The 144,179-nt window shown below is 43.1% G+C and overlaps 3 protein-coding genes and 1 long non-coding RNA gene across 4 annotated transcripts in view; 2 read left to right on the top strand and 2 right to left on the bottom strand.

Annotated features, from left to right (window-relative positions):
- Nucleotides 1-52,879: 52,879 nt before the first annotated feature.
- On the bottom strand, nucleotides 52,880-82,499 carry LOC139559801 (voltage-gated purine nucleotide uniporter SLC17A9-like). Its single transcript, XM_071376161.1, has 13 exons — nucleotides 81,905-82,499; nucleotides 80,837-81,034; nucleotides 72,565-72,704; nucleotides 69,259-69,358; nucleotides 62,820-62,950; nucleotides 62,550-62,646; nucleotides 61,790-61,886; nucleotides 61,308-61,395; nucleotides 61,115-61,149; nucleotides 60,910-61,025; nucleotides 58,733-58,788; nucleotides 58,590-58,619; nucleotides 52,880-58,161 (listed from the first exon to the last, which is right to left on the bottom strand). The coding sequence occupies exons 1-13, from the start codon at nucleotides 82,036-82,038 to the stop codon at nucleotides 57,983-57,985; spliced, it is 1,401 nt and encodes a 466-aa protein (XP_071232262.1). The 5' UTR covers nucleotides 82,039-82,499; the 3' UTR covers nucleotides 52,880-57,982.
- A 3,292-nt stretch (nucleotides 82,500-85,791) lies between these two features.
- LOC139559518 (glucose-induced degradation protein 8-B homolog) lies at nucleotides 85,792-88,303 on the bottom strand. The gene is made up of 5 exons (XM_071375593.1): nucleotides 88,220-88,303; nucleotides 87,538-87,666; nucleotides 87,233-87,429; nucleotides 86,873-87,070; nucleotides 85,792-86,708 (listed from the first exon to the last, which is right to left on the bottom strand). Exons 2-5 carry the CDS (start codon nucleotides 87,656-87,658, stop codon nucleotides 86,535-86,537), a joined length of 690 nt encoding a protein of 229 aa, XP_071231694.1. The 5' UTR covers nucleotides 87,659-87,666; nucleotides 88,220-88,303; the 3' UTR covers nucleotides 85,792-86,534.
- LOC139559519 (uncharacterized) lies at nucleotides 88,003-109,080 on the top strand. The gene is made up of 3 exons (XR_011671787.1): nucleotides 88,003-88,138; nucleotides 88,245-88,419; nucleotides 107,422-109,080. It is a non-coding gene; the product is annotated as an uncharacterized lncRNA (long non-coding RNA).
- A 22,115-nt stretch (nucleotides 109,081-131,195) lies between these two features.
- Nucleotides 131,196-144,179, top strand: part of LOC139559533 (V-type proton ATPase subunit S1-like) — a 21,051-nt gene continuing 8,067 nt past the window's right edge. Inside the window, exons 1-3 of the mRNA XM_071375615.1 lie at nucleotides 131,196-131,406; nucleotides 142,937-142,992; nucleotides 143,202-143,278. Coding sequence (XP_071231716.1) covers nucleotides 131,312-131,406; nucleotides 142,937-142,992; nucleotides 143,202-143,278 — 228 coding nt within the window. The 5' untranslated portion in view covers nucleotides 131,196-131,311. The remainder of the gene's footprint in view (nucleotides 131,407-142,936; nucleotides 142,993-143,201; nucleotides 143,279-144,179) is intronic.

Consider the following 144,179-nt stretch of genomic DNA (forward strand, 5'->3'; position numbering starts at 1 on the left):
GAAATCTTTCAGGAATACGGCACTGGTTCTCATGTGATGCTTGGCAGTATACAGCGTTCGATTACAACATGAAACTTTGCCAAAGAGAGTGTTGCACACTGGGGAATTATAAGTGAACACATGCTTCATTCCCTCGACACTCAACATGGATATTACAACTTCTCATGTCTCCCAAAGAATGCTGCACAAGCTCGGATGTTGATTGAAAATGTAATTGGAGTTGAATAAATAATAATTATTCTGAATAATTTCTCTGTGTCCGTTATTAATTCGGGATATACAGTGCATTTGGAAAGGATTCAGACCCCTTGACCTTTTACACATTTTGTTACAGTACATCCTTATTCTGAAATGGATTAAATTGTTGCTTTTCCCCAGGAATTTACACACAATACCCCATAATGACAAAGCAAAAACAGGTTTGAAGAAATGTTTGCAAACGTAAAAATATAAAACACTGAAATAATGCACATTTGCATAAGTATTCAGACCCTTTACTCAGTGCTTTGTTGAAGCACCTTTGGGAACTATTACAGCCTCGAGTCTTCTTGGGTATGACGCTACAAGCTTGGCACACCTGTATTTGGGGAGTTTCTTAAGCGTTCTCATCCAGCCAAGCCATGGACCCCCAACCCACCCCTGAGGGCCCCTGGAGCCATCCCTTCCATCAGCACCTGGATTTGTGCCATTAAAAAAAATATACAGTTGAAGTTTACTGGAGTCATTAAAACTCGTTTTTCAACTCCACTCCATAAATGTCTTGTTAACAAACTATAGTTTTGGCAAGTCGGTTAGGACATCTACTTTGTGCATGACATAAGTCATTTTTCCAACAATTGTTTACAGACAGATTATTTCACTTATAATTCCCTGTATCACAATTCCAGTGGGTCAAAGGTTTACATACACTAAGTTGACTGTGACTTTAAGCAGCTTGAAAAATTCCAGAAAATGATGTCATGGTTTTAGAAGCTTCTGATAGGCTAATTGACATAATTTGAGTCAATGTGAGGTGTGGATGTATTTCAAGGCCTACCTTCAAACTCAGTGCCTCTTCGCTTGACATCATGGGAAAAACTAAATAAATCAGCCAAGACCTCAGAAAAACAATTGTAGACCTTCACACGCCTGGTTCATCCTTGGGAGCAATTTCCAAACGCCTGAATGTACCACGTTCATCTCTACATGCAATAGTACGCAAGTATAAACACCATCGAGGACCACGCAGCTGTCATACTACTCAGGAAGGAGGCGCGTTCTGTCTCCTAGAGATGAACGCACTTTGGTGCGAAAAGGGCAAATCAATCCCAGAACAACAGCAAAGGACCTTGTGAAGATGCTGGAGGAAACAGGTACAAAAGTATCTATATCCACAGTAAAATGAGTCCTATAATCACACAACCTGAAAGGCCACTCAGCAAGGAAGAAGCCACTGCTCCAAAACCGCCATAAAAAAGCCAGACTATGGTTTGCAACTACACATGGGGACAAAGATCGTACTTTTTGGAGAAATGTTCTCTGGTCTGATGAAACAAAAATTGAACTGTTTGGCCATAATGACCATCATTATGTTTGGAGGAAAAAGGGGCATACTCCAAGCATACTTCCAAAGTTGTGGCAAAATGGCTTAAGGACAACAAAGTCAAGGTATTGGAGTGGCCATCACAAAGCCCTGACCTCAATCCGATAGAAAATATGTGGACAGACCTGAAAAAGCGTGTGCGAGCAACGTCTACAAACCTGACTCAGTTACACCAGCTCTGTCAGGAAGAATGGGCCAACATTCACCCAACTTATTGTGGGAAGCTTGTGGAAGGCTACCCAAAACGTTTGACCCAAGTTAAACAATGTAAAGGCAATGCCACCAAATACTAATTGAGTGTATGTAAACTTCTGACCCACTGAGAATGTGATGAAAGAAATAAAAGCTGAAATAAATCATCTTCTCAGCTCAAACTGCCGAACTGATTCAAATTGAGAAGGTGAGCCCAGACGCCCAGGGTTTGTTTTTCACGAGTAGTCAGCAAAGTTACATTTGGCTGGGTAAGGTAGGGGGTTCACGCCCCCCGCCTCTCTCTCCGTTGTCGCTTGGGTTGGGCTCCAAAGGGCTCTATTGCCTCCCTCTATCAATAAAACACGGACCTGAAAGACATATGGCCCCTTTGGGCCTTAGCTTCGGCTAAAACCAAAGTTTAGGTTCTTGACACTGTGATGTGGTTGAGGGTTATCACCCTAGCAGCTCCACTTCATTCAATGGCCTTGGCCCTTTTTCAGAGGCTGTCTCTTTGGCTAAAACATGGGTTACCAGGTACACATTATAAAGGGCCAAAGGCCAGAGAGTGAGAGGTGGGCAGGCGAGTAGAGAAGAGACGACAGGGTGAAAGCTCTTAAGTGTGGGTTCCCCAGTTCGGCTGGTCCGCTAATTCTGGAGGTGGCTGAGCCCCGGCCAATGTGTGATGCCCACAGAGAAAGAGGGGTGTTGCCCAGGTAGGGAAAGTAGGTGTGGAGATCTGGAGGTCTGGCTTTGGAGAGGGACAAAGTGGAGTGGCCCCAGGGAGAAGGCCCATGTGTGTGACTGACACCGGGGTGAGTGGAGTGGGGAAAAGGTCAGCAGTCAGTGTGGGCCTGGGACTGGAGGGCCCGCGGGAGAAGGCCCATGTGTGTGAGTGACAATAAGGGGAGTGGAGTGGGGGAGAGATCATAAATGGGGGACTGGTCCTGGAGGTCATACAGGCCCCAGGGAGAAGGCCCATTTGTGTGGGTTCACATTTTGAAATAGTCTCTGGAGAGAAACCTGGACTCTGTCGTTTTCAGCAGAGCTCTTGATTTGTATTGGGTTCCCATGTGCCTGTGGTTAAAAATGGGGTGAAACGACCAGTGGCGTCCCCCTGGGGGTAACCCCAGGCAGGGGCTGTTGCCCCACCTCCCTGGGTCTCCCCCAACCTGGCCATAGACCCACCGCCAGTCGCTGAGGGCCCCTGGAGCTATCTGTCCCCAGCTACACATGGTAAACCGTTCGGTCAACAGGTTCACGTTTGGACTTAATCTCTGGAGATCAAGTTCAACTTGAGGGTCTGGGGAGTTGACTCCCAATGACGGTGCGTTAGCAAACCGCTGTGGGTGCCAAAGTTTTTGGCGACAATGCAGCCTCTCCCGTAGTTGCCGCACTCAGTTCCAGGTCGACCAGACAGGTACCACCGCGATTTCAGCAACCTGCTTTTCGACAACTAGAGAACCATGGCCTAGATTCCCTGGGAGGGTGAGGTTATGTTACCCGTGTACAGATATTTGAAAATTGGCTACTTTGAGTGTGATGAGTCCTTAAAATGCATGGTTCTCACTATTGGAACACAGCCATCACTCCGGTGACTCCTGAGTTATCAGACGCCTATGGGCCTATGTGAGTGGGCAGGCATTGTGAACGTACATGCATGGCATGGATTGCTTAAAATTGAAAGCAGCTGCACTGAGGCTCGAACATGGGACCGGGGAGCCGGGAGGCAGCTCTCCTACCGGCTGATCTAACTAGGATGGATAGCTCTGGGGTGCGCCCAAGGCCCCATAAACCAGCCAGCTACAAGCCTGCCCTACCTGCCCACACCGACCCACAGCGGCAGACATGACGGACGTCACCTGTGGGCAATTTAGTAATTGTTAAGGTCAACGTCATTGTGAACTTTACCAAGCACCAGCGCATTTTAGCCAAAAAACCTGGTTGCCTCAGCCAGGAAGCTTAATCTTAGCCACAGTGGATTTTTCCAGCCAGACAATAACCCCAAGCACACCAAGAAATTTACAAAAAATTAATCTCAGTCTACGAACATGAACCTCATTGTTAACCTGTGGTTTGAATTGAAGAGTGTGTGTTTGTCCCAATGTGTTCTCTAATCTCATAAAACATTTTATAAAAAGGCTCAGTGTTATCCGTTGCGGGAGCGGTGGGCGGGCCGGGGGTGCTGGATTATTGAAAACAGCGATGCCAATCATTTTTACCCCTTTTTTAGTTTAATTTGTAAGTTTAACAATGAACAATGCTTTATTTTGAAAAAAGGTAGTAAAATGTCTCTGTACAAAGGTCCGTCCACAAATGTGCAAGGTCTCTTTTTAATATCCCTCATCAAAAGTAGTGATTTCTCTTTAAAAAGGCCGCCATCAATCAACATTTATGTTCATTTCCAACAGTCACTTTTAGTTCAGCCTTTTCTCCTTAGCTCTCCATTAAATCAATTATTTCATACCTCCATATCTTCAGCACAGCTCATATCCAAAGCGCACACATTACAAAAGTGACGTTGATCTGTAGATAATAACCTCGAGGGCGAGAAGAAAAGAGTACTCAACAACTTTAGTTAGCCGTTTGTGTCTGGAGCGAGTGTTCAGAGACAGCCGTGGATACGGGCCCTGTGCATCATGTAAGCAGGCTGCCACTGGAGAGCTGTGTGTCCCCACCTTTGGATGCTCGCGCTCACTGGCTTTGTGCGTCTGCCTTTTAGGGAGTCCCGTTCATTTCCTTCACCTGTGCACAATCAAGAGGGGAAAGAGACATACAGGAATGTCGCCTCTCAATTTGGGTTAGAGCATATCATTGGCTGGCAAGCATATATAGCACGCATTAGGACATGCATTATTGGTAGCCCACGTGAGATTTCACACCACAATTATTGATCACATATTTCGAAAAATGTAAACACATCAACCGTGATAAGAAAAATGTTTGTTCTTCATCACCATGTGACCCTCCCCCTTAATGCTCTATGATTAATACCTCAGTGGCCTTTGACCTCTAGTGGACTGCTGACACTTCAGGATGAGTGGGGGGGCACTTCCGGTCCTGTATCGGGAGGAAGCAGAGGTATTACCTCCAATGGTTGGGAAACTTGGCGTGCAATCTAACGTCGGTTGAACCACTTCCATCCAGCCCAGCGTGTGGCTGTGTTCTCTTGGAGTGGCTCCTACTTGGCAGGTGTTTGCCACTGTGCGGGGCATGCTTGCAAGTGTTTCCGATGGATGGTCAGCTCTGGGCTTTAATCTACTTCAGGGCGGATCTGGTATGTCGGGTGTCCAGGTTGTAGAGGGGCCACCACCGGATAAGGCTTTGGGTCCCAACGATCTGCCAACTTTTCATGTGATCTCCTGCGGAGGCAACGAGCAACCACAAGCTCACCGTCGTTCCTGTGTTGTTGGTCGTACATCTGATACTGTCTGGTCGCCTTCTCATCCAGGAGGACCCCATGATGATGCCGCACCCAGTGATCCCCCTGTCTGGAGAAATTTGACTCCAAGGGTACATTCAATGAGCAACCATTCATGTCTACCAAACATTAGAGTGTGTGGAGTGTATACTGTCCAGCTGTGGACCGTATTTCTCTAGGTTTAAGGGAAAGGGGGATACCTTGTACAATTGAAATGTGTCTTCCTCATTTAACCCAACCCCTCTGAATCAGAGAGGTGCGGGGGGGCTGCCTTAATCGACATCCACGTCTTCACAAGCCCTGTTACCTTGTGGCCAGTATGGGCCTTGTCTGGTTTTAGTACAAATATACAATTCACACCGCTGTTTGACCACTGTGGACTCTAAAGTTAGGAAGAGGTGTTTCCACAGCTTTCAAGCTGTGGTGCTGGTCGTCTGGTCCTTTGTGGGTACCGCCCATGCGTACCTGGAAAACACATCAACCATCACCAGTAAGTAGGGACAAGGCCATCATTTCTATTGGGGCACTAGTTGAAACTGGAAGCATGGCACATGGGAAGAGGGCTCAGGTTGTGGACACATGCTTGTCGAACATCTCACTTCAAGATGATGGGCATTAATATGGAGTTGGTCCCCCCCCTTTGCTGCTAATACAGCCTCCACTCTTCTGGGAAGGCTTTCCGCTAGACGTTGGAACATTGCTGCGGGGACTTGCTTCCATTCAATCACAAGAGCATTAGTGAGGTCGGGCACTGATGTTGGGCGATTAGGCCTGGCTCACAGTCGGCATTCCAATTCCTCCCCAAAGGTGTTCGATGGGGTTGAGGTAAGGGCTCTGTGCAGGCCAGTCAAGTTCTTTCACACCAATCTCGACAAACTATTTCTGTATGGACCTCGCTTTGTGCACGGGAGGCATTGTCATGCTGAAACAGGAAAGGGCCTTCCCCAAACTGTTGCCACAAAGTTGGAAGCACAGAATTGTGTAGAATGTCCCGCTCAGTGAGCTTGTGGGGCCTAGATAGCGTGAACTTGTAGGACCAGGGTTTGGTACGCTACTTTCTAAATGTCCCTTACTGAAAAAAACAGTCTTCTGGTAAACAGTTGTGGCAAACCTTTGGCAAATTCGTCGTAAATTTGTGTCAAGCTCCTATTTTCACATGCAAATTCGTTTTTTGTCAAACTGTTGCGGTAAATTTGCGGAAACTTGTGAACTTCTGGCAAATAATTCAGGTAAACTTGTGGCGAACATTCTATTTGCTTGAAATTTATTGGAAACTCAATATGAATATGTAAATTAGATCAGGTTTTCGGTTACTGTGTGTTAGCAACATTGAAATGTTGTATCTACGTAAACTAAATCAAATATAACTTACCTCTCAAAGAAAAAACTAAACACACTAAATGTAGTAAATATACTAAACATCTTTTCAATGTCTTAAATTAAATCCAATACAAAGTCTTCAACATGGTAATGAAGAAAAAGAGCAAAGACTGAATATTTCCCCAATAAGTGGTTTATTTAATATTTCTATGTAGCTACAACATTTACATGAGAGAAATGTGAACACTATGGGGATGTTGACCTTAAGATGTTTAAAAGGGCAACTACAGAATAATGCACATGAGCCAAGTGATAACCGAGCAATAGGTTTTCAACCAGTGTAAGTTTAAAATAAATTTACCAAATTGGAGATGAAAACATTTTATTTTGGCATCTTAATTATATATTTTTTTTTTATGAATTATTGTTACACTTTAAAAGGCCAGCTTTTTCAAGTATAAATTTGCATCCTGTAGCTCTAACTCCAAAAAGTTCTGGGACACTGTAAAGTCCATGGAGAACAAGAGCACCTCCTCCCAACTGCCCACTGCACTGAGGCTAGGTAACACGGTCACCACCGATAAATCCGTGATAATCGAAGACTTCAACAAGCATTTCTCAACGGCTGGCCATGCCTTCCTCCTGGCTACTCCAACCCTGGCCAACAGCTCCGCCACCCCCGCTGCTACTCGCCCAAGCCTCCCCAGCTTCTCCTTTACCCAAATCCAGATAGCAGATGTTCTGAAAGAGCTGCAAAACCTGGACCCATACAAATCAGCTGGGCTTGACAATCTGGACCCTCTATTTCTGAAACTGTCCGCCGCCATTGTCGCACCCCCTATTTCCAGCCTGTTCAACCTCTCCTTCGTATCATCTGAGATCCCCAAGGATTGGAAAGCTGCCGCGGTCATCCCCCTCTTCAAAGGGGGAGACACACTGGACCCAAACTGTTACAGACCTATATCCATCCTGCCCTGCCTATCTAAGGTCTTCGAAAGCCAAGTCAACAAACAGATCACTGACCATCTCGAATCCCACCGTACCTTCTCCGCTGTGCAATCCGGTTTCCGAGCCGGTCACGGGTCCACCTCAGCCACGCTCAAGGTACTAAACGATATCATAACCGCCATCGATAAAAGACAGTACTGTGCAGCCGTCTTCATCGACCTTGCCAAGGCTTTCGACTCTGTCAATCACCATATTCTTATCGGCAGACTCAGTAGCCTCGGTTTTTCTAATGACTGCCTTGCCTGGTTCACCAACTACTTCGCAGACAGAGTTCAGTGTGTCAAATCGGAGGGCATGTTGTCTGGTCCTCTGGCAGTCTCTATGGGGGTACCACAGGGTTCAATTCTCGGGCCGACTCTTTTCTCTGTATATATCAATGATGTTGCTCTTGCTGCGGGCGATTCCCTGATCCACCTCTACGCAGACGACACCATTCTGTATACTTCTGGCCCTTCTTTGGACACTGTGCTATCTAACCTCCAAACGAGCTTCAATGCCATACAACACTCCTTCCGTGGCCTCCAACTGCTCTTAAACGCTAGTAAAACCAAATGCATGCTTTTCAACCGGTCGCTGCCTGCACCCGCACGCCCGACTAGCATCACCACCCTGGATGGTTCCGACCTAGAATATGTGGACATCTATAAGTACCTAGGTGTCTGGCTAGACTGCAAACTCTCCTTCCAGACTCATATCAAACATCTCCAATCCAAAATCAAATCGAGAGTCGGCTTTCTATTTCGCAACAAAGCCTCCTTCACTCACGCCGCCAAACTTACCCTAGTAAAACTGACTATCCTACCGATCCTCGACATCGGCGATGTCATCTACAAAATAGCTTCCAATACTCTACTCAGCAAACTGGATGCAGTTTATCACAGTGCCATCCATTTTGTTACTAAAGCACCTTATACCACCCACCACTGCGACCTGTATGCTCTAGTCGGCTGGCCCCGCTGCATGTTCGTCGTCAGACCCACTGGCTCCAGGTCATCTACAAGGCTATGCTAGGTAAAGCGCCGCCTTATCTCAGTTCACTGGTCACGATGGCAACACCCACCCGTAGTACGCGCTCCAGCAGGTGTATCTCACTGATCATCCCTAAAGCCAAAACCTCATTTGGCCGCCTTTCCTTCCAGTTCTCTGCTGCCTGCGACTGGAACGAATTGCAAAAATCTCTGAAGTTGGAGACTTTTATCTCCCTCAACAACTTCAAACATCTGCTATCTGAGCAGCTAACCGATCGCTGCAGCTGTACATAGTCCATCGGTTTATAGCCCACCCAATTTACCTACCTCATCCCCATACTGTTTTCATTTATTTACTTTTCTGCTCTTTTGCACACCAGTATCTCTATTTCCACATGATCATCTGATGATTTATCACCCCAGTGTTAATCTGCTAAATTGTAATTATTCGCTCCTATGGCCTATTTATTGCCTACCTCCTCATGCCTTTTGCACACATTGTATATAGATTCTCTTTTTTTTCCTTTTTTTTCCTACTATGTTATTGACTTGTTTATTGTTTACTCCATGTGTAACTCTGTGTTGTTGTCTGTTCACACTGCTTTATCTTGGCCAGGTCGCAGTTGCAAATGAGAACTTGTTCTCAACCAGCCTACCTGGTTAAATAAAGGTGAAATAAAAAAATAAAATGCTGGGTTAAAAATATCCCAATTTGGGTCATATCGACAACCCAGCGCTGGGTCAGTATTGGCCAAACACAGCATTGGGTTAATTCAACCCAGCTGTGTTGGGTTGTGTTTCTAACCCAGTGCCTTGGGTTGAGAGCTTAACCCAGCTGCTGGGCAAATTAGACTATATTGCTAGGTTAAAACAATCCAGTGTGTTGGGTTATGACATAAACTCAGTATATTCACTTATAATTATAATAATGAATCAGTACTGCCTGCATTTCAATACATACTGTACATCACAGCACGTCAGATAATTGTCCACAATATACAATAATATATATATTTTCAAAAAAGCCCTATTGTCTAAGTATGTGTTATTTTGTAAGATAAGATTTCATAAGATAGGATTGGTTATTAAAATGTACCAAACAGTCTAAAGCGGAAATTGATGTGCACACTCAGGTTGCAATCTGAAAAAACAAAGCATGCGTGCGTGAGACACAGTCTGTCTTAAGTGGTATTAACACTTTTCACAATCCCCAAAATGAAAGCGCACCAGAACGCACTTCAGCCCTGCTTGAACAAAAAATGTCTGTATACAGTGCCTTCGGGAAAGAATTCAGACCCTTTGACTTTCCCCACATTTTCTCACGTTACAGCCTTATTCTAAAATGGATTAAATAAAACATTATCCTCCACATTCTACACACAATACCCCATAATGATAAAGTGATAAAGTGAAAACAGGTTTTCATTTTTTTTGTGCAAATTTATTACAAATAAAAAACAGAAATACGCTATTTAAACAAGGATTCACACCCTTTACTATGAGACTCGAAATTGAGCTCAAGTGCATCCTTTTTCCATTGATCATCCTTGAGATGTTTCTACAACTTGATTGGAGTCCACATATGGTAAATTCAATTGATTGGACATGATTTGGAAAGGCACACACCTGTCTACAGAGCCTTCAGAAAGTATTCAGACCCCTTGACTTTTTCAACTTTATATTAGGTTACAGCCTTATTCTAAACCATTAAAAAAATCCTTCATCAATCTACACACAATACCCCATATTGATAAACCTAAAACATTTTTTTGATTCGGAAAGGCCCACACCTGTCTATATAAGATCCCACAGTTGAAAGTGCGTGTAAGAGAAAAAAAACAAAGCCATGAGGTCGAAGGAATTGTCCGTAGAGCTCCGAGACAGGATTGTGTCGAGGCACAGATCTGGGAAAGGGTACCAAAACATTTCTGAAGCATTGAAGGTCCCTAAGAACACAGTGGCCTCCATCATTCTTAAATGGAAGAAGTTTGGAATCACCTAGACTCTTCCTAGAGCTGGCCGGCCCGGACAAAATGAGCAATCCGGGAAGAAGAGCCTTGGCCAGGGAGGTGACCAAGAACTTGATGATCACTCTGACAGAGCTCCAGAGTTCCTCTGCGGAGATGGGAGAACCTTCCAGAAGGACAACCATCTCTCCAGCACTCCACCAATCATGCCATTATGGTAGAGTGGCCAGACAGAAGCAACTCCTCAGTAACATGCACGACAGCCCGCTTGGAGTTTGCCAAGAGGCACCTAAATAACTCTGACCATGAGAAACAAGATTATCTGGTCTGGTGATATTAAGATTGAACTCTTTGACCTGAATGCCAAGCGTCATGTCTGGAGGAAACCTGGCACCATCTCTATGGTGAAGCATGGTGGTGGCAGCATCATACTGTGGAGATATTTTTGGGAGACTAGGAATTGAGAGACTAGTCAAGATCAAGGGAATGATGAATGGAGCAAAGTACAGAAAGATCCTTGACAAAAACCTCCTCCAGAGCACTCAGGACCGCAGACTGGGGTGAAGGTTCACCTTTCCAATAGGACAACAACCCTAAGTACACAGCCAAGACAACGCAGTAGTGGTTCCAGGACAAGTCTCTGAATGTCCTTGAGTGCCCAGCCAGAGCCCAGAGTTGAACCTGATCGAACATCTCTGGAGAGACCTGAAAATAGCAGTGCAGCGACGCTGCCCATCCAACCTGACAGAGCTTGAGGGGATCTTTAGAGATGAATGGGAGAAACTAAAATACAGGTGTGCCAAAATACAGGTGTGCCAACCTTGTAGCGTCATACCCAAAAAGACTCAAGGCTGTAATCACTGCCAAAGGTGCTTCAACAATGTACTGAGTAATGGGTCTGAATACTTATGTAAATGTCATATTTCAGTTGTTTTCTTTTCATAAATTTGCAAAAATGTTAGCTAGCTAGCTTTACTAACTTGTCTATATCAAATTGAATGGAAACTCTAACATTAGCTAGCTGACAGAATTTGCTTACATCTTCCTCAATTTCATAAGTCCGACCAAAGTTGCCACTGTCAGAAACCATTGAAAACCAATACAGTAACGCTAGCTAACTCAGTCTATCACCATGCAAGAATAAGTTAAGCCTTGCAAATAGCTTGGTTAAATTAACCCAGATGGAGAATAACTCAAATCTAGCTATGGTAACTTAGCTAGCCAGCTAACTTAGCTAATGTTAGCTAACGAGTGAAATAGTGTCCGAGACAGTCCAGAAGAAGTGTCAGACTTAGCTAATGAAGGTACCTAGCTAACTTTAGCTAGCTACAATTCAAGACACTAGCTAGCTTGCCAAACATTGACAAAAAACATACATTTGGCTATATTCCGCAACAACACTTGAGTAAGCAAGCATGGTCGCGAGACTAATGCCAGAGATATTAGCACAGAGAATTACTAGCTAGCTAACGGTCAGTTAGCTAATGCTCAAGCTAACGTTAGCTAACTAGTTGCATAAGTAAGTATTCATCCCTCTTGGCATTTTTCCTATTTTGTTGCATTACAACCTGTAATTTAAATGGATTTTTATTTGTATTTCATGTAATGGACATACACAAAATAGTGCAAATTGGTGAAGTGAAAAAAAAAAAGACTTGTTTAAAAAATGGAAAAGTGGTGGGTGCATTTGTATTCACCACCTTTGCTATGAAGTCCCTGAATAAGATCTGGTGCGACACTTTCAGAAGTCACACAATTAGTTTGATTGCAAACATGTGGACTTTATTTAAATGTCACATGATCTGTCACATGATCTCAGTATATACAGTTGAAGTCGGAAGTTTACATACACTTAGGTTGGAGTCAACCACTCCACAAATGTCTTGTTAACAAACTATAGTTTGGGCAAGTAGGTTAGGACATCTACTTTGTGCATGACACAAGTCATTTTTCCAACAATTGTTTACAGACAGATGTTTGGAGGAAAAAGGGGAAGGCTTGCAAGCCAAAGAACACCATCCCAACCGTGAAGCACGGGGGTGGCAGCATCATGTTGTGAGGGTGCTTTGCTACAGGAGGGACTGGTGCACTTCACAAAATAGATGGCATCATGAGGTAGGAAAATTGTGTGGATATATTGAAGCAATACCTCAAAACATCAGTCAGGAAGTTAAAGCTGGTCGCAAATGGATCTTCCAAACGGACAATGACTCCAAGCATACTTCCAAAGTTGTGGCAAAATGGCTTAAGGACAACAAAGTCAAGGTATTGGAGTGACCATCACAAAGCCCTGATCTCAATCCCATAGAAAGTTTGTGGGAATAAATGAAAAAGCGTGTGCGAGGAAGGTGGCCTACAAACCTGACTCAGTTACACCAGCTCTGCCAGGAGGAATGGGCCAACATTCACCCAACTTATTGTGGGAAGCTTGTGGAAGGCTACCCGAAACGTTTGACCCAAATTAATCAATTTGAAGGCAATGCTACCAAATACTAATTGAGTGTATGTACACTTTTGACCCACTGGAAATGTGATGAAAGAAATAAAAGCTGAAAGAAATAATTCTCTCTCCTATTATTCTGATATTTCACATTCTTAAAATAAAGTGGTGATCCTAGCTGACCTAAGACATGGAATTTTTACTCAGATTTAATGTCAGGAATTGTGAAAAACTGAGTTTAAATGTATTGGGCAAAGGTTTATGTAAGCAAAATAGCCCTATAACATCAAAGATCCACCACTTCTCCTTCTCCTTCACCCAAACCCAGATGATGTTCTGAAAGAGCTACAAAATCTGGACCCTTACAAATCAGCCGGGCTAGACAAGCTGGACCAACTCTTTCTAAAATTATCCGCCGAAATTGTTGCAACCCCTATTACTAGCCTGTTCAACCTCTCTTTCGTATCGTCTGAGATCCCCAAAGATTGGAAAGCTGCCGCAGTCATCCCCCTCTTCAAAGGGGGAGTAACTCTAGACCCAAACTGCTACAGACCTATATCTATCCTACCTTGCCTTTCTAAGGTCTACGAAAGCCAAGTTAACAAACAGATCACTGAACATTTCGAATCCCACCTTACCTTCTCCGCTATGCAATCTGGTTTCAGAGCTGGTCATGGGTGCACCTCAGCCACGCTCAAGGTCCTAAACGATATCATAACCGCCATCGATTAGAGACAATACTGCGCAGCTGTATTCATCGACCTGGCCAAGGCTTTCGACTCTGTCAATCACCACATTCTTATCGGCAGACTCGACAGCCTTGGTTTCTCAAATGACTGCCTCGCCTGGTTCACCAACTACTTCTCAGATAGAGTTCAGTGTGTCAAATCGGAGGGCCTGTTGTCCGGACCTCTGGCAGTCTCTATAGGGGTGCCACAGGTTTCAATCCTCGGGCCGACTCTCTTCTCTGTATACATCAATGATGTCGCTCTTGCTGCTGGTGATTCTCTGATCCACCTCTACGCAGACGACACCATTCTGTATACTTCTGGCCCTTCTTTGGACACTGTGTTAACTAACCTCCAGACGAGCTTCAATGCCATACAACTCTCCTTCTGTGGCCTCCAACTGCTCTTAAATGCAAGTAAAACTAAATGCATGCTCTTCAAATGATCGCTGCCCACACCTGCCCGCCCGTCCAGCATTACTACTCTGGACGGTTCTGACTTAGAATATGTAGACAACTACAAATACCTAGGTGTCTGGATAGACTGTAAACTCTCCTTCCAGACTCACATTAAGCATCTCCAATCCAAAATTAAATCTAGAATCGGCTTCCTTTTTCGCAACAAAGCATCCTTCACTCATGCTGCCAAACATACCCTCGTAAAACTGACTATCCTACCGATTCTTGACTTCGGCGATGTCATTTACAAAATAGCCTCCAACACTCTACTCAGCAAATTGGATGCAGTCTATCACAGTGCCATCCGTTTTGTCACTAAAGCCCCATATACTACCCACCACTGCGACCTGTATGCTCTCGTTGGCTGGCCCTCGCTTCATATTCGTCGCCAAACGCACTGGCTGCAGGTCATCTATAAGTCTTTGCTAGGTAAAGCCCCATCCCGTGGCAAGCGCTGCAGTAGGTATATTTCACTGGTCACCCCCAAAGCCAATTCCACCTTCGACCGCCTTTCCTTCCAGTGCTCTGCTGCCAATGACTGGAACAAACTGCAAAAATCACTGAAGCTGGAGACTCATATCTCCCTCACTAGCTTTAAGCTCCAGCTGTCAAAGCAGCTCACAGATCACTGCACCTGTACATAGCCCATCTGTAAACAGCCCATCCAACTACCTCATCCCCATACTGTTATTTATTTTCCTCCTTTGCACCCCAGTATCTCCTCTTGCATACTCATCTTCTGCACATCTACCATTCCAGTGTTTAATTGCTATATTGTAATTATTTCGCCACATTGGCCTATTTATTGCCTTACCTCACTTATCCTATCTCATTTGCACACACTGTATATTGACTTTTTCTATTGTGTTATTGACTGTATGTGTGTTTATTCCATATGTAACTCTGTGTTGTTGTTTGTGTCGCACTGCTTTGCTTTATCTTGGCCAGGTCGCAGTTGAGAACTTGAGAACTTGTTCTCAACTAGCCTGGTTAAATAAAGGTGAAATAAAAAATATATATATCTGTATTTTGCAGTAGGTATGAGGTACCCGCCACACACACATACAGAATGTTTGTGTCTTTCTCTCCCTCTGTCGTCTGCACATCTGTTTCTCTATCCTTCACTTCCTCTCTCGCCCTCTTTCATCTCTTTTGCTCCCTCCCTCCTTTTATCCTTCTGTCCTTACACCCCCACCATCACACACAAGTACACACAGAGTGGTCCGCCACCTGGCTCCTGTAGTGGGCAGCAAATGTTGCCAATCAGAATCACATGTGTATGTGTTGGTTTGTACCCGTGTCTACTGAATGGCTGTGCCTGTGTGTGTCTGTTGGTATGTCTGTGTATCTGCAGTGGGGTGCATGTACGTGGCTCAGTTGGTAGCGCATGGCACTTGCAACACTAGGGCTGTGGGTTCATTTCCCATGGGGGACCAGTATGAACAAATATGAGAATGTATGCGCTCACTATTGTGAGTCGCTCTTGATAAGAGTGTCTGCTAAAATATAAAATGAACCCCTTACACAGTCTCACATCAGAATTATACATTCATCCATGTTTTTCAAATTTTGTTGTCCAAACTTCAAAGTGATTAAGGGTAAGTTTAGGCATTAACTCAGAATTTGTCAGTTTAGGCATCAACTCAGAAATCTTAAGGTTAGACATTAACTCTGAAAGGTTAAGGTCAGGGTTAATGTTTGGGATAGGCTCAAAACAGAAATAAATGTATATCGCTGGGTTCAAACATGCAACCTTTTAAACTAGAGGCAGATGCTTGCACCCATTCGCCATCTCCGTCCACATTTCCACAGCACAACCGAAACCTTCTTGAAGGTAACATCAGTGTTGCCCCTAGTGGCCAGTTTCCACGTCGTCTCCCAACGTCCTCAGACATGGATGAACGTCGAATACTGACTTGTATATCACGGTCGACCTGACTGGAACCCCGCCCCCCTTCCAAAAACATCACAGACCCTCCACTCCCCCATCCCTTCTCTCATCCTCCTCTCCCCCATCCCTTCTCTCATCATCTCTCCCCCATCCCTTCTCTCATCCTCTCTCCCCATCCCTTTTCTCATCCTCTCTCCCCCACCCCTTCTCTCATCCTCTCTCCCCCACCCCTTCTCTCATCCTCTCTCCCCCACCCCTTCTCTCATCCTCCTCTCCCCCATCCCTTCTCTCATCCTCTCTCCCCCATCCCTTCTCTCATCCTCTCTCCCCATCCCTTCTCTCATCCTCTCTCCCTCCTCTCCCCCATCCCTTCTCTCATCCTCTCCCCCACCCCTTCTCTCATCCTCTCTTCCCTTCTCCCCATCCCTTCTCTCATCCTCTCTCCCCCATCCCTTCTCTCATCCTCTCTCCCCCATCCTTTCTCTCATCCTCTCCCCCATCCCTTCTCTCATCCTCACCCCCATCCCTTCTCTCATCCTCTCCCCATCCCTTCTCTCATCCTCTCTTCCCTTCTCCTTCTCTCCCCCACCCCTTCTCTCATCCTCTCTCCCCCATCCCTTCTCTCATCCTCTTTTCCCTTCTCCTTCTCTCCCCATCCCTTCTCTCATCCTCTCTTCCCTTCTCCCCCTCTCCCCATCCCTTCTCTCATCCTCTCCTCCTTTCTCCCCCTCTCCCCATCCCTTCTCTCATCATCTCTTCCCTTCTCCTTCTCTCCCCATCCCTTCTCTCATCCTCTCTTCCCTTCTCCTCCTCTCCCCCATCCCTTCTCTCATCCTCTCTTCCCTTCTCCTTTTCTCCCCATCCCTTCTCTCATCCTCTCTTCCCTTCTCCTCCTCTCCCCCATCCCTTCTCTCATCCTCTCTTCCCTTCTCTTTCTCTCCCCATCCCTTCTCTCATCCTCTCTTCCCTTCTCCTTCTCTCCCCATCCCTTCTCTCATCATCTCTCCCTCTCCCCCTCTCCCCCATCCCTTCTCTCATCCTCTCTCCCCCATCCCTTCTCTCATCCTCTCTCCCCTTCTCATTCTCTTCCTCTCCCCCATCTCTTCTCTCATCCTCTCTCTCGCCCTCTCCCTCATCCCTTCTCTCATCCTCTCTCCCCTTCTCATTCTCTCCCTCTCCACATCCCTTCTCATCCTCTCTCCCCTTCACCTTTTCTTTCCATCTGCCTCTCCCCTATCTATTCCCTCACACTCACTCCCCATCTCATACACACCCTGCAGTGTCCGAAACTGTCCTAAATAACTTAATCTGTATGGCGACATCCCTTAGTAGACGTCTGACTGAGGACACAGCCTGACTAAGGATGCTGCTGCCTAACTGCTGTGTGCTGTAAGTGGATTGCTGTAATTACTGTGATCTCTGCACCGTATTTATATTTTCAGACGATCCTGCCACAAAAAGCCGAACATTTGGCACTTAACTAATTCACACCATTAAATTGATTGTGTTGGATTTTTGCTTCTCTCTCTGTACTGTGTGTGTGTGTGTGTGTGTGTGTGTGTGTGTGTGTGTGTGTGTGTGTGTGTGTGTGTGTGTGTGTGTGTGTGTGTGTGTGCGTGCGTGCGTGCGTGCGTGCGTGCGTGCGTGCGTGCGTGCGTGCGTGCGTGCGTGCGTGCGTGCGTGCCCCATATCCTCCCCTCCCCATCCTGCCCGGCATGCTGATGTGTGATGCCTCTTAAATAATGGTTGTGTGCTGAGTGTAATCCTGATTAAATGGGGTTAATGTGTGTCTGTTAGACTGTTTCACTGGAGCATCTCTATCGCTGACCTTCTCTGACAACGAAGCTTACATAAATGAACCTGCTTATGAGACATGGAGTGACAGAGACACGGGAGGAGCAATGTGATTATTTGATATGTCTATAGATGTGCGTACTAATATATTATGTATTTATGAATAATACATTGGTTTTCCCATGCTCAAAATCATTTTACATGCTCAATATTACATTCTGAAAGCAAACAGTTAAAACTAATTAAATCAAAAAATAAATATCACTTTCCTCTTGGACGTGATAAAGGAACAAACAGATTGACCATACTCTCAATTCCAAAATCCTCCCCCGTGCAGGCAACACATTTGCCACGTCCATCTTGGCTGTGTGTGCGTGTGGCAGGTTATTCGGCCCATACGAAAACCAACCCATGGCCAACTCACCTCCGTTAAGACGTGTGTGTGTGTGTGTGTGTGTGTGTGTGTGTGTGTGTGTGTGTGTGTGTGTGTGTGTGTGTGTGTTTGTGTAGCCCAAACCTACACACAGCTCATCTACACACAGGACACCTGTCCTTTTGTCTGTCATTTCCCAGCAAGAATTTCACACAACCTGTCTTTCCACCAATCTCCCTCCCTCGCATTCCAAATCGAATCAAATCAAATGTTATTGGTCACATACACACGGTTAGCAGATGTTATTGCGAGTGTAGCGAAGTGCTTGTGCTTCTAGTTCCGACAGTGCAACAATATCTAACACTATCTAACAATCCTTATTAAGTTATTACGTTTTATGTCTCTGACCCAGGGAGTCCGGATGAGTACACAGCTATATTACTGGGATTATCTAATTTTACTGTGCCTTTAAATGTCACAAAGTAGCAGTTATGGCATTAATACAATAAAGAGGGTTGGGGAAGAGGACTGATGACTTAATACTAGAGTGGGTGAGAGGACCATCGATGAAACACCACAACTAAGTATCTGCAGAGGAGCTCTTCTCTTCCTATTGTTCCGGTGTCTCTGTGGGGTATTATTAACTTCACATTCGTTGTATAATAAAGTGAAATATGTAAGTTGGTTGTCTTTTTTTGCATAAAGACATACAATACTATAGTCAATGGAAGTCCCCACTCTAAAGCTCCAGTAATGGAATTGTAAAGATCAATTCTTTCAGTGTTCCCAACTGAAAAGCAGATTAGCAGACCAGGTTGGTCAAGAGAAGTCTTCCACAGAGTCAACTAGTTGGTATTTATGCCAATGGTAACCACGCAGGGCGCATTTAACGTGGGTTTTGCATGTCTACTCTTTTCCTCTCATACCAACAGAATTGTGAATAACAATATTTCGATGATCCACGTTGTGCAGAAACCTGGCTGCTGAATGTGTTATTTACTGAGCGACTGAATCACATTTGGGATCCGTTCAAATTCAATGTCGTGCCAATACACTTTTTCTCCCCCCCCCCCCCACTCTCCCTCTATCTCTCTGTATCTTTCCCTCCATCCCTTCCAATAGATGGAGATGTGAAATATTTAAACACACTTTGTTGTTTGGGGACAATGCACTCCAGCAGATGGGCAGGCCCTGCACAGACCCAATGTATGCAAATCTCCATCCAAAGCAGCCCAGGATGTTTTCAATATAACACGAGCGCCTCGGGCCCTGTTTTAATCCCTCTTTACCCACAGCCAGCGCCGCCTTTCATCCAGTCAAACGCCTTAAGCGCTATGTCAACTTGGACATCTGGCCACACGACTGAACCAAAAAAGTGTGTTTGTGTCTGCGACTGTGTGTATGTGTGTGTATTGGTTGGGGGGGGGGGGGTGTTGCTTGGTCGTAGAGGGGTGCTACATTACAACAATTGTGAATTCTGTTTGTCTGATATACTGAGGAGGACATCACACTTTGTCTATCCTCTCTCTGTCTTTTCTCTTTCTCGATGTGTTTTGTGATTGTCCTGAAGTTCTCTTTCCAACCCTCGCCGTCCACGAACATATAGCAACACGTGCGCACACAGGCACAGGCACGCATGTAGACACACACACAAACACACACACTTAAACACACAAGTGTCTGCCGCCTGCAGCTTATTCTACCCTGTTCAGACGATTGATTTTTGTCATTGTGACATCTGAAGGGTGCTATTGCACAGCCAGACACCTGGATACACATGGCACCTTTCACTACCACACACACACACACACACACACACACACACATGCGTACACATGTGAGCTAGGTGTGACGGAAGGTGTCATCTCTCCTGAGGTGAGATCATCAGGTTTTCCAGGACCACTGGTTCAGTTGCCCTTGGCGATGCTGTGTGTTCTCATTGACCTACATACTATAGAAACAGCAGTGGAAACACACATTATACCAGGCAAAAAACATGGGCAAATGTGATAACGTAAGGCATACTGATACTGTACAGTCCTGCCGGACTGTATCATTAACTGTTTATCGAATATCTCCACATGGATCTACATATTTAACCAAGACCAAGTTTTAGAATTCATATACAGTAGACCTTAACGTAAACTGTCACTATTGAGGAGAGGAAGACGAGACCAGAACCTACGGTGCATTCGGAAGGTATTCAGACCTCTTGACTGTTACGTTACAGCCTTATTCTAAAATGGATTCAATCGTTTTTTCCCCCTTATTCTAGCTACACACAATGCCCCATAATGACAAAAGCAAATACAGGTTTTTAGACATTTTTGCTAATTTATAAAAAATAGAAAACTGAAATATCACATAAGTATTCAGATTCTTTACTCAGTACTTTGTTGAAGCACCTTCGGCAGCGATACAGCCTCGAGTCTTCTTGGGTATGATGCTACAAGCTTGGCACACTTGTATTTGGTGAGTTTCATTCCATTCTTCTCTGCAGATCCCCTTAAATTGTGTCAGGTTGGATGGGGAGCGTTGCTGCTCAGCTATTTTCTGGTTTCTCCAGAGATGTTCGATCGGGTTCAAGTCAGGGCTCTGGCTGGGCCACTCAAGGACATTCTGAGACTTGTCCTGAAGCCAATCCTGCATTGTCTTCGCTGTGTGCTTAGGGTCGATATCCTGTTGAAAGGTGAACCTTCGCCCCAGTTGGAGGTCCTGAGCACTCTGGAGCAGGTTTTCATCAAGGATCTCTCTGTACTTTGCTCCGTTCATCTTTGCCTCTATCCGAACTAGTGTCCCAGTCCCTGCTGCTGAAAAACATCCCCATAACATGATGCTGCCACCCCCATGCTTCATGGTGGTGCCAGGTTTCCTCCAGACGTGACGCTTGGCATTCAGGCCAAATAGTTCAATCTTGGTTTCAACAGACCAGAGAATAGTGTTTCTCATGGTCTGAGAGTCTTTAGGTGCCTTTTGGCAAACTCCAAGCAGGCTGTCATGTGTCTTTTACTGAGGAAGGGCTTCCGTCTGGCCAATCTACAATAAAGACCTAATTGTTGGAGTGCTGCAGAGATGATTGTCCTTCTGGAAGGTTCTCCCATCTCCACAGAGGAACTCTAGAGCTCTGTCAGAGTGACCATCAGGTTCTTGGTCACCTCCCTGACCAAGGACCTTCTCCCCGATTGCTCAGTTTGGCGGGGCGGCCAGCTCTAGAAAGAGTCTAGGTGGTTCCAAACTTCTCTACGGACATTTTCTTTGACCTTTATGACTTGGTTTTCGCTCTGACATGCACTGTCAACTGTAGGACCGTATATAGACAGGCGTGTGCCTTTCCAATCATGTCAAATCAATTGGATTTACCACCTGTAGACTCCAATCCAGTTGTAGAAACATCTCAAGGATGGAAACAGGATGCACCTGAGCTCAATTTCAAGTCTCATAGCAAAGGGTCTGAATACTTCTGTAAATAAGGTATTTCTGTGTTTAACTTTTTTATACATTTGCAAAAATAAAAATAAACTATTTTTGCTTTGTCATTATGGGTTATTGTGTGTAGATTGCTGTGGATTATAATTTTTATAATCCATTTTAGAATAAGCCTGTAACGTAACAAAATGCGGGAAAAGTCAAGTAGTCTGAATAGTTTCAGACACTGTAAATAAAAGCTTACTAGGAATCTTGAATCTTTCCACAGTCTCTCTCCTAGTTTTCTATGGACGAGGTGTGATCACATTGTGACCAGCAACTCACCAGCACCTCTCAGAAAAAAAATGATCCCTTTCACTTTGTGTTTGTTGTTGGCCAGAGAAAGAGACTGCCCGCAGGTTAGACTGTGTTTGTGTGTGCTTGCGTGCATGCGTGTCTGTGTGCGTGCGTGTGTGTATGTGTGTAAGGATGCAAGAAGAGGGTGAGTGTGGCAAATATACCTGTCAGTGCCACAGCTGGTTCTCTCTGTGGCTGCAGGGCTCTGACTGGAGCAGTGTGACACCCAGCATCACAGCACCACGCCACAGGGCCCGGGGTCCCGTCACACACACATGGGGACACACATACACACACAGACAAATGCAAAAAAACACATTGCATGGGTCTGAAGTCCAAAAACACCTTCTCCTGGCTCTATCCCTTTCCACCTATCACAGTGATACCTAACCCAGCGAACCAGGAACATTACTTAAGATTTCCATGATGTACTAGTTAGGGTTTAATCTAACATTAGAAGGATAACATCCCAAAAACATTCAAAGAATGCTTTATTTGTTGTACATTTTAAATAAAATATCCTTGAATGTTCTCCTATTGTTTAAAAAAAATAAAAAATCACAACATCGGTAAGAACCACCACAGAACATTCCCCCAAGGTTCTCATTAGGTTGCCAGGCAACGTAATAATGCAATGATCCACTAATGTTCTGAGAACACACTGCCGCAACAAAATGTGGGAGCAATAAAACATTACCGGAACGTTCTGCTCACGTAACAACAAGCAGGGAAATTTCCTACAATGGTCTCATGAAGTCTTGGTGTGACAATATGACATGATGGTTCTAATAACGTTCCTGAACATACTTAATAAATAAATGTTGGATCAAAAAAATGTTAGAGCAATAAAAGTGGCTCTAATAAAACATTCCTTCAACATTCAGCTAATGTTGACGGAGATATACTTCTAAAAACCTATGACAGCAAACAAGAAACATTCCTGGAAGACTCTGTAAGGTTACGACAAGATTATCTAGAATTGTTCTAAAAACCATATTTCAATGATAACGGAAGTAGTTGTGAAAACGTTGCTGGAATGTTCTGCTAGCGTTGATGTGTAACGTAACATCATTGTATGACGTTGCCAAACGCTATGTTTTCTTAGGGTAACATCCAAACATAGCTATAGCTTTTTTTAAAGAATGGTAATGAAGTCGATTTCAACCTGCGATCTGCCGTCTTCATGCCCTGCAGGCTACTTCGTCTGCTGCGCCACCAGGACCCTCATATGTTGAGTGGATTTCCCTTTGTACTGAAATCATGAAATTATTATCCAGACTATGGCTTTACATCTTAGTACATATGCACATACAGTGGGGAGAACAAGTATTTGATACACTGACAATTTTGCAGGTTTTCCTACTTACAAAGCATGTAGAGGTCTGTAATTTTTATCATAGGTACACTTCAACTGTGAGAGAAGGAATCTAAAACAAAAATCCAGAAAATCACATTGTATGATTTTTAAGTAATTAATTTGCATTTTATTGCATGACATAAGTATTTGATACATCAGAAAAGCAGAACTGAATATTTGGTACAGAAACCTTAGTTTGCAATTACAGAGATCATACGTTTCCTGTAGTTCTTGACCAGGTTTGCACACACTGCAGCAGGGATTTTGGCCCACTCCTCCATACAGACCTTCTCCAGATCCTTCAGGTTTCGGGGCTGTCGCTGGGCAATACGGACTTTCGGCTCCCTCCAAAGATTTTCTATTGGGTTCAGGTCTGGAGACTGGCTAGGCCACTCCAGGACCTTGAGATGCTTCTTACGGAGCCACTCCTTAGTTGCCCTGGCTGTGTGTTTCGGGTCGTTGTCATGCTGGAAGACCCAGCCACGACCCATCTTCAATGCTCTTACTGAGGGAAGGAGGTTGTTGGTCAAGATCTCGCGATACATGGCCCCATCCTTCCTCCCCTCAATACGGTGCAGTCGTCCTGTCCCCTTTGCAGAAAAGCATCCCCAAAGAATGATGTTTCCACCTCCATGCTTCACGGTTGGGATGGTGTTCTTGGGGTTGTACTCATCCTTCTATTCCTCCAAACACGGCGAGTGGAGTTTAGAGCAAAAAGCTCTATTTTTGTCTCATCAGACCACATGACCTTCTCCCATTCCTCCTCTGGATCATCCAGATGGTCATTGGCAAACTTCAGACGGGCCTGGACATGCGCTGGCTTGAGCAGGGGGACCTTGCGTGCGCTGCAGGATTTTAACCCATGACGGCGTAGTGTGTTACTAATGGTTTTCTTTGAGACTGTGGTCCCAGCTCTCTTCAGGTCATTGACCAGGTCCTGCCGTGTAGTTCTGGGCTGATCCCTCACATTCCTCATGATCATTGATGCCCCACGAGGTGAGATCTTGCATGGAGCCCCAGACCGAGGGTGATTGACCGTCATCTTGAACTTCTTCCATTTTCTAATAATTGTGCCAACAGTTGTTGCCTTCTCACCAAGCTGCTTGGCTATTGTCCTGTAGCCCATCCCAGCCTTGTACAGGTCTACAATTTATCCCTGATGTCTTTACACAGCTCTCTGGTCTTGGCCATTGTGGAGAGGTTGGAGTCTGTTTGATTGAGTGTGTGGACAGGTGTCTTTTATACAGGTAACGAGTTCAAACAGGTGCAGTTAATACAGGTAATGAGTGGAGAACAGGAGGGCTTCTTAAAGAAAAACTAACAGGTCTGTGAGAGCCGGAATTCTTACTGGTTGGTAGGTGATCAAATACTTATGTCATGCAATAAAATGCAAATTAATTACTTAAAAATCATACAATGTGATTTTCTGGATTTTTGTTTTAGATTCCGTCTCTCACAGTTGAAGTGTACCTATGATAAAAATGACAGACCTCTACATGCTTTGTAAGTAGGAAAACCTGCAAAATCGGCAGTGTATCAAATACTTGTTCTCCCCACTGTATATGTACACATCCTCGCAATCTGTCAGGCAATCATTTACCATGACTTCTAGGGAGAGGGAAAATAAAAAAACATCCCAACTTTACAGTATATATAGAAGATTGGTAGAGTAATACATAATAGAGGATACTCATTTTCTAGCTTTAAACTACATGACCAAAAGTATGTGGACACATGCTTGTCAAACGTCTCTATCCAAGATCATGGGCATTAATATGGAGTTGGTCCCCCCGTTTGCTGCTATAACAGCCTCCCCTCTTCTGGGAAGGCATTCCACCAGTCAAGTTCTTCCACACTTATCTCGACAAACCATTTCTGTATGGACCTCGCTTTGTGCACGGGGCCATTGTCATGCTGAAACGGGAAAGGGCCTTCCCCAAATTGTTGCCATGAAGTTGGAAGGACAGAATTGTCTAGAATGTCATCGTATGTTGTAGCGTTATGATTTCCCTTCACTGGAACTAAGGGGCCCGAACCGTGAAAAACAGCCACAGACCATTATTCCTCCTTCACCAAATTTTACAGTTGGCACTATGCATTCGGTCAGAGTCCAATGGCGGCGAGATTTACACCACTCCAACCGACGCTTGGCTTTGTGCATGGTGATCTTTGATTTGTGGGCGGCTGCTCGGCCATGGAAACCCATTTCATGAAGCTCCCGACGAGCAGTTATTGTGCTGACTTTGCTTCCAGAGGCAGTTTGGAACCGAGGACAGACGATCTTTACGTGCTACGTGCTTCAGCTCTCGGCGGTCCCGTTTTGTGAGCTTGTGTGGCCTACCACTTCGCGGCTGAGCCGTTGTTGCTCTTAGATGTTTCAACTTCACAATAACAGCACTTACTGGGGCAGCTCTAGCAGGGCAGAAATCTGACGAACTGACTTGGAAAGATGGCATCCTATGACGGTTCACGTTGAAAGTCACTGGGCTCTTCAGTCAGGCCATTCTACTACCAATGTTTGTCTATAGAGATTGCATGGCTGTTTGCTCGATTTTATACACCTGTGTGGCTGAATTAGCTGAATCCACTAATTTGAAGGGGTGTCCACAAAGTTTTGTATATATAGTGCAGTTATCCTCTACATGGATTGTTGAACACATTTTCTCAACAGTAAGAAAGCACTAACACATGAAAGAAGCCTCCATGGACTGTTCAAAACATAATTCTATCATTCTGGGAACATAAGACAATATTCTAAGAATCATTGAGGGTATTTTGTGCTCCCTGATCCAAACATTGTAAGAACGTCATCACAACTGGACAGATGTGTTTAGGGAACCGATCTCTTGAAATATATCCACACTGATCGACAACCTAATTAAATATTCCGGGAACCTTTAAATAACTCAGAACGGCTATTCTGTCCATTCTTGCAACATCAAATGTTGAATCACTTGTCATATCCCCACAATGTCCCCTTAACCTAAAGACATTTTAGGAATTTTTTAAGAAAATAAAACATTTGTTCTGGTAATGTTCTTGCAACATCAGGCAATTGTTTTTTCAACCTAATAGAAACATTGTAATCAGCACAATTGGACCGTTTGTTATGACAACATATTTTGTGATGTCCCCACAATGTTCCCACCAGACTGTTTCCACAACATAATGAAACGTTCTGGGAGCCTTTATTAAAAGAACAGATTAAATGTTTTCTGGGAACGTCCTTGCAAAGTCAGGCCAATGTTTTATACAACCATTGTATAATCATCAGCACAACTGGCCAGTTTTTGGCTTATGAGAACATTTGCTGCAACCGAACAAATGTTCTGGGAACTTTCACAGAACCAATTTTGGTTTGCTGGGAAGGCACCTCTAAAGGAGACACTGAGAGTCGAGAAGCGGGTGCAGGTGAAAGGTGCGCATAATGATTGATGCCAGGTGTACGTAATGAATGATCCCAGGACCGGGGGTTAGTATACCGGCGACGCTGAACGCCAGAGGGGAGGAGCGGGAGTAGATGTGACACCTCTACGGCCGCTGACACTACTGCACAGTCCCTCCTCCAAGCACACACACTGAACCTCACGCCCTCCACAAATTAAGACACAACACCCATAACAACATAGGTAGCTTAGGCCTTCCCTTTCCCTTTACACACACACCAGGATCATTCCCCTTCCATAGGCTTTTGGCCAAGGCTGAAACCCAGCCTCCATAAACCCCTGCCATCTTTGTGACTGTCACCTCTCCTCCATCTATGCTACCTGGGCCTTGTCACCATCCCTCTCTTTGCGATCAAGGACAGCTGGCACACACACACACACACACCAACCAACCAACCAACAAGTGCACACACATACTGTATACGTACAGTTGAAGTCGGAAGTTTACGAACACTTAGGTTCAACCACTCCACACATTTCTTGTTAACAAACTATAGTTTTGGCAAGTCGGTTAGGACATCTACTTTGTGCATGACACAAGTTATTGATACAACAATTGTTTACAGACAGATTATTTCACTTATAATTCACTGTATCACAATTCCAGTGGGTCAGAGGTTTACATACACTAAGTTGACTGTGCCTTTAAACAGCTTGGAAAATTCCAGAAAATGATGTCATGGCTTTAGAAGCTTCTGATAGGCTAATTGACATCATTTGAGTCAATGGGAGGTGTACCTGTAGATGTATTTCAAGGCCTACCTTCAAACTCAAGTGCCTCTTTGCTTGACATCATGGGAAACTCAAAAGAAATCAGCCAAGACCTCAGAAAAAAAATTGTAGACCTCCACAAGTCTGGTTCATCCTTGGGAGCAATTTCCAAACGCCTGAAGGTACCACGTTTATCTGTACAAACAATAGTACGCAAGTATACACACCATGGGACCACGCAGCTGTCATTCCGCTCAGGAAGGAGACGCATTCTGTTACCTAGAGCAGAATGTACTTTGGTGCGAAAAGTGCAAGTCAATCCCAGAACAACAGCAAAGGACCTTGTGAAGATGCTGGAGGAAACAGGTACAAAGTATCTATATCCACAGTAAAACGAGTCCTATATCGACATAACCTGAAAGGCCGCTCAGCAAGGAAGAAGCCACTGCTCCAAAACCGCCATAAAAAAGCCAGACTACGGTTTGCAGCTGCACATGGGGACAAAGATCGTACTTTTTGGAGAAATGTCTTCTGGTCTGATGACACAAAAACAGAACTGTTTGGCCATAATGGCCATCGTTATGTTTGGGGGAAAAGGGGGGAGGCTTGCAAGCCGAAGAACACAATCCAAACCATGATGCACGAGGGTGGCAGCATCATGTTGTGGGGGTGCTTTGCTGCAGGAGGGTCTTGTGCACTTCACAAAATAAATTGCATCATGAGGAAGGACAATTATTTTGATATATTGAAGCAACATCTCAAGACATCAGTCAGAAAGTTAAACCTTGGTCGTAAATTGGTCTTCCAAATGGACAATGACCCCAATCAGACTTCCAATTTGTGGCAAAACGGCTTAAGGACAACAAAGTCAAGGTATTGGAGTGGCCATCACAAAGCCCTGACCTCAATCCTATAGAAATTTGTAGGCAGAACTGAAAAAGTGTGTGCGAGCAAGGAGGCCTACAAACCTGACTCCGTTACACCAGCTCTGTGAGGAGGAATGGGCCAAAATTCACCCAATGTATTGTAGGAAGCTTGTGGAAGGCTACCCGAAACGTTTGACCCAAGTTAAACAATTTAAAGGCAATGCTACCAAATACTAATTGAGTGTATGTAAACTTCTGACCCACTGGGAATGTGATGAACGAAATAAAAGCTGATATAAATCATTCTCTCTACTATTATTCTGACATTTCACATTCTTAAAATATAGCGGTGATCCTAACTGACCTAAGACAGGGAATTTTTACTAGGATTAAATGTCAGGAATTGTGAAAAACTGAGTTTAAATGTATTTGGCTGAGGTGTATGTAAACTTCCGACTTCGACTGTACATGTGCAAAAACATCCAAACATCCAAATTTGAACTTTGAAAATCCATTGTCCCTACTAGAGCGCTGGTAATGTTGAGGTCTGAATTTCCATGGTTCTTGTCAGAAAACCAAAAACATAGAGGAACAACTGTGGGTAAACACACATGTAAACAGGACAGACCAGAATGCCTTGCAATGGAGGGACTATCATTTTGTAAGAAGAGAAAGAGAAACAGACGAAGAGAGAGCAAGGAAGATCTATGAAACAGAAAGAAATGCAGTAAATTGACTTTTATTGCTTCGGTTTTTGGCATTTTGGGGGGAAAAAAGCATGAAACACACACACACCGATCTATTAAATGGATTCTCACTGTCTCCATCAGTCAGTACTGTACCTCCATCTCATCAAGGAAGAGTCCTCAGTGTGTGCCCAAGCAGGGTGGACTCTGTGTAGAAAGTGCCTCAAGCAGTACCGCTCCCTATCCCCACTCGCTTCCCTTCCTCTTAGATGTCAGAGACTACAAGGAATAAAGGGCCTATATGGGCCTGTATGACAGAGCCATGCACTACTGTAACGATGATTGCTACAGAGTGATTCATTTGTATCTCAGACACCGAGCCAGAGGTGCATTCACTGACAACTAGTTCACAGTTCTCTGTAAGGTTGACAAATTAATATAGTTCTTTTGTCATACATTCCTGTCATAAAAAGTAGATATTTTTACAACGTTTTCATTTAGACTAATAAAACAGCATAGTGAATACAGTAAGTGAATAAAGGCACAGACTGTACGATTTCAGCCGTCTTATGCCAAGATTTTCTTTGTCCCAGACATAATGTTCATGTCGTGGGCAAATTCTTAGGTCGTCGGATGTCTTGGCTTGTTCAGTGTGACGGGGTCTAAGTCTGCTAATTAAGTAACACTTTGTAAGTAAGTAGCCCTATGTGTGGATGTAGGCTCTGACAAATTTCTGGCACTGTCCAAATGTGTTTTTGCCTTTATTGTGTAGTGTGGCTGGTATTATGCAGGGCTGGATTACCGAACGGTAATGTAGGGCACGTGCCCTGGTGCTCCCGACCTCCATGGGGCATCCAACCCCAAAAAATATATTTTAGGTTGGAGGTCTCGGGCCCCCCAAATAGCATATGAACACGTCCTAAGCAATGGCAAAATGTGTAGAATAGCAAATTAGCCTTAACCTATTTAATCCCATCAGTCACAATAGTGACCGTAAAAAACGTTTTCAGTTATAAGGCTCTAAAAATGTTACTGAATGATGTATCAATGCATTTCCAGCAAATATTGAAATAATAAAGGGTCTCAATGAAATATGTGCAGTGTCACATGTTTAGTGTAAATTGTCACATGACCAGAGCTGTTTACTTCCTGGTTGCACCATGAGAAGAGGATGGCTGTATCAAAGCTCCCAAACAAAAGGTTAGTAAAGTATGTTAACATAAAGATAGGACAAAGATTTTTGGTACACATCATCTTTAAGGTGTCTAGTATTGATATATGCATTTGCAATTACTCAACTTTGTTCAGTGTGGTCATAGAATGAGTAAACATGTTGACGGCAACAATAGTGACCGCTGGGATAACACAGTGCATCTAGGTATACACATAGTTATACATATACATAGTTCTTGTTCTACCTAACTTTCTAGTCTGTTCTTTCTTTTCATTTCACTTTGAGTCAAGTTCTGGATATGTTGGATCTAGGTGACTGCCCAGACAGGGCATGCAACATTGCAGTTATCCCTCAAAATCAGAAAGATGCTGTCCTGAGTGATTGTGATAGCGATGGGTCAGATATGGACTATGGACAGGCCATTTGCCAGCCAGGCTGTTGAATGCATATGCTGAACCTATGCAAACAGATCATGACAGGAACAACGATATCAGTGATGATGACCTACCCCCCCCCCCCATCCATAACCTTCCCCACCCCACTCCATTGTTGATAATAAAGAGCCAAGGGCCTCTACCCGCCAGAGGGTCCAGTAAGAAGAGCCAAGGGAAAAGCTGCAGGTGGTCAAAAATAAAGATTGAGTGTTCAAACAATCGAAGAGGCCTGCCACCGATGCCACCGATGTGATTCCAAAACACATAGTATACAGCCCATAGTATACGAAACCACTGAGCCACGGAAGGAGATCTTTACTGGCTGCTACTGTTGAAGATCAGGCATGATATGACAAAACTTCTCACTGGCCAATCAACACGATGCACTTCCAGAGAAGTCGTCATTGTGACAAACGTACTACCTATGCATGTGAGAAATGCAAAGCGCCACTGCACATTGAGTGCTTCAAGATTTACCATGGACAGTAGAAAAGGAGAAAGAGCGAATGAAAAAGGGCTGAAAAAGACAATAAAATAAAAATAGAAAAGTTGATAAAGGGTGAGGAGAAGCAGTACAACGGACTCTAGGAAGAAAAGAAAAGTCGACGAAAAAGACAATCAAAATGACTGAAATGTTTTTGGAAAAGAAGAAGGTCAATTGATTCAAGACACTGTATGACAGTAAGTCTGACTGATCACAGTTTAAAATAATGATGCACAAACTAATCTTGCACTTGGGTCTGAAGCCTACCTCTATGATATATATATATATATATATAAGCACTCATTGTGCAGTGGCGCTTTTTATTTATATAATTGTATTTTGTTCAGTGTAGGCCTGTACTTGAATGCATATTCTACAGGCTACCTCTATCCTAAATGTTACCTTTATGTTCAGTGGGAATGAATCACACGACTGCTATACAGTTGTTAGTGAATGTTGCACTAAAATGTCACAATGACAATGTTACAATGAATATTGCACTAAAGTACAAGTTAAAATGTTACAATAAAGTTACAATATTAATGTTTCAATACATATTGCACTAAAGTAACAATGTTACAATGTATGTTACAATAAAGTAACAATGTTGAAATATGTTGATGGTTGTTGTTTTTTTGTCTTTGCTCTCAGTGTTCATATCGGTGTTGTAAAAGGGTTTTTGATGTGTAAAATATTCACACTAGAATGTGACGGGGCATTCTAGAGGAAAGGCTGGGGACAGCCAGTGACAGAGTTTTAAATGTGTGTCACGTTCCTGACCTTATTTCCTTTATTTTGTCTTTGTTTAGTATGGTCAGGACGTGAGCTGGGTGGGCATTCTATGTTATGTGTTTCTATGTTGGGTTCTTTTCAATTAGCCTGATATGGTTCTCAATCAGGGGCAGGTGTTTTACGTTTCCTCTGATTGAGAACCATATTTAGGTAGGCTGTTCTCACTGTTTGTTGGTGGGTGATTGTTCCTGTGTCAGTGTTTGTGCCACACGGGACTGTTTCGTTTGTTAGTTTGTTCCTGTTCGTGCGTTCTTCGTTGTCTGTAAGTTCTCATGTTCAGGTCTGTGTTCGTCGTTTGTTATTTTGTAATTTATCAAGTGTGCTTCGTGTTCGTCTTTCTTGAAATAAATCATTATGTCTTCAAACTACGCTGTATATTGGTCCGATCCTTGCTCCTCTTCAGAAGAGGAGGAAAACGAACGTTACAATGTGTTAATAACTGGGTTGGGATTTATAAGAACTTTGATAACTGCATAGGAGAAATATGTTAATTTTGTATATGTAACATTATCCTGACCGACCATAAAACACACTTTTTCCCCTACTTTTCCATAAAATTTTTGAAAAATAATGATTGATTACTTCAAAGGGTTACTAATGACACTTGATTTCGATATTTTCATGTCTGGGAAAAATTTGGGATTAAATGGGTTAAAACTGCAATATCTTCTCTCACTCATCCTCATCCTCACTCATCCTTTCCCATCCTCAAAATGGGAAAAATAGCATGAGATGTAAAGTATTTATTTTTCATTTTAGGGGAGGGTTGGGGACCCCTGGAGTTAGGTTCCCCGGGGCCCAAAATGCATTAGTGTTATGCCCCGATCCTGGTGACTGACCAATAGGAACCTGACCACAGCAGGCATGGATTATCCACACAACAATATGAATATTGTGAATAGTCAGATTAATAGTTATTGTTATATTATTTATGATATTTTTGGGAAGCCTATTTGATTCTTAGTTCAGACATATAAAGTTTGCAAGTGAAAAATATTTCTAAGATGCATACTTTGAGTTTTTACGAACTCACTTCAGTCACGCATCAAATCAAATCAAACTTTATTTGGCACATGCGTCAAATACAATGTAATAGTCCATTGGCCATTTGATCAATTGTTCAGTAGTCTTATGGCTCGGGGGTAGAAGCTGTTATGGAGCCTTTTGATCCTAGACTAGGCGCTCCAGTACCGCTTGCCGTGCGGTAGCAGAGAACACAGTCTATGACTTTGGGTGGCTGGAGTCTCTGACAATTTTATGGGCTTTCCTCTGACACCGCCTATTATATAGGTCCTGGATTGCAGGAAGCTTGGCCCCAGTGATGTACTGGGCCATACACACTACCCTCTGTAGCGCCTTACGGTCAGATGCCGAGCATTTGCCATACCAGTGATGCAACCGGTCAGGATGCTCTCGATGGGGCAGCTATAGAACTTTTTGAGAATCTGGGGACCAATGACAAATCTTTTCAGTCTACTGAGGGGGAATAGGTTTTATCGTGCCCTCTTCACGACTGTCTTGGTGTGTTTGGACCATGACAGATCATTGGTGATGTGGACACCAAGGAACTTGAAACTCTCGACCCGCTCCACTACAGCCCCGTTGATGTTAATGGGGGCCTCTTCGGCCCTCCTTTTCCTATAGTCCACGATCAAGTCCTTTGTCTTGCTCACATTGTCTTGCTCACCACACTGCCAGTTCTCTGACCTCCTCCCTATAGGTTGTCTCATCGTTGTCAGTGACCACTGTTGTGTCGTCAGCAAACTTAATGATGGTGTTGGGGTCGTGTTTGGCCAGCCACGCAGTCGTGGGTGAACAGGGAGTACAGGAGGGGACTAAGTGCACACCCTCTGAGGGGCCCCAGTGTTGAGGATCAGTGTGGCAGATGTGTTGTTGCCTACCCTTACCACCTGGGGGTGGCCCGTCAGGAAGTCCAAGATCCAGTTGCAGAGGGAGATGTTTAGTCCCAGGGTCCTTAGCTTAGTGATGAGCTTCGTGGGCACTGTGGTGTTAAACGCTGAGCTCTAGTCAATGAACAGCATTCTCACATAGGTGTTCCTTTTGTCCAGGTGGGAAAGGGCAGTGTGGAGTGCGATTGAGATTGCGTCATCTGTGGATCTGTTGGGGCGGTATGCGAATTGGAGTTGGTCTAGGGTTTCTGGGAGAATGCTGTTGATGTGAGACATGGAATTTGTACTAGGATTAAATGTCAGGAATTGTGAAAAACGGAGTTTAAATGTATTTAGCTAAGGTATATGTAAACTTCCGACTTCAACTTTTTATGTTTCCCCTTTCACCTCTGTCTGGTGTTAGCTAGTTACTGGCTAGTTAGGTCTAGAGCCAGCATGGAACAAAAGGGGGGGACGGGTCGTTCAACACCTAGACGCAGTTGTCAAGTCAACTCATCCGTCAGCGGTGCTGTGAACGGCACCATAAGAGACATTACAAATTCTACTGCAACACTGTTCACTGCATCCAAGTTGCTTGACATAGGTGTTTCAATGAGCTGTCAGTCAAGGTGACCTTATGAATATTAGCTCCCTGCCCACTCAGCCTGTCTTTTCAAACTACCTGGTAGTTAGCCATGCAAGAAGAAAAAAATGTAGACTTGTACATGCTAAGTATCACCATGTGCAAAAGGTCAGCTAATAGAGACATATTAAATTAATCATGTGCTATATTGATAGTCTAGTTATTTTGTTTACACAAAGCTAATGCTCTAGATAACTAAGTGCTTGTGGAAACGAAACAATCCCATCATGCATTCTGCTGACATTTCCATAAACATTAGAAACTAGAGTAAATTTAAAAAATAAAGTAAACAAGTTGACAGGAGAAATTAAACTGTGTCTTGACTGTGTCTGTCAGGGGAGGTTGCCTTTCGCCCCCGTCTAAAGTTTTTAGAGTAAATGACTGGTTGCCCTGTTCGCTCTGCCTGCCGTGTGTGTGTGTGTGTGTGTGTGTGTGTGTGTGTGTGTGTGTGTGTGTGTGTGTGTGTGTGTGTGTGTGTGTGTGTGTGTGTGTGTGTGTGTGTGTGTGTGTGTGTGTGTGTGTGTGTGTGTGTGTTGGAGCGATCAACTTCTGCTAAATACTAATTACTGAATACTTAGTGCGGGTGCCCTTTCTATTGAGTCCCTTTAGTATAAACATTCATTATGGCTCTTTTTGTCCTTTGTAGCTCCATCATCATTATTCCACCGCATCCCCCGGAGGAGAGTGGGAGCCGAGGCCGGGACTGGGGCCGGACCCGGCTGGAAAAAACAGTGATATTTGTGCGCAGAGATCAAAAGCATTTACCTTTAGATGTTTCCCCGATATGAATATTCAATGTCCTTATTGAAATCTAATGTGGGTCTCCTTGTCTCAGGGGCCTTTTCATCAGTGCCTGTTGCCCGAGGCCACTGCTGATTGACAGCCAAACTTTAGTAAAGAGAGAGGAGGGAAAATAAAAGGAAATCTGGTGGTGCTGGAGATGTGAGCAGAGAGGGTTGCTGTGTGAATCCAGGGAGGGCTGAAAAAGACATGAGCGAAGGGGTAAAGGGTGGAAGAGAGGGGTGGAGGGGCTATTTAACCTCCTTGTGTATTTCCAAACTGAATCCAGGAGTTCATTAACAACTCTGGAAACAATACACAAATTGAAACCAGGGTTAATAAACTATTCATAATTAGGGTGCATACAATTGATAAATGAGTGTTTCAGCATTTATAAACATTCATGAACATTATAAGCAAGAACAATGAATTCAGTATCACACGCAGTGGTCTAATTACTTTTAGTATTTAACCATTGTTCTGTGAGAACTTCTGCATTTCTCATTTCAAAACTGAGCATAAGACAACTCAGTGCCGAAGGCAAAACACACCCGATTGTTTCCTAAAATGATATTCCTTCAACATTTGTTACGATGAGTTTCTGTCTGTCACAGACCAAATACCTTTGAACTCTCTCTCTTTCTCTGCAGGGAATGTCGTGATGGTATTGTGTGTTCGTGTCTTTGTTGTTCGAGCTGAGACAAAGCCCGTTGAATATCACTGCATATCAATAAATAAGTGAGTTAACAACATCCTGAAGTCATGAAGTGATCTGCCTCTTGGGTATGATGGATGACTACATTTCGACAGACAGACTGTCAGTGACAAACGCCACAGCTCAGGGAGAAGGAAACTCCGATGTGATGTGGACAATGGACTTTTAAGCCCGTTTATACCTGGTCCTAACATGCGTCCTGTGTCCTGATCTTGTCCATATCCTAATTGTGCTCACATTATAGACACGCGTACAAATGGTATTAATGTGTCTTTTATCTGTCCACTGTGTCCGCATTGTGACTCGATTTCCTGGTCCCTCCCTGTACGCAAATTATTTGACAGATATTCTCTTAAAATAATAGTTATTTATTCTAAGGCATACACTGAGTGTACAAAACATAAGGAACACCTTCCTAATATTGTGTTGCACCCTCTTTTTCCCTCAGAACAGCCTCAATTCGTCGGGGCATGGACTCTACAAGGTGTCGAAAACATTCCACAGGGATGCTGGCCCATGTTGACTCCAATGCTTCCCCAATTTTGTCACGTTCACCGGATGTCCTTTGGGTGGTGGACCATTTTTGATATACATGGGAAATTGTTGAGCGTGAAAAACCCAGCAGCGTTGCAGATCTTGACACAAACCGGTGCACCTGGCACTTACTACCATAACCCGTTCAAAGGCACTTAAATGTTTTGTCTTGCCCATACACCCTCTGAATGGCACACATACACAATCCACGTTAAAAATCCTTCTATAACCCGTCTCCTCCCCTTCATCTACACCGACTGAAGAGGAACAAGAGACATCAATGAGGGATCATAGCTTTCACCTGGTTTCACCTGTGTTTAATTATCATTGAAAAACATTATAAGATTCACACGCTCTTAGTAAATCAGCATGTATAACCATTTACAACAGAGTAAAACATTTATTTCCAACTCTACATTTCAGCCCAATTTACATAATTAAAAAATTTGATTCGGGCAGACACAAAGTATTAGAGTATGTCAAGCAACTGTAGCCACTAGCCAGGAAGGTACAGTACATTATTATAGGACCCCTGATGGTAGCAGAAAACCAACTGAAACGTAACTTACATGTAAAGAGAGGGAGCACACACACACACACACACACACACACACACACACACACACACACACTCGCACACACACACACACACACCTCACCTGGCCATAGGGCTGATAGTGGTTTATGTTATGACAGTTTCTTTATCCCTTTGTTGAATTTTCAAAACTCTTAGACACAACTCCAAGTTGGTAACATTTATAATGCAGCCAGTCTTACAATCAAAACCTCTCATTGTGCATTCATTCACCACACAACCATTGAGCCAAAATACAGTACATGTTTCCTGGAAATATGTGTCATTGAAGATATTGATTACAACATACAGTACCAGTCAAAAGTTTGGACACACCTACTCATTCAAGGGTTTTTCTTTATTTTTACTATTTTCTACAATGTAGAATAATAGTGAAGACCTCAAAACTATGAAATAACACATATGGAATCATGTAGTAAAAAAAATAAAAAAAAGTGTTAAACAAATCAAAATATATTTTATATTTGAGATTCTTCAAAGACGCCACCCTTAGCCTTGATGACAGCTTTGCACACTCTTGGCATTCTCTCAACCAGCTTCATGAAGCAGTCACCTGGAATGTATATCAATGAACCTCTCTGCGCTACGGATCCCTTTAGCGGGATCATTTTCCTAAACAACCGCTGAATTGCAGGGCGCCAAATATTACTAAAAATATTTATAATCATGCAATCACAAGTGAAATATACCAAAACACAGCTTAGCTTGTTGTTAATTCACCTATCGTGTCAGATTTTGAAAATATGCTTTACAGCGAAAGCAATCTAAGCTTTTGTGAGTGTATCAATCAATGCTAGAACAGCTAGCCCCAAATTAGCATGGTCACGAAAGTCAGAAAAGCAATAAAATGAATCGCTTACCTTTGATAATCTTCGGATGTTTGCACTCAAGAGAATCCCAGTTACACAATAAATGTTATTTTTGTTCGATAAATATTACTTTTATAACAAAAAAAACGCCATTTGGGTTGCGCGTTATGTTCAGAAAACTACAGACTTGTTCCGTTCGACGAAAATTCCAAAAAGTATCCGTAATGTTCGCAGAAACATGTCAAATGTTTTTTATAATCAATCCTCCGGTTTTTTTTAACATACATAATCGATAATATTTCAACCGGACCGTAACCTGTTCAATAAAAGAGAGAAAGAAAATGGAGAGCTACCCTTCTCGCGCGCAGGAACTAATCAAAGGACACCTGACTAGTTTTGTAAAATCTCGCTCATTTTTCAAAATAAAAGCCTGGAACTATGTCTAAAGCCTGGTCACAGTATGAGGAAGCCATTGGAAAAGGAATCTGGTTGATACCCCTTTAAATGGAAGAAAGACGGGAAATGAAACACAGATTTCTTTTTTTTTGTAATCACTTCCGGGTTCCTCAGGTTCCTCAGGTTTTCGCCTGCAAAATCAGTTTTGTTATACTCACAGACAATATTTTGACAGTTTTGGAAACTTTGGAGTGTTTTCTATCCCAATCTGTAAATTGTATGCATATTCTACGATCTGGACCTGAGAATAGTCCGTTTACCTTGGGAACGTTATTTAAAAAAAATAATAATAATCTGACCTCTGGCGTCAAGAAGTTAACAAGTGTGCCTGGTTAAAAGTTAAATAGTGGAATTTCTTTCTTTCTTAATGCGTTTGAGCCAATCAGTTGTGTTGTGAGAAGGTAGGGGTGGTATACAGAAGATGCCCTATTTGGTAAAAGACCAAGTCCATATTATGGCAATAACAGCTCAAATAAGCAAAGAGAACTGACTGTCTATCATTACTTTAAGACATGAAGGTCAGTAAATACGGAAAATGTCAAGAACTTTGAAAGTTCCTTCAAGTGCAGTCACAAAAACCATCAAGTGCTATGACGAAACTGGCTCTCATGAGGACCGCCACAGGAAAGGAAGACCCAGCGTTACCTCTGCTGCAGAGGATAAGTTCATTAGAGTTACTAGCCTCAGAAATTGCAGCCCAAATAAATGCTTCACAGAGGTCAAGTAACAGACACATCTCAACATCAACTGTTCAGAGGAGACTGCGTAAATCAGGTCTTCATGGTCGATTTGCTGCAAAGAAACCACTACTAAAGGACACCAATAATAAGAAGAGACTTGCTTGGACAAAGAAACACGAGCAATGGCCATTAGACCGGTGGAAATCTGTCCTTTGCTCTGATGTGTCCAAATTTGAGATTTTTGGTTCCATCCGCCGTATCTTTGTGAGACGCAGAGTATGTGAACGGATAATCTCTACATGTGTGGTTTCCACCATGAAGCATAGAGGAGGAGGTGTGATGGTGTGTGGGTGCTTTGCTGGTAGACACTGTCAGTGATTTATTTGGAATTCAAGGCACACTTAACCTGTATGGCTACCACAGTATTCTGCAGCAATACGTCATCCCATCTGGTTTGCGCTTAGTGGGACAATCATTTGTTTTTCAACAGGACAATGACCCAACACACATCCAGGCTGTGTAAGGGCTATTTGACCAAGAAGGAGAGTGATGGAGTGCTGCATCAGATGACCTGGCCTCCACAATCACCCGACCTCAACTAAATTGAGATGGTTTGGGATGAGTTGGACCGCAGAGTGAAGGAAAACCAGCCAACAAGTGCTCAGCATATGTGGGAACTCCTTTAATACTGTTTGCAAAGCATTCCAGGTGAAGCTGGTTGAGAGAATGCCAATAGTGTGCAAAGCTGTCATTAAGGCAAAGGGTGGCTACTTTGAAGAATCTCAAATATAAAATATCTTTTGATTTGTTTAACACTTTTGGTTACTACATGATTACATATGTGTTATTTCATAGTTTATGGCTTCACTATTATTCTACAATGTAGAAAATAGTAAAAAATTAAGAAAAAACCTTGAATGAGTAGGTGTGTGCAAACTTTTGAATGGTACTGCATGTGTACTGTAATCAAATATAACAAATGAAATGAAACAAAGGAAATGAATCAAAGAAAGAAACTAGTTAGCTTGGCCGAGTTTGCAACAAGCCTGTCTTGAACATTTCGCCAAAGGTTCTCATCGACATCGCAGTTAATGTCCTCATTGTTCATGCACCTGGGGGAGAAACTTTTGGCATGGCGAATCCAAGCCTGACATTGGTCTGGGTTGACATCACCGCATGCCTCATCCATGGCCTGACGAAGGCTGGCATGCTTATGTGGATGGTGATCATACACCTTCGACCTCCATGCTGAAAACAAATCCTCGATAGGTTTGAGGAAAGGAGATTACGGGGGGTCAGGAATTGGGGATGGGCCTGAAACCATGCCTGAACCACCACTGCATGGTGGAACCTGACATTGTCCCGCACAATGAAATAGGTGACCCTTTCTCCTTGACAGGCCTGCTAAATCTCATTGAGGAGGTGTGCAGCACTGTAGGCCCCAAGTAGAGGCCTATGCCCTACCACACCATCTTCAGATATGGCTGCACACATGGAGATGTTTCCCCCACACTGTTCAGGAACTTGAACGGTCGCCTGTTGGCCGATGAGGTTCCGCCCACGGTGGCAAGTTTTGGCCAGGTTGAAGGCCAATTCATCAACAAATATGTATTTCGTTGTTTCACAGCAACATCAAGCATCCTTCACCCTCTAAAAATACGATATTGTGAAGTAGCGTGCACATCAAACAGCAGGCCCAGCCCGCAGTTGTTTCATCTGGTCGTTGTTTCTCTCAGAAGGCACCAGGTATGTCTGTTTCATAGATACCTGGGGCCTCTTCAAAAGGTGGCCTATTGTAGACATGCTGATGGATGCCACATTGGCAAAGGTGTCATTGTTGTCGTCAATGGCCTGTTTCATTTCATTCAGACTAATATCATTCCTGGCCCTCACCATTTCCACCACTGCCTGCCCCTGTTGGTCGGTCAGCAAACGGCCTCGGCCCCCCACATGTGGCCTTCTGTCACTTCTGAGGGTCGAACGGAGTATACAGTCAATCTATCATACGAATACAGGTACTAAAAACATGCATACAACACTTACTATACTATTTAGTGTGAATTTAAATTAATTCAAATATGTCATTTTGCATTATAGTGCATATCCGGCAAACTTACCGGTTTTCTTTACGAAAATGTCTTAATGATAGAATTGACTGTTGACCTTTTGAAGTTAGGATGTACCAATCATGCAGCCTCTGCCATGGTAAGGCCACTGTTTATAACATGGTCAACTGTGATGGCCTGGACTTCGTCCAACACGACACATCTCTGTTCTCTGCCTCCCCCTCTCTGGTGACCACCTCTCTGACGGGACCCTTGCCACATCTCGGTCGGGGCCCTTGCCATCTCTCTGATGGGGCCGTTGCCAGCTCTCTGTTGGGGCCCTTAGCCACCTCTCTGATGGGGCCCTTGAAGGCCACCTCTCTGACCAGTCCCTTGGCCACCTGGCTGACTGGGCCCTTGGCGGCCACCTCTCTGACTGGGCCCTTGGCCACCTATCTGACGGGGCCCTTAGCCACCTCTTTCAGAGTGCCTTTGCCCACCTCTCTAATGAGGCCCTTATTCACATCCAGCAGCTCTGAGTTTTCTTCCTCTCCCTTGCAGTGGTCCAAGCACATGTTGTGCATCCTGCTACATGTTGAAAGAAATTGGGTTCACACACCCCCTTTTAAAATGGTTACCAATTCTGGATACCACCATGTGAAATCATTAGCAATAACAAGTAGTCATTATGTATGGTAATCATCATGTATTGTGTTTTACAGTATTGTATGTTACTTATGTATTATTGTGGTCCTGTGTAGCTCAGTTGGTAAGAGCATTGCACTAGTGACGTCCGGGTTGTGCATTTGATCCCCACTGGGTCACGTATGAAAATGTATTGACTTACTGTTGTCACTTTGGATAAAAGTGTCCGCTATGTCAAGGGCATGTAGTACAGTACACTGTTGACCAATACACCTTCAGTAAAGCAGTGTGAAAACCCCTCAGCAACTTCATTTTGGATACATGCTTACTGTAAGTGATGCGTTTGTTACATACAGTATATCTCTGCTCTTATCAATATCAGCAGTCTGTTTAAACTTACTGTCAATCAAATCCTAGTAGTCATGATGATAATTGTACATTACAGTAACCATAATGCTTTATATGATCATACTTTACATACATTCTCATTCTGTAGTTCTCAAAAAACGTATTTAGTAGACAAACAATTTTAAAATCTACAGGTTTACTAAACGATTGAGTGATTATCAATTAAGAGCAGTTGGATTAAGTATTAGTAAAAGGTATTTTAACAAATGAGAAGGCAATCATATCAATAGTAATGTGAGCATTTACTTTATATCAGTGGTTTCCAAGCTTTTTCACCCGGGCCCCCCTCCCATCATTGGGGAACATTGGCGGAGAGAACATTTTGAAGGTTTAAAGTTTATTTCCTGCACTTCTATACATTTTGCCATGTCTTATGCGTGTTCATGGGATATATAAGCGACTCAAACAGTACAACAAAATCAACACCCCATAATGTCAACGTGGAATTATATTTTTTCGAAATGTTTACATATTAATAAAAAATGAAAAGCTGAAATGTCTTGAGTCAGTAAGTATTCAAACCCGTTGTTATGGCAACGCCTAAATATTTTTATTTAACCTTAATTTAACTAGGCAAGTCAGATAAGAACAAATTCTTATTTACAATGAAGACCTACCAAAAGGCAAAAGGCCTCCTGCAGGGACGGGGGATTAAACATGTAAAAAAGAAGTTACGAAGTCACATAATAAGTTGCATGGACTCACTCTGTGTGCAATAATAGTGTTTAACATGATATTTGAATGACTACCCTATCTCTGTACGCCACACATACAATTATCTGTAAGGTCCCTCCGTCGAGCAGTCAATTTCAAGCACAAACTCACCTACAAAGACCAGCAAGGTTTTCCAATGCCTCGCAAAGAGGGACACCTATTGGTAGATGGGTTAGTGTTAACAAAAAAAGCAGACATTGAAAATCCCTTTGAGCATGGTGAAGTTATTAATTACACTTTGGCTTGTGTATCAATACACCCAGTCACTATAGAAATAGAGGTGTGCTTCCTAACGCAGTTGCCGGAGAGGAAGGAAACCGCTCAGGGATTTCACCATGAGGCCAATGGTTACTTTAAAACAGTTACAGAGTTTAACGGCTGTGGTAGGAGAAAACTGAGGATGGATCAACGATATTGTAGTTACTCCACAGTACTAACCTAATTGACACAGTGAAAATAAGGAAGCCTGTACATAATAAAAATATTCCAAAACATGCATCCTGTTTGCAACAAGGCATTAAAGTAATACTGCAAACATTTTTGCAAAGCAATTCACTTTTTATACAGAATACAAAGTGTTACGTTTGGGGTACCGCTCTCCATATTGGCGGCATCATGTTATGGGTATGCTTTTAATGTGGAGTTAGGGGTGACAGGTAGCCTATTGGTTAGAGTGTTGGACTAGTAACAGAAAGGTTTCAAGATCGAATCCCCGAGCTGACAATGTAAAAAAAATGGTCGTTCTGCCCCTGAACAAGGCAGTTAACCCACTGTTCCTAGGCTGTCACTGAAAATAAGAATTTGTTCATAACTGACTTGCCTAGTTAAATAAAGATAAAAAAAATATTTAAGGACTAGGGAGTTTTTCAGGATAAAAAATAAACAAAATGGAGCTAATCACAGGCAAAATCCTAGAGGAAAACCTGGTTCAGTCTGCTTTCCACCAGACACTGGGGAGATGAATTCACCTTTCAGCAGGACAATAACCTAAAACACAAGACCAAATTTACACTGGAGTTGCTTACCAAGAAGATAGTTAATGTTCATGAGTGGCTGAGTTTTGACTTAAATCTGCTTTAAAATCTATGGCAAGACCTGAAAATGGTTGTCTAACAAATATCAACAATCAATTTGACAGAGCTTGAAGAATTTTTAAAAGAAAAGTGGCAAATGTTGCACAATCCAGGTGTGGAAAGCTCTTATAGACTTACCCAGAAAGACTCACAGCTGTATTCGCTGCAAAAGGTGCTTCTATAAAGTATTGACTCAAGGGTGTGAATACTTATGTAAATGAGATATTTCAATATACACTGCTCAAAAAAATAAAGGAAACACTAAAATAACACATCCTAGATCTGAATGAATGAACTATTCTTATTAAATACTTTTTTCTTTACATAGTTGAATGTGCTGACAACAAATCACACAAAAATGATCAATGGAAATCAAATGTATCAACCCATGGAGGTCTGGATTTGGAGTCACACTCAAAATTAAAGTGGAAAACCACACTACAGGCTGATCCAACTTTGATGTAATGTCCTTAAAACAAGTCAAAATGAGGCTCAGTAGTGTGTGTGGCCTCCACGTGCCTGTATGACCTCCATACAACGCCTGGGCATGCTCCTGATGAGGTGGCGGATGGTCTCCTGAGGGATCTCCTCCCAGACCTGGACTAAAGCATCTGCCAACTCCTGGACAGTCTGTGGTGCAATGTGGCGTTGGTGGATGGAGCGAGACATGATATCCCAGATGTGCTCAATTGGATTCAGGTCTGGGGAACGGGCGGGCCAGTCCATAGCATCAATGCCTTCCTCTTGCAGGAACTGCTGACACACTCCAGCCACATGAGGTCTAGCATTGTCTTGCATTAGGAGGAACCCAGGGCCAACCGCACCAGCATATGGTCTCACAAGGGGTCTGAGGATCTCATCTCGGTACCTAATGGCAGTCAGGCTACCTCTGGCGAGCCCATGGAGGGTTGTGCGGCCCCCCAAAGAAATGCCACCACACACCATGACTGACCCACCGCCAAACCGGTCATGCTGGAGGATGTTGCAGGCAGCAGAATGTTCTCCACGGCGTCTCCAGACTGTCACGTCTGTCACATGTGCTCAGTGTGAACCTGCTTTCATCTGTGAAGAGCACAGGGCGCCAGTGGCGAATTTGCCAATCTTGGTGTTCTCTGGCAAATGCCAAACGTCCTGCACGGTGTTGGGCTGTAAGCACAACCCCCACCTGTGGACGTCGGGCCCTCATACCACCCTCATGGAGTCTGTTTCTGACCGTTTGAGCAGACACATGCACATTTGTGGCCTGCTGGAGGTCATTTTGCAGGGCTCTGGCAGTGCTCCTCCTGCTCCTTCTTGCACAAAGGCGGAGGTAGCGGTCCCGCTGCTGGGTTGTTGCCCTCCTACGGCCTCCTCCACGTCTCCTGATGTACTGGCCTGTCTCCTGGTAGCGCTTCCATGCTCTGGACACTACACTGACAGACACAGCAAACCTTCTTGCCACAGCTCGCGTTGATGTGCCATCCTGGATGAGCTGCACTACCTGAGCCACTTGTGTGGGTTGTAGACTCCGTCTCATGCTACCACTAGAGTGAAAGCACCGCCAGCATTCAAAAGTGACCAAAACATCAGCCAGGAAGCATAGGAACTGAGAAGTGGTCTGTGGTCACCACCTGCAGAACCACTCCTTTATTTGGGGTGTCTTGCTAATTGCCTATAATTTCCACCTGTTGTCTATTCCATTTGCACAACAGCATGTGAAATTTATTGTCAATCAGTGTTGCTTCCTAAGTGGACAGTTTGATTTCACAGAAGTGTGATTGACTTGGAGTTACATTGTGTTGTTTAAGTGTTCCCTTTATTTTTTTGAGCAGTGTATATATTTTTTAATTGTCATTGTGGGCTATCGTGTGTATATGGGTGAGGAAAAACATCTATCTAATCCATTTTTAATTCAGGCTGTAACACAACAACATGTGGAATAAGTCAAAGGGTATGAATACTTTCTGAAGGCACTGCATACATTGCTCTGTAAGGTCTGAAAAACTGACAAGAAAGAGGAAAACTGCTGATGGACTACCCAATTCGAAATTTGCCCCATGTGCATTCTACTCTAATTTCAGGAGTAAATTGAAAACCAATGTGAAATGTATTTCCAGATGAAACACTGATTAAGTTTGGTGAAAAAGTGGCTGCATGGTTTTGAATGTTGTACTCATTCATTTGAAAAAGTCCTTAGAGTTTTGAAACAACTGCCTTTTTGATGATCTGTTTTGAGTTTTGTACTAAGAGTTGTGAAAATGTACCACGTACTTGTGAAAATTGTACCAACTTGACTGAAAAAAACGAATGGGTAGGTGTGGGTCCTGTCCCAAAGGGTTCCATTAAAATGGTGCCACTCTCAATGCCCGTGCCATTTGCTCTTTATATTTAACAGAGGCCATTATGTGACCGACCGGCTCCATTCAGCCTTATGTAGCAAAATGTGAAATTGTGTTTTTTACATTGGATAAAAGTAGAGACTCAGAGCTAAAAAATGCTATATCATACACTATAGTTGAGGAACAATGGGAAAGTAATTCTGCTTTTAAAGTTGATAAACTTGTAACCCCACTTTTGAGAAAATGGCCCTTGAATGTTTTGGTACACCTACTGGAGAGCTCTTTGTCTACACCCATTCAGCATTGTTCACACCCTCTTAAGCCTTAGCCCCACCAATCTCTTTAAGGATTCACATGTGAGGCCATGTAGAAAACACATGCTATATCAAATAAAATCTAAGTTTATTTGTCACATGCACAGGATACAGAAGGTGTAAACGGTACAGCGATAGTACCTGCATACCTGCATTGGAGCAATATCAAAAACATATTTTGTACATATTTTATCGTTAGTAGATGACGCTTACCAGACATGATAGGCCATGTGAAGAAAATGCTATAACCACCCCTCACCCACATCTAGCTAAGTTGATTGTATTGTCTGGGCATGTACACACTTTCATGAAATACAATCGATGGCCGTAATCACCCCCAGACACACCTGCTAATTTGATGGGTCATGTAATAATCCGACTGAAGTGGAGTCTTTTGTTTAGACATGTATTTAACTAGGTAGCTAGCTAGCTAAACAATGAACCGCCATAACCCCAACTCATACTACTACCAATACAAACATTGTCATAGTTTTAGTATGAATCTGCAGGTAGCTAAAGCTAACAAACTAGGTTTAATGTTAACTAGCTAACATTAGGTTATAACTAGCAATCAAATGGATTTCTGATTAGAATAATATTACTACACAGATCATACACGTACCATTAGCTAGCGAGCCAGCAAGCTAACGTTTGATAGCAAACTAACAGTAAGCTTTAACTTGCAATAAAAAGTACTTTCTGACCAAATTAGAAACTTATATCTGGAAAATGTAGCTAGACTCCTACCCGTATACATGGATGAACGCTTCACGGCAGACTGGAACCATTTAACTCCGCTTTGTTTGTAGCTACATCTTGTTTGGCCAGCTTTGTGTCAAGTCACTCCGGTTCACACTGACCGTGGCGTGTGCAGAAAAAAGCCCATCACTTTTTCCAACTGATCTGTTGATAGCGCTTGATAAATTCTGGGCATCAATGTTGTTGAGAAAAGTAGATAAACTTTTGTAGTTCTCATGGCTAACATTATATCTTTCAGAAATGGCAACGGTAGAAAGGACTATCAACACATACCAAGCAGCTCATGTTATAGACAGAAGCAGGCTACATGGCAGACCAATCAGAACTCATCTCCCGGCATCACCAGCTCATCCATTATCTCAGCCAATCATGGCTAATGGGAATGTCTTTTTCCATGGCTAAACCAACTAGGCTCATAATTTAACAATTTAATTTGTATTTATGGAAGGAATACAAGTTTGTCATTAAGGCACATGAAAGTTCACATGTTCCAGAAGGCATTTCTGCCCAAAAACGCATTTTGCTGAAAAAAGTTTTACATTCAAATGATGCTCCTGTGACGTAGTGAAGTGCGACATAGGCCTAGTTTCCTGAAACAAATCACATACAGTGGGGAGAACAAGTATTTGATACACTGCCGATTTTGCAGGTTTTCCTACTTACAAAGCATGTAGAGGTCTGTAATTTTTTATCATAGGTACACTTCAACTGTGAAGTGAAAAAATTAAAAAAATCACATTGTATGATTTTTAAGTAATTAATTTGCATTTTATTGCATGACATAAGTATTTGATCACCTACCAACCAGTAAGAATTCCGGCTCTCACAGACCTGTTAGTTTTTCTTTAAAGAGCCCTCCTGTTCTCCACTCATTACCTGTATTAACTGCACCTGTTTGAACTCGTTACCTGTATAAAAGACACCTGTCCACACACTCAATCAAACAGACTCCAACCTCTCCACAATGGCCAAGACCAGAGAGCTGTGTACGGACATCAGGGATAAAATTGTAGACCTGCACAAGGCTGGGATGGGCTACAGGACAATAGGCAAGCAGCTTGGTGAGAAGGCAACAACTGTTGGCGCAATTATTAGAAAATGGAAGAAGTTCAAGATGACGGTCAATCACCCTCGGTCTGGGGCTCCATGCATACTTCCAACGTTGTCGCAAAATGGCTTAAGGACAACAAAGTCAAGGTATTGGAATGGCCATCACAAAGCCCTGACCTCAATCCTATAGAACATTTGTGGGCAGAACTGAAAAAGTGTGTACGAGCAAGGAGGCCTACAAACTCAGTTACACCAGCTCTTGTCAGGAGGATTGGGCCAAAATTCACACAACTTATTGTGGGAAGCTTGTGGAAGGCTACCCAAAACGTTTGACCGAAGTTAATCAATTTAAATGCAATGCTACCAAATACTAACTGAATGTATGCAAACTTCTGACCCACTGGGAATGTGAATAAATAAATAAAAGCTGAAATAAATAATTCTCTCTACTATTATTCTGACATTTCACATTCTTAAAATAAAGTGGTGATCCTAACTGACCTAAGACGGGGAATTTCTACTAGAATTAAATGTCAGGAATTGTGAAAAACTGAGTCAGGAATTGTGAAAAACGGAGTTTAAATGTATTTAGCTAAGGTGTATGTTAACTTCCGACTTCAACTGTATGTGTGTAAGAGAAAGGGAATGAGGGTGAGAGAGATGGGGTCGAAGAGATATTGTTTGGGAATCATTCCCAGCTGCAGCCCAATATGGTGACCGGAGTATGGGCTAGTCAAAAGGAGTGGGTGTATGGAAAGCAGATCAGCTAATTGGGCAGACTTTTTGCCACTCAAGACAGTTTTGTGTGGCTTCTCGGCTGATTGAGCGGGCAATCAGTGTATCAGTGTTGTATCCTACTGGGTATCTGGTCATGTCGCCGGTGGTAGCTAAAGTGGCCATTTTTTTCCTCCTATGATTTTATTTCAAATAGGGATAGCAGCCTATTTGAATAATAACTAATAACCATCTAGGTGTCACCTTGATATACAGTATACATACCGTCTACTATGGCATGAATGGCTATAGAAAAGTTTTTGGTCATACGCACATCCTTAAAAACGTCGGTGCTGGGCTAATGAAGAATACTTGTAAAGAACACAAGGCCCGCACACTGTTTATGCTCCTAATTCACTGCTTTATTGACAACGTTTCGATCTGAAACAGATCTTCATCAGGCCAAAGAGCGCATGAACGACAACAACACCTGGACACAGTGCCCTTCTTCCCGCTTGACAAGCACTACTGTCCGGCAACGGCATGGGAAGTATCTACCTAGTAGCCAATATCAGGGTGACAGTCACAGCAAGCACACGCATACAATGCATGAAGCAACAGTGCACCCATCATCAGTACTTTTAATAAAAAATGTACTATTGTCAGTTTTAGAACTGAAAATGTACAATTATTTGTGTAAAACTAACAGTGAAATACGACTCATTGTCTGGCTTCAAAAAAGAAGTGCAAACTCTCTGTACTGCAGGTCAATCTACAGTGGTTGCCTGGTAAGAGAAGGAAGAACAACACACTGCTCAATCAAAACATCTAACCCATAGCAGAGCACTCCTTTCCACACGCCCACAAATGTCCTTTCGACACACACTTTCAACATCGGATGTTTGTCCCAGATGCTGCCCGCTCCCCGGTCCTGGAATGGGGTCATTCCTCCAGGCTTGCCCGCCACCCTGGTTCCCGTTGGACCCTGGCCTTTGTGCGACAACGCTTTTGGTGGCCCACCATGGTTCCGGACGTCTCCGCGTTCGTCGCCGCCTGCACTGCCTGTGCTCAGAACAAGACACCTCAGCAAGCTCCGGCTGGCCTCCTTCAACCTCTTCCTGTCCCTCACCGTCCCTGGTCACACATATCCCTGGACTTCGTCACTGGTCTCCCTCCGTCTGATGGCAACACCACTATCCTCACGGTGGTGGACAGGTTTTCCAAAGCCACCCATTTTATTCCCCTCCCCAAGCTACCTTCGCCAAGGAGACGGCCCAGCTCATGGTGCAGCACGTCTTCCGGATCCATGGACTTCCTGTGGGCATTGTTTCCGACTGTGGTCCTCAGTTCTCATCCCGGTTCTGGAAGGCGTTCTGCACATTGAGTCGTCGGCCAGCCGGTCCTCTGGGTTGCATCCCCAATCCAACGGCCAGTCGGAGCGAGCCAATCAGGACCTGGAGACGGCTCTTGCCTCGTCTCCACCAACCACACACACCTGGAGCCAGCAACTTGCGTGAGTGGAATACTCCCGCTACATCCTTCCCTGCTCGGCCACTGGGCTCTCGCCCTTCGAGTGCTCCATGGGTTATCAGCCCCCGCTCTTCCCGGAGCAAGAGGAATAGGTCCAAATACCACCTGCCCAGATGTTTGTCCGCCGCTGTTAGCGTACCTGGAAGAGAGCTCGGTCAGGAGCTCAGGTATTGTCAACAGGCGGACCGCCACCGGACCCCAGCTACCCACTATCGTCTTGGGCAGATGGTATGGCTGTCTACTCGGAATCTGCCTCTCCGGGGTAGAGTCCCACAAACGTTCCCCCCGCTTTATCGGCCCTTTCCCCATTTCCAAGATCCTTAGCCCCTCTGCTGTTCGTCTTCTGTTGCCCCGCACCCTCCATATACATCCCATGTTTCATCTATCATCTATCTATTAAACCTCTGTCTCACAGCCCTCTATCTCCTCTTTCCAGGGCAGACCATTCTGCCTGGCCTGACCCTGAGCCTGCCGTTCTCTACCTTTCAGACTCTGCTCTGGATTACTGACCTCTGCCTGCTCTTGACCTGTCATTTGCCCGCCCCGTTTTTGTAATACACGTTTGTTACTTCGAACTGTCTGCATCTGGGTCTCATTTTGAGGTCTGATAGACGTAGGCTATACTGAAAATATATTAGTTCTATCAGGCTGCAACGCCTAAAATGAACCTCCTAAGAAAATCCCTAACATCAGGCTAACAGGCGCAATGCAATTAGCGTTTAAACCATGTCAATGGTGTTCCAATACAAAGGCTCTCAGAGGACCTCAGGACTTCTAACACCTGATCTATGACCAGTGAATGATTAATCCTCAACAACACAATGCCCAGTCGTTAACTAGGTCTTTATGTCGTTAGTTAGTCCTAATAAACTCCCTGTGCCTTTTAACGTCGTTAACTCGCATTCCACTAATTAGCATTCTGATCAGGGGATCAGGAGAGAGAGAGGGATCAGGGAGAGAGAAAGAGGGCGAGAGAGTGAGGAGGGGGAGGGACAATACAGTAGAGTAGGCCCTCTGCCACAATGGGAAGGATATCCCATGAGACGGTGACACTGTGACATTGTCATTAACTTGATGTTAATTACAAATTAATAGGGCTATTTCATTTACATGTATCTCTGGCTCTGTGACGGGGCCCTCCTATAGTAGGTTACTCTAGCGAGGCCTATTGAAACCCAGAAGATGTGGGGGGGGGGGGGGGGTTCCTCTTGTCCCGTCTCCCCACAGTGTTTCATGGGAGCTAATTAAACAGTGGGCCAGTCATCATGATTATGTCTGTGTGCCGCTTTAACTCTGCAATTAGGAGACTTTTTGAATCTACCCATCTAGACCGTGAAGTGACTGGCTGACCCTCCGCCTACTCTTAAAATGGAGGCGGTGTTCCGCTCTACGTCTCCCCTGTCCACGTAACTACAACGACAGTGAAGTCCTATTAGATCAGAGGTCTTAGAGGAAAGGAGACAAGGAAAGGGAACTGTTTCAGACTATTTGGGACATGGTGTAAAGTGCGATTCCTGTGTGCCTTTCTCATGGCACCTATAGTATATTGTCTTCAGATTGGTCAGAAATCAAGTCATCAAAGTCATCATCAGTGTAAGACATTTATAACAACCGTATTACCTAAAAACCTGCAACTCCCTGCTCCAGCCACCTTCAAATGATTAATTCTGTTAACCATTGAATTCTCCAGAACCATCCTTGGTCTCTGACTCCTCCACATCTATTGCCACGTTGACGGCCACAAGCCACCGGTCTCCATGGTAACCTGAGCCTTTAGTCCCGTGAGTGTGCTGTCGTGGGACTGTGTCAGCTAGCCAACATGGCACATAGCGTTCTGCCATATGGTGCCACCCCATACGTCCCGGCTGAGCTGGGCCTGAAGAGAGGGGAGTGTTAAATGGGAGAGACCTGCCCGTACCAGTATACACTCCACAGCTGAGGCAGAGAGATCTGAGAGCACATGATGCCCACTATAAGGTGCATGTTGCACGCTTGATGGTTTTACTATTGCTCATCCGTTATCACAAGGGTGTGTGCAATGAGTACAAAAAGTATGATATGCAAGAAAGTACAACACCACTGAAACATCTTTGAAGTTAATTGCCACGATACAAGTCTGATTGGGCGGAACAAAATAAGTATATGACATCTTGTAGACATACGTAAAACACACACTTACATTTTTTGTATTTCTAAAGTAAGACAAAACATGCATTGTACTGCCCTTTTCCAATGAGCTACTTTGTGACTCTTGATTCTAAGCCCTCTGCTGCCCCTGTGTGGTAGCAGGTGAAAGTACATCTTACAGTCTAACCACGTCACTTTCTATGGCAGAAAGGAATAGTCCAACAACTCACTACAGTTGATAAAATAGTTGTATTTATTTCAAGTTCAATAAAATAAGATTACAAATACAATATGTTTTAAGCAATAGAATACTATTTATTTTGCATAAACCTTTTGAAATCTTTTTTGATATTTAATATATATTACATTGTCTTATCAAAAATAGTCAGTATGCTTTTGCAGAAAGCTACACGTTTGTGAAATGTTGGTGGCGGAAACATAATCAGAATTATATGGTTCCTGGCTCTAATTCAATGGGCTGATATGACACAACATATCAGCATACAAAAGGGCAGCATGTGACACAGGGGGGGGTCTATTCTGGAGAAATTGAAGTTCATCAAAATTCCAATTAAATCATTTTTAAAATCCTAATTGAGATGCCATTTTTCTATTCTTGAATTAGAATTTCAATTCACTCACTGATTTTACTACTGGTTGGACCCCAAACCTGATGTGACAGAAATCAAACAAGCAATGAAGGCATTTTCAAACAATCATCAGCTAAGGCAAGTGAAGTGAAAGAGCTTTTGAATAAGGGCGTCTCTTAGTCAGCTTCTGTGATCGAAAATGTTGGGTGTTCAGTTTACAAAAAAGTAAAAACAGTAGACTACAAATTGATCAGACATTGACAAACTAGGACATAGCTTTTGTACAGTACCCGGTCACTAACATGTGTGTTACCTTTTGTATGCTAAGGCCTAAGGTATAAAGCAGGTCTATATGTACGTTTAATGTATATATGATTCTACAGGTATAGTCAACACTGTTCATGTATTCAGTAACAAGAACATGTTCAATCAAAAATGCCATAATATAACCGATTCATAATGTCATCCTGTTTGACCGCATCATAACCTTACTGCAATCAGGGCCTTTGTTTCTGAGAAGCAAGCACCCTACTGTGTCCGTACCACTCTGTGGGTGGTAAAGCTTAACGTGTTAAAGACGACGTCACATCCTGTCCGGACCGAAGTAATCATAACGAACAGGGAGCCGTCTACGGCATGACAGTTGACTGACTCGTCAGCTGTGGGGAACTGCATCCATAAAGTCTCCTTTAAGTGGCCACTCTCAAATGATACATCATGGCATCTTTCTACAGGTCTCCTATGCTTTATTGACAACATCATTGATATCAATTTCCGTATAAATGAAATACATAAAAAAAAATATAAAAAAATATGATTCAGGTATTTCTATTTGAGCACATCATGCAATTATCAACTTTACATTAAAAAAAAGAAAACGTAATAACCTTTGGCCTTCTTAATTTAACATAAAACAAATCCTTCTAGCTAAATGCATGTAGAGGCTACAGTCTCTCGACGACAAAACGAAATGCAGTGAAGCACACTGACGAGCATGTAACCATGGTGACAGACGACGGCAGGTAAATTGTACAGTACATCAGAGTGGGTGTATGGGTGACTAGTCACCTCCTAATTAGATGCCACTCACACAGCCGTCTATTTTTCTTTTAGTCTGCTTTCCCAATAGTCTCCACAGAGTGGGGCTTCCTTCATCAGCCACAAACACACATCTTGCTCGGTGCGTGCACTTTAGGCAGGGTTACCTGTAGAGCACCCACCGTCAAACCGACTACTCCCACACGTCATTCTCCTCATATTCCTCCAACATAAACACAGACCTGTGTGTGGAACCAGGAGACACTGAGGTCATACTGAACCTTTGAACTGTTAACCACAGTCACTGTTTCCACGACCGCTACTCCACAGTCCCAGCCCAACAGGCCCAACCATGGCTGAAATTCAAACAACCAAAAACATGGCAGGAATGGTTCTTTAAATCCAAATATTGAAGCACTATCAGTGTTCCGCTAGGATTTTTTTCAGCAGTGGTGGCAAGGGTAGTGGGTGGGAAGGGAGGATTGGTGCATTGCAACTAGTGTTAGTGCAATGACATGTTAGCTGTTCCCATAGAATTAGACATTGAGCCAAACGACTATCCCTTTAAAAGCACGCCTCGGCAGATTTACTTATGTATATACACACACACACACAGTTGAAGTCGGAAGTTTACATACACTTAGGTTGGAGTCATTAAAACTCGTTTTTCAACCACTCTACAAATTTCTTGTAAACAAACTATAGTTTTGGCAAGTCGGTTAGGACATCTACTTTGTGCATGACACAAGTCATTTTTTTAACAATTGTTTACAGACAGATTATTTCACTGTATCACAATTCCAGTGGGTCAGAAGTTTACATACACTAAGTTGACTGTGCCTTTAAACAGCTTGGAAAATTCCAGAAAATTATGTCATGGCTTTAGAAGCTTCTGATAGGCTAATTGACATAATTTGAGTCAATTGGAGGTGTACATGTGGATGTATTTCAAGGCCTACCTTCGAACCCAGTGCCTCTTTGCTTGACATCATGGGAAAATCAAAATAAATCAGCCAAGACCTCCTCAGAATTGTTTTTGTAGACCTCAAGTCTGGTTCATCCTTGGGAGCAATTTCCAAACGCCTGAAGGTACCACGTTCACCTGTACAAACAATAGTACGCAAGTATAAACACCATGGGACCACGCAGCTGTCATACCGCTCAGGAAGGAGACGCGTTCTGTCTCCTAGAGGTGAACGTACTTTGGTGCAAAAAGCGCAAATCTATCCCAGAACAACAGCAAAGGACCTTGTGAAGATGCTAGAGGAAATAAGTACAAAAGTATCTATATCCACAGTAAAATTAGTCCTATACCGACATAACCTGAAAGGCCGCTCAGCAAGGAAGAAGCCACTGCTCCAAAACCGCCATAAAAAAGACATGACATTTGAGAAATGTCCTCTGGTTTGATGAAACAAAAATAATGACCATTGTTATGTTTGGATGAAAAGGGGAAGGCTTGCAAGCCAAAGAACCCCATCCAAACCGTGAAGCACGGGGGTGGCAGCATCACGTTGTGGGGGTGCTTTGCTGCAGGAGGGACTGGTGCGCTTCACAAAATAGATGGCATCATGAGGCAGGAAAATTAGGTGGATATATTGAAGCAACATCTCAAGACATCAGTCAGGAAGTTAAAGCTTGGTTGCAAATAGGGCTTCCAAATGGACAATGACCCCAAACATACTTCCAAAGTTGTGACAAAATGGCTTAAGGACAACAAAGTCAAGATATTGGAGTGGCCTTCACAAAGCCCTGACCTCAACCCTATAGAAAATTTGTGGGCAGAACTGAAAAAGCATGTGCCAGCTCTTGTCAGGAGGAATGGGACAAAATTCACCCAGCTTATTGCGGGAAGCTTGTGGAAGGCTACCCAAAAACATTTGACCCAAGTGAAACAATTTAAAGGCAATGCTACCAAATACTAATTGCGTGTAAGTAAACTTCTGACCCACTGGGAATGTGATGAAATAAATAAAAGCTGAAATAAATCATTCACTCTACTATTATTCTGACATTTCACATTCTTAAAATAAAGTGGTGATCCTAACTGACCTAAGACAGGGAATTCTTACTAGGATTAAATGTCAGGAATTGTGAAAAACTGAGTTTAAATGCATTTGGCTAAGGTAAACTTCCGACTTCAACTGTATATATATAAATAACCAAAAGTATGTGGACACCTGCTCGTCGAACATCTCATTCTGAAAAGATGGGCAATAATATGGAGTTGGTCACCCCTTTGCTGCTATAACAGCTTACACTCTTCTGGGAAGGCTTCCACTAGATCTTGGAACATTGCTGCGGGGAGTTGCTTCCATTCAGCCACAAGAGCATTAGTGAGGTCGGGCACTGATGTTGGGAATTAGCCCTGACTCGCATTCGGCATTCCAATTAATTCCAAAGGTGTTCGATGGGGTTGAGGCCAGGGCTCTGTGCAGGCCAGTCAAGTTCTTCCACACCGATCTCGGGCAAACCATTTCGGTATGGACCTCACTTTGTGCACGGAGGCATTGTCATGCTAAAACAGGAAAGGTACTTCCCCAAACTGTTGCCACAAAGTTGGAAGGACAGAATCGTCTAGAATGTTATTGTATGAAGTAGTGTTAAGATTTCCCTTTACTGGAACTAAAGGGCCGAACCATGAAAAACAGCCCCAGACTATTATTCCTCCTCCACAAACTGTACAGATGGCACTATGCATTGGGGTAGGTAGCGTTCTCCTGGCATCCGCCAAACACAGATTCGTCCATCGGACTGCCAGAGGGTGAAGTGTGATTCATCACTCCAGAGAACGCATTTCCACTGTTCCAGAGTCCAATGGCAGGAAGCTTTACACCACTCCACCCGACGCATGGCATTGCGCATGGTGACCTTAGGCTTGTGTGCGGCTGCTCGGCCATGGAAACCCATTCCATGAAGCTCCCGATAGTTCTTGTGCTGACTTTGTTTCCAGAGGCAGTTTGGGAACTCGGTAGTGAAAATGTAGCATGACAATGCCTCCGTGCACAAAGCGAGGTCCATACAGAAATGGTTTGCCGAGATCGGTGTGGAAGAACTTGACTTGACCGAGGACATATGATTTCTACGTGCTTCAGTACTCGACGGTCCCGTCCTGTGAGCTTGTGTGGCCGTTGTTGCTCCTAGACGTTTCCACTTCACAATAACAGCACTGACAGTTGACCGGGGCAGCTCTAGCAGGGCAGAAATTTGACAAACCGGTGACATCCTATAACGGTGCCAAGTTGAAAGTCACTGAGCTCTTCAGTAAGGCCGTTCTACTGTGCTAATGTTTGTCTACAGAGATGACATGGCTGTGTGCTTGATTTCATACACCTTGAAGCTGAAATTGCCAAATCCACAAATGTCTATATAGAGAGAGAAACAATTGAGAGTTGTTAAATTAATATAGGAAGAACACTGACTATGATCTAACATCTAGGATTCACTTTCACTGCTGTTTCACTTCTTTCACTTCTCAAATTCTGATGTGTATGTTTTGATACATTTAACAGACCAAGGCTCTCGCTGTTCTCTTTCTATATTTAAGTCTCCAGTGTGCATTCTGTGGTACATGGGCATAGGTTCTGGTCCTGTTTCGGGGACTCAGATGTGTATAGTGTGGGACCTGGTCCCGTTTTGGCCCCTCGGTTTAAAAAGGTGGTTGTTGAGGGACCAGGGCTTGCTGCCACATCTCAACGTTGGGACTCAGATGTGGATGTTGTGGTAGTGGCCCTTGGAAGAGTCAATGTCGACCCGGCGGGCCTCAGCGAAGGCCAGGAAGGTGACCAGGCCCACCAGGTTCACCACAGTGATAAGGGTGAAGACAGATGCCCACGACCCTGTAGCCTCAATCAGATACCCCGAGAAATACACCATCAGCACACCTGGAGAAACACACACACACAATCAGACACGCAGAGGAATACAGCATTAGGAAGCAATACATGCACGCACAAACTGAGCAGTTTCCGACTACGGCATATCATATCAACCAATGACAGTTCAGCCTCCCATTCCCAGTTGTGTGCGGTATAAGTAAACGGATTCAAACGCCCCTTCCCCCTACGGTGCCCTAACTGTCATCTTCTACTCCCTCAATTATTTATCTGACACAAACTATATTATCACTCCAGTATGAAATATGCATGGAGCCAATGAGACTGACAAGAGACACAACCCAAAGTCCTGCCTTTAGAACAATCCGATTATTTATTCATCGCTACCTCATGAAAGGACAACACAACTGATCCTGGAACTGTTGGTGAAAGATTCATGTTTCTGCTTTAGTTTGTCCCTCAGTGAACATGCTTACCTGAGAAGGCTCCACAGGTATTCATAACACCTGCAATGAAAAATAGATACATGATTCATTTGTAATATTTGACAGGACTGTAATATTCAATCAAAAGTCAAATCTGCTGAGAGGTGGATAAATTAGCCACTGCTGTAACATACCAAACAGAGCCCCGGCACATGACGGAGCCAGGTCCTGAACATTCACAGACACACCGCTGGAATACAGACACAACAAGACACGTTACTGTCTGCCCCAGTAGACAAGGTGTTAAACAGACTCCCTATACTGTCTGCATCAGTAGATAAGGTGTTAAACAGACTCCCTATACAGTTGAAGTTGGAAGTTTACATACACCTTAGCCAAATACATTTAAACTCAGTTTTTCACAATTCCTGACATTTAATCAGAGTAAAAATTCCCTGTCTAAGGTCAGTTAGGATCACCACTTTTTTTAAGAATGTGAAATGTCAGAATAACAGTTGAGAGAATGATTTCTTTCAGCTTTTATTTCTTTCATCACATTCCCAGTGGGTCAGAAGTTTACATGCACTCAATTAGTATTTGGTAGCATTGCCTTTAAATTGTTTAACTTGTGTCAAACGTTTTGGGTAGCCTTCCACAAGCTTCCCACAATAAGTTGGGTGACTTGTCCCATTCCTCCTGACAGAGCTGGTGTAACTGAGTCAGGTTTGTAGGCCTCCTTGCTCGCACATGCTTTTCCAGTTCTGCCCACAAATTTTCTATAGGATTGAGGTAAGGGCTTTGTGATGTCCACTCCAATACCTTGACTTTGTTGTCCTTAAGCCATTTTGGCACAACTTTGTAAGTATGCTTGGGGTCATTGTCCATTTGGAAGACCCATTTGTGACCAAGCTTTAACTTCCTGACTGATGTCTTGAGATTTTGCTTAAATATACCAACATAATTTCCTGCCTCATGATGCCACCTATTTTGTTAAGTGCACCAGCCCCTCCTGCAGCAAAGCACCCCCACAACATGATGCTGCCACCCCCGTGCTTCACGGTTTGGATGGTGTTCTTCTGCTTGCAAGCATCCCCCTTTTTCCTCCAAACATAATGATGGTGATAATGGCCAAACAGTTCTATTTTTGTTTCATCAGACCAGAGGACATTTCTCCAAAAGTACGATCTTTGTCCCCATGTGCAGTTGCAAACTGTAGTCTGGCTTTTTTATGGCGGTTTTGGAGCAGTGGCTTCTTCCTTGCTGAGCAGCCTTTCAGGTTATGTCGATATAGGACTTGTTTTACTGTGGATATAGATACTTTTGTACCCGTTTCCTCCAGCATCTTCACAAGGTCCTTTGCTGTTGTTCTGAGATTCATTTGCACTTTTCCCACAAAAGTACATTCATCTCTAGGAGACAGAATGCGTCTCCTTCCTGAGCGGTATGACGGCTGCGTGGTCCCATGGTGTTTATACTTGCATACTATTGTTTGTAAAGATGAATGTGGTACCTTCAGGCGTTTGGAAATTGCTCCTAATGATGAACCAGACTTGTGGAGGTCTACAATTATATTTGGCTGATTTATATTGATTTTCCCACGATGTCAAGCAAAGAGGCACTGAGTTTGATGGTAGGCCTTGAAATACATCCACTGGTAAGCCTCCAATTGACTCAAATTATGTCAATTAGCCTATCAGTAGCTTCTAAAGCCATGACATCATTTTCTGGAATTTTCTAAGCTGTTTAAAGGCACAGTCAACTTAGTGTATGTAAACTTCTGACCCACTGGAATTGTGATACAGTCAATTATAAGTGAAATTATCTGTCTGTAAACAATTATTAGAAAAATTACTTTTGTCATGCACAAAGTAGATGTCCTAACTGACTTGCCAAAACTATAGTTTGTTAACAAGAAATTTGTGGAGTGGTTGAAAAACGAGTTTTAATGATTCCAACCTAACTGTATGTAAACTTCAACTGTATTTTCTGCCTCAGTATGTAAGGTGTTATACAGACTCCCTATATTTTCTTCCTCAGTAGATAAGGTGTTATACAGACTCCCTATCTTTGTCACCTGAACATATTAAACCCTATTAAACTGACAGATAAGATAAGTGGAACTACATAGTCGCTGTTAAAGCACGGCGCTTGTGGGGGGGGGGGGGGGGTGATTACGTTTATATGATCCATTCCACTGTCGGTTATTATCTACATCCTGCATTTATCATTTACATCCTTGTACACTTCCAGGATCCAAACAGCGCAGCCCTCAAGGATTAGTACATGTGGCTGAATATGGTCAGGCCCTAGATGATAGACACTAGGTTTAGGGGCTAGGCCTAGGAGCGGATTTGGGGACGAGCGTCGGTACCTGTGGCTGAAGGTGGTGAGGCCCATGGTGGCAGAGACAAAGGCCACAGCTGTGGGGAAGGTTGTGGTGCCACACAGCAGGAGGGTAAACACACTGGACACACCCATGGAGAAGAACTGACCAGGACACAAGGAGAGGGAAAGGCAAATCTAAAGTTAACCAGTAATGCCAATTTTGGCATTGAATCGGAAACAAGCTACAATACCTGCATAAGCTTCCTCACAGCAGCAGTGTCAAACCCTAGAGAGACAGAAAGAGACAGAGAGAGAGAGAGAGATGTGGGACAGAGCAATAGTTAAAAACCTTGACAATCGTATAAGGGTACCTACCAACTTCGACTGATAAGTAAAACATTCATTTGTTTCCTGATGATAAATAGTTGATATCTCTGGCATTACCTTGGCTGATAAGGTGGTCAGAGAGACAGCCACTTAAGAGAGAAGAGGGGATGGCCACAAACCACGGGATAACATTAAACACCCAACCCTGCGGGGAGAACACCATAACATTTAACACCAAGAACACTGATATTACCTCAGACATGTACGACATTAATAACCCATACGTTTTTTAAGAGACAGTGATCCAACTTGGCGAACATCTAAGTTTGGGGAACATCCGAGTTCCTTAGCTAGCAGAGTTTTATGTCTACACCATGTCTACAGCGCCCTCTCTTGGTTTACTCAGTGGTATTACACAGGTCTGTCAGATGCAGGGGGGTCTGACTCGCTTTGAGCCATTTCGTATGTACACTTTCAAGTGTGTCTGTTGTCTTTGCCATTCCAACCTTGAACTCCAATGTGGCATTTCAAGTTCTGTTTTGTCTTGTCTTCCGAAGGGATGGGTCGGGAGAAGAGGAGGGATGGAGGGGGCAAGTTACCTTGGCATCAGGGAAGGTGTCCTTGAAGTAAGTTGGTAGCCATGACAACAGTGTGAAGAAGGTGCTCGCAGTGCAAAGGTGCGTAATAATCACAGCACTGAAGGGAGGATAATGGAGACAGAGAGAGAGAGAGAGAGAGAGAGAGAGAGAGAGAGAGAGAGAGAGAGAGAGAGGGAGAGGGAGAGGGAGAGAGAGAGAGAGAGAGAGAGAGCAAACACATAGAAATAAGTTAGTGTACCACTTCTATGACTCATATTTTAAAGCTCGGAAAATATTCCACAGCAGTTCCTACTTTTACTGGCTGTAAAAACTTACGTATGGGTCACCACTACAATTATATTAATGTGCTTGTGCAACATAAAAACAAGCAATGTCAGTATGTTCATTGTACATTTATTTCAGAGTGTTTAAATAGCTTTCTCTCCACTGAGTTTCGCTCATTCAAGAACTGAACGGTGTCAGTCCCGTGCTGCAAATCCATGCTCACACCAACCCCCACCCACACAGTCAGTGACATTTCTGTTCAGTGGTTCATTTTCCTATCAAGGTGTGGTTTAGCCATTACAGGAAATAAAATCAACCAACCAGACAAGACATGATTTCTGTCATTGTAAACAGGGCCGATCAGTTGCATGGGGTTCTATAAATAACAGCCAATAGAGACAGGCACAGAGGATATGAATGAAGCCTTCATGTGAGACGGAAACATCTACAGGGAAGTGAGCTGATCAGAGAGGATTGTGTGTGGGCCTTATCTCACCAGACAGCAGGTTGTTTGAAGAGACGTAGCCAGTGTCTCCTGGACAGTTTGGGCCGGGGCCCTCCACGACCCAGCGACTCCAATGTGATGATAGGACCTGGAACAAACACACACACAAAGAAAGAGAAAGAGGAAAGTCTGAGCTCAGTGTGGAGCTCAGAGGAAGTTCATGACAACAATGGGAACAGATGGCTAGCAAATGTGTTTACTTTCAGTTAGATATGCATATTCTCATTGCTCATAAACCCAGAACACATACGCACGCCTTACCTTCCCCTTTGAGCAGGTATTTCCACACGCAGTACGCCCAGAGGACAGAGAGTAGACCAGACACATAGAACACACTCTCCCAACCATACTGGTCCAGCATGAGGGAACCAGCCCCCCCAATCACCAGTGTCCTGCAGGAGACAACAGCACTGGTCATACACTCAAAGTGTAGTTTAAAGCTTTAGCTGCAGACCGTATTGTTTTTTTACTGCAATGGCAAAACAAGACCATCTGTGGAGAACTCCTGACTGGAGACAGAGAGAAACGTCTGTGGCTCCCTGATGAGTTGGTTATGGCCAGCCCAAAATGACATCCCCCCCGCAACTCCAAAGACAAACGGCTGACCCTGGCTTCCATAACAGATGACCTCAACAACAGCAGCACTTAAAACACCCCCAGTAAAAACTGCCCGAAGGCACAGATCTAGGATCAGCTTAGCCTCCCTCAATCCTACCCTTTAAACACCAGTGGGGGAAACAAAAAAATGGAGCTTAGGTCAGCATAGGGTTGCAAAGCTACTGGTAATTTACCAAAGTTAAAGGAATCTTCGGTAATATATCAAAATGAATTCATATACAGTGCTAATTTTTTTATATCTGTGTCCATATTATCCATGAGTTTCTTGTGGATAGAATACATGGCTCAAGAGAAAATAGACTAATTAATGAAAAAAGCATCTATCCAACAATGGCATTATAACTCTTCCAACTAATGCCTTTTTTCACAACTGCCACCAGTTTGGTGCCAAAAAATGTACAACAAACACAGACGTAGTAAAATAAATAAAAGTGTGTAAAAAAAAAAAAGAAGAAGGAAGTGTCACGCCCTGACCATAAAGAGCTGTTTATTCTCTATGTTGGTTGGGGCGTGATAGTGACTAGGGTGGGTCATCTAGGTGATTATTCTTATTTTTTTCTTTTTTTCCCCCCACCTTTATTTAACCAGGTAGGCTAGTTGAGAACAAGTTCTCATTTACAATTGCGACCTGGCCAAGATTAAGCATAGCAATTCGACACATACAACAACACAGAGTTACACATGGAATAAACAAAACATACAGTCAATAATACAGTAGAAAAATAAGTCTGTATACAATGTGAGCAAATGAGGTGAGATAAGGGAGGTAAAGGCAAAAAAAAAAGGCCATGGTGGCGAGGTAAATACAATATAGCAAGTAAAACACTGGAATGGTAGATTTGCAGTGGAAGAATGTGCAAAGTAGAAATAGAAATAATGGGGTGCAAAGGAGCAAAATAAATTAATCAATACAGTAGGGGATGGGGTAGTTGTTTGGGCTAAATTATAGATAGGTTATGTACAGGTGCATTAATCTGTGTGCTGCTCTGACAGCTGGTGCTTAAAGCTAGTGAGAGAGATAAGTGTTTCCAGTTTCAGAGATTTTTGCAGTTCGTTCCAGTCATTGGCAGCAGAGAACTGGAAGGAAAGACGACCAAAGGAGGAATTGGCTTTGGAGGTGACCAGTGAGATATACCTGCTGGAGCGCGTGCTACGAGTGGGTGCTGCTATGGTGACCAGTGAGCTGAGATAAGGCGTGGCTTTACCTAGCAGAGACTTGTAGATAACCTGTAGCCAGTGGGTTTTGCGACGAGTATGAAGCGAGGGCCAACCAACGAGAGCGTACAGGTCGCAATGGTGAGTAGTGTATGAGGCTTTGGTGACAAAAAGGATGGTACTGTGATAGACTGCATCCAGTTTTTTGAGTAGAGTGTTTGAGGCTATTTTATAGATGACATCACCGAAGTTGAGGATCGGTAGGATGGTCAGTTTTACGAGGGTATGTTTGGCAGCATGAGTGAAGGATGCTTTTTTGCGAAATAGGAAGCCAATTCTAGATTTAATTTTGGATTGGAGATGCTTAATGTGAGTCTGGAAGGAGAGTTTACAGTCTAACCAGACACCTAGGTATTTGTAGTTGTCCACGTATTCTAAGTCAGAGCCGTCCAGAGTAGTGATGCTGGACGGGCGAGCAGGTGCGGGCAGTGATCGGTTGAATAGCATGCATTTCGTTTTACTTGCGTTTAAGAGCAGTTGGAGTCCACGGAAGGAGAGTTGTATGGCATTGAAGCTCGTCTGGAGGTTAGTTAACACAGTGTCCAAAGAGGGGCCAGAAGTATACAGAATGGTGTCGTTTGCGTAGAGGTGTATCAGAGAATCACCAGCAGCAAGAGCAACATCATTAATGTATACAGAGAAGAGAGTCGGCCCGAGAATTGAACCCTGTGGCACCCCCATAGAGACTGCCAGAGGTCTGGACAACAGGCCCTCCGATTTGACACACTGAACTATCAGAGAAGTAGTTGGTAAACCAGGCGAGGCAATCATTTGAGAAACCAAGGCTGTCGAGTCTGCCAATAAGAATGTGGTGATTGACAGAGTCGAAAGCCTTGGCCAGGTCGATGAATACGGCTGCGCAGTAATGTCTCTTATCGATGGCGGTTATGATGTCGTTTAGGACCTTGAGCGTGGCTGAGGTGCACCCATGACCAGCTCTGAAACCAGATTGCATAGTGGAGAAGGTACGGTGGGATTCGAAATGGTCGGTAATCTGTTTGTAAACTTGGCTTTCCAAGACCTTAGAAAGACAGGGTAGGATAGATATAGGTCTGTAGCAGTTTGGGTCTAGAGTGTCACCCCCTTTGAAGAGGTCGATGACCGCGGCAGCTTTTCAATCTTTGGGAATCTCAGACGATAGAGAGGTTGAACAGGCTAGTAATAGGGGTTGCAACAATTTCGGCAGATCATTTTAGAAAAAGAGGGTTCAGATTGTCTAGCCCGGCTGATTTGTAGGGGTCCAGATTTTGCAGCTCTCTCAGAACATCAGCTATCTGGATTTGGGTGAAGGAGAAATGGTGGGGGCTTTGGCGGGTTGCTGTGGAGGGTGCCGGGCTGTTGACCGGGGTAGGGGTAGCCAGGTGGAAAGCATGGCCAGTTGTAGAGAAATGCTTATTGAAATTCTCAATTATAGTGGATTTATCGGTGGAGACAGTGTTTCCTAGCCTCAGAGCAGTGGGCAGCTGGGAGGAGGTGCTCTTATTCAACATGGACTTTACAGTGTCCCAGACCTTTTCTGAGTTAGTACTACAGGATGCAAATTTATGTTTGAAAAAGCTAGCCTTAGCTTTCCTAACTGCCTGTCTATATTTGTTCCTAACTTCCCTGAAAAGTTGCATATCACGGGGGCTATTCGATGCTAATGCAGAACGCCACAGGATGTTTTTGTGCTGGTCAAGGGCAGACAGGTCTGGAGTGAACCAAGGACTATATCTATTCCCAGTTCAATTTTTTTTGAATGGGGCATACCTTTTTAAGATGTTGAGGAAGGCACTTTTAAAGAATAGCCAGTGTTTTAGGGAGCGTTTGACAGTGATGAGGGGTGGTCGTTTGGTCGCAGACCCATTACGGATGCAGGCAATGAGGCAGTGATCGCTGAGATCTTGATTGAAAACAGCAGAGGTGTATTTGGAGGGTGAGTTAGTTAGGATGACATCTATGAGGGTGTCCGTGTTTACGGATTTGGAGTTGTACCTGGTAGGTTCATTGATAATTTGTGTGAGATTGAGGGCATAAAGCTTAGATTGTAGGATGGCTGGGGTGTTAAGCATGTCCCAGTTTAGGTCACCTAGTAGCACGAGCTCAGAAGATAGATGGGGGGCAATCAATTCACATATGATATCGAGGGCACAGCTGGGGCAGAGGGAGGTCTATAGCAAGCGGCAACAGTGAGAGACTTGTTTCTGGAAAGGTGAATTTTTAGAAGTAGAAGCTCGAATTGTTTGGGTACAGACTTGGATAGTAATACAGAACTCTGCAGGCAATCTTTGCAGTAGATTGCAACACCGCCCCCTTTGGCAGTTTTATCTTGGCGGAAAATGTTATAGTTTGCGATGGAGATTTCAGGGTTTTTGGTGGTTTTCCTAAGCCAGGATTCAGACATGGCAAAGACATCCGGGTTGGCAGAGTGTGCTAAAGCAGTGAGTAAAACAAACTTCTAATGTTAACATGCATGAAACCAAGGCTTTTACGGTTATAGAAGTCAACAAATGAGAGCACCTGGGGAGTGGGAGTGGGGCTAGGCACTGCAGGACCTGGATTAACCTCTACATCACCAGAGGAACAGAGGTGAAGTAGGATAAGGGTACGGCTAAATGCTATACAAACTGGCCGTCTAGCACATTCAGAACAGAGAGTAAAAAGAGCAGGTTTCTGGGCTCGATAGCATAGATTCAAGGCATAGTGTACAGACAAAGGACAAAAGATTAATGGTTTATGTTGGCCTGGTATGCTTCCCAATCAGAGACAGCTGTTCATCGCTGTCTCTGATTGGGGATCATATTTTATGCAGCCATTTCCCCTTTGTGTTTGTGGGATCTCGTCTACAGATAGTTGCCTGTGTGCACACCAGTAGCTTCACGTTTCGTTCAGTATTTTGTTGTTTTTGTTCGGTGTTCATTTAAATAAAAGAAAATGTACGCCTACCACGCTGCACCTTGGTCCAATCCTTACGACGATCGTGACAGGAAGTAAACATATTATAGAACAAAATGGAGTTGATGCTGGATAGTAAGCAATGCTCGAAAAGCCTTACTGTAAACAAACTTCCAGAAATAATTAAGGCACTCTCATGTAGTGAAAAAATGAAGTAGCCTTTATTGTTTTACGGCGTATGCATGGCAAGAATAAGAAAACAGACTTCATCAGGGTGACAAAGAATAGTGGTGGACAACGGGTTTATATCCAGGCTTATTGGCCATTGTTTACTGTATAGCATCAACTTCTTTTTGCTCTAAAGTATTTCATCCCATAATCAAAGAGCACCTCGTGGATGAACTAAAAACCAAAGTGCTCCTCTCCTGTGTCTCTCTACATTAAACATGTTATATTTAGGATAACGTTTTACAGCTTTGTAGTTCCAATTTATTTTCTTTTTTACCATCTTATTTGATTAATAATATATCTAACATGTGAAAAGGCCACACAGAGGGACAGAGATAATTACACACTGGGGTCAAGCTTCCTGCCATCTAGGACCTTTATACTAGGCAGTGTCAGAGGAAAGCCCCCAAAATTGTCATAGACTCCAGTCAACCAGGTCTTAGACTGTTCTCACTGCTACCGCACGGCAAGCGGTACCGGAGCGCCAAGTCTTGGTCCAAAAGTCTCCTTAACAGCTTCTACCCCAAAGCCTGCTGAACAATTCTTCAAATGGCCAACCGGACTTTTTGCATTGACACCTCCACCTTTGTTGTTACACTATCGCTACTTGCTATTTATTATCTATGCATAGTCACTTTACCCTTACCTACATCTACAAATTACCTTGACTAACCTGTACCGCTGCACATTGACTCGGTACCAGTACCCCTGTATATAGCCTCTTTACTAACCTGTACCCCTGCACATTAACTCGGTACTAGTACCCCTGTATATAGCCTCGTTATTAACCTGTACCCCTGCACATTGACTCGGTACCAGTACCCCTGTATATAGCCTCATTATTGACCTGTACATTTACTCGGTACCAGTACCCCTGTATATAGCCTCATTACTAACCTGTACATTGACTCTGTACCAGTACCCCTGTATATAGCCTCATTACTAACCTGTACATTGACTCTGTACCAGTACCCCTGTATATAGCCTCATTATTGACCTGTACATTTACTCGGTACCAGTACCCCTGTATATAGCCTCATTACTAACCTGTACATTGACTCTGTACCAGTACCCCTGTATATAGCCTCATTATTGACCTGCACATTGACTCGGTACCAGTACCCCTGTATATAGCCTCATTACTAACCTGTACATTGACTCTGTACCAGTACCCCTGTATATAGCCTCATTATTGACCTGCACATTGACTCAGTACCAGTATCCCTGTATAAAGCCTCATTACTAACCTGTACATTGACTCGGTACCAGTACCCCTGTATATAGCCTCATTACTAACCTGTACATTGACTCTGTACCAGTACCCCTGTATATAGCCTCATTATTGACCTGCACATTGACTCGGTACCAGTACCCCTGTATATAGCCTCATTACTAACCTGTACATTGACTCGGTACCAGTACCCCTGTATATAGCCTCATTATTGTCATTGTTTCTCTCTTTTTTTTTTTTTTTTAGTTTAGTTTATTTAGTAAATATTTTCTTAACTCTATTTTCTTAAAACTGCATTGTTGGTTAAGGGCTTGTAAGTAAGCATTTCACGGTAAGGTTGTATTTGGAGCATGTGACAAATAAAATTGGATTTGTTTTTACTGTGATCATTCGAAGTACCCAAAAGGGCCTCTAGATGTCTTGTGATAAATGACATAAAAATTCTTCAAAGTGACGAAAACTCTGGTAGTATCCAGTAATATTTGCCACCCTAGATCAGCGTGGAAACAGGAAGTTTTGCAGAGCCAGACTCACCCCAGATAGGAGCCACTGCCCACAGTGCTCATGAGGAATCCTCTCTCACTCTCCACCACCTTCTGAGAACACAGGCTAACCAGAGACGGGTAGTGCACACCTGGAGGTACAGATACACACAGCTCTGTTACGCTATATAGTGTCACACACACATTGGTTCATTCATTTAATACATATTTGGAAGGAACTTTCGTTATTCTGTCTTCTTTAGGCAATGTGATAAATGTTAGTAAAATGACAGAAAGTGGAAAACGGCAAAAGAAAAACACCATTATCTCAAATACGAAAGCGTTGTCGCCTGCAGAGTCAACAAACGAATGATTCATATCCTGACAGATGCGCGTCAAATCAACATCTAAATTGAATTGTAAATACTTACCTACGGGTCCTTTTTCAACAATGCAGAGTTAAAGATAAAAAAAAATTATAACATTTTGAATAGTGACACAATAAATAAATACACAAAAAGAACATACAGGTTGTACCAGTACTGAGTCAATATGCAGGGGTACGAGGTAATTGAGGTAGCTATGTACATATACAGTGCATTCAGAAAATATTCAGACCCCATGACTTTTTCCACATTGCTACGCTACAGCCTTACTCGCAAATAGATTAAATTGTTTTTTCCCCCTCGTCAATCTACACACAATACCCCATAATGACAAAGCAAAAACAGGTCTTTAGAAAATTTCACAAACGTATAAAATAAATAAATGAAGTATCACATTTACATAAGTATTCAGACCCTTTACTCAGTACTTTGTTGAAGCACCTTTGGCAGCGATTACAGCCTCGAGTCTCATTGTCACACCTGTATCTGGGGAGTTTCTCCCATTCTCTGTAGCGCACTCCTACATGTTGTAAAAGTGTTACATAATCGCTGTCCATTTCATTGCATAATGCAGCAAATAGAGGAGAGTTCAGGGGCCTTGCTTAAACAAAGTTAACCATTTTCACTGTAGTGTCCAAAACGTCTTTCAAGCTGCCAGCCATTCCCTTGGCAGCAAGAGCCTCTCAGTGGATGCTGCAGTGTACCCAAGTGGCGTCGGGAGCAACTGCTTACAAACACACTACCACTCCACTATGTCTCCCTGTCATGGCTTTTGCGCCATCAGTACAGACACCAACACATCTTGACCACCAAAGTCCATTTGATGTCACAAAGCTGTCCAGTACTTTAAACATATCCTCTCTTGTTGTCCATTTGATGTCACTGATGTGTTGGGAAACAGTGTTGTTTGATGAAGTAATTGTCTGTATAGTTTTTTTGGCCTTTTCCCTCAGCATTGTCCCAGCCATATCCACGGCAGCAGGAAGAATTAAGTCCTCCACAATAGTATGGGGCTTGCCTGTCCTAGCCACTCGGTAGCTCACCATATAAGACACTTCTAGCCCCTTCTTATTAATGGTATCTGTTGCTTTTATACGTCTTACTACTCGAAAGTCGTCTTTATTCTCACTCAAAAAACTCCCGTGGCATATTTTTCAATTGTCATGTTTAACTTCTAAATGTCTGCACAAGAGTGAAGGTTTCCCGCGAGAGAGTAACAGTTAATGTGATTGGACGTTAATTATTTGACTAGGCTACCTGTATTTGACATTGTGTTGTTATTTTGCTCAACACTAGATGGTTTCAATTTTATTTTTGGCAGTGAAACGAGGCTACTCAGGCGACAAAAAAAAAGAAACTCACCCAAATGTATAGCTCTGTTGGAAAATATAAATGTACTGTTTGAAAATCTGAAGAATTTATTTTTTGTTGAAAATTTGAAGAATTTTTTTTTTAAATTAAAGTGAATCACATTTTCAGTTGGCATACCCCCGACGGCATTGCGCCTACCAAGTTTAGGAATACCTGCTCTACATGATAAAGCTGCATAACTTTTTGAGTTTCTGAAGGCCCATGCCGAATCTTTATAGCCTCCTGAGGGGGAAGAGGCGCTGTCTTGCCCTGATAACTGTGTGCGTCTGGACCATGTTAATTCTTTAGTGAACTTGAAACTCAACCCGCTCCACTACAGCCCCATCGATGTGGATGGGGGCGTGCTTGCCCCCCTTTTCCTGTAGTCCACGATCAGCTTATTTGTCTTTCTGACCTTGAGGGAGAGGTTGTTGTCTTGGCATCACACTGCCAGGTCTCTGACCTCCTCCCAACAGGCTGCCTCATCGTCGTCAGCGATCAGTCTGTCGTGTCATCAGCAAACTTGATGATGGTGTTGCAGTCGTGCTTGGCCACACAATCGTGGGTGAACAGGACTAAGCACACCCCCCTGAGGGGCCCCGTGTTGATAGTCAGTGTAGCAGATGTGTTACTAACTACTCTCACCGCCTTGGGAAGACTGTCAGGAAGTTCAGGATCCAGTTGCAGAGGGAGGTGTTTAGTCCCAGGGTCCTGAGCTTGGAGGGGACTATGGTGTTGAATGCTGAGCTGTCGTCAATATAATTACTTACGTTTGCTTCCACCATAATGTTTTGTCAGCCATCTTTGTTGAAGAAAGTCACCAGGGACGGGTGGCTCGCGTCAAATTCATCATTGGAACCACTCGATATGATTGGTCATATAAAAACCTTGGGACCGAAATGCATAATGAGTGCTCTAACTCCCCCTTGTGGTGGTCTGGAGCGATGAAGCCGTGACGCTGGGTCCCTCTAAGTCCCGCGGTGTAAGCTCACAACTTTTAAAGGAGGAACCACTGTAGGGTGCCGTCTTTCGGATGGGACGTTAAAAGGATGTCTTGACTCTCTGTGGTCACTAAAGATCCCATGGCACTTAAGGTTAGAGTAGGGGTGTTAACCCCCCTGTCCTGGCTAAATTCCCAATCTGGTCTTCATACTGTACCCTCATGGCCACCTAATCATCCTCAGCTTACAATTGGCTCATTCTCCCCTGTAACTATTCCCCAGGTCGTTGCTATAAATGAGAATGTGTTTTCAGTCAACTTAAAACAAGGGTTAAAAAAAAAATCACAAATAAAGTAGGAAACACAAACAGTTACACCTCAAGAGGAAGCAATAAAGTCAAACTTCAACCCCAGAGGCCACTCTAAAAGTTAAAGCCGCAGGCTATGTAGTTCTGAAGTTGAGACCCTTTTTGTTTGGTCAGGACAGAGACACTAATTGACTGGTTTTGTACAGTAAATGACTCTTAACCAGAAACCAGTTCTCTCGGTTTGGGCACACAGTTGCTTTTCCCTTCCCTATGTGGCTCCAGTTATAATTACAGCACTATGTAGGAAATAATAGGGTGTCATCTGAGACGCAGAATAGCTGTTCATTCGCTCCCAGTGCCCAGTGACCTCTAACCTTGCAGCAGCCCCATCAGGAAGCGGGCCAGCGTCATGGAGAAGATGGGCTGAGAGCAGAAGTGGGCCAGGACGGGCGTGAAGGCTGTCATAGCCCCCCAGGCCGCCGCAGACAGCAGGAGCACCTTCTCACCTCCAACCCTGAAGGAAACAGATATCATAATACTGTTACTGCAACTTCATGCACTCTCCAGTCAACTTTATTATTACAACTATACATTCTCACCTTCAGCCATGAGGGGAAGAGATGGAGTAATACAACAAAATCATTACTGCTGGACTACTAACCTCCTCCTCCAACTCTGAGGGGAAGAGAACGATAAAAAAAGTAGATGACAGTTACAACGATGACACACTCTCAATCTACAACCTGAGGGAAAGACACAGTACTATAACCAGATGATAACAATTACAACGTGTATTTTCTCATCGAACCTGCGTCATTTGCACTATTCATAAAAACATGTATATATGAAAGTTATCTAGTTAGTTTCCAACAATTAGCTTTCACCTATTCGTTTGTCAGAGCAATGCAAATGAAGAAAAGTAGACAAGAAAAGGAGGCTACTTCCCATTATTAGCTCCCAATTTCCTGGGTGCTTCCTCTAATATGCAGCAGGGTAGCCTAGTGGTTAGAGTGTTGGGCTAGTAACCGAAAGGTCGCAAGTTCAAATCCCCCAGCTGACAAAGTACAAATCTGCCGTTCTGCCCCTGAACAGGGCAGTTAACCCTCTGTTCCTAGGCCGTCATTGAAAATAAAAAATTGTTCTTAACTGACTTGCCTAGTTAAGTAAAGGTAAAATAATATCTGAAAGAATTGAATATCAGAATCATATGATAATAGTTTCTGACAAAGGTGTTTAGGCCAAATCTTAACTGTTCCAGAGGAGTTAAAAGACTGTTTCACTTCATTGATTTTGGGGGGAGGAGTTGAGAGCAGACGCTTCTGAACTTGGAACACTCGATTACTTTTTTCCTCCGTTGGCGAGATGTCAGACAACCCTAAGCGTCACCTGCCATGTGAAGAGACAGAGGGTCCTTAAATACCTTTTAGACTGCCATTTTAGTCTGCAGTCACTTAAAATGTCTTGGTACTCATCTTTCCTACCAGGAAACACAACTGCCAGGCAATGTAATTGAAAAATGACTGACATTGATCTGCTTTGAATGGACATCAGCATACAAAGCAAGCACAACTAACCAATGACATCAACGTCATTGCTGTCACCCTTTTCACCACCCGGACACCGGAACAAGGGCTGTGCACTCCTCAAACAACACACAGTATCATACTAACGGTCACATAATGCCCTTCAAATTCCACTCATGACTCAAGGATTATCTTGTATCCCTTTCATACACAGACCAAAATCACACAAATGTACCATACCTTCATTTTTATACCAGCTTTTTCGTATTTCCGAAAGGGGTTCCCAAAAAATGTAGATGTATTAATTTTTCCTGCATTTTCACAGACCGTGTAACCAAAATACAGGTATTGGGTCTGTGTGAATGATTCTGCTTTTTTGCAGGTAAATTCATTAAAACTCCTATTGTTTAACACCTCCCTAATTTAAACTGCAAACAGACCCCATGGTTTAACAACAACCCCCAACCCTCCCAATTTGCCAGTTACGACCTGATATATACAGTACATTCGGGCTATTCAGACCCCTTGACTTTTTCCACATTTTGTTACCTTACCGCCTTATTCTAAAATGGGTTGATTTAATAGTTTCCCCCCCCTCAAATCTACACACAATTCCCCATAACGACAAAGGAAAACAGGTTGAGAATTTTTTATATATATTATTTATTTTTTTTCCCCATTATTATTATTAAAAATATATATATATGACATTTACATAAGTATTCAGACCCTTCACTCAGTACTTTGTTGAAGTACCTTTGGCTGCGATTACAGCCTCAACGCTTCTTGGGTATGACGCTACAAGCTTGGCACACCTGTATTTTGGAGTTTCTCCCATTCTTCTCTGCAGATCCTCTCAAGTTCTGTCAGGTTGGATGGGGAGCGTTGCTGCGCAGCTATTTTCAGGTCTCTTTGGAGATGTTCGATCGGGTTCAAGTCCGGGCTCTGGCTGGACCACACAAGGACATTCAGAGACTTGTCCCGAAGCCACTCCTGCGTTGTCTTGGTTGTGTGCTTAGGGTCGTTGTCCTGTTGGAAGGTGAACCTTTGCCCCAGTCTGAGGTCATGAGTGCTCTGGAGCAGGTTTTCATCGAGTATCTCCCTTTACTTTTCTCTGTTCATCTTTCTTTCGATCCTGACTATTCTCCCAGTCCCTGCCGATGAAAAACATCCCCACAGCATGATGCTGCCACAACCATGCTTCACCGAAGGGATGGTGCCAGGTTTCCTTCAGACTTGACGCTTGGCATTCAGGCCAAAGAGCACAACATTGGTTTCATCAGACCAGAGAATCTCGTTTATCATGGTCTGAGAGTCTTTAGGTGCCTTTTGGCAAACTCCAAGTGGGATATTATGTGCCTTTTACTGAGGAGTTTTTTTTCCATCTGGCCACTCTACCATAAAGGCCTGAATGGTGGAGTGCTGCAGAGATGGTTGTCCTTCTGGAAGGTTCTCCCATCTCCACAGAGGAACTCTGTCAGGTTTTCCTTTTGAATAGATTCAACCATCAGCCAACACAGCGATCTGTGTCACTGGACTACTGAAAACCCGCTAACAAAACAACAGTGTTTCTCTTATCCTCTTTAACACTAGCACTTCCTCCAACCACGAGTGAGTAGACAATCGTTTTTAGTTTTTTTTATGTATTGCGTGTATCTACCAGAAAGATCCGTCCATTGTTTTGTTATTTTACTCTGCCTGCAAACACGCTGGATGGCTCAGAAACTGTTGAGGCGCTTGAACGATTCATTGACGAGAGATACTGACGAGCTCAAAGAAACATGTCGCTGGTTACGGAGGAGTCGAGCACTGTTAAGGACAACAAACCCAATCAACAAAACAAACCAAGTTGGCCAAGCGGTATCAACGATGGCACCAAACCATCCCCGAGCAAGAGGACACGTGTGGAGAGTGGGGAGAGGTTTAAGGATATGGATGTTGACTTGTTAAAATTGATCAATCAAAGGCTTGCCAAACTTCATGTCTTGGATATATTACGAGAGGACGTCAATGCAATATGTGCCAGTCTAGAATTCAGCCAACGTCAGATTGATGATCTAATGAAAGAGAACACGGCACTGAAAGGTACTCTAGACTCTATTCATGGCAAGGTGGAGGTGGTGATGGATACACTTTACATCAACGGGCAACTGTATCGGGATTCTAGAGTAACTCCCTGGCTATTTTAATCCAATGTTCAAATCTGAGTTTGTGTGTTGTAGTGTATCATAGCAACTTCAACTATAATGAATACATGCTCTATTGATCTCCACTTGATAAGGAAAGGGTTGCATATAGCTCAGGTTAATGTATGTAGCCTTCCTAACAAAATACATGAGGTTTTTAACTTGGTCAACATAGATAATATTCATATTTTAGCTTTGACGGAAACACATTTAGATGCATCTGTAAATGATGGGCAAATTAACATTCAAGGATATGGTCTACTGAGAAGGGACAGGAATAGGAATGGTGGGGGTGTAGCACTGTACATTCAGAAGCACATACCTTTTAAGAGGAGGGATGACCTCGTCAAGGCACCCATATTGATCTCAAGGTTTTACTGCTAACCTACAAAGCATTACATGGGCTTGCTCCTACCCATCTTTCCGATTTGGTCCTGCCGTACATACCTACATGTACGCTACGGTCACAAGACGCAGGCCTCCTAACTGTCCCTAGAATTTCTAAGCAAACAGCTGGAGACAGGGCTTTTTCCTATAGAGCTCCATTTTTATGGAATGGTCTGCCTACCCATATGAGAGACGCAGACTTGGTCTCAACCTTTAAGTCTTTATTGAAGACTCATCTCTTCAGTAGGTCCTATGATTGAGTGTAGTCTGGCCCAGGATTGTGAAGGTGAACGGAAAGGCACTGGAGCAACGAACCGCCCTTGATGTCTTTGCCTGGCCGGTTCCCCTCTCTCCACTGGGATTCTCTGCCTCTAACCCTATTACAAGGGTTTTCTAATAATTGCCCTGACAGTGCTCAGTGGTATATTCAATCGTTTGTGGATCTTCTTGTAGCCATTACCAGATTTATGAAGGTCTATGACCATCTGTCTCTTTTGAACTGCTAGTTATTTTGTTTTCTTCATGGTGTTGGATGACAAAGGGATATTACATGTGTGTTACCTCATTTTTATACCCTAGTGAAACAGGAAGTGATGTAATGGCTCAATATAGTTCCTTAAGACTTAGATAAACTTAAATAAGTGGAATTTAATTCATGGTTTAATTTTGGTAGATGTTTTTACAATAATCTTTAAGGGTGCCATTAACTGTGAAACCTTGATTAGGAGGACATTGATTTTTAATTAAATCAATAAATTATTTTGGTTGGTTCCATTGAAACATTAATAAAGTACAGTATTTCTCACATGTTGGTATTTTGAGTTTATTTCTATAACTATATTGTTTATATTTGTTTAAGCATTGTTTGTGCATTGCCAGTCAAGGCTGCCAGTAATTTTGGAGCCCACTGTATACCAGCTCTACTGGTAATAGTGCTACTACCAGCAGTACTACACCTGCACCTGTCGACGACACAAGTTGTTCTGCTTCCACGAGTACATCCAATGCTAGCGTCAGTAATTCTACATTTGTTGTTAGCCCAGCTCGCATGGACACTGACAGTTGTGAATCTGATGCAGCTGAAGAGCTACTGCCCCCTTACTTGGGAAAGCACCGAACAACAGACAGGGATGTTGGACCATCGAAGAGGCGCAAATATGATGAGAACTACATTGATTTGGGGTTCACTTACACTACCGTTCAAAAGTTTGAGGTCACCTAGAAATGTCCTTGTTTTTGAAAGAAAAGCACATTTTTTGGCCATTAAAATAACATCAAATTGATCCGAAATACAATGTAGACACTGTTAATGTTGTAAATTACTTTTGTAGCTGGAAACGGCTGATTTTTTATGGAATATCTACATAGGCGTACAGAGGCCCATTATCAGCAACCATCACTCCTGTGTTCCAATGGCACGTTGTGTTAGCTAATCCAAGTTTATAATTTTAAAAGGCTAATTGATCATTAGAAAACCCTTTTACAATTATGTATGCACAGCTGAAAACTGTGGTTCTGATTAAAGAAGCAATAAAACTGGCCTTCTTTAGACATTAAGTATCTGGAGCATCAGCATTTGTGGGTTTGATTACAGGCTCAAAATGGCCAGAAACAAAGACCTTTCTTCTTAAACTCGTCAGTCTATTCTTGTTCTGAGATATGAAGGCTATTCCATGCGAGAAATGTCCAAAAAAGTGAAGATCTCGTACAAGGCGGTGTACTAATCCCTTCACAGAACAGCGCAAACTGGCTCTAACCAGAATAGCAAGAGGAGTGGGAGGCCCCGGGGAACAACTGAGCAAAAGGACAAGTACATTAGAGTGTCTAGTTTGAGAAACAGAGTCAACTGGCAAGTCAACTGGCAGATTCATTAAATAGTACCCGCAAAACACCAGTCTCAACGTCAACAGTGAAGAGGTCGATTCCCGGATGCTGGCCTAGTTGCAAAGAAAAAGCCATATCTCAGACTGGCCAATAAAAGAAAAGATTAAGATGGGCAAAAGAACACAGACACTGGACAGAGGAACTCTGCCTAGAAGGCCAGCTTCCCGGAGTCGCCTCTTCATTGTTGACGTTGAGACTGGTGTTTTGCGGGCACTGTTTAATGAAGCTGTCAGATGAAGACTTGTGAGGAGTTTCTCAAATACAATGAAACCTTCACTCTTGTGCAGACATTTAGAAACAAAACATGCCAATTTGAAAAATAAGCCACCTGAGTTTTTTGAGCGAGAATTAAGACGACTTTCGAGTAGTAAGACATGTGTAAAAGCAACAGATACCATTAATAAGGGGCTAGAAGCGTCTTATATGGTGAGTTACCGAGTGGCTAGGACAGGCAAGCCCCATACTATTTAGAGGACTTAATTCTTCCTGCTGCCGCAGATATGGCTGGGACAATGCTGGGGGAAAAGGCCCAAAAAACTATACAGACAATTACTTCATCAAAAAACACTTATTCACGACGCATCAGTGACATGGCAGGAGATGTTTTGAAACAATTACTGCTTCACATACAAGCCAGTGAATTCTATGCGTTACAGCTGGATGAGTCAACAGACGTGGCGGGCCTGGCACAGCTCCTGGTATATGTCCTTTACGTTTATGGGGGGTCAATTAAGGAAGACATCCTCTTCTGCAAACCAGGACAACAGGAGAGCTATTTTTCTTTTTTTTCAAATTAGGAGGCTGCAGATTGTACAGAACAAAGCAGCAAGGATTGTTTTACGGTGGAGATATGGTTATTCTGTTGTAGTCATACTCAAAGCTCTTGGTTGGTCATCAATCAACAGGATAATTGAAAAAAACACGCTTATTATATTTCATAATATACACCATTTAAAACTCTATTCACAACAGTATTCCGTTGGTAAGAAACAGACATTCAGTAAATACTAGGAAAAGATTGTCCCCCATCTGTGTTATCCAGACAGAAAAGAGAAATAGGCAAAATAACAATTCGATTTAGAGCAATAAAGAAATTGAATAATTTATCTGAGCAAACCAGAAACCTTTCAATATATAAATTCAAACAATACTTTAAAACCATTTAAATATAACACATAGGAATGTTGTGCTGGACTATGGTAGAAGAAGAATCAATCTATCTTTTTAGACTGTTAAAAGAGTATTTATCTGGTCAATATGTCAGTGTATTATGTCTGTTTGTAACAGTGTGTTATATGTGAAAATGTGATCGTATTATAAATTGTATTTGAATGTTTAAGGACTCTTGGAAGATTAGTCCAAATGAGGACTAAAAGAGATTCTAATCAAATTAAAGAGTGACCATCCGGTTCTTGGTCACCTCCCTGACCAAGTCCCTTCTCCCCCAATTGCTCAGTTTTGCCGGGCGGCCAGCTCTAGGAAGGTTCTTGGTGGTTCCAAACTTCTTCCATTTAACAAGGATGGAGGCCATCATGTTCTTGGGGACCTTCAATGCTGCAGGAATGTTTTGGTACCCTCCCCCAGATCTGTGCCTCGACACAAGCCTGTCTCGGAGCTCCACGGACAATTCCTTCGACCTCATGGCTTGGTTTCTGCTCTGACATGCACTTTCAACTGTGGGACCTTACATAGACAGGTGTGTACCTTTCCAAAGCATGTCCAATCAATTGAATTTACCACAGGTGGACTCCAATAAAGGATGATCAATGGAAACAGGATGCACCTGAACTCAATTTCAAGTCTCATAGCAAAGGGTCTGAATACTTATGTAAATAAGGTATTTCTGATTTGTATTTTTTATAAATTAGAAAAAATGTCTAAAAACCTGTTTTTTTTGCTTTGTCATTATGTGTTATTGTGTGTAGATTGATGAGGAATTGTAAATGAGAACTTGTTCTCAACTGGCCTACCTGGTTAAATAAAAGGTGAAATAAAATAACATTTGTTTTATTCAATTTTAGAATAAGGCTGTAACATAACAACATTTTTGAAAAAGTCAAGGGGTCTGAATAGTTTCCGAATGCACTGTATGTATATGGTTTATACATGCAAATAAGTGCTAAATAAGGGGCTGTTTGAAAGGGGGCCATATAAACACGGCCTTATAATTTAAGGTCAAATAACTCATCTTCTGTCTGAAATGGGTATTGGCTTCTCAAGCTCCCCAAACTACACTCCCGTTATACTCTGTAGTATGTACAATAGTATCTCTGCACCGTGACATTTTATCTATCCCCTCAGGTGCTCTTTTGCTTTTTGGGCTAATGGGTAATAGCATTGTAATGGGTGTTTTGAAGTGAATATGAGTTAAATCAAATGTATTGTTTTATAGTCTATTGTACCAATGGAGCAGCTGTATGACGTAAAACAAATGTATGTGTAAAACAGACAAAGTATTAAGCTATTTCATTCTCAAATCGCAGGTCTCATATCATCCCGATTGTCCATCTGTGTTTAAAGGTGAACAAATGTAACGCAATGTACACCGTTTATTCCAGCTATTGTATGTAGTGAGCGCAGCTGCTGGTTGTGCAAACAGACAATGTATGTGCACATTTATGAGCAAACAGACAATAACTCTATAATCATCTCCTCTCGTTGCCCACCTGTCGCTGACGTAGCCTCCGAGGACCTGTGTGAAGCAGTAACCCCAGAAGAAGCTGCCCAGCACCATGCCCTGATCCCTCTTGGTCCAGTTGAACTTCTCCGCCATGCTGACGGCACAGATGGGCATGGCCACGCGGGCACAGTACAGCAGACAGGTCCCCAGCAGTAGCACCACCGTCCATACCCGCGCCAGGGGTCTGCAGAGCGGGTACAGGGAATGATTGTGTAGCAAAGACAATGGCGTGTGTGTGGTGTGTTTGTAAGCGAGAGTAGGAGTGAGAGTGGGTGTGCTATTCTCAGTAAAACCAACATATGTACATTTATTTTGCTTTTCTACATTTTAAAAACGGCAAATGGGGCTCATAAGACATGTATAACGTTAAACTTAACCAACTAGGCGCATTCACTTTACTTCAAATGTATAAATTGTATCTATGCTAAATTGTACTAACTAGCTAGGTTAAGCCTACATCTCATGATAAGTATTGGCTGAATCCTTAGTTGACAAGACAAAGATAAGGCTATGATGGATCCTAAGAAAATTAATCAAATGCCTGACTATCAGACTTCCTAGTATCTTTGAAAGTCTCAAAGGCTGTGTGTGTGCAGCTTAGTAAAATAACGTGGAGACCACCAGCTGACAGGCATCTGATTAAAAGTCAAGTATTTTGGGGAGAATGCCCCTCACAGCAGTGTTAGCTACATTTTATATGGTTACATTATGGCTTCATTGTAGGTCTACACTTTGTATATACTTTTAGAGAAGACTCAAAAGTATCAAACACAAAGCTACATTTGTATGAGTCGTACTTTTTGTTTGCTTACGTCAAGGGAGAGAAAATATTCTGAAAATTAAATTTTGCCGATGCCAATTACTTTCAGTAACCCACAGAAGAGCTCGAATAATTTCTAACTTGTAGGGCATTTGCAAAATAAGGAACTAGCTAACACATCTCTCATATAGTGTTCTGTTATTAAAAACATAAGAAAGCGTCCGTAATTTCAATATGGTAGTTTTAGTCTTTGGGGGAAATGATGGCTACTAAAACCTTCCTTCGTTCACTCACCTGGGCCAGTTCGTGTTATGTTCACTCCAATTCTTCTGATGACCTCCAGCGTCATCGATTGTGTCTGACGGGGTTTCTTTGAGGCAGACCACATCTGGACCAGAGATCTTTCCATGTTTTTGCAGAATTGCCATTCAACAAGAGATGCTAATGTTTGAGATTTGCTTTTTTCCTGCGCGTCGCAGTTCAGTAGGCTATGGACTGAGTGAGGAAAGCCGACAAAAAGAAACGCTTGGTCGATGTTCGCGCCGACGTATCATTTCCTTTCGTTTAACGGGGATCCATAACTGTATTGCAGTGTGATGGGGTGAAGAGCACGGGAGAATAAGGACAGATAGCCACAGAGGGGATGTTTTTTTCCCGTGGCTCTTGCCTAGAGCTAGAGGAGCAATGATAATCCACGTGTCCGTTTTCTTTTCCAGACACGCAGTTCTTCCTGCTAACTGTATGTCACATCAGGAAGTAAGTTAAAGGAGTTACTCAGTCGCTATGAAAACCAGTTTGAATGCACTCTCTTTTCCACCCGGGGTATCGCTGCCTAGCATATCCATCCAATATAGGCGTTCGCGCTCCATAATGACTGTGCAATATTCTTTGAAACTATGCTACATAACCTGGATGATAACTATGGAAGCCCGTTCACGCCACCCTCCCCCCAAAAACTCTGACTACGAGTTACGAGATACTATGCCATAATTATGATTTACTAAGTCATAATTATGACATTGCAAATCATGAGATAGTAGGCCAAATCGTGAGAGATAGTAAATCATGATTATGAAATAATTCAAAATTATGAGATAGTAAGCCATAATTATGAGATAGTAAATCAAACTAATGATATACAAAGCCCTAATTAGGAGATATTATACAACGGGTGGGTCTAATCCTGAATGCTGATTGGTTAAAACCGCATTCCAGCCGGTGTCGAATCCACAAATTAGTTTAAAATGCCCATTTACTCTGTTCCATCTGACCGCGCAATCCACTGTCTCATCAGCCCAGCCAGGCAATTTATAAACTTTATCTCCACTATAAAAAGCATCTAGACATTATCTCACATTTGTTTTCGAATAACATTTAGTTTCAACAGCAGATATTTGTATAAACCTTGCTCTCTGTCTCTACGACATTTGCAATATTGTTTCAATATTCAAATTCGATCTCCAGCTGTCCCATAGTAATGTTGAACGTGTCAGGAGTCGGGATGAGACAGACAGGCAGCTTTTCTCAGCCAGTCGAAATCACGAATCAGCATAATTTTTATGGGTATATATATATAAAGAACTGTCAATAAAAAAAACAGGTAAAATGAAACTAAGTGTAGGTTGTTTGCCTTATTTCCAGCTTCAGTTTGAAGTTATTGTATTAGCTGTGTTTTTGGCTAGCTCCTCTGAGCAACAGTGTCCTGATGAGAGAGCACATTTTCTATGCCAGGCGAAATCACACATCATTAGCGCAATGTTATGGATGTATCCAAATGAATGTCACTCGAAAACAGCTTAAACAAACACAAATGCAGCTACTTTGCTGTTTGTCTTATGTGACTGTAAGTTAGCTGTAGTTGGCTAGCTAGCAAGCAGGAACATTTAGAACAAACGACTGGATCACGTCCATAAATGTAGAACAAAAAGATTGAACGACTGGGTCCTGTCTCTGGCAACCAAACCGATAGAACAAACGACCAGCCGGCTTGGGTAGCAACCCTAGATTTGTGTCGAGACTATATCTTGTGGATGGATGAAATTGTATGAATAAATTAATCAAATCAAAGTAACAAAAAAATATGAAAATATGTAAATCATTACGGTTTGCTGGCCCTCGACTAGCAATACCCGTGCCAATATATCCTCCAAACACCGGCATTATCACTTAACTCATAATAATGAGACAGTAAGTCATTATTACGAGATAGTAAGTCTGGATCATGGACATTGACTAGTTCTGCAGGTTGACCCCTTTTAAAGGGGCAATCTGGGATTCAAGCAATAAAGCATTGTCCCCCAACACTTTATTTGGTAAACAGCTGAGGAATGGGGCAGGAGAATTTTGTAACCACTCTCAATTCCATAGACACAGTGTTTGTTTACAATTAGATTATTTACAAAAAATTGAGTAAAACAAGCTTATATTTTGGGTTGGAGTAAAACCGTTGTTCATGAGGCATTTCGAAGATACATTCTTCAAGAATCAATGGCTATATATTAATAATTTAAAAGTAAAAAAAATATGTACCATTCCTAGATTGCCCCTTTAATAAATTGAGTTAATGAATTACCATAAAACTTCTATTAAAACGCAGTCTCAAATAGCCACCTGTCTCTTTTAATAGCAGAGCAACAACACACATTTCAGAAAATAAACACGGCGTCTATAAATGAATCATTTACAAGGTCAACATAAATTACCATGAATTGTTTACAAGGTTTAAGTTTGATTTGTTACATTAAATGATTCAGTAATGATAAAAAAAAATGGCAATCATCCGTTTTATCGCCAGTAAGAGAAAGTGCTAGCCATTGGCTGCTAACAGCTGAGAAATCCTAGCAAGTACAAAAACGGTCAACAATTTTGGGAGTAGAGACCCTAGAAATTGGCCAATCGCCCTCTAGTGGTAGAACTGCTGAAAATGCACAGTCAAAGTGGAAAATAATTCTGTCAAGGAAGTTTTTCTTACTTTTACATAGAGGCATACTAAGACAAAAGAAACGTGACAGTGTGTAAATAATAACACAGTGCAGGCAACGTAGAAATTTATTAAAATGCTGGAAGTGAATACTGGAATTAAACAATTAACTATGCAAATGAGCAAAAGCTGTGTTCAGTGATTTAAGGAAATAAATGCCTGAGCTATTAATTGAACGTTTTACAGAAATTAATGAAATCTGATATCAACCAGATGTTATCATACAGGCACCAATAAAACGCTCCAATCCATTAATATGGAACATTACCACCACAAACTCTCTCTCGCATACACACACACACAATGTGTGATTGGCTATAGGATATACATGAGGTTATCCTTGAAAGTTGAGGCAGGCCTGATGCAAAGTGCATATTGGATTCATGTGATACAGATCACCTAAACGTATCTGGCTCCCGAGTGGCACAGTGGTCTAAGGCACTGCATCTCAGTGCAAGAGGTGTCACTACAGTCCCTGGTTTGAATCCAGGCTGTATCACATCCAGCTGTGATTGGGAGTCCCATGGCTGAGGTAGGCTGTCATTGTAAATAATAATGTGTCCTTAACTGTCTTACATAGTTAAATAAAAAATATCATAATGACTTACAATCTCATGATGACTTCTCATAATTATGACTTACTATTTCATAACACAAAGTCAGATATTTTTTTGGGGTGGGTGGCAGGAACAAGCTTCCATACGTATCTGATTGGATTGCACAGAAAAACTCAGCAGGGTCCATATGAGGAAAACCCCCACATCCCAGCCCAATATAGCCAGCTACTACAGAATCTTAGTCTATAATAGCCATATCATCCTATATTTCGTAGTCCTACCACTTACGAGATGGATGCACTACCCTGCTCTTGGCAAAAGCATGTCTGATGGTCCTCTGTTGTGATGTAGTTGGTGTTGTCATCCATAGGACAGCCAGGGACGCTGCAGAACATCTCCAATGAGTTGGCTCCTCTGGCTAGGCTAGATAAGGTACGAAGCATAGGTACCATTATATAACCTGCAATCAGATAGGAAAAAAGTGAGATTCCTGCACATTGGTGTCTAAAACGATATTTCTTACTTGTTCCACCCTGTGAGAAAGTAAGCTATCAGTAACTAGCATACAGATGACAATAATAGACACAATATCATCATGACATACTTTTTGTTGCAAATATAATGAACAACAACCTAGGCATATCAAGTGTTCCAAAAGAGTATTTTATTCCATACATGTAAATAATCCGGTTGCAAAACAGCCACCGTGAACTGAGTGGATGTCTCTGTATGTATTCACATTATTGTCTTGTTTGTTCAAGATAACACAGGATGAAAAAACTAAAGTTGCAATAAAACTCTGACAAAGATACAGGGCATTGGCAGCTGAGAAGCATTCACCATCAGTACCCAGAAGCTTTGGCCCCTATCCAATAGCATTAAACTGAAATGTGCATGTTTTTGTTCAGAAAAATAAAACAATGTTGACAGTGGACCACAGCAATGGGAACCAATCGTTCTACCCAAACACCACACCTTCATTCCTGTTCTAGGTTGACACATTATAGTCCCGAGAGCCTAATTTAGGCTTTAAACACACCCTCCATATGCAAAGATTGCTAACTTTCCCTGCCAGTAGACAGAAAAAAATAGTGTAACTGTGAAATATGTAACCATCTATCGGAGACATGAAACAAAAAGTCTAATTTTACTTCATTAAAATACAAGGGTTTATATTTCAGATATTGAAGTTTCAGTCAGAAAGTCACTTTAAAAATACAAACCATCCAGTTTGCACAGTCCATGTTATCAAAGTCTCCCAAAAAGCAACCCACACAAAAAAAGAAAAAAAAGTAGTATGAGTCAGTCTGTGTCGGAGCATAAATAGATAGGAGGGGAGTAGGTGAGTCCATTTAGTTTCCCACGGCACACATAGCCTGGCGTGCGGTCACTTTGGGTCCTCGATCGTGCCCTTGCTGAGGTCTGTCATTTTGGGGTACTTGACTTTCTTTTGGTCAAGTTCGTTCTGAGCCCACAGGAGCAGTTTGAGGAGCTTGGCCAGTTTGGGCGTTGACTCTCTGTTCTCGTAGTCTAGCACAGACTGGTTCACTTCACTCCACACCTTCGGGAAGAACACAGTGGACAGGAAGAACATGAAATCAGCAATAATGGAGTCAAAAGTTGAATTACTCAAGAAATAAAATGTTTAATGAAATAGTAGAAACGTGTAATCACAAAGCAATAGGTTATCTATTTCTAGATTATGATGTGACCTTAAAGCCTCACCTTCTGCCTCTGCATCGTGTTGAGGAGGTCTCCGAAGGGCGACTCCTCAGGGTTGTCGAAGGCCAGCAGGGCCAGGGTTCTCTCCATCTCTGTCAGACACTCTCTGCTCTCCTCACCCTGCTCTGCCAGCTGCGACTGAGCAAACTCTAGTGCTGCCTCAGTCTCCCTCAGACGGATCAGCTCAATCAGGTGCTGCTGCTGCAGAGGGGCAGATCAGTATGAGGGGACGGTCAGAGGAGGAAGGTGAGAGGGAGATGGACAACAAAAAAAGGATAGGAACAGATTGCATGGAATAAAGGGAACACTGCACATAAAATAAGACTGCCAGAAGAATAAAGGGAGAGGCCATCTGCTTTTTACCTGTAGGTGAAAGTACAGGTAGCGGTTTGTGTCGAGCAGTTCTGGGTGCAGGCTGTTGATGAGTGCAATGGCCTCCTGTATCTGTCCCTTCAGGATCATCTCCCGGATCTTTATCCTCTCATCCAGAGAATCCAGGTCCACACTGGGCTCAATTCCAGACTCCATACGGAACTTCTCAGCTGCCTCCTTAAACCCCTCTGTTAATATCAAAGACATACAATTATCTGTTTAGAGAACCTTTTTGTGTACCTGGTATTTCTTGGTATGCCTATGTTTGTGTGTGTGCATGGTTTACTCTACTGTACCTGTCACCAAGTAGTTCATGATGAGCCTGTTCATGTCGGCTCTCTGAATGTGGACATTGTTGAGCTTTTCCATCCACTCCTCTCTCGTTATCTCCTCCGGCTTTTCAGCATAACTCATCATGAATTGTCCTGCAAAAAAAGTGTTTTTCCTGATGATCATTGCCATGTTCATTGTAATTTCACTAATAAAACTAAGGCTCAATGTTTAACGTTGCAGTTAGTGGGTGTGTCAGCTGTACTGTGACGTTAAAGTGAGTTATTTAGGTTATTTTATTTAACTAGGCAAGTCAGTTAAGAACAAATTATTATTTACAATAACGGCCGGTTAAATGTATCATAGCACTTAGAAGCCAGGTTAAACTAGAATAACTGCCATGTTGTAAAATTGTTGTATGAGATTGCCATGGACGTCATTTTAACGTCAATAACGTATTCGTAAATAAAGTTGGGGAACTGAGTGACTGTCCTTTTGGTATAAGCCGGAAACGTAATACTGCGGCCTTCGATGAAAACCACAACATTGAAGCCTGGCCGCTATCAAGCAGAACAACGCCATCTATTTGCCCTCAATGAATTTGTATCAGACATAAATAAGCACAGGGTCAGTTTAGGAACGCGAATATCTATTTGTAGGAGTCAACTGTGTTTTGGTAAAGAAAATATATTACTTTAAATACTGTACCTGATATTTTCCTCCTACTCTTCAGCGATAGCAATCAAGATCACACAAGAAAACTCGCGAGACTTCGTCATAAAGCCCATGAACGTGGGATTTCATTGATTCCCCCAAAATGATTGGTACGGACTGCCATGACGCGTAGGTCATGTGATAACAATCCTGCGTGTGGGCTATTTTTTTGTATACGGAAGCAGACGCAATGGGTGAGTTCAAAATCACATTAGAATAAACATTTATTTCATTGATCTAACATGCAAAAACTGTCTGACAATAGTCACAATATAATATGATGTCATCACACGATGCAGAGGTAATGAACTTGTATTTTCATTTACGAAGCCATAGTCGGCAGCACCTGCCACATGTAGCCAGCTGTCAATGCTTGGACATAAATGTATTGTATGAGAATGCTAGTGGGTTAGCGATATGTCAGCTTACCAAAGCTCTCTTTCAGTGTCCATGTAGGATACATGATTTTGTTGTACGGTGTTCGTTTGGCTGCTGTCCTCTCTTCTTTACAGCTTATTTCCCTCCACACCTATGTGATGCTGTGAGCACGCCAGATAATAATCATGCAGCCATCACATTCCCAGACCACTAGTTGTTCTATGTAACTACAGATTGTACGCCAGATGTTTCCGTTACAGGTTAGCTTATACAAAATGCTCACGAATTTGTTTTCCAATCGTTTCGATCTGAACAGAACCACTTTTTTTTTCTGTTCCCGACAAGCAAAATAAAGTTCTGAACCGGTTCAACCCCCCCAAAAACGCAGTTTATATCATTCCTTTCTATTCCTTTATTAACCTGTGAAATCAACATTGTGTTTACATTTAAATGTTTACATTTAGCTCATTAAATTACTCCACCAATCAGTGTGGCACAGCTTGCTATAACCCGGGTAAGTTAATTGTTTACGTGCTTGATGTACAGACAAGTGTAGGGCGCAAGGTGCGACTGAAATGTTGCTGGTGGCAAGACAGGGTGTCAAATAAAATGTGATTGGTCACATACCCGTGTTTAGCAGATGTTATTGCGGATGTACCAAAATGCTTGTGTTTCTAGCTCCAACAGTGCATTAATATCTGATAAGTAATATCTAACAATGTCACAACAATAAACACAATACACACAAATCTATGTAAAGGAATGGAATTAAAAATATATAAATATATGGACGAGCAATGTCAGAGCGTCATAGACTAAGATACAATAGAATACAGTATATACATACGAGATGAGTAATGCAAAATATGTAAACATTATTAAAGTGACTAGTGTTCCATTTATTAAAGTGGCCAGGGATTTCAAGTCTGTGTGTTGGCAGCAGCCTCTCTGTGTTAGATGGCTGTTTAGCAGTCTGATGGCCTTGAGATAGAAGCTGTTTTTCAGTGTCTCTGTCCCAGCTTTGATGCACCTGTACTGACCTCGCCTTCTGGATGATAGCGGGGTGAACAGGCAGTGGTTCTGGTGGTTGTTGTCCTTGATGATCTTTTTGACCTTCCTGTGACATCGGATGCTTTAGGTGTCCTGGAGGGCAGGTAGTTTGCCCCCGATGATGCGTTGGGCAAACCAAACCACCCTCTGGAGAGCCCAGCGGTTGTGGGCGGTGCAGTTGCCATACCAGGCAGTGATACACCCCGACAGGATGCTTTAAATTGTGCACCTGTAAACGTTTGTGAGTGTTTTAGGTGCCAAGACAACCTCAGGAGGCTGAAGAAATTTGAAGAGGCGCTGTTGTGTCTTCTTCACAACACTGTCTGTGTGGGTGGACCATTTCAGTTTGTCAGTGACGTGTACGCCGAGGAACTTGAAGCTTTCCACCTTCTCCACTGCAGTCCCTTCGATGGGTGCTCCCCTCTGCTGTTTCCTGAAGTCCACGATCCTTTTGTTTTGTTGACTTGGAGTGAGAGGTTGTTTTCATGGCACCACACAGAGGTTGTTTTCCTGCGCTCACCTCCTCCCTGTAGGCTGTCTGGTCATTGTTGGTAATCAAGCCTACTACAGTTGTGTCGTCTGCAAACCTGATGATTGAGTTGGAGACCCAGGGCCTCAAGCTTAATGATGAGCTTGGAGGGTACTATGATGTTGAATGCTGTGCTATAGTCAATGAACAGCATTCTTACATAGGTATTCCTCTTGTCCAGATGGGATAGGGCAGTGCGATTGCATTGTCTGTGTGGACCTATTGGGGCGGTAAGCAAATTGGAGTGGGTCTAGGGTATCAGGTGGGGTGGAGGTGATATGCTCCGTGACTAGTCTCTCAAAGCACTTCATGATGACATGAGTGCTACAGGGCGATAGTCATTTAGTTCAGTTACCTTTGCCTTCTTGGGTAGAGGAACAATGGTGGCCATCTTGAAACGTGGGGACAGCGGACTGGGATAGGGGGAGATTGAATATGTCCGTAAACGCACCAGCCAACTGGTCTGCGCATGCTCTGAGGACACGGCTAGGGTTGCCTTCTGGGACGACAGCCTTGCGAGGGTTAACACGTTTAAACGAGCCCCTCCGGAACGCAGCCTGAAGAAGTGTTATTGCTTATGTTTTTGCTGTTGTTTTTATTAACCCTATTTGAAGGGGTTATTCGGTGATACATGTTTGATATTTACATAACATGTCAAATGTGCCATGACTTCATTAGTTTTTTTCCTCTCTATCTGTCAAAGGTGAAGGTAGTTGATTATTCTTACATATACTACGAATGTTTAAATAAAATAAAAACATTGGATTGGTGTAAACATGGGCAAGAGAGTATCCTTCTACCATATTTCTTGCACCAGTCTAGGTGCTTATTCTTTAAATCCAAATCACATAGGTTTGGTTAGGTTTAAATGATATGGAGTCCTCTAGTGGCCAAAAGCCTGGGCGGTGCCTTTGTGGACTTTTGCCATTTTGATTTAGTCAACTGAGTGGGACTTCAAACATCATTGGCTGATGACTTGGTTGGCATGACCTGATGCCCCGGTTGGAGTCATGACAGTTGTGTCATCAGGAGGGATCAGCAAATTAATTGTACTCCTGAAGAAAATAACTATTTGAAGGTGGAGATGGCCTCAATGGCGCAGGTCTATGATCCTGGCCCATCACATTATGTATTACTTCCCCACCAGTGGCAAGAAGTGGCATCCCAAAACAATGAACTATATCCCTACAACACATAAATGGCTCCTAGCCTCCCACACATAGGCTACTTTCTGTCCCAAACACTAAAACTTAAACTTTCATATAAAAACGAAATATAAATGTTTTTATCAAACTGAAACTAAAGTAAATCAAGTCTGGAAACGAACTGAAACTAAACTAACTTTCAAATAAAATAAAAAAAATCGAATAGAAATACACTAATATTAAATCACAAAACTAATATTAAATCATAATAACCAACGTAAAAAAACATGGACTTAATATCATTCTGAGTTCTTTGGTTTTTGTAGAACCACGTGCAACTGGACACAGTCATTTTTACAAGATACCATTTTCCCAGAATCGAGCGCAAAGACTATCGCCAAGAGCCGTTTAGTTGAAACATCTATGGCGGCATTTTGTTTAAGCTAACATGGAACGCCCAGTAATGGAGTAATATTTATTAGCGATGCACCGATATGACATTTTTGGCCGATACCGATATCCGATATTATCCTTGCCAAAAACCCCAATACCGATTTATTAAAAATGTTAACGGCCTTTTAAGCTTTCTAGTACAGTTAAATAGTTGAAACACACATAGTGACCAAAAGGTTATTTTTTTGGCATTTACATATGTCCCCATTACCAGTAAAACATAATCCAAACCTATTTCTTTCACTTACTTGCTGTGCTGTTTCGTTGTTCAGTCATTTCATTCTCAACCAGGATTCCATCATACATCTACCTACGTTATATAGGTATGCACGTCAACTTTGACATCGGGTTTGCACATCGGGCCAATGCTGATGTTGGCATTTTTTGCTAATATCGGCCGATCCGATATGCTTACCGATATATCGTGCATCCCTAATAGTTCAATCAAATATATTTATAAAGCCCTTCTTACATCAGCTGATGTTACAAAGTGCTGTACAGAAACCCAGCCTGAAACCCCAAACAGCAAGCAATCCAGGTGTAGAAGCACGGTGGCTAGGAAAAACTCCCTAGAAAGGCCCGGAACCTAGGAAGAAACCTAGAGAGGAACCAGGCTATGAGAGGTGGCCAGTCCTCTTCTGGCTGTCCCAGGTGGAGATTATAACAGAACATGGCCAAGATGTTCAAATGTTCATAGATGACCAGCAGGGTCAAATAATGATAATCACAGTGGTTGTAGAGGGTGCAACAGGTCAGCACCTCAGGAGTAAATGTCAGTTGGCTTTTCATAGCCGATCATTCAGAGTATCTCTACCGCTCCTGCTGTCTCTAGAGAGTTGAAAACAGCAGGTCTGGGACAGGTAGCACGTCCGGTGAACAGGTCAGGGTTCAATAGCCGCAGGCAGATCAGTTGAAACTGGAGCAGAAGCACGACCAGGTGACTGGAGACAGCAAGGAGTCATCAGGCCAGGTAGTCCTGAGGCATGGTCCTAGGGCTCAGGTCCTCCGAGAGAGAGAGAAAGAAAGAGAGAGAATTAGAGAGAGTATACTTAAATTCACACAGGACACCGGATAAGACAGGAGAAATACTCCAGATATAACAGACTGACCATAGCCTCGACACACAAACTATTGCAGCATAAATACTGGAGGATGAGACAGGAGGGGTCGGGAGACACTGTGGCCCCATCAAACGATACCCCCGGACAGGGCCAAACAGGCCGGATATAACCCCACCCACTTTGCCAAAGCACACCACTAGAGTGATATCTTCAACCACCAACTTACCATCCTGAGACAAGGCCGAGTATAGGCCACAAAGATCTCCCCCCACGGCACAAACCCAAAGGGGGGCGCCAACCTGGACAGGTAGATCACGTAAGTGACTAAACCCACTCAAGTGACGCACCCCTCCTAGGGACGGTATGGAAGCGCACCAGTAAGCCAGTGACTCAGCCCCTGTAATAGGGTTTGAGGCAGAGAATCCCAGTGGAGAGAGGGGAACCGGCCAGGCAGAGACAGCAAGGGCGGTTTGTTGTTCCAGTGCCTTTCCGTTCACCTTCACAGTCCTGGGCCAGACTACACTCAATTATAGGACCTACTGAAGAGATGAGTCTTCAATAAAGACTTAAAGGTTGAGACCAAGTCTGCGTCTCTCACATGGGTAGGCAGACCATTCCATAAAGCCCTGCCTCCAGCTGTTTGCTTAGAAATTCTAGGGACAGTTAGGAGGCCTGCGTCTTGTGACCGTAGCGTACGTGTAGGCATGTACAGCAGGACCAAATCGGAAAGATAGGTAGGAGCAAGCCCATGTAATTTAAGCAGTAAAACCTTGAAATCAGCCCTTGCCTTAACAGAAAGCCAGTGTAGAGAGGCTAGGACTGGAGTAATATGATCACATTTTGGGGTTCTAGTCAAGATTCTAGCAGCCGTGTTTAGCACTAACTGAAGTTTATTTAGTGCTTTATCCGGGTAGCCGGAAATTAGAGCATTGCAGTGGTCTAACCTAGAATTGACAAAAGCATGGTTTAATTTTTCAGCATAATTTTTGGACAGAAAGTTTCCTATTTTTTTGCGACGTTATGTAGAAAAAAGCTGTCCTTGAAACAGTGTTGATATGTTCGTCAAAAGAGAGATCAGGGTAAAGAGTAACGCCGAGGTCCTTCACAGTTTTATTTGAGACGACTGTACAACCATAAAGATTAATTGTCAGATTCAGCAGAAGATCTCTTTGTTTCTTGGAACCTAGAACTAACATATCTGTTGTGTCCGAGTTTAAAAGTAGAACATTTGACGCCATCCACTTCTTAATGTCTAGGGCAATTTTGGGACTTCACCATGTTTCATTGAAATGTACAGCTGTGTGTCGTCCGCATAGTAGTGAAAGTTAACATTATGTTTCCGAATGACCACCAGAATCACCAAGTAGTAAAATATATAGTGAAAACAATAGTGGTCCTAAAACGGAGGCTTGAGGAACACCGAAATTTACAGTTGATTTGTCAGAGGACAAACTGATATCTTTCCGACAGTTAAGATCTAAACCAAGCCAGAACTTGTACGTGTAAACCAATTTGGGTTTCGAATCTCTCCAAAAGAATGTGGTGATCAATGGTATCAAAAGCAGCACTATGGTCTAGGAACACGAGGACAGATGCAGAGCCCAGGTCTGACACCATGAAAAGGTAATTTACCACCTTCACAAGTGCAGTTTCAGTGCTATGATGGCATCTAAAACCAGACTGAAGCGTTTCGTATACATTGTTTGTCTTCAGGAAGGCAGTGAGTTGCTGCGTCACAGATTTTTCAAAAATGTTTGAGAGGAATGGGAGATTCGATATAGGCCGATAGTTTAAAAAAATAAAAAAATAAAATAAAAAAAATCTGGGTCAAGGTTTGGCTTTTTCAAGAGAGGCTTTCTGTAATCCAAGATGGCGTATATATTTATATTTCGTATATAATTTTTTTAATATTTTTTTTAACCTCAACTCCAACATACTCTCCTGCAACCCACCTCACCCAATGTGGTGTGGATCTGCTATTTTCTTTACTTTAGAACCAGAACCCCCAATAGAAGCTAGCCAGCGAACTAGCTACTAGCTAGTAGTTCGCTAGCAGTGGCTATCAGCAGGAGCCTGGACAACTCCTGCCAGTCTGCACAGTGCGATTCAACCCAGAGCATACCGGACTCTTTTTCCCCACATCTCCGGATTTCTACCGCAAGCTCTTAACCTTTTCAGCTGGATCATCGCAGCTATCTAGCTGCTATCCGAGTGGCTACTCCTGGCTAACGTCTCTGTCCCGAAGCAAGCACCAATTAGCCTGGAGCTAGCCTATGCTAGGCCCATCTCCCGTCTAGCTGAAGAGGTCCATCAGCCTGTCCTTGGGCTATAATACCTATTTTGCCAATTGGCCTGGACCCCTTTTACTGCCGATACGGAGCCCCGCCGATCCATCACGACTGGACTACCGACGTAATCCGCCCGAGGGGGTTTTCAACTGGCTCCTCCGTTGCGATGTCCCCATCTGCTAGCCACGGCCCGCTAGCTGTCTAGAGCATATCGGACTGTTAGCTGAAGAGGTCCATCAGCCAATTTTCTCGGGCTACAATACCTATTTTGCCAAGTGGCCTTTAACTACACGGAGCCCTGCCGATCCTTCACGACTGGTCTGCCGACATAACCGCCTGAGGGGGCTACAACTGACTCTTCCTTCATGACTTCCCTTCTGCTAGCCCTGGCCCGCTAGCTGTCTGAATCGCCGTGTCTCCAGCCCGCCTAGCTACTCACTAGACTCCATGATCACTCGGCTACGCATGCCTCTCCCTAATGTCAATATGCCTGGTCTATTGCTGTTTTGGTTAGTGATTGTCCTATTTCACTGTAGAGCCTCCAGCACTGCTCAATATGGCTTAGCTAACCCTTTTGTTCCACCTCCCACACATGCAGTGACCTCACCTGGTTTAAATGGTGCCTCTAGAGTAGAGGTCGACCGATTAATCGGAATGGCCGATTAATTAGGGCCGATTTCAAGTTTTCATAACAATCGGAAATCTGTAATTTTGGACGCCGATTTTGCCGATTTTTTTTCTTCTTCTTCTTCTTATTATTATTTTTTTACACCTTTATTTAACTAGGCAAGTCAGTTAAGAACACATTCTTCTTTTCAATGACGGCCTAGGAACGGTGGGTTAACTGCCTTGTTCAGGGGCAGAACGACAGATTTTTACCTTGTCAGCTCAGGGATTCAATCTTGCAACCTTACGGGTAACTAGTCCAACGCTCTAACCACCTGCCTCACGAGGAGCCTGCCTGTTACGTGAATGCAGTAAGAAGCCAAGGTAAGTTGCTAGCTAGCATTAAACTTATCTTATAAAAAACAATCAATCAATCATAATCACTAGTTATAACTACACATGGTTGATGATATTACTAGTTTATCTAGCGTGTCCTGCGTTGCATATAATCGATGCAGTGTGCATTCGCGAAAAAGGACTGTCGTTGCTCCAACGTGTACATAAACATAAATGCCTTTCTTAAAATCAATACACAGAAGTATATATTTTTAAACCTGCATATTTAGCTAAAAGAAATCCAGCTTAGCAGGCAATATTAACCAGGTGAAATTGTGTCACTTCTCTTGCGTTCCATGCACGCAGAGTCAGGGTATATGCAACAGTTTGGGCCGCCTGCCTCATTGCGAAATAATTTGCGAGAAATTTACGTAATTATGACATAACATTGAAGGTTGTGCAATGTTTCACAGGAATATTTAGACTTATGGATGCCACCCGTTAGATAAAATACGTAACGGTTCCATATTTCACTGAAAGAATAAACGTTTTGTTTTCGAGATGATAGTTTCTGGATTCGACCATATTAATGACCTAAGGCTCGGATTTCTGTGTGTTATTATGTTATAACTAAGTCTATGATTTGATATTTGATAGAGCAGTCTGACTGAGTGATGGTAGGCAGCAGCAGGCTCGTAAGCATTCATTCAAACATCACTTTCGTGCATTCACCAGCAGCTCCTCGCTGTGCTTCAAGCATTGAGCTGTTCATGACTTCAAGCCTATCAACTCCCGAGATTAGGCTGGTGTAACCGATGTGAAATGGCTAGCTTGTTAGCGGGGTGCGCGCTAATAGCGTTTCAAATGTCACTCGCTCTGAGATGTGGAGTAGTTGTTCCCCTTGCTCTGCATGGGTAACGCTGCTTCGAGGGTGGCTGTTGTCGATGTGTTCCTGGTTCGAGCCCAGGTAGCGGCGAGGAGAGGGATGGAAGCTATACTGTTACACTGGCAATACTAAAGTGCCTATAAGAACATCCAATCGTCAAAGGTATATGAAATACAAATCGTATAGAGAGAAATAGTCCTATAATTCCTATAATAACTACAACCTAAAACTTCTTTACCTGGGAATATTGAAGACTCATGTTAAAAGGAACCATCAGCTTTCATATGTTCTCATGTTCTGAGCAAGAAACTTAAACGTTAGCTTTCTTACATGGCACATATTGCACTTTTACTTTCTTCTCCAACACTTTGTTTTTGCATTATCTAAACCAAATTGAACATGTTTCATTATTTATTTGAGGCTAAATTGATTTTATTGATGTATTATATTAAGTTTAAAAAAGTGTTAATTCAGTATTGTTGTAATTGTCATTTATTACAAATACATTTTTAAAAATCGTCCGATTTAATCGGTATCGGCTTTTTTTGGTCCTCCAATAGTCGGTATCAGCGTAGAAAAAAACTAATCGGTCAACCTCTACTCTAGAGACAATACCTCTCTCATCGTCACTCAATGCCTAGGTTTACCTCCACTGTATTCACATCCTACCATACCCTTGTCTGGACATTATGCATTGAATCTATTCTTCCGTGCCCAGAAACCTGCTCCTTTTACTCTCTGTTCCGAATGCACTAGATGACCTGTTCTTATAGCTTTTAGCCTTATCCTACTCCTCCTCTGTTCCTCTGATGTAGAGGTTAATCCAGGGCCTGCAGTGCCTAGCTCCACTCCCATTCCCCAGGCGCTCTCATTTGTTGACTTCTGTAACTGTAAAAGGCTTGGTTTCATGCATGTAAACATTAGAAGCCTCCTCCCTAAGTTTGTTTTACTCACTGCTTAAGCACACTCTGCCAACCCGGATGTCCTAGCCGTGTCTGAATCCTGGCTTTGGAAGGCCACCAAAAACCCTGAAATTTCTATCCCTATAACTACAACATTTTCCGACAAGATAAACTGCCAAAGGGGGCGGAGTTGCAATCTACTGCAGAGACAGCCTGCAGAGTTCTGTCATACTATCCAAGTCTGTGCCCAAACAATTTGAGCTTCTATTTTTTCAAATCCACCTTTCCAAAAACAAGTCCCACCGTTGCCACTTGCTATAGACCACCTTCTGCCCCCAACTGTGCCCTGGACACCATATGTGAATTGATTGCCCCCCATCTATCGTCAGAGCTCGTACTGTTAGGGGACCTAAACTGGGACATGCTTAACATCCCAGCCGTCCTACAATCTAAGCTAGATGCCCTCAATCTCACACAATATCCTGGAAGGATATTGACCTCATTCCGTCAGTAGAGGATGCCTGGTTATTTCTTTAAAAGTGCTTTCCTTACCATCTTAAATAAGCATGCCCCTTTCAAATAATTTAGAACCAGGAACAGATATAGCCCTTGGTTCACTCCAGACCTCACTGCCCTTGACCAGCACAAAAACATCCTGTGGTGTTCTGCATTAGCAGTTAGGAACCAATATACACAGGCAGTTAGGAAAGCAAAGACAAGCTTTTTCAAACAGAAATGTGCATCCTGTAGTACAAACTCCAAAATGTTCTGGGACACTGTAAAGTCCATGGAGAATAAGAGCACCTCCTCCCAGCTGCCCACTGCACTGAGGCTAGGAAACACTGTCACCACCGGAAAATCCACTATAATTGAGAATTTCAATAAGCATTTTTCTACAGCTGGCCATGCTTTCCACCTGGCCACCACTACCCCGGTCAATGGCACTGCACCCCCCACAGCAACCCGCCCAAGCCTCCCCATTTCTCCTTCACCCAAATCCAGATAGCCGATGTTCTGAAAGAGCTGCAAAATCAGCCGGGCTAGACAATCTGGACCAACTCTTTCTAAAATTACCTGCCGAAATTGTTGCAACCCCTATTACTAGCCTGTTCAACCTCTCTTTCGTGTCGTCTGAGGTCCCCAAAGATTGGAAAGCTACCACGGTCATCCCCCTCTTCAAAGGGGGAGACACTCTAGACCCAAACTGCTACAGACCTATATCTATCCTACACTGCCTTTCTAAGGTCTTCGAAAGTCAATTTAACAAACAGATCAACGACCATTTCGAATCCCACCGTACCTTCTCCGCTATGCAATCTGGTTTCCGAGCTGGTCAAGGGTGCATCTCAGCCACGCTCAAGGTCCTAAACGATATCATAACCGCCATCGATAAGAGACAATACTGTGCAGCCGTATTCATCGACCTGGCCAAGGCTTTCGGCTCTGTCAATCACCACATTCTTATCAGCAGACTCGACAGCCTTGGTTTCTCAAATGACTGCCTCGCCTGGTTCACCAACTACTTCTCTGACAGAGTTCAGTGTGTCAAAAGGGCCTGTTGTCCGGACCTCTGGCAGTCTCAATGTGGGTGTCACGGGGTTCAATTCTCGGGCCGTCTCTCTTCTCTGTATACATCAATGATGTCGCTCTTGCTGCTGGTGATTCTCTGATCCACCTCTACGCAGATGACACCATTCGGTATACTTCTGGCCCTTCTTTGGACACTGTGTTAACTAACCTCCAGACGAGCTTCAATGCCATACAACTTTCATTCCGTGGCCCCCAACTGCTCTTAAATGCAAGTAAAACTAAATGCATGCTCTTCAACCGATCAATGCATGCTCTTCAACCGATCACTGCCCGCACCTGCCTGCACGTCCAGCATCACTACTCTGGACGGTTCTAACTTAGAATATGTGGACAACTACAAATACCTAGGTTTCTGGTTAGATTGCAAACTCTCCTTCCAGACTCACACTAAGCATCTCCAATCCAAAATTAAATCTAGAATCGGCTGCCTATTTCGCAACAAAGCATCCTTCACTCATGCTGCCAAACATACCATCGTAAAACTGACTATCCTACCGATCCTTGACATCGGCGATGTCATTTACAAAATAGCCTCCAACACTCTACTCAGCAAATTGGATGCAGTCTATCACAGTGCCATCCGTTTTGTCCCAAAGCCCCAAATACTACCCACCACTGCAACCTGTATGCTTTCGTTGGCTGGCCCTTAGTTCATATTCGTCGCCAAACCCACTGGCTCCAGGTCATCTATATCTCAGCTCACTGGTCACCATAGCAGCACCCACACGTAGCACGCGCTCCAGCAGGTATATTTCACTGGTCACCCCCAAAGCTAATTCCTCTTTTGGCCGCTTTTCCTTACAGTTCTCTGCTGCCAATGACTGGAACGAACTGCAAAAATCACTGAAGCTGGAGACCCATATCTCCCTCTTTAACTTTAAGTAACAGTTGTCAGAGCAGCTTACAGATCATTGCACCTGTACATAGCCCATCTGTAAATAGCCCATCCAACTACCCCATTTCCATAGTTTCTTTTTTTTTCTCCTTTGCACCTCAGTATCGCTACTTGCACATTCATCTTCTGCACATCTATCACTCCAGTGTTTAATTGCTAAATTGTAATTATTTCGCCACTATGGTCTTTTTATTGCCTTACCTCCCTTATCTTACCTCATTTGCACACACTGTATATAGACTTTTCTATTGTGTTATTGACTGTTTGTTTATTCCATGTGTAACTCTGTGTTGTTGTTTGTGTCGCACTGCTTTGCTTTATCTTGGCCAGGTCGCAGTTGTAAATGAGAATATGTTCTCAACTGGCCTACCTGGTTAAAGAAAGGTGAAAATAAAAATATTACTGCCACTTTTAGTGAGTTTGGTACACAGCCGATGGATAGAGAGCTGTTTATTATGTTCAACATAGGAGGGCCAAGCACAGGAAGCAGCTCTTTCAGTAGTTTAGTTGGAATAGGGTCCAGTATGCAGCTTGAAGGTTTAGAGGCCATGATTAGTTTCATCATTGTGTCAAGAGATATAGTATTAAAAAACTTGAGTGTCTCCCTTGATCCTAGGTCCTGGCAGAGCTGTGCAGACTCAGGACAACTGAACGTTGGAGGAATATGTAGATTTAAAGAGGAGTCCGTAATTTGCTTTCTAATGATCATGATCTTTTCGCCAAAGAAGTTCATGAATTTATCACTGCTGAAGTGAAAGCCTTGTGGAATGCTGCTTTGCAACAGTATCAAAAATACATTTTGGATTGTTCTTATTGTCCTCAATTAAGTTGGAAAAATAGGATGATCGAGCATCAGTGAGGGCTCTTCGGTACTGTCTTTCCAAGCTAGTCGGAAGACTTACCGTTTGGGTTAGGGCCATTTCCGTTCAAATTTTCTGGAAGCTTGCTTCAGAGCTCGGGTATTTTCTGTATACCAGGGAGCTAGTTTCTCATGACAAATGTTTTTTGTTTTTAAGGTTGCGACTGCATCTAATGTATTACGCAAGGTTAAATTGAGTTCCACAGTTAGGTGGTTAACTGATTTTTGTACTCTGACGTCCTTGTGTAGGTGGAGGGAGTCGAAAGGCATCTAGGAATCTTTGGGTTGTCCGAGAATTTATAGCACGGCTTTTGATGATCTTTTGATGATCCTTGGTTGGGGTCTGAGCAGATTATTTGTTGCGATTGCAAATTTAATAAATTGGTGGTCCGATAGTCCAGGATTATGAGGAAAAACATTAAGATCCACAACATTTATTCCACGGAACAAAACTAGGTACAGAGTATGACTGTGGCAGTGAGTAGGTCCAGAGACATGTTGGACAAAACCAACTTTTGGAATGGGTCTGTGGACTTTTCCATGTGAATATTAAAGTCACCAAAAATTTGAATATTATCTGCCATGACTACAAGGTCCAATAGGAATTCAGAGAACTCAGTGAGGAACGCTGTATATGGCCCAGGAGGCCTGTAAACAGTAGCTATAAAAAGTGATTGAGTAGGCTGCATAGATTTCATGACTAGAAGCTCAAAAGTCAAAAACGTCATTTTATTTTTGGTAAATTGAAATTTGCTATCGTAAATGTTAGCAACACCTCCGCCTTTGCGGGATGCACAAGGGATATGGTCACTAGTGTAACCAGGAGGTGTGGCCTCATTTAACTCAGTAAATTCATCAGGCTTAAGCCATGTTTCAGTCAGGCCAATCACATCAAGATTATGATCAGTGATTAGTTAATTGACTATAACTGCCTTGGAAGTGAGGGATCTAACATTAAGTAGCCCTATTTTGAGATGTGAGATATCACAATCTCTTTCAATAATGGCAGGAATGGAGGAGGTCTTTATTCCAGTGAGACTGCTAAGGCGAACACGGCCATGTTTAGTTTTGGCTAACAGGGTGCAGGACAGGCAGCAGGCTATCTCATTGTGGAGCTACGGGAGTTAGAGGCCTGTCTATGTTTGTAGATAAGAGGAGAGCACCCCTCCAGCTAGGATGGAGTCCGTCACTCCTCAGCAGGCCAGGCTTGGTCCTGTTTGCGCGTGAGTCCCAGAAAGAGGGCCAATTATGTACAAATTCTATCTTTTGGGAGGGGAAGAAAACCGTTTTCAACCAGCGATTGAGTTGTGAGACTCTGCTGTTGAGCTCATCACTCCCCCTAACTGGGAGGGGGCCAGAGACAATTACTTGATGCCGAAACATCTTTCTAGCTGATTTACACACTATGTTGCCCTTGGTGACGTCTGACTGTTTCATCCTAACATCGTTGGTGCCGACGTGGATAACAATATCTCTATACTCTACACTCGCCAGTTTTAGCTTTAGCCAGCACCATCTTCAGATTAGCCTTAACGTCGGTAGCCCTGCCCCCTGGTAAACAGTGTAAGATCGCTGGATGATTCGTTTTAAGTCTAATACTGCGGGTAATGGAGTCGCCAATGACTAGGGTTTTCAATTTGTCAGAGCTAATGGTGGGAGACTTCGGTGCCTCAGACCCCGTAACGGGAGGAGGGGAGACCAGAGAAGGCTCGTCCTCTGACTCCGACCCGTTGCTTAATGGGGAGAACCGGTTGAAAATTTCTGTCGGCTGAATGAGCGACACCGGTTGAGCATTCCTACAGCATTTCCCTCTAGAAGCCATGAGAGAATTGTCCGGCTGCGGGGACTGTGCGGGGGGGATTTATACTACTATCTGTACTTACTGGTGGCACAGACGCTGTTTCATCCTTTCCTACACTGAAATTACCCTTGCCTAACGATTGCGTCTGAAGCTGGGCTTGCAGCACAGCTATCCTCGCCATAAGGCGATCGTTCTCCTGTATATTATGAGTACAGTGACTCCAATTAGAAGGCATAATGTTAATATTACTACTTAGTTATCAAATATCTCACATTTATAGCGTATCTATATCTACAGATTATGTCCCAGCTTTTATTATTGTGTGTGACAGAAGGGGAGATGGTTAAATATTATACTTGGATGTGTTATATTCTGTGCTTTACTTGGACTGAAATAGTTGCCGGGCAGCACTTATTTTGAGTGACGGTGCTGTTTATATTATATGCAGGTACTCTGCAATACTTTTGAGCTAATGTTTTGTGGCCCAATCCCAAATCGCCGCCTAAACCCTGCACCCTATGCACTTTAGGAGATCTGAAAGGATTTGACAGGTGTAATCAATCTGGTAATAGTTTCACCATATTGCTTATACCAATCAAATCTTCTCAGTACATAGGGCTTAGGGAACAATTTGGGATTGGCCCTAAAAGAGGTGCAGGAACTCAAGGAGTTGAACATTTGAGGTGCTGGATTGGTGATACTGTAGTCTGGGTGCCAGTCTTGTTTGTCTAATTAATCAATACTTGATATACAGTCTGAAACATGACAATGCAGTATTATTGAAGTTTTCCTTACATGTCAGAACGTTGAATTAAATTATACTTGAATTTACTGTACCGTTGTACTGTACTGTTGGTCCTTCAGCCGCTTGAAATTTCCGATCAAATATTTTGTCTAATATGCGCACCTGTACTGTCATTGAAATGTATCATCTGGCACATGCGCAAAACCATGTAAACACCTGCAGACTTCGGTTACATGCATGCGTTGTGTGCATGTACTTCCGTCTAGTGCACGTGCCTTTGGTCACAAAGAAACTAGGCTTGTTTGCCACACACAGAGACCCGCGTTTTGAAGTTTGGTTTATAACACTTTCCTGTGGATATTTAGTCTTAACATTTAGACCAACTGAAGGACCAACACCACAGACAATCAGCAGAGTTCAAATGAAGTTTATTCAACATTCTGACTTCTAAAGGGACTGTTTGGATATTTTTTGACATAAATGTGCGTGGTTTTGCCTACATACAGTGCATTCGGAAAGTATTCAGACACCTTGACTTTTTACACATTTTTGTTACGATACAGCATTATTTTCAATGGATTAAATCGTTTTTTCCCCTCATCAATCTACACACAATACCCCATAATGACAAAGCAAAAGGTTTTTGAAATTATTGCAAATGTATAAAAAAGTATTCAGACCCTTTACTCAGTACTTTGTTGAAGCACCTTTGGCAGCGATTACAGCCTCGAGTCTTCTTGGATATGACGCTACAAGCTTGGCACACCTGTATTTGGGGAGTTAATCCCAACTGCACAACTATTTTCAAGTCTCTCCAGAGATGTTCGATCAGGTTCAAGTTCGGGCTCTGGCTGGGACACTCATGGACTTTCAGAGACTTGACCGAAGCCACTCCTGTGTTGTCTTGGCTGCGTGCTTAGGGTCGTTGTCCTGTTGGAAGGTGAACCTTCGCCCCAGTCTGAGGTCCTGAGCACTCTGGAGCAGGTGTTCATCAAAGATCTATCTGTACTTTTCTCCGTTCATCTTTCCTTCTATCCTGACTAGTCTCCCAGTCCATGTCGCTGAAAAACATCCACACAGCATGATGCTGCCACCACCACCATGCTTCACCGTAGGGATGGTGCCATGTTTCCTCCAGACGTTACACTTGGGATTCAGGCTAGAGTTCAATCTTGGTGTCATCAGACCAGAGAATCTTGCTTCTCATGGTCAGAGTCCTTTAGGTGCCTTTTGGCAAACTCCAAGTGGGCTGCCATGTGCCTTTCACTGCGGGTATGGCTTCCATCTGGCCACTCTACCATAAAGTCCTGATTGGTGGAATGCTGCAGAGATTTTTGTCCTTCTGGAAGGTTCTCCCATCTCGACAGAGGAACTCTGGAGCTCTGTCTGAGTGACCATCAGGTTCTTGGTCACCTCCCTGACCAAGACCCTTCACCCCACGAGTCTTGGTGGTTCCAAACTTCTTCCATTTAAGAATGATGGAGGCCACTGTGTTCTTGGGAACCTTCCATGCTGCTGACATTTTTTGGTACCCTTCCCCAGATCTGTGCCTCGACACAATCCTGTATCTGAGCTCTACGAACAATTTCTTCAACCTCTTGGCTTGGTTTTTGCTCTGACATGCACTGTCAACTGTGGGACGTTATATAGACAGGTGTGTGCCTTTTCAAATCATGTCCAATCAATGTAATTTACCACAGATGGACACCAATCAAGTTGTAGATAAATCGCAATGGAAACAGGATGCACCTTAGCTCAATTTCGAGTCTCATAGCAAAGGAAATCTGTTTTCGCTTTGTCATTATGGTGTATTTTTGTTTATACAGTACCAGTCAAAAGTTTGTAAACACTCATTCATGGATTTTTCTTTATTTTTACTATTTTCTACATTGTAGAATAATAGCGAAGACATCAAACTATGAAATAACACATATGGAATCATGTAGTAACCAAGAAAAGTGAAGTTTCTCAAATATATTTTCATTTGTTTAACAAAGGAGCCCCCTTTGCCTTGATGACAGCTTTGCACACTTGGAATTTTCTCAACCAGCTTCATGAGGTAGTCACCTGGAATGCATTTCAATTAACAGGTGTGCCTTGTTAAAAGTTAATTAGTGGAATTTCTTTCCTTATTAATGCGTTTGAGCCAATCAGTTGTGTTGTGACAAGGTAGGGGATTTTTTTTTAAAGGTATTATTGATTTCAGTAGGACTAACTGTTAAGACACCCGAGGTGTTGCGAATTTGAGGGATCAGCTGTGAGGCAGATTTGCACTTGTGTTGATGAGCTGGAAGTCGACCAGCCTTTTCTCCGTGTTCGTAAACAAAACCGGGTGTGCGGAGTAGCTGCTGTTCAGCCTTATCTGTGGATAGTAAATTGTACTGAACATTTAAAAAAAAAAGTATTCAGTTCTTTACATGTCAGAATCACCTGAAGACAATTCAGTTATGAATGATTTTCTTGACAATTTGGAAACTCCTTCCATTAGTACAGAGAAGAGAGAGGAAATTGACCAACCTTTGCAGTTAGAGGAGATTATTAATTCAATTACAGCAATTCAAAATCCCCTGGCCCAGATGGCTACCCAATCAAATTCTACAATACGTTTTCTGCCAAACTGGCCCTCCTCCTGCTTGAAATGTTTGAAAAGGCCCTGGACCAGGGTGTTTTACCCAAAACCCTGACAGAGGCGTCGATCACACTTTTGTTAAAACCCGGCAAAGATGCATCTGAGTGTGGCTCATACAGACCGATCTCCCTTTTTAAATGCAGATGTTAAAATGTTAGCGGAATTGCTTACCTCTCAAATGGAATCCACTATGACAGACATATCAATGGATCAGACAGTGTTTATTAAGGGTTGTCTCTCCTTTTCTGTCTGCTTAATGTCATACACTCTCTTCGGACATTCCACTCTTCGGACACTCCTGTGGCGGGCCGGGCGCAGTGCACGCTGACACGGTCGCCAGGTGTACGGTGTTTCCTCCGACACATTGGTGCGGCTGGCTGGCTTCCGGGTTAAGTGGGCATTGTGTCAAGAAGCAGTGCGGCTTGGTTGGGTTGTGTTTTGGAAGACGCACGGCTCTCGATCTTCGCCTCTCCCAAGTCTGTATGGGAGTTGCAGTGATGAGACAAGACTAACTACCAATTGGATACCACGAAATTAGGGAGAAAAAGGGGTCAAATAAATAAATGAAATAACAAAAAAAAGAACCCCTTTCTATTATGCTAAATACCACACCCTCAATACATGATATCTACAGATTGGAACTGGAACACAAAGTTTCCTTGTATGCAGATGACTTGCTTTTATATATATCTCAGACCCTGAAGCGTGTGTCCTGAGGTAATGGACGTACTGCATAGGTTTGGTGTGTTTTCGGGTTATAAATTGAACCTCAAGAAGTTAGTTTTCCTATTAATGAATTAGCATTACATATTCCACGGGATACTAGTCCATTTCGTATGTCCAATTGGAAATGCATCCATGGCCCTACAAAAAGCCGTTGCCCATCCCTCAAGGACATCCATAAACTTTTGATTTGTTTTGTTTTATGATGAGTTTGCCATCTGTTTCCTGACACCAGGGATTTTCCTCTGAACTTCCTACACAATTTCCAGGCTTTTCATCATAACCACTGTTTTGAAATCCTCTTCCTCCTCTCTCAACAGGAAAACGATGAAGTCTTGGTAGCAGAGTTTGGTTGAAAGGGACATGCCGACGGTGATATTCCTGGTGTCTGCTTCAAGGTGGTCAAAGTAGCCAATGTCTCACTACTGGCCCTTTACAAGGGCAAGAAAGAAAGACCTTGATCATAGAAAATGTGTACACTCAAACAATAAATGGAAAACATTTCTAGGTGTTTATTATGAGGATATGAAATCTGAAATGTGTCAAATGTCGTAGACATGTAAATGTTTTATTTCTATAGGGTTAATAGTTAGCATAAAACATGTGGTAGACAACTATAAAGGAAGCAGAACTGTATTGCCTCTATTTCTCACTCTTCTTTTTGTATTGTTGCAATGCAAAGTATTCTAATTGTATGTACCTTTAAATGTCCCTGCATAAATTGCAATGCATGATACTGCTAGTCTGGTACCCAGTCTTTTTAGCTAATATTTCACTCCTTCCCACTCCATGTCATTGCCAAAGAGACTGGCCTTTAGGCAATCTCAACTTTCTACATGCAGCTGGATTGGATTTGAGACTGATTGGTTGTGGGCAATAACATTATTTTCCATGATATGTGGAGCCTCAAATAGAATTATAGGCAAATTGTTGTATTTTGAGGCTTAAAATCAAACCAAAGAGGTTTTGTGGTTGGAATTGCAGTATGTACACTGTATATATTTGTTTCAGTACCAGTCAAATGTTTGGACACACCTACTCGTTCCAGGTTTTTTCTTTATTTTTGCTATTTTCTACATTGTGAAGACATCAAAACGATGAAAGGACACACATGGAATCATGTAGTAACCAAAAAAGTGTTAAACAAATCTATATGTTAAATTTGAGATTCTTCAAAGTAGCCACCTTATGCCTTGATGACAGCTTTGCACACTCTTGGCATTCTCTCAACCAGCTTCATGAGGTAGTCACCTGGAATGCATTTCAATTAACAGGTGTGCCTTTCTTTCCTTCTTATTGCATTTGAGCCAATCAGTTGTGTTCTGACAAGGTAGGGGTGGTATACAGAAGATTGTCTTTTACCAAATATGGCTAAGTCCATATTCTGGCAAGAACAGCTCAAATAAGCAAAGAGAATCAACAGTCCATCATTACTTTATCATTACTTTAAGACATGAAGGTCAGTCAATCTGGAACATTTCAAGAACTTTGAAAGTGTTCAGAGGAGACTGAGAATCAGGCCTTAATTTGACCAAGAAGGAGAGTGATGGAGTGTTGCATCAGATGTCCTGTCCTCCACAATCACCCAACCTCAACCCAATTGGGATGAGTTGGACCGCAGAGTGAAGGTAAAACAGCCAACAAGTGCTCAGCATATGTGGAAACTTCAAGACTGTTGGAAAAGAATTCCAGGTGAAGCTGGTTGAGAGAATGCCAAGAGTGTGCAAAGCTGTCATCAAGGCAAAGGGTGGCTACTTTGAAGAATGAAAAAAATAATATATATTTTAACTAGTTTAACACTTTTTTTGGTTACTACATGATTCCATATGTGGAATGTAGAAAATAGTCAAAAAGAAAAACCCTTGAATGAGTAGGTGTGTCCAAACTTTTGACTGGTACTGTATTAACACATGTATTGTTGGTCCCATGTTTCATGAACTGAAATAAAAGAACACAGAAATGTTACATATGCACAAAAAGCTTTTGTCTCATCTCCTGCACAAATGTATTTACATCCCTGTTAGTGAGCATTTCTCCTTTGCCGAGATAATCTATCCACCTGACGTGTGGCATATCAAGAAACTGATTAAACGGCATGATCATTACACAGGTGCACCTTGTGCAGTTTTCTCACACAACACAATGCCACAGATGTCTCAAGTTTTGAGGGAGCTTGCAATTGTCATGCTGACTGCAGAAATGTCCACCAGAGCTGTTGCAGGATAATTTTATGTTAATTTCTCCACCATAAGCAGCCTTCAACTTCGTTTTAGGAAATTTGGCAGTAAGTCCAACCGGTCTCACAACTGCAGACCAGAACAGGACATCCACATCCGCCTTCCTCACCTGTAGGATCATCTGAGACCAGCCACCTGGGCAGCTGATCAAACTGAGTTCTCACAACCAAAGAATGTATGCAGAAACTGTCTTAGGGAAGCACATCTACGTGCTCGTCATCCTCACCAGGGAATTGACCTGACTGCATTTCAGCGTCGTAACTGACTTCAATGGGAAAATGCTCACCTTCAATGGCAACTGGCATGCTGTAGAAGTGTGCTCTTCGTGGATCAATCCTGGTTTCAACTGTACCGGGCAGATGGCAGACAGCGTGCATGGTGTCTTGTGGGCGAGTGGTTTGCTGATGTCGACGTTGTGAACAGAGTGCCACATGGTGGAACTTCACACAGCCATTGAAGAGGAGTGGGACAACATTCCACAGGCCACAATCAACAGCCTGATCAACTCAATGCGAAGGAGATGTGTCACGCTGCATGAGGCAAATGGTGGTCATACCTGATACTGACTGGTTTGCTGTTGCACACACCCTTTTTTTAAGGTATCTGTGACCAACTGATGCATATCTGTATTCCCAGTCATGTGAAACACATAGATTAGAGCAAAATGTATTTATTTCAATTGACTGATTTCCTTATATGAACTTTAACTCAGTAAAATCTTTGAAATTCTCACGTGTTGTGTTCATTTTTGTCCAGTGTATTTAGTTTGAGAACTTACAAAATAAAAACTTTGACAGACTTAGCAACAGGACACCAATGTGTTCTGTGGAGAGAGAAAAAAAGTGATTGTTCCAATATTTGCATAATTGTTGTGGAGGATGGCAGTGAGGGTTATCAAATCAGGTTCACCTCTTCTGTTCTCGAGCTCATGGTTGCCACTAGTTACACAAAATCAAAATTGGCTATATTGTCAAAGTTCATGAGAACAAAAATGTGCTTTTTGGTCTGAATATAAGGTTGGGATTAGGCATAAGGTTAGCAGTGTGGTTAAGGTTAGGGTTCAAATCAGATTTTAAGAAGATAAATAGTTGAACTGGGCTCGGTTTATGACTTTGTGGCTGTGATACCTAGTGACGACCCGAGCTCATTAATTATAGAATGTTCATATTTGAAGATGGCAGAAAGGCCCGTCTTTGGCAATGACAAAGAGTACAATGTTGGCTAAAGAGACTGGTATCTCAGTCGCTAGTTAGCATTGGCTCACAAAATGACCTCAAACTTCATTCATACTGGATACAGAGACTTAAAAAGGGTATCTACAAGTTAATCTGACTCTGGGGGTAGATAAAGGGCCTCATTGCCAAAATCCTGAAGAAGTCATCACTGTACACAAAGAACATTCACTGTCTTCTTGGTAAGCAACTCTAATGTAGATTTGGCTTTGTGTTGTAGGTTATTGTCCTGCTGAAAGGTGAATTCCTCTTCCAGTGCCTGCCTGTGCTTAGCTCCATCCCATTTATTTTCATCCTGAAAAACTCCCCAGTCTTTGCCGATGTCAAGGATACCCATACCATGATGCAGCCGCCACCATGCTTGAAAATAAGGATTGAGTGAAGTTAATCTGTGATGTGTTGGATTTGCCCAAAAAGTGTTATATTTTTGCAATATTACTTTAGTGCCTTGTTCCATACATATGCATGTTTTGGAATATTTGTATTCTGTATATTTTTATATACACTACTCAAAAAAATAAAGGGAACACTTAAACAACACAATGTAACCATAATTTGCAAATAAATTCATTAAAAATCCTACAATGTGATTTTCAGGATTTATTTTTCTCATTTTGTCTGTCATAGTTGATGTGTACCTATGATGAAAATTACAGGCCTCTCATCTTTTTAAGTGGGAGAACTTGCACAATTGGTGGCTGACTAAATACTTTTTTGCCCCACTGTATATACAGTGGGGAGAACAAGTATTTGATACACTGCCGATTTTGCAGGTTTTCCTACTTACAAAGCATGTAGAGGTGTGTAATTTTTATCATAGGTACACTTCAACTGTGAGAGACGGAATCTAAAACAAAAATCCAGAAAATCACATTGTATGATTTTTAAGTAATTAATTAGCATTTTATTGCATGACATAAGTATTTGATACATCAGAAAAGCAGAACTTAATATTTGGTACAGAAACCTTTGTTTGCAATTACAGAGATCAGACGTTTCCTGTAGTTCTTGACCAGGTTTGCACACACTGCAGCAGGGATTTTGGCCCACTCCTCCATACAGACCTTCTCCAGATCCTTCAGGTTTCGGGGCTGTCGCTGGGCAATACGGACTTTCAGCTCCCTCCAAAGATTTTCTATTGGGTTCAGGTCTGGAGACTGGCTAGGCCACTCCAGGACCTTGAGATGCTTCTTACGGAGCCACTCCTTAGTTGCCCTGGCTGTGTGTTTTGGGTCGTTGTCATTCTGGAAGACCCAGCCACGACCCATCTTCAATGCTCTTACTGAGGGAAGGAGGTTGTTGGCCAAGATCTCGCGATACATGGCCCCATCCATCCTCCCCTCAATACGGTGCAGTCGTCCTGTCCCCTTTGCAGAAAAGCATCCCCAAAGAATGATGTTTCCACCTCCATGCTTCACGGTTGGGATGGTGTTCTTGGGGTTGTACTCATCCTTCTTCTTCCTCCAAACACAGCGAGTGGAGTTTAGACCAAAAAGCTCTATTTTTGTCTCATCAGACCACATGACCTTCTCCCATTCCTCCTCTGGATCATCCAGATGGTCATTGGCAAACTTCAGACGGGCCTGGACATGCGCTGGCTTGAGCAGGGGGACCTTGCGTGCGCTGCAGGATTTTAATCCATGACGGCGTAGTGTGTTACTAATGGTTTTCTTTGAGACTGTGGTCCCAGCTCTCTTCAGGTCATTGACCAGGTCCTGCCGTGTAGTTCTGGGCTGATCCCTCACCTTCCTCATGATCATTGATGCCCCACGAGGTGAGATCTTGCATGGAGCCCCAGACCGAGGGTGATTGACCGTCATCTTGAACTTCTTCCATTTTCTAATAATTGCGCCAACAGTTGTTGCCTTCTCACCAAGCTGCTTGCCTATTGTCCTGTAGCCCATCCCAGCCTTGTGCAGGTCTACAATTTTATCCCTGATGCCCTTACACAGCTCTCTGGTCTTGGCCATTGTGGAGAGGTTGGAGTCTGTTTGATTGAGTGTGTGGACAGGTGTCTTTTATACAGGTAACGAGTTCAAACAGGTGCAGTTAATACAGGTAATGAGTGGAGAACAGGAGGGCGTCTTAAAGAAAAACTAACAGGTCTGTGAGAGCGGAAATCTTACTGGTTGGTAGGTGATCAAATACTTATGTCATGCAATAAAATACAAATTAATTACTTAAAAATCATACAATGTGATTTTCTGGATTTTTGTTTTAGATTCCGTCTCTCACAGTTGAAGTGTACCTATGATAAAAAATTACAGACCTCTAAATGCTTTGTAAGTAGGAAAACCTGCAAAATCGGCAGTGTATCAAATACTTGTTCTCCCCACTGTATATTCTTGAGTTTAATTCTGTAGATGGTAACTCTTTGAACAACTTCTTCCGTGTTGCCTCAAATTCCTAATGAGTTAATTGTTACATGATTAATATAATCTGGTAACAATTAAACATAGTAGGTAATGATTCGATAAATAACAGTCATCACATTAATGAAAGTCACGCCACGACATATTGGAGCCCCGTGCGAGGAATTTAAGATAACACCAAGCCTTACTGTTGAATTCAGACTATATGAATTGTGTAGCAAAGTAAGTTATACACCAATAGCGCTATAGGCAGGATTATTGTTGAGTGGCGTGTGTGTGGTTCCTTTTCATCCAGATACTAGTAGGGAGAGATTGGTGTTGTATATCTGACGAAAAGTCAGTGTGTAGGGTGACTCCTTGGGCCAAAATGAAGTACTATTTATGTCTCTCGCGTTTCAGAAGTGAGTAGACTCGGTCATTATTAATTTCTAGAGCGAGGACATATGGGCCGGCCGATTATAGAAATTTGAGTAGATATAGTCGTTTGAACGAAACTGACTTATCCCTCCATCTTTCACATTTCAGTAGCGTGAGTACATACAGCGGGTATTTGTTTTATGTTTCCGCGTGTTCTGGTAAAACATTGCTAGTAAAGGAAACGCAGAAAGGGTGAACGTGAGATGTCATTATTAAACCCGTTCCCATGTTAAAGGGGACCCTGTTGTACTTGGAAGTGAGATGCGTGTTGAAGGATCGCCAGTAATTTAAAAATATATGTTTCATGTGGCACACGCCTCCTCACCTCTGTTACACTGTATGATATCCAACCAATCTCAACTGATTGGATATTTTTGTCTCATTCGATTTAACAAGGAAGTTAAATTGCCAAACAGACCTTGTTCCAGGTTGATAATTTGGATAACCCCTAAATTAATTTCTTCCAACCAATGAGACATTTTAAACTTTCCCACATTAACCTAGATACATCGATGCTTTCAGGTTAATTAAAGTTTAATTCCCAAATAGCCTTTACAGGTATGATTAATCAATAACATTGTTTAGTCAATTAAAATTGCTTTTGCAAGTTCATTAATAGCCCAACTCCCATATTACTGATCCAGTATTGAAGATTCATTGACGTCTATAAACTGATTCAAATTATTTTTGCAGCTTCCAACGACTCAAAACCCAAAATTTACATAAATTGAAATAACTGATAATCATAATAATGAGCAAGCTATCAGATGGGTTGCCACCCATTCCCCCGCTAATAAGTGAATCCTCACCCATGGAAAGATTGATCGCTGACCTCAGCAGCGATGCAAATCCTATGCCGAAGGGCTGAGAGTGTTATATCACAATGCCATAAGCGAAAAAACTGCAGCAATTGCGACCGACGCCCTCCACACTAGGCCAGCCGGCACAGGCCTTGTAAATGTTCTCTCCAGTTTAGCCCTGAACTATGCCCACCAGCAGAGATGGACAATGGTCCAATACCTCAATGACCAGCAGAAGCACGAGCAGGCAACTGTTGAGATGAAGGGACAGGTGGAGAGAACAGGAAGTTAATGATAAAAGCCGACAAAGACAAGATACGGCTAGCCGAGGACCTGCATTTGAGGACAGAACAATTTAACAAGTCCGTCTTCTATAGGAACAACTCAATTTAGCGAAAAATAAATACGACAAAGTTCACGCAAAATGAGATGAATCTGACGAGCTAGCTAAAAACAAGGGCGAGCAACCTGAAGCCCTGCAAGCAATTTTGAGTGACATCACTCAAAGCAATAATGTTCTATTCCAAAAGCTGCAGACCAAAGACGATCAGTTAATGAACACAATGACCAAGTTGGATGACAAAACAGCAGAACTCATTGAAGTCGCTGATCAAATGAACGATGAGAGAACCCAGGTGAGAAAGTTGGAAAAAGTGACCTCTAAGCAGGCGAAGGACGTCTCATCACTGAATCTCTTGCTCCGCACTCGAGACCTCTGCCTGCAAGCCATGAGAGATAAGTATAAGGCCGAACGGAGCAAGTACAACACTCATGTGTCTAATATAAATACCCTAGGCTCCCAAGTGGACTCTGTGATACTGCAGAATACCACCCTTATGTACCATTTGGAGGAACTCCAGAACAGTCACGCACTATTGTGGGACTACCCATCCAAGCAACCTAGCTTGCAAACGGAGCTCAAGGAACAAAGGAATGTAGACAACACGAGGTTTTAGACTTCACCTCTCTTAGAGGTCCCTCAGTCTTTCCCTTTTTGCCATTCGGCCCATAGTAACATGGTGCCTCCTCGCCAATAAAGCCAAAGCTTGGCTTTTCCTCTTGGCCTTTCGGCCCAAAATTCCCCACAAGAGGGAGCAGACGCTCCCCGCGCACACCTGGCGCAGAATGCCTTGACAAAATAGTTTAAAACTTCCGCACCTTTGTCCCCGTGCCAAACTGCACTGAGACATTCTTAGCAGACGTAGAGGATACCTTGGATGGCTACCCCAACACTATGAATACTGACAGGCTTTACCTGTTGAATCGAACGTCCAACAGATATGTGACAAGGTTCATCCGTCTACAACAGGAACACATGCAAAATGACTACGCTAAACTTCCCAATAGAATTCAGTGGTTCTGCGACTCGCAAACACGACAGCTCGCTGGCTAACAACGTCAAATAAGCTTGGGAATGAACACCTACAAGCTTTCGAAAGTGAGCCGGGCTAAGAGCCCGGACATCTTGGTTTTCAAGCTTAGGAGGGAGCTATCACTCCAGTTGGAGTGTGCGACATCAGGGACAGGAGCAGCAAAAGATGACGCACAAGGTGGGTGGCTACTACGTAACCACCACACCGATAACCACCACAGTCACGGTAGCTATAAAGAACATCCCCATCAAAACAGGTCCCGCAGAGATCGATCCGGCCGCTACATTCCTGGACCTAACCCTCACAAAGGGTCAGGGCACAAGGGTAACAAGCATAAGAAGAGCAACAAAGGGTTCAATGACGATAAAAACGTCAACCGAAACTCTCGAGAAGCTCTGATAAGAGTTGTACTGCAGCGGAAGAAATTTGAGAAAGAGGAGAAAGGATAAGACACCATGACTAGGCGTACAATTGCCAGAGAACGAGTCCACCGAAATTAACTCTTTGCGAGGACGTCAACGTTCACATTACCCCCGCCCTCACTCAAATCCCTGTCCAGGGCATGCTCGATCTAGACACAAGACCATGTGTTTTGTCTACAGACTCTGATACAGATGTGGAGACGCACAAGGTAAGCAGCGTTGTAACAGCTGATTACTCTCCCATTCCGATAGAGGACCCACTGGGTCACGAAATGGAAGAACATTTTTCAAGACAGATAACCCAACACTCTCCACTTTGTTGGGGATATGACGAGAAAAAACAACTCGAACCATACCTCAACGTACCTCAACGTGGTCTTAAAGGACTGTTTGACCTGTGATGCACTGATAGATTCAGGTTAGACTATTTCCCTCAAATCTCAATTTGCTGGATGAACTCAAAAGGGCAGTGGATCCAGCAAAACGATGGTTAGGACCCAACACCAAACTTCAAGGTTTCACTCAGGCTACCTCACCTCTAACCAAGCGTCTCCTAAAACTGAACTTCAAAAGCGTGTCACTTATCCACCCTGTGCACGTGACTAGCATTGACACCGAGCATATGCTGATTGGGATAGATTTAATTGACCGTATGGTACCACTGATGGATTGGAAAACCAACCAAGTCTGGTCACAAATAACTATGCCAACTCCATTGACTCCACCGCCTTCATCAAAGGCTACCTGCAGTACATTATGCAACGACGTGGGTTTGGCGTCATCAACTGATGTACCCCCGGTGAAATTGGTCATGAGTCTGCCATTTGTGGCAAATGACAGGGTGACAAGTTCAACTCAGAAATGAACCAAACATGAGGTTTACCTGTGTGGCTTGGGTGAATCACCAACAGACACATACCGCCCTCCACTGATAGATGGCTAAACGGCACTATGGTTGAGGACGCCATACTAGCAACCTGGTCCGAAAAATCTGCAATCGGTTTGGAAATGTTCAATGACATTTAGAAAGCGGCTAACTGCCACCCCCTTGTTCCGAAATTTTTCAGACTCCCACTGGGAATGACTCACCAGATGACACTGACTGCTTTAGGGGTGTCTGCGCTATCACTTCGCATTGGAACCAAGGAAGTATCTCACTACCTACTAGTTGTCACAAACCAAAGTATAGAAATAGTCTATAGATAAGCGGCCTTTTTGGCAAGATTGGGTGTTAAACTCGATACCATACACCAAGATCTTTGGTGTTTGGCGCAGCCATCCCAACACGCCTTTTCTTTCGACCCTGTGCGGATGGCATCCGAGCAGACTATTCCTGAAGCTTGCAAAGTGATAACTCAGTGCGCCGTAGTGATACCGGCAAGAACCACAAAGGTTTCTGTAAGACTGAACCTGGCGCCCGGCTACCAGATGGAAAGCACCACTGCGTTCTTCCAACCGTCTCCGCGACTATTCGACTTGTGGCTAACTATCAATGGTAACCCACTGTTGGAGCTGAACGCTAGATCCACTTACCTTTTGGTGCAGAATCTGACTCAATCAGATATTTAATGCAACCGCTGTGTCAGATTTCAAAAAAACTTTACGGAAAAAGCAAACCATGCAATAATCTGAGTACGGCGCTCAGAGACCAACACAACCCAAGAAGATATCCGCCATGTTGGAGTCAACATAAGTCAGAAATAGCATTATAAATATTCACTAACCTTTGATGATCTTCGTCAGAATGCACTCCTAGGAATCCCAGTTCCACAATAAATGTTTGATTTGTTCCATAAAGACCATCATTTATGTCCAAATTCCTCCTTGTTGTTCGCGCGTTCAGTACACAATCTAGACTCACGACGCGCGGACAGGTCCAGGCAAAAGTTCAAACGAAAAGTCATATTACACTCCGTAGAAACATGTCAAACTAAGTATAGAATCAATCTTTAGGATGTTTTTAACATAAATCTTCAATAATGTTCCAACCGGAGAATTCCTTTGTCTTCAGAAAAGCAAATGGAACAGAGCTCGCTCTCACGTGAACGAGCGTCACGAGCTCAAAGCATTCTGCCAGACCTCTGACTCATTCCCCTCTCACTCGGCCCCACTTCACACTAGAAGCATCAAACAAGGTTCTATAGACTGTTGAAATCTAGTGGAAGCCTTAGGAAGTGCAACATGACCCATATCCCACTGTATCTTCAATAGGGAATGAGTTCAAAAACGACCAACCTCAGATTTCCCACTTCCTGGTTTTCTCAGGTTTTTGCCTGACATATGAGTTCTGTTATACGCACAGACATCATTCAAACAGTTTTAGAAACTTCAGAGTGTTTTCTATCCAAATATACTAATAATATGCATATATTAGCAACTGGAACTGAGTAGCAGGCAGTTTACTCTGGGCACACTTTCCATCCAAACGTGAAAATGCTGCCCCCTATCCATAACAAGTTAATACTTGGGTGACAGGTGAGGTGAGTAGAATGGACCCACTGAAGAACATCAGTGCAAACTGAATCTGGAACAAACAGAGCATTTCTAGGATCGTTACCGTGGTCAGGCTGGTTCTTCTGAGCCAGGCGAAATGCGGGACTCGATCTCCCAGAAGACGGTGGCAACGATGCAGGTGGATGGCACAATGGCTTCTGGCTCGGACCAGTGTTGACGGCGGTGAACTGGCGGGAGAGGGCTTCATGCTTGATATTCCTAGAACCGGGGCGATAAGTGAGTATGAAGTTGATTCTCCCGAAGAACAATGCCCACCTGGCTTGCTGGGAATTCAGACGCTTGGCGTTCTGGATGTAGGACAGGTTTTGTGGTCCGTCCACACGATGAACGGGAGAATAGAACCCTCCAGCCAGTGACGCCATTCTTCAAGAGCTAGCTTCACTGCCAGGAGTTCCCGGTTACCGATGTCAACATTTTTCTCGGTAGGTGAGTGTCAAGTTTTGACCTCTTTCTTGTGCAATTCCCCACTTGAAAAGGACAGTCCCTCCACATGAAGATTTTAACTGGATTTCACTCAATAAACAGCCATGGAATCAGTTGTTTGTCTTTTATTTACCATTCTTTGGTTGGCAGTAAACAGGTGAAAAACCTCAAAAAAGAGATGACAAATACAAGTTATTATTTGAGTTGACAGCCTAATTAAATACACAAAATTATCCACATTCACCTCAGATAAACAGATTTCTGCCATTATAAAATACAAGGTTTCCACTTTTAAGCAAATGTTTCCCAAAATAGAAACCCACCATTTTTTATCAAATGAGCAGAATCAGTATATTTTTATCTAAATTTGCATTTTAGCCAAATACATTCAAAATATTTTTAGTAGTAAAAAATTACATTTATTTTCTAATCAGTAGTTTTAAACAGACAAATCTTTCATTTTTTAGCCAAAGATTTTTTAGACTATACATTTGTTACTGAATTAAGAACTTGGTTTACTAAGATTTCTACTAAGTTTAAATTACTTTTAACCATTTCAAACAAGTTCTTTGTCAACAATGAATTTGGCTCTTCTTACTTTTCCTTTATACCCCACAAACAACATTTATAAAGTTATAAATACCACTGCAAAAGTCCTATCAAAGTTAAGAGTTAAGAGTCTGTGTTTTCCAGAGTATCATTAGCAGTGCACTGCTTAAGTCAGTCTAGCCAAGCATAGCTAATATGGCGCTTACCGGCTGTCTTTCACAGTTTTGTGGAGGGCTTGGACTTGCACAGTCACCTTGATCACAAAGATGAAGTTTCCTTTGTCTTGTGGTGTTATAAATGCTCCTTTCACTGCGGTCTAAAGACAACAGTAGAGCCAGGTGCTGGCACGCCCTGATTGCCTGGAAGATTTGTTCCACCTGGTTCACCACTGATTGAAGGAGGAGGAGTTTCACCACTGAGGAGCTCCCAGGCAGTTTGTCAGCACAGTGAGAGCTTACGGGAAAATAATGCACATGGGTGGAGCTTCTGATCAGATGGGGGAACGTTGGGACAGAACAGCACCTACCCTGGTGTCGGAGGCATCCACCACCACGATGAACTGAAGTTCTGGGTCTGGCTGAGTGAGGACTGGAGCGGAAGTGAAGCAGCGCTTGAGTTCCAGAAGCGCTGCCTCTGCTTTAGGGGTCCAGTGGAATGGAGTGGAGGTGGAGGTGAGAGCAGTGCTGCCAGATGGCTGTAGTTGCGGATGAATCGTCTGTAAAAATGTTCAAACCCCAGGAAACGCTATAGATGCTTCAGGTTTGAGGGCGCAGGCCACTCTGTGACTGCACTGACCTTGGCGGGATCCATGCGTAATTGTCCCTGTGCAATAATGTAACCCAGGAAAGACACCGAAGAAGCATGGAACTCACATTTTTCAGCTTCAACAAAAAGCTTATTCTCCAACAGCCGTTGGAGAACTTGGCGAACGTGTTGCTGGTGAGCCTCAGAGTCCTTCGAAAAAATTGGAATGTCATCCACATAGACAAAAACGAAGTGTCCAATCACATCCCTCAGTACATTGTTGACTAGGCTCTGTAAAACAGCTCTGTAAAACATACTCAGTGTCCAAGTGTTGTGTTGGACACCGTTTTCCACTCGTCCCCCTCTCTGATGAGGACCAGATGGTAGGCATTCCGGAGGTCAAGTTTGGTGAACACCGTGGCACCATGGAGGGGGGTAAAATCAGAACTGATGAGTGTCAAGGGATACTTGTTCTTTACGGAAGTCTATGCACGGCCTCAGTGACCCATCCTTTTACTTTACAAAGAAAAGAAAAAACAGCCCCTACTGGAGAGAAGGAAGGCCTGACATGTCCTGCAGCCAGGGAATCCTGGATGTACCCCTCCATGGCCTCCTGCTCAGCTGGTGGGGATCTGCTCTGCCTCCAGCACACCTGTCTCCGCCCACACAATCACACACACACACAGAGAGGAAGAGAGAGAGAGCACTGTGGGAGTGGTGGCAGGTTAGGGAGACACAGGATGAGAAGTAGAGGGCGTGGTAGGAGCATATGTAACAGTTACACCAACTGGTAGGCTAATCACACAATTGTACATGTATTTTTTTATTTCACCTTCATTTAACCAGGTAGGTTAGTTGAGAACAAGTTCTCATTTACAACTGAGACCTGGTCCAGATAAAGCAAAGAAGTTCAACACAGAGTTACACATGGAATAAACAAACATACAGTCAATAATACAGTAGAAAAGTCTATATACAGTGTGTGAAAATGAGGTAGAATACGGGAGGTAAGGCAATAAATAGGCCATGGTGGCAAAATATTTACAATATAGCAATTAAACACTGGAATGGTAGATGTGCAGAAGATGAATGTAGAGATAGAGAGTAGAGATACTGAGGTGCAAAGGAGCAAGTTAAATAGTTAGTAGTTGGATGGGTAGTTGGATGGGCTATTCACAGATGGGCTATGTACAGGTGCAGTGATCTGTGAGCTGCTCTGACATCTGGTGCTTAAAGCTAGTGAGGGAGATATTGAGCTAGTGAGGGAGTCTCCAGCTTCAGTGATATTTGCAGTTCGTTCCAGTCATTGGCAGCAGAGAACTGGAAGGAAAAGCAGCCAAAGGAGGAATTGGCTTTGGGGGTGACCAGTGAAATATACCTGCTGGAGCGCGTGGTGGGTACTGCTACGGTGACCAGTGACCTGAGATAAGGCGGGGCTTTACCTAGCAGAGACTTGTAGATGACCTAGAGCCAGTGGGTTTGGCGACGAGTATGAAGCGAGGGTCAGCCAACGAGAGCGTACAGGTCGCAGTGGTGGGTAGTATATGGGGCTTTGGTGACAAAACGGATGGCACTGTGGTAGACTGCATCCAATTTGTTGAGTAGAGTCTTGGAGGCTATTTTGTAAATGACATCGCCGAAGTCGAAGAGCGGTAGGATGATCAGTTTTACGAGGGTATGTTTGGCAGCATGAGTGAAGGATGCTTTGTTGCAAAAAAGGAAGCTGATTCTAGATTTAATTTTGGATTGGAGATGCTTAATGTGAGTCTGGAAGAAGAGTTTACAGTCTAACCAGACACCTAGGTATTTGTACTTGTCCACATATTGTAGGTCAGAACCGTCCAGAGTAGTGATGCTGTATGGGCGGGCAGTTGCGGGCATTGATCGGTTGAAGAGCATGCATTTAGTTTTACTTGCATTTAAGAGCAGTTGGAGGCCACGGAAGAAGAGTTGTATGGCATTGAAGCTCGTCTGGAGGTTAGTTAACACAGTGTCCAAAGAAGTGCCAGAGGTATACAGAATGGTGTCGTCTGCGTAGAAGTGGACATTATTGATGTATACAGAGAAGAGAGTCGGCCCGAGAATTGAACCCTGTGTCACCCCCATAGAGACTGCCAGAGGTCCGGACAACAGGCCCTCCAATTTGACACACTGAACTCTATCAGAGAAGTAGTTGGTGAACCAGGCGAGGCAGTCATTTAAGAAACCAAGGCTGTTGAGTCTGCTGAGAAGAATGTGGTGATTGACAGAGTCGAAAGCCTTGGCCAGGTCGATGAATACGGCTGCACAGTAAAGTCTCTTATCGATGGCGGTTATGATATCGTTTAGGACCTTGAGCGTGGCTGAGGTGCACCCATGACCAGCTCTGAAACCAGATTGCATAGCGGAGAAGGTACGGTGGGATACGAAATGGTTGTGATCTGTTTGTTAACTTGGCTTTCGAAGACCTTAGAAAGGCAGGGTAGGATAGATATAGGTCTGTAGCAGTTTGGGTCTAGAGTGTCTCCCCCTTTGAAGAGGGGGATGACCGCGGCAGCTTTCCAATCTTTGGGAATCTCAGACGATATGAAAGAGAGGTTGAACAGGCTAGTAATAGGGGTTGCAACAATTGCGGCGGATCATTTTAGATAGACAATCTGGACCCTCTCTATCCCGGCTGATTTGTAGGGGTTCAGATTTTGCAGCTCTTTCAGAACATCAGCTATCTAGATTTGGGTGAAGGAGAAATGGGGGAGGCTTGGGCAAGTTGCTGTGGGGTGTGCAGGGCTGTTGACTGGGGTAGGGGTAGCCAGGTGGAAAGCATGGCCAGCCGTAGAAAAATGCTTATTTAAATTCTCAATTATCGTGGATTTATTGGTGGTGACAGTGTTTCCTAGCCTCAGTGCAGTGGGCAGCTGGGAGGAGGTGCTCTTATTCTCCATGTAATTTACAGTGTCCCATAACTTTTGGGAGTTTGTGCTAAAGGATGCAAATTTCAGTTTGAAAAAGCTAGCGTTTCCCGTCCTAACTCCCTGTGTATATTGGTTCCTAACTTCCCTGAAAAGGTGCATATCGCGGGGGCTATTCGATGCTAATGCAGTATGCCACAGGATTTTTTTGTGCTGGTCAAGGGCAGTCAGGTCTGGAGTGAACCAAAGGTTATATCTGTTCCTGGTTCTATTTTTTTAATGGGGCATGCTTATTTAAGTTGGTTAGGAAAGCACTTTTAAAGAATAACCAGGCACCCTGACGGAATGAGGTCAATATCCTTCCAGGATACCCGGGCCAGGTCGATTAGAAAGGCCTGCTTGCTGAATTGTTTTAGGGAGCGTTTGACAGTGTTGAGGGGTGGTCGTTTGACCGCAGACCCATTACGGTCGCAGGCAATGAGGCAGTGATCGCTGAGATCCTGGTTGAAGACAGCAAATGTTGGTTAGGAATATCTATGAGGGTGCCCATGTTTACGGATTTGGGGTTGTACCTGGTAGGTTCATTGATAATTTGTGTGAGATTGATGGCATCAAGCATAGATTGTAGGATGGTCGGGTCGTTAAGCGTGTCCCAGTTTAGGTCACCTAACAGCACAAGCTCTGAAGATAGATGGGTGGCAATCAATTCACATATGGTGTCCAGGGCACAACTGGGGGCAGAAGGTGGTCTACAGCAAGTGGGAACGGTGAGAGACTTGTTTCTGGAAAGGTGGATTTTTTAAAAGTAGAAGGTCAAATTGTTTGGGCACAGACCTGGATAGTAAGACAGGAATCTGCAGCCTATCTCTGCAGTAGATTGCAACACCTTCCCCTTTGGCAGTTCTATCTTGTCGGAGAATGTTATAGTTAGGGATGGAAATTTCAGGGGTTTTGGTGGTCTTCCTAAACCAGGATTTAGACATGGCTAAGACATTTGGGTTTGCAGAGTGTGCTGAAGCAGTGAATAAAACAAACATTAGGTCTGGCTTGCAGTCGGCGTTCCAATTCATCCCAAAGGTGTTCGATGGGGTTGATGTTGGGCTCTGTGCAGGCCAGTCAAGTTCTTCCACACAGATCTCAACAAACAATTTCTGTATGGACCTCACTTTGTGAACGGGGGCCATTGTCATGCTGAAACAGGAAAAGGCCTTCCCCAAACTGTGCCCTAGAATGTCATTGTATGCTATAGCATAGTTGGCGCTCTGCATTTGAGCAGGTAACGTTTTCTTGGCATCGGCCAAACCCAGATTAGTCCGTTGGACTGCTAAATGTTGAAGCATGATTCATCACTACAGAGAATGCGCTTCCACTGCTCCAGAGTCAAATGGCGAAGAGCTTTACACCACTTTAGCCGACGCTTAGCATTGCGCATGGTGATCTTCGGCTTGTGTGTGGCTGCTCGGCCATGGAAACCCATTTCAGAAAGCTCCCGACGAACAGTTCTTGTGCTAACGTTGCTTCCAGAGGCAGTTTGGAATTCAGTAGTGAGTGTTGCAACCGAGGACAGATAACTTTTAAGCGCTACCGGGGTAGCTCTAGCAGGACATAAATTTAACGAACAGATTTGTTGGAAAGGTGGCATCCTATAACGGTGCCACGTTGAAAGTCACTGAGCTCTTCAGTAAGGCCATTTTACTGCCAATGTTTGTCTATGGAGATTGCATGGCGGTGTGCTCAAGTTCATACACCTGTCAGCAACGTGTGTGGCTGAAATAGCCGAATCAACAAATTTGAAGGGGTGTCCACATACCGTTGTATATATAGTTTTTATATATCTGCTGTTTACTTATTTCACTCACCTCTACATCATCATCGCTTTCAAAGTATCAGAATTCATATCACCAATACAGCCTCTTGCACAGTGAAACCTCTTCAGTTGAGTAATGAAGTAATGGGTTAAAAAAAATAAGGAAGGATGATGGTTGACCGGAGTGGATGGGTAGGCGCATAGCATGAACATCTAGCAACCCAAAGGTTGTGTGTTCAAATCTCATAATGGACTACATTTTAGCTAATTAGACATTTTGCAACTACTTACTACTTTTTAACTACTATGCAACTACTTAGCATGTTAGCTAACCGTTCACCCAACCCTTTAACCTAACGCCTAAACCTAAGCTTAACCCTAACCTTAACCCCTTACCTAACGTAGCATGTCATACTAAAGCAGTTGAATGTAATATGGGTCATTCTTGGGCTTGGGTAATATTTCAGTCCCTCTGACTTTTTTAAGTATTGAGTCGCCAATATGAAATGCTAAAAGATTTTATATGTAAACTGAAATGTCCAGTATAATGAATTTAAAGAAATATAGCATTAATTTAAACTTTATTATTAAAAAATCTTATTTAACTGACATTAAGAATTATGTCATGTCCACCAGTCGTTTCACTTAATTTTTACATGGGAAATTAATTATTAACTTTGCCGTTAATGCAAACGTATATTTGTGTTCTTTTGTTGAAAGTACAGTATTTTTATCAAATAAATGCATGATTATTGATTAAAATCACACAATTTGGCTCTGTCCCTCAGTCTACAATCAATCCCATCACGCCAACAAAACTCCGCCAATAAAAACGATCAGCCCACCTGTAATGAACACGAGGAGAGACAGAGCTGGTTTCAAGCGCAGGGCGCAGCAGGTGTTTATTGCAACGACCACAGGAGAAGGCAGGTAGCTGGGTCCAGGGGTAGGCAGAAGGTCATACACAGAGGGTCCAACAGTACAGGCAGGGAAAAGGCCAGTAATGTCACCTGGGAGATCAGGCAATAGGTACAGTTGAAGTCGGAAGTTTACACACACTTAGGTTGGAGTCGTTAAAACTGTTTTTTCAACCACTTCACAAATTTCTTGTAAACAAACAAGTTTTAGCAAATCGGATATCTACTTTGTGCATGACACAAGTCATTTTTCCAACAATTGTTTTACAGACAGATTATTTCACTTATAATTCACTGTATCACAATTCCATTGGGTCAGAAGTTTACATACACTAAATTGACTGTGCCTTTAAACAGCTTGGAAAAAGTCATGGCTTTAGAAGCTTCTGATAGGCTAATTGACATCATTTGAGTCAATTGGAGGTGTACCTGTGGATGTATTTCAAGGCCTACCTTCAAACTCAGCGCCTCTTTGCTTGACATCGTGGGAAAACCTAAAGAAATCAGCCATGACCTCAGAAAAAAAATTGTAGACCTTGTATCTATATCCACAGTAAAACAAGTACAATATCAACATGTCCTGAAAGGCCGCTCAACAAGGAAGAAGCCACTGCTCCAAAACCGCCATAAAAAAGACAGACTACGGTTTGCTACTGCACATGGGGACAAAGATATTACCTTTTGGAGAAATGTCCTCTGGTTTGATGAAACAAGAATAGAACTGTTTGGCCATAATGACCATCATTGTTTGGAGGAAAAAGGCGGAGGCTTGCAAGCCGAAGAACACCATCCCAACCATGAAGCACGGGGTTGGCAGTGCTTTGCTGCAGGAGGGACTGGTGCACTTCACAAAATAGATGGCATCATGAGGAGGAAAATTATGTGGATATATTGAAGCAACATCTCAAGACATCAGACAGGAAGTTAAAGCTTGGTCGCAAATGGGTCTTCCAAATGGACAATGACCCCAAGCATACTTCCAAAGTTGTGGCAAAATGGCTTAAGGACAACAAAGTCAATGTTTTGGAGTGGCCATCACAAAGCCCTGACCTCAATCCTATAGAAAATGTGTCGGCAGAACTGAAAAAGCATGTGCGAGCAAGGAGGCCTACAAACCTGACTGTTACATCAGCTCTGTCAGGAGGAATGGGCCAAAATTCACCCAACTTATTGTGGGAAGCTTGTGGAAGGCTACCTGAAACATTTGACCCAAGTTAAACAATTTAAAGGCAATGCTACCAAATACTAATTGAGTGTACGTAAACGTCTGACCCACTTGGAATGTGATGACAGAAATAAAAGCTGAAATAAATCATTTTCTCTACTATTATTCTGACATTTCACATTCTTAAAAAAGTGATCCTAACTGACCTAAGACGGGGAATATTTGCTAGGATTAATTGTCAGAAATTGTGAAAAACTGAGTTTAAATGTATTTGGCTAAGGTGTATGTAAACTTCCGACTTCAACTGTAGATCATAAAATCCAATAGGCTAAAGTACAGGCAGGGAATAGGCAAAAAGGCACCGTTAGTGAGGCAGGCAAAACAGTGCCTTGAAAGACATGTGTCACAAAACAAACAATACCTCACAGTGATGGGTTGCAAAGAACTGAACTAAATAGTGTGTGATAATGACATACAGGTGTGTGAACAGGTGATTAGAATTCAGGTGATTGGGATCTGGAGAGTGAGCTGCGTTCAGGGGATCTAGGTGTTTGCGGGTGTGAGTTGGAAGCAGACGTTACACCACCCTTATGTGCCATCATTAACAGGAAGTGACATCATTCATAAATGTTCAACTGCATGGTACAGAAACAGGCAAGTAATCACATTATTTTATATCTGTATTTTGTTGTTTTTTAAAGTCAGGTGGGGATTGTCGAGCTGACCAACACAACATTGTTACATGAAATAAAGATGGAAAACTAGTACTTATCAAAATTATACTTTAACTCATAAAAATATACAATCTATTAATTTCATGCACACCATGTGGTCTCCTGTACTTCACCACATGAGGAGCAGAGGCCATTTTGAGCAAAAAAAACTCAACCCTGTCACACTCAACCCTCAACCCTGTCACACTCAAGGGTTGAGTTATTTACTTTATTTATGAATATTGCATCTAAACAAATGAATAATTCGTTATATTATACATTGTTTATATTCACCTATGAAACATGCTGTAATCTGTTCCATGTGAACAAAAAAATCTATTTTAAGATTTAAGTATGCTAGTGGTAGGAGAGTTGGGCAAGGCTCTTCACTTCAGTTGTTCCTCTAGATCCACAAGCGTCACTTTTTTAGTGATGGGCCTTGCACACAGTATACGTAGAGAGGCAACTTCCTGCTTTTCACAACAGAATTACACAAACGTGGATTCAAAGTTGGTACTTTGAATCCACTGCACCCGGGTGGCCGCAACCGGGAGATCCGTGGGGCGACGCACAATTGGCATAGCGTCGTCCGGGTTAGGGAGGGTTTGGCCGGTAGGGAGGGTTTGGCCGGTATGGATATCCTTGTCTCAGTATGAAAAAATATATAATAATGTAATAAAATGTATGCACTCTACTGTAAGTTGCTCTGGATAAGAGCGTCTGCTAAATGACTAAAATGTAATGTAAATGTACTTTGGAACTTTTTTGAGTCAAGCCATGGAAAAGTGGCTCCCGATGGTGCGGGAGGAACGCTGAAGAGAACGGTGGACAGGTTGGTGACTAAGGGCTGTGATATCAGTGATGCACAGGAGCTTTACAAAGCCTTCCGTGAGACAAACACATCGGTGAAGCTGTTCTTTGTGAGGAGTGCCGAATGTTGAACGTGCGACGGAGACGATGCCAAGCCCGATAAAAGCGGTGCCCTCCATCATGAGAATACACCAGGTTATCACCCATGCTCCTGGTGAGCTGATGTCTCGTGATGTCAGCTGCCTTTGATCAACATAGAAGGACCTAAACTGTACATGCTTTAACACACAGCACTTCAGTTTCAGGCAGAAGGTCCTGGCTGCTCCAGAACAGCCAGCCAAAGAGGGAAATCCACAACCTGTGGACGAAATCCAGTGGAGAAATCCATGTCGTCTTGAGCAGTGGTGGGTAGTGGAATACGATGATGACCTTTATCCAGGCGTCTTCCTCGGCACATCCTCGGCACGGATGAAATGAGTGTACAAGTGAAATGTATGCATCGTGTAGGATGTCGCCTTCTCGAGACGACATCCATGGCATCAGTGTGATGAAGTCCTTGAGATGATTCCACCCCCACCAGCGTGTGACATCCCGCCACGTAGAGGTTGAGAGAGATGTGTGGGCCAGACTCTCAGGAAGAAAACCATGAATGAATGAATATGGTGCTCCAGAGAAGAAGGATAATCATGCTGACACTGGTGCTGTAGTTACAGCTGTTCTGACATTCTACATGCCTTTGGAAAATGTTCCTACAGTTTGATGACATGCTGAACTTTTGGCAAAGATGAATAAATATGAATTTAATGTTTTCTGAGCTCAGTCTGAAATGTTCAGGACGATCCCAAGAAGATTAGATTTATGTTAAAATTCTGAATTGAAAGCATTTTTTTAAATTTAAATGATGAGCACGCTGAATGTCTATTTCAGGGTTTAATATAGCAAAATTCTGTGATTTTACATGCATTTTATATGTATAATAATTGAATTGGTTTGGGCGACACATGAGCATTAGGGAAATGTTGATTTTTATAACAAGTATCTTTTATAATCCTATTCAGACAACGTCCATGTTGTCTGTGACGGGGTTGAAGATAAATGGTCTCCATATCAGACCAAAATGGACAATAATGAAGCGCTTTAATGCCTGAGGTGGGAAAATATGTTTTCTTTAAGGTTTAATATGTAGTTAATGTTGTGGGGTGTTCAGAAAATGCATTTATTTTAGTAAAAAAATATATATATGTATATATATTACCGCAGCCCAAGAATGACCCATATCATACTAAACAGGTCAAATGCGGTCAAGACATAGGATACTATACATCCTAGAAATCGTATTATATTGTACAATATGTAATAAAATAAAACCTAACTTAAAGTAACATATTATACTATAATGAACAAAAATATAAACACAATATGTAAAGTGTTGGTCAAATCCTTCATTAGCTGAAACTAAAGATCTCAGAAATGTTCCATATGCACAAAAAACATATTTCTCTCATTACATTTTGTGCACAAATTTGTTTACATCCCTGTTAGTGAGTATTTCTCCCTTGCCAAGATAATCCATCCACCTGACAGGTGTGGCATATCAAGAAGCTGACTAAACAGCATGATCATTATACAGGTGCACCTTGTGCTGGGACCAATAAAAGACCACTTTAAAATGTGCCGTTTTGTCACGCAACACAATGCCACAGATGTCTCAAGTTTTGAGGGAGTGTGCAATTGGCATGCTGACTGCAGAAATGTCCAACGGAGATGTTGTCGGAGAATTTAATGTTCATTTCTCTACCATAAGCCGCCTCAAACTTCATTTTAGAGAAGTTGGCAGTACATCCAACCGGCCTCACAACCGCAGACCACGTGTAACCACGCCAATCCGGGACCTCAACATCCAGTTTCTTCATCTGCAGGATCATCTGATGAGAGGGAGCGGGGTGCGTGGGTGGACCTGGCTTCCAAGTGGGTGGGCCTATGCCCTACCAGGCCCACCCATGGCTGTGACCCTGCCCAGTCATGTGTAATCCATAGATTACGGCCTAATTAATTAATTTAAATTGTCTGAATTTCTTCTATGAACTGTGTCTCAGTCAAATCGTTGTAAATGTTGCATGTTGCATGTTGCATTTATATTTTTGTGGCACATTTTTTTTTGTAGAATATAATACGGTTTGCTCTGAGACCAGCTTGGCCGAGTGGGTTAGCTGTTCAGCTGTTTCTATCATACACATATTCAGCCTCAGTGGACAATTTCCTCTGCCCCGGGCCTCCTGTGCTCACAACAACACATAGATCAGGTGAACGAATGCAGCTATAGTGGCAGCACACTCACTGTGGATCTAGGTCATGCATTCATGGCTTTTTTCCCCTCCCTGTAAAATAATGTCAACATTAATCCAACCTTGATATTCCCATGTGATTTTTCTTCTGTTTGTTTGTGTGCGTTTGTGTGCGTGCGTGCGTGTTTGTGTGTGTGTGCGGCGTGCGTGTGTGTGGCTTGTGTGTGTGTTTATGTACGTTTTATGTACATTATTGGGCGAGAATAGGTATAATGAGATGAGCGGGGAAAAATAATAAGCCACTGTCTATACTTAGGGTTTGCCTGAAGCTATGCTTACATGATAGAGGGAGGACGACAGAGAAGGGAGAAGGAAGGAAGAGGTGGAGGGAGGGGCTGTATAAGTATGACTCAAACTGATCCCCTATTCCGCATTGTGACTGGCTTCCGAGGCTGTTTGTCAGTGAGCTCAGCGGCTGACGATGCAGGGAGAGCAGATTATGAAGGGGAGCTCACCAGCGGCAGTCTCCTCTCATTGTCTCAATGGCTGCACACGTATTCCTCTTCTCTGCCTTGCTGTCCGCCCTCAGCCAGCCCACCCTGTCCTTAGATCAAGTGCCTGCACTCCTGGAGAGAAGGTAAATACCCTCTGTGTGTGTGGGGGTGTGTGTGTGTGAGAGATGGTGGAGTGGAGGGGGGTGTACGAATCCAGGGATGCTGGTAGGCTGATCTCTTTTGCTCTCCCTCGCTCTCCCTTCCTTTCTCTATATCTCTGTCTCTCTTGCTATCGCTATGTAAATACACAAGGCATCAGATCTGATACAGATGCTGTAAAAAAGTTGGTGAATCTGTGGCCAGGGACTGTATGGTTATCTGTAATTTAGCGTTAAATCAGACATTTCTCATTGATCACACAGCTGTTGTCTGTACAGGACAGCACTCGCTCTCTTTGTCTGACAGAGAGCAGGTAAATGAGGCCAGGACAATGGAGAGGAGAAGAGAAGAGAGGAGGAACAAAATAGAGGGATGGGATAGAAGAGAGGAGAGGAGGAACAAAATAGAGGGACGGGATAGAGGAGAGGAGAGGAGGAACAAAATAAAGGGATGGGATAGAGGAGAGGAGAGGAGAGGAGAGGAGAGGAGAGGAGAGGAGAGGAGAGGAGAGGAGAGGAGAGGAGAGGAGAGGAGGAACAAAATAGAGGGATGGGATAGAGGAGAGGAGGGACGGGATAGAGGAGAGGATGGGAGAAGAGAGGAGGAACAAAATGGAGGGATTGGATGGAGAGGAGAGAAGGAACGGGATAGAGAAGAGGATGGGAGAGGAGAGGTGGAACAAAATAGAGGGATGGGATAGAGGAGAGGAGGGGAGATGAGAGGAGGAACAAAATAGAGGGATGGGATAGAGGAGAGGAGGGGAGAAGAGAGGAGGAACAAAATAGAGGGATGGGATAGAGGAGAGGAGAAACAAAATAGAGGGATGGAGAGAGGAGAGGAAAGGAGGAACAAAATAGAGGGACGGGATAGAGGAGAGGAGAAGAGAGGAGGAACAAAATAGAGGAGAGGAGTGGAGAGGAGAGGAGACGAGACGAGACGAGACGAGACGAGACGAGACGAGACGAGACGAGAGGAGACGAGACGAGACGAGACGAGACGAGACGAGACGAGACGAGACGAGACGAGACGAGACGAGACGAGACGAGACGAGACGAGAGGAGAGGAGAGGAGAGGAGAGGAGAGGAGAGGAGAGGAGAGGAGGAACAAAATAGAGGGATGGGAGAGGAGAGGACAGGAGGAACAACATAGAGGGATGGAGAGGGGAGGAGAGAGAGAGAAAGAGAGAACGAGAGAAAGAGAGAAGAGAGGAGAGAGGAGAGAGGGGAGAGAGAGGAGAGAGGAGAGAGAGAGAGAGAGAGAGAGAGAGAGAGAGGAGAGAAAAGAAGAGAATAGAGAACGGTACATAATAACATTACAGTTTTATTCACTATATGACAGTCAATACTGCATTGAGAACGACTTCTGGTTGTTATGAGGATTCTAATGGTTTCTGTTAATATTCAGATTTCAAAAGCTTGAAACTGCTCTTTCTGCTCTCTGAGCTCACTGACTTGTGAATGTGTTTTCCTTTTCTGCTCTCTGAGCTCACTGACTTGTGAATGTGTTTTCCTTTTCTGCTCTCTGAGCTCACTGACGTGTGAATGTGTTTTCCTTTTCTGCTCTCTGAGCTCACTGACGTGTGAATGTGTTTTCCTTTTCTGCTCTCTGAGCTCACTGACATGTGAATGTGTTTTCCTTTTCTGCTCTCTGAGCTCACTGACATGTGAATGTGTTTTCCTTTTCTGCTCTCTGAGCTCACTGACGTGTGAATGTGTTTTCCTTTTCTGCTCCCTGAGCTCACTGACTTGTGAATGTGTTTTCCTTTTCTGCTCTCTGAGCTCACTGACTTGTGAATGTGTTTTCCTTTTCTGCTCTCTGAGCTCACTGACGTGTGAATGTGTTTTCCTTTTCTGCTCTCTGAGCTCACTGACTTGTGAATGAGTTTTCCTTTTCTGCTTGGCTCTTCAGGTGCAACTAAAGGATAGCAGAGAGCGATCATACAAAAGGTAGAATGGTAGCTTTTAGAGTTTCAAGAGGAACGATTACCTAGGGAAGGGCAAAATCAAATCAACCCTTTATTTAAATGGTATATGGTATACAGAAGCCATGGATTACAGGCAACATCCGTACTGAGCTAAAGGCTAGAGTTGCCACTTTCAAGGAGCGGGACACTAATCCGGACGCTTATAAGAAATCCCGCTATGCCCTCAGACAAACCATCAAACAGGCAAAGCGTCAATACAGGACTAACATTGAATCCTACTACTCTGACGCTCGTCGGACGTGGCAGGGCTTGAAAAATATTACGGACTACAAAGGGAAACACAGCCGCGAGCTGCCCAGTGACATGAGCCTACCACACGAGCTAAATGCATTTTATGCTCGCTTCGAGGCAAGCAACACTGAAGCATGCATGAGAGCACCAGCTGTTCCAGACGACTGTGTGATTACGCTCTCCGTAGCCGATGTGAGCAAGACCTTTAAACAGGTCAACATTCACAAAGCCGCGGGGCCAAACAAATTACCAGGATGTGTACTCAAAGCATGCGCTGACCAACTGGCAAATGTCTTCACTGAAAGGTTCAACCTCTCCCTGACCGAATCTGTAATACCTACATGTTTCAAACAGACCACCAATGTCCCTGTGCCGAAGGAGGCAAAGGTAGCCTGCCTAAATGATTAGTGTCCCATAGCACTCACGTTGGTAGCCATGAAGTGCTTTGAAAGGCTGGTCTTGGCTCACATCAACACCATCATGCCGGAAACCCTAGACCCACTCCAATTCGCATTCCGCCCCAACAGATCCACAGATGATGCAATCTCTATTGCACTCCACACTGCCCTTTCCCACCTGGACAAAAGGAACACCTACGTTAGAATGCTGTTCATTGACTACAGCTCAGCGTTCCACACCATAGTGCCCTCAAAGCTCATCACTAAGCTAAGGACCCTGGGACTAAACACCTCCCTCTGCAACTGGATCCTGGACTTCCTGACAGCCGCCCCCAGGTGGTAAGGGTAGGCAACAACACTTCTGTCACGCTGAGCCTCAACACTGGGGCCCCACAGGAGTGCATGCTTAGTCCCCTCCTGTACTCGCTCTTCACCCACGACTGCATGGCCAAGCACAACTCCAACGCCATAATTAAGTTTGCTGACGACACAACAGCCTGATCACCGACAACGATGTGACAGCATGTGAGTCAGCGGTCAGAGACCTGGCAGTGTTGTGCCAGAACAACAGCATCTCCCTCAAATGTGAGCAAGACAAAGGAGCTGATCGTGGACTATAGGAAAAGGAGGGCTGAATAGGACCCCGTTAACATCAATGGAGCTGGAGTGGAGCGGATTGAGAGTTTCAAGTTCCTTGGTGTCAGAATCACCAACAAACTATCATTGACCAAGCACACCAAGACAGTTGTGAAGAGGGCACGAAAACACATTTTCCCCTCAGGAGACAGAAAAGATTTGGCATGGGTCTCCAGATCCTCAAAAAGTTATACAGCTGCACCATCAAGAGCATCATGACTGGTTGCATCAACGCCTGGTATGGCAGCAGCTCGGCATCTGAAAGTAAGGCGCTACAGAGGGTAGTGCGTATGGCCCAGTACATTTGAGATCTCATAGCAAAGGGTCTGAATACTTACAGTGCCAGTCAAAGGTTGACACACCTACTCATTCAAGGGTTTTTCTTTATTTTTACTATTTTCGAAAATGGTAGAGTAATAGAGAAGACATCAAAACTATGAAATAACCCATATGGAATCATGTACTAACTAAAAAGTGTTAAACACCTCAAAATCTATTTTGTATTTTAGATTCTTCAAAGTAGCCACCCTTTGCCTTGATGACAGCTTTGCACAATCTTGGCATTCTCCCAACCAGCTTCACCTGGAATGCTTTAACAATTGTCTTGAAAGAGTTCCCACATATGCTGAGCACTTGTTGGCTGTTTTTCCTTCACTCTGCGGTCTAACTCCTCCCAAACCATCTCAATTTGGTTGAGGTCGGGTGATTGTGGAGGCCAGATCCTCTGATGCAGCACTCCATCACTTTCATTCTTGTTCAAATAGCCCTTACACAGCCTGGAGGTGTGTTGGGTCATTTTCCTGTTGAAAAACAAATTATAGTCCCACTAAGCGCAAACCAGATGGAATGGCGTATCGCTGCAGAATGCTGTGGTAGCCATGCTGGTTAAGTGTGCCTTGAATTATAATTAAATCACTGACAGTGTCAGCAGCAAAGCACCCCCACACCATCACACCTCCTCTTCCATGCTTCACGGTGGGAACCACACATGCGGATATCATCCGTTCACCTACACTGCATCTCAGAAAGACACGACTGTTGGAACCAAAAATCCACCGGTCTAATGTCCATTGCTCGTGTTTCTTGTCTCTTATTATAATTGGTGTCTATTAGTAGTGTTTTTTTTGCAGCAATTCAACAATTAAGGCCTGATTCACACAGTCTCCTCTGATCAGTTTATGTTGAGATGTGTCTGTTACTTGAACTCTGTGAAGCATTTATTTGGGCTGCAATTTCTGCAGCAGATGTAACTTTGGGTCTTTCTTTCCTGTGGCGGTCCTCATGATAGCCAGTTTCATCATAGCGCTTGATGGTTTTTGCAATTGCACTTGAAGAAAATGTCAAAGTTCTTGATTGACTGACCTTCAAAATGTTCCGTATTGACTGACCTTCATGTCTTAAAGTAATGATGGGCTGTCATTTATCTTTGCTTATTTGAGCTGTTCTTGCCATAATATTGACTTGGTATTTCACCAAATAGGGCTACAATTCTGTATACCACCCCTACATTGCCACAACAGAACTGATTGACTCAAACAAATTACAAATGAACTTTTAACAAGGCACACCTGTTAATTGAAATTCTAGGTGACTACATCGTATAGCTGGTTGAGAGAATGCCAAGAGTGTGCAAAGCTGTCATCAAGGCAAAGGGTGGCTACGTTGAAGAATATAAAACATATTTTGATTTGTTTAACACTTTTTTGGTTATTACCTGATTCCATATGTGTTATTTCATAGCTTTGATGTCTTCACTATTATTCTACAATGTAGAAAATAGTAAAGAAAAGCCCTTGAATGAGTAGGTGTCCAAACTTTTGACTGGTACTGTGTGGGCTGCAGTAGGCCTATGTGCAAATAGACCATTGCCATATATGGAACTGTGCCATTCACTTTGAAGTGGACTGTGTTTATAGTATGAGCGGTCATGAGTAGATGTACTTGTTTTGAGATCACAGCGAGAGCTGCATGTGGCCACGTGTTCCCATTTGTTCATGTTCTTTGCTAGTTAGTGAGTTATAGATCATTTGTAGTCAGCAACGAGGAAGTGATTGCTTCCTACAAACGCACAACACGTGTACATTCCTAGACATCTTTTTTGTTGTCTAAAAGGGTGTTGTATTTTGAAACCGTTTTGAAAAAGCTAAGTAGCCAATAGCCAGCAGCATAATTTGTCGGATTCTCTGTAATAATGGCATGGGAATAATAATGCAATTTATTTTGTAAAGTGGTTTCTTGCTTCAAATAAAACTTTCATTCACCTCCTTGTCTGAAGGACAAGTGGATAAACAGGTTAATGTCAAGCCCTGCATGTTTTTTTCCAGAAGTCTCATGGAATGTAGGCTTACATTGAACACCACACATTGGCTTCTACTGTAGGCTGAATCCACGTTAAAATGTTATGAGACACATTTCCTCCATTGTTTTTGATGGTAGGCGACTCTGGTAGCCCTACATTATGATCAAATAGCCACAGAAGCCTACTTGACCACTGTCTGAACCTGTAACTCAAAGCGGATACATCCACAGTGTTCACAGTAGACACGCACTGGAAGTGGCACATTTTCACAACATTCAAGTTTGCGCTCAGCAGACCTCAAATTTGCTCAGTGACAAAACATTTTTGAGGGAACATTGCTGATGGACGATTTAATGAAATTGGGAGTGTTTATGGTTTCTGTCAGAATCACTTTAATAGATGACATTGATGCCTTCTGGAAACAGAAGATACTCTACAGGAATGACGGAGTCCATCCAAATCATCTTGGCTCCTGGACTCTGTCCACGCATTTCAAGGCTGCGTTGAGACAATGACTTATCCATGACCCAGGCCCAGCTCAGCTAATCCCTACCATTGTGACAATGAGTCGTCATAATGCTGCATCAAATGTACATTATCCCAGGGGCTTTTCAGACACAGTGTAAGTAACTTAATTTATGTCCCCCTAACTGCCCTGAATGCCTCTGTTGATCCTACAGCTAATTGTATGCAGTAAACATGTGCCTATGAAACAGAGTTACACTGTTACCGGATCACTGAGGCGGTGTGCCCTAGTAGCAAGAACACTTTGTGCAGCTCACCCTGCACTATCAGCTCCAATATGAATAGCATGAGTAAGTCTACTTCTGATAAGCTTCCCAGTAAATCATTCAAATCAATCGAGAATCACAGAAAAGTGCAAAAAATAGCCCATATTAACATACAAGAAACAAGGTCCATGAAGTCAATAACTTGCTCGTAACAGATGACATTCATATTCGGACTATCCCTGAAACTCACTTAGATAATACCTTAGATGATACAGTTGTCAGGTTTTGGCCAAGACTGTTCGGGTTTTGGTCACTAGATGTCCCCATTGCACCTTTTTTGTACCTTTTGTTTTTCTTGCTCTAATTATTGTTTGCACCTGTAGGTCATTCCCTTGTTAGTATTTAAACCCTGTGTGTTCCTCAGTTCCTTGCTCAGTGTTTGTAAGTTAGCACCCAGCCTCAGCCCAAGCCTTGTTCTTTACAGATATTTCTTTTATTGGATTTTCCAGAGGTTCTCTGGTTTAGTTCTTGTGTATATTTTGAGTAGTCTTTTGAGGTTTGTTTTTTCCCTGCTGTTTTTTACCACTTTGTGGAGTTTCTTTTGTATTTTGGAGGATTTCCATTTTGTGCCTCTTGGCTTTATTTTTGGACATTGTGGATTTAGTTTCTTTGCCTGAAGATTTTGTTCTTTAATTAAACCACCATCTCTAGTACTGCTGTGTCTGCCTCATCTTCTGGGTTCTGACGATTATTAGTGACTGTTTCTCGCACCGGGTCCTGACAACAGTGGTAGAAATAAATGGTTATAACATCTACCAAAAATACAGAAATGCCAACGGGGGCGGTGTTGCGGTCTATATTCAGAACCACATTCCTCTAAAGCTTAGAGACGATCTAATGTTAAATACTGTTGAAGTAATATGGCTACAGGTTCATCTGCCTCACCTAAAGCCCATTCTGGTGGGAAGCTGCTATAGACCACCAAGTGCTAACAGTCAGTATCTGGATAATATGTGTGAAATGCTGGATAATGTATGTGATATCAACAGAGAAGTATATTTTCTAGGTGATTTAAATATTGACTGGCATTCATCAAGCTGCCCACTCAAGAAGTAACTTCAAACTGTAACCAGTGCCTCCAACCTGGTTCAGGTTGTCAGTCAACCAACCAGGGTAATTACAGATAGCACAGGAATGAAATCATCAACATGTATTGATCGCGTCTTTACTAATGGTGCAGAAATGTGCTTTATAGCAGTATCCAGATATATAGACATCCAGACAATATATAGATATCCAGACAATATAGTAGCCATATCTAGGACAACCAAAGTTCCAAAGGCTGGGCCTAATATAGTGTATAAGAGGTCATACAATAAGTTTTGCAGTGATTCTTATGTTGATGATGTAAAGAATATTTGCTGGTCTGTGGTGTGTAATGAGGAGCAACCATACGCTGCACTTGACACATTTGTGAAATAGCTTTTTCCAGTTACTAATAATCATGCACCCATTTAAAACAATGACTGTAAAAACTGTTAAACCTCCTTGGATTGATGAGGAACTGAAAAATGGTATGGTTGAGAGGGATGAGACAAAAGGTATAGCAAATACATCTGGCAGCCCAACCGATTGGCAAACGTACTGCAAATTGAGAAATCATGTGACTAAACTAAATAAAAAATAAACTATAACTATGAAACAAAGATAAATGATAGAAAGAATGATATTTTGTATTTTAGTGTTCAGTGCATTTTAATAAAATGACGAACACTTACCACGCTGCACATTGGTCCGATCCTTCCTACTCCTCCTCAGACGAAGAGGAGATTCGTTACACTTACAGTCAATAACACAAAAGACAAATATATGTACAGTGTGTGCAAATGTAGAAGAGTAGGTAGGTAGGCAATCAATAGGCCCTAGAGGCGAAATAATTACAATTTAGCATTAATACTGGAGTGATAGATGTGCAGATGATGATGTGCAAGTAGAGATACTGTGGTGCAAGAGAGCAAGAGGGTAAATAATATGGGGATGAGGTAGTTGGGTGTGCTATTTACAGATGGCTGTGTACAGGTACAGTGATTGGTAAGCTGCTCTGACAGCTGATGCTTAAAGTTAGAGAGGGAGATATAAGACTCCAGCTTCAGTGATTTTTGCAATTCGTTGCAGTCATTGGCAGCAGAGAACTGGAAGGATAGGCGACCAAAGGAAGTGTTGGCTTTGGGGATGACCAGTGCAATATACCTGCTGGAGCGTGTGCTACGGGTGGGTGTTGCTATGGTGACCAGTGAGCTGAGATAACGCGGGGTTTTACCTAGCAAAGACTTATAGATGACCTGGAGCCAGTGGGTTTGGCGACAGATATGTAGTGAGGGCCAGCCAACGAGAGCATACAAGTCGCAGTGGTGGGTAGTATATGGGGCTTTGGTGATAAAACGGATGGCACTGTGATAGACTACATCCAGTTTGCTGAGTAGAGTGTTGGGGGATATTTTGTAAATGACATCGCCAAAGTCAAGGATCGGTAGGATAGTCAGTTTTACGAGGGTATGTTTGGCGGCATGAGTGAAGGAGGCTTTGTTGCGAAATAGGAAGCCGATTCTAGATTTAACTTTGGATTGGAGATGTTTGATGTGAGTCTGGAAGGAGAGTTTACAGTCTAACCAGACACCTAGGTATTTGTAGTTGTTCACATATTCTAGGTCAGAACCGTCCAGAGTAGTGATGCTAGTTGGGCGGGAGGGTGCGGGGCAGCAATATGTTGAAGAGTATGCACTTAGTTTTACTAGCATTTAAGAGCAGTTGGAGGCCACGGAAGGAGTGTTGTATGGCGTTGAAGCTTGTTTGGAGGTTTGTTAACACAGTGTCCAAAGAAGGGCCAGATGTATACAGAATAGTGTCGTCTGCATAGAGGTGGATTTTTTTATTTATTTTTTATTTTACCTTTATTTATACAGGTTTTTTCTCATTGAGATAATATCTCTTTTCCAAGAGAGACCTGGTCCAATAGCAGCAGGAGGAACAACGTTTCAGACAACACAACTTACATACACTAACACAACATTAAACAAAACTATAAACACACATGCAGTACAAAAATTACATATTAAATTAAAAACAAACATCTTGACTAAAAACAGCTGGCCTAAAAACAATTACACTCTTCTATGATATATACTTCGTTCAAGTGTTTAAACTCCACCAACGAAACTAGATCAGAGAATCACAAGCAGCAAGAGCGACATCACAGATATATACAGAGAAAAGAGTAACGTGCATGTGTGTGTCTGCCCATTTGTGTTGCGAGTGTGTGAACATGCGTGTGTACATACGTATGTGTCCCTGTCTCTGTCTGTGAGGTGAGCCAAGGATGGCTTTGATTATATAAAGGGACTGTTCAGCATCCCGGCCCCATGTGACAGGCTCACCATCCCTGTGGTGCTGACCTCGCTGAACTGGCACAGGAACAAACGGCTGGGCTTAGTGTGCACACATATACACAGCTTTTTGAATGACTGTTAATTGTCCTTGAATTGAACAACAGCCCAGCAATTATCTATGCCAGGCAAAGGCTTCCTTAACCTGGGTAGCAGCACCAGAGATAACCGACCCAGACCCTTCAACTACCCCAGAACAACAGTTACTGTTCCAGCTCACTAGGACTAGGGTGACCACTGAACCATGTGTGCCTCTCTGGCAGTCCCTTTCGGAATCCCAATCCTATGGCCTTGAGCCAGGTGGACAAACACAAATTGGCAGGTTACTCTCTGATAACAGCAGGTGAGTACAACACAAAAATGCCCCAGACTGGGGTATTATATGCCCCAGATGGATACCGACCCCAGAGGAAATAATTAAGATAATTTTATCAAAGCTAGCTGATCGGGGCATTATCAAACAGCGTGTCTGTCTGATACCTGTTAGGTAGGTGTTAAGATGGTGAATTCTATCAGTGTTGGCCTATATAAATTAACCCAAATCAAATCAAATTGTATTTGTCACATACACATGGTTAGCAGATGTTAATGCGAGTGTAGCGAAATGCTTGTGCTTCTAGTTTCGACAATGCAGTAATAACCAACGAGTAATTTAACCTAACAATTCCACAACTACTACCTTATACACACACAAGTGTAAAGGGATAAAGAATATGTACATAAAGATATATGAATGAGTGATGGTACAGAACGGCATAGGCAAGATGCAGTAGATGGTATAGAGTACAGTATATACATATGAGATGAGTAATGTAGGGTATATAAACATAAAGTGGCATAGATTAAAGTGGCTAGTGATACATGTATTACATAAAGATGGCAAGATGCAGTAGATGATATAGAGTACAGTATATACATACACATATGAGATGAGTAATGTAGGGTATGTAAACATTATATTAAGTGGCATTGTTTAAAGTGGCTAGTGATACATTTTTACATAAATTTCCATCAATTCCCATTTATTAAAGTGGCTGGAGTTGAGTCAGTATGTTGGCAGCAGCCACTAAATGTTAGTGGTGGCTGTTTAACAGTCTGATGGCCTTGAGATAGAAGCTGTTTTTCAGTCTCTCGGTCCCTGCTTTGATGCACCTGTACTGACCTCGCCTTCTGGATGATAGCGGGGTGAACAGGCAGTGACTCGGATGGTTGTTGTCCTTGATGATCTTTATGGCCTTCCTGTGACATCGGGTGGTGTAGGTGTCCTGGAGGGCAGGTAGTTTGCCCCCGGTGATGCGTTGTGCAGACCTCACTACCCTCTGGAGAGCCTTACGGTTGTGGGCGGAGCAGTTGCCGTACCAGGCGGTGATACAGCCCGAGAGGATGCTCTCGATTGTGCATTTTGTGAGTGCTTTTGGTGACAAGCCAAATTTCTTCAGCCTCCTGAGGTTGAAGAGGCGCTGCTGCGCCTTCTTCACAACGCTGTCTGTGTGGGTGGACCAATTCAGTTTGTCCGTGATGTGTATGCCGAGGAACCCACATCCCAGGCACTGCTCCACAATATAAAGTAGGCCTAATTCAAACCACAGATAAAAGCAAACCAAGCAAGTTCACTCACAATGTTGACTTTACGCTGAGTTGTCAACTGGGTAGAACATATGTTGGCCACTGTTAGTATATCTTGCCTATACAGACAGACGTGTGCTGTTTCGGAACCTGTTCCGGCAACTCTGAGGAAATGTGCACAGACATGTAGCTGCATCTTTTGAATCTTTTCCTCTTCTCTCTACAGCACAGAAGAAGACTACGTCACAGAGGTCCCATACCCAGCTGTGAGAATCAGAGCGGGTAAGTAACAAACCATGTCTCACATTTAACATGACTATGGGCCTGATGCAATCAAACCTGTTTTAGCCACGTGTATGCAGTATCGTTTTACAAACTACTGCCCACACAAAGCTTGAAGAATCAATGTAAAATGTCAATTTAGGGAGTATATTTCTAAGCAAATATATTTGAGCCAAATAGTATCTGACTGTTTTATTTGTGTGTGTCAGGTGGTCTTGATGGAATAAGCTTGGAGACTCAGGGTTATGTGCCCACTAAAGAAGCCCCACTCAGAAGATTACTGAAGGTAGATCTCGCTCTCCCTCTCCTTCTTCTTGCTCACTTTCTATATAGCTCTCTCTCTCTCTCTCTGATCCTGTGCATCTTAGTATCATATCTCCCCCAAGAGGACACTGTTCAGATTCTCTAGTCTACAGTTTTTTTTTACAGTAGTCCTATGGTGAATCCCAAACCAGCCTCTCGCTCGCAGGGCCCTCCATTTTCACGTGTTGCTGACGAAACTCAGGGTGTGGCTTCCAGAGAGTGGCGAGGGGATCAATAAACCCATCAACTTCCGGACACATTTGTGTATACGGCGGAGGCTAATATATTTACACACATTATATGTGTCCATTACAATCTATGCAACAATCAGAATGCATGATTTGTCACTTGAAAACGTGAATAAAACAGTAAATATATTATGCTCCGTACATATACTGTATACAGTGTGCTACAGTAGAAACAACAACACGATATACAGAAACTATAATGATAATGTAATAAGGCACTTACTTTGATGGGAACACACACATGTCCAAAGTTTTTGTTACTAAGGAAAACAACAATGAAGGCAATGCGGGCGCCAGCTGGAAAATGTGCCAGGGGGAAAAGTTAGTTCAGGTTCTGTTCTGACTGGAGATGCACAAATGTCTGCATACTTGATCTGGGGAAATACAGGGACATTCTTGGGCTCTCTTTGTCCAACTTAGTAAAGCCTCAAATGGAAATTGGAAGCAACAGTGAAATTGACTACTTCTACAGTGCATTCAGAAAGTACACAGACATTTACATTTACATTTAAGTCATTTAGCAGACGCTCTTATCCAGAGCGACTTACAAATTGGACCCTTCCATTTTTTCCACATTTTGTTACATTACAGCCTTATACAAAAAAAGATATACTCAGAAATCTACACAAAATACCC

The sequence above is a fragment of the Salvelinus alpinus genome, chromosome 30 (genome assembly GCF_045679555.1).
Source record: "Salvelinus alpinus chromosome 30, SLU_Salpinus.1, whole genome shotgun sequence".
In the NCBI taxonomy this organism is placed as follows: Eukaryota; Metazoa; Chordata; class Actinopteri; order Salmoniformes; family Salmonidae; genus Salvelinus; species Salvelinus alpinus.

Coding starts and splice junctions, on each gene's coding strand:
- LOC139559801 (XM_071376161.1), bottom strand. CDS start 82,038: ATGGCAATTCTGCAAAAACATGGAAAGATCTCTGGTCCAGATGTGGTC. Junction 81,035..81,904: donor CATAACACGAACTGGCCCAG/GTGAGTGAACGA, acceptor CCCGCTCTGCAG/ACCCCTGGCGCGGGTATGGA. Junction 58,789..60,909: donor CTCACCACCTTCAGCCACAG/GTACCGACGCTC, acceptor TCTGTATTCCAG/CGGTGTGTCTGTGAATGTTC.
- LOC139559518 (XM_071375593.1), bottom strand. CDS start 87,658: ATGATGAGTTATGCTGAAAAGCCGGAGGAGATAACGAGAGAGGAGTGG. Junction 87,430..87,537: donor CATGAACTACTTGGTGACAG/GTACAGTAGAGT, acceptor TGATATTAACAG/AGGGGTTTAAGGAGGCAGCT. Junction 87,071..87,232: donor ACCTGTACTTTCACCTACAG/GTAAAAAGCAGA, acceptor GCCCCTCTGCAG/CAGCAGCACCTGATTGAGCT.